At 53.5% G+C, this 138,957-nt stretch overlaps 5 protein-coding genes across 16 annotated transcripts; 4 read left to right on the top strand and 1 right to left on the bottom strand.

The window, feature by feature from the left end:
* The first annotated feature begins 3,411 nt into the window (after positions 1-3,411).
* On the top strand, positions 3,412-16,469 carry Abcf2 (ATP binding cassette subfamily F member 2). Of its 2 annotated transcripts, none has more exons than XM_006994670.4 (15): positions 3,412-3,599; positions 4,256-4,455; positions 6,676-6,888; positions 7,265-7,447; positions 7,526-7,697; positions 9,733-9,828; positions 10,630-10,732; positions 12,462-12,557; positions 12,912-13,031; positions 13,113-13,202; positions 13,473-13,583; positions 14,181-14,243; positions 14,463-14,591; positions 15,024-15,227; positions 15,820-16,469. In XM_006994670.4, exons 2-15 carry the CDS (start codon positions 4,296-4,298, stop codon positions 15,955-15,957), a joined length of 1,878 nt encoding a protein of 625 aa, XP_006994732.1. In that variant the 5' UTR covers positions 3,412-3,599; positions 4,256-4,295; the 3' UTR covers positions 15,958-16,469. The 2 variants fall into 2 exon arrangements, with proteins under 2 accessions (XP_006994732.1, XP_006994733.1); XM_006994671.4 differs by having other exon boundaries at positions 3,578-3,919.
* A 9,803-nt stretch (positions 16,470-26,272) lies between these two features.
* Positions 26,273-39,652, top strand: Drc11l (dynein regulatory complex subunit 11 like). Its single transcript, XM_006994672.4, has 19 exons — positions 26,273-26,391; positions 26,977-27,304; positions 28,115-28,234; positions 29,009-29,194; positions 29,917-29,988; positions 31,260-31,465; positions 31,936-32,020; positions 32,578-32,700; positions 32,836-32,911; positions 33,210-33,316; positions 34,025-34,108; positions 34,197-34,255; positions 35,432-35,514; positions 35,642-35,749; positions 36,335-36,534; positions 37,036-37,122; positions 37,358-37,535; positions 37,862-38,100; positions 38,593-39,652. Exons 1-19 carry the CDS (start codon positions 26,288-26,290, stop codon positions 38,698-38,700), a joined length of 2,553 nt encoding a protein of 850 aa, XP_006994734.2. The 5' UTR covers positions 26,273-26,287; the 3' UTR covers positions 38,701-39,652.
* A 1,209-nt stretch (positions 39,653-40,861) lies between these two features.
* Positions 40,862-51,095, top strand: Asb10 (ankyrin repeat and SOCS box containing 10). Of its 3 annotated transcripts, none has more exons than XM_042273217.2 (6): positions 40,862-41,235; positions 42,001-42,268; positions 45,469-45,988; positions 50,211-50,324; positions 50,579-50,764; positions 50,907-51,049. In XM_042273217.2, the coding sequence occupies exons 1-5, from the start codon at positions 40,965-40,967 to the stop codon at positions 50,762-50,764; spliced, it is 1,359 nt and encodes a 452-aa protein (XP_042129151.2). In that variant the 5' UTR covers positions 40,862-40,964; the 3' UTR covers positions 50,907-51,049. The 3 variants fall into 3 exon arrangements, with proteins under 3 accessions (XP_042129151.2, XP_076422814.1, XP_006994735.3); XM_076566699.1 differs by lacking the exon at positions 40,862-41,235 and adding an exon at positions 41,440-41,849 and having other exon boundaries at positions 50,964-51,095; XM_006994673.4 differs by lacking the exon at positions 40,862-41,235 and adding an exon at positions 41,440-41,849.
* Positions 51,096-59,061: 7,966 nt separating this feature from the next.
* On the top strand, positions 59,062-83,699 carry Gbx1 (gastrulation brain homeobox 1). The gene is made up of 2 exons (XM_006994676.4): positions 59,062-59,608; positions 81,288-83,699. Exons 1-2 carry the CDS (start codon positions 59,077-59,079, stop codon positions 81,836-81,838), a joined length of 1,083 nt encoding a protein of 360 aa, XP_006994738.4. The 5' UTR covers positions 59,062-59,076; the 3' UTR covers positions 81,839-83,699.
* A 746-nt stretch (positions 83,700-84,445) lies between these two features.
* On the bottom strand, positions 84,446-138,239 carry Agap3 (ArfGAP with GTPase domain, ankyrin repeat and PH domain 3). 9 transcript variants are annotated; one of them, XM_042273212.2, is made up of 18 exons: positions 137,819-138,239; positions 112,721-112,779; positions 112,388-112,475; positions 112,125-112,210; positions 111,906-112,047; positions 111,303-111,437; positions 111,036-111,163; positions 109,185-109,343; positions 105,550-105,642; positions 100,614-100,718; positions 95,087-95,255; positions 91,436-91,603; positions 89,924-90,064; positions 88,217-88,371; positions 88,027-88,117; positions 87,658-87,880; positions 85,227-85,482; positions 84,446-85,101 (listed from the first exon to the last, which is right to left on the bottom strand). In XM_042273212.2, exons 1-18 carry the CDS (start codon positions 138,144-138,146, stop codon positions 84,895-84,897), a joined length of 2,733 nt encoding a protein of 910 aa, XP_042129146.2. In that variant the 5' UTR covers positions 138,147-138,239; the 3' UTR covers positions 84,446-84,894. The 9 variants fall into 9 exon arrangements, with proteins under 9 accessions (XP_042129146.2, XP_076422809.1, XP_076422810.1 ...); XM_076566694.1 differs by lacking the exon at positions 137,819-138,239 and adding an exon at positions 114,003-114,935; XM_076566695.1 differs by lacking the exons at positions 91,436-91,603; positions 137,819-138,239 and adding an exon at positions 114,003-114,930.
* Between the last annotated feature and the right edge of the window lie 718 nt (positions 138,240-138,957).

Genomic DNA, 138,957 nt, shown 5'->3' with positions numbered 1-138,957 from the left:
TGCTATTTAAGTTATAAGAGCCAGTTAAAAACAAGCCTAAGCTAAGGCCAAGCTTTCATAATTAGTAAGTCTCCATGTTGTTATTTGTGAGCCAGCAGCCCAAAGAAAAATCTGACCACAGGGAGTGTGGAGACAGGATTGATAAGGCTTGTTGGCTGCCAGCCTCACTCCAGGTTCAGTGAGAGACCCTATCTCAAGGAAATAAGGCAGAGAGTGATAGAGTAGGACACCTGACATCTCTCTCTCTCTCTCTCTCTCTCTCTCTCTCTCACACACACACACACACACACACACACACACACACACACACACGCACATACCCATGCAATTTTAAAGGGCTGGTAAGATAACTTGGCAGGTAAAAAAAATCTCTTGCCACCAAAGTTTGATGACTTGAGTTTGATCTTGGGAATTTATGGTGGAAGGAGAGAATCATTTCAGAAGGTTGTCTTCTGACATCAATGTGCATGTAGTATACACACAATAATAAGAATGTAAAGATGAGATGCATCATGGGAAAGGTCACAAGTCGTATGCAAAAGCTTATGTAACTCTAGCTGGGCAGAGGTGGCACACACCTTTAATCCCAGCACTCGGGAGGCAGAGCTAGGCAGATCTCTGTGAGTTCAAAGCCAGCCTGGTCTACACAGCAAGATCCAGGACAGGCACCAAAACTACACAGAGAAACCCTACCTCGAAAAGCCAAAAAAAAAAAAAAAAAAAAAAAAAAAAAAAACCAAAAAACAAAAACAAATTTATGTAATTCAAACCTGTCTGTCAAAATAGAGAACCACTTTTATTACACCCCTTAGTAACCAGCCTCTCTTTCCCTTAGACTGCATAAAAGGAAGCCCCAAACCGTAACCAGGACCCTTGAGTGCATTCTCACTCCTGTGCCCTTGGTCAAGAGTCGCAGTATATTTCTGGTCTGTACTATTACTTGGCCTTTGAATAAAGTTTTCTTGCTACTTTGAAGTCTGTATATGCTTATTTCAATTGTGTAAGCTGCCAATAGTACTACTTAACTGGTGGAGATTATTCTAGGAACATGCTCAAGAGTGTTTAAATGACATATAAGAACTAGTATACCATTTCTTGCCAGGTGATGGTGACCCAAGCCCTTAATCCCAGTACTCAGGAGGCAGAGGCAGGTAGATCTCTGTGAGTTTGAGGCCAGCCTGGTCTATAGAGCGAGATCCAGGACAGGCTCTAAAAGCTACACAGAGAAACCATCTTGAAAAAACAAAACAAAAAGGAACACTGTAAAGGAAAAACATTTCTCTCTCTCTTTTTTTAAAGATGTATTTATTTATTATGTATATAGTGTTCTGCCTACAAGCCAGAAGAGGGCACCAGATCTCATTACAGATGGTTGTGAGCCACCATGTGGTTGCTGGGAATTGAACTCAGGACCTCTGGAAGAACAGCCAGAGCTCTTAACCCCTGAGCCATCTCTCCAGCCCCCAGAAAAACATTTCTCAAGGGGTAGGAGGGGGACAATGGTTAGACGGGTTTTCGACTATGTTATAGTCTCTGGAACAGTTTCCTAAGCATCATTTTCCTGTCTAGGTGATTGACAGGCCCATTTGGATTACCTCCTCCCCACCCCGTGTGTGTGTTTGTGTGTTTGTGTGTGTGTATTGCATGTGTGTACCCCCTTGTCTCTATGTTCACCACATGTGTGCAAATGCCTGCAAAGGCCAGTAGAGGGCACCAGATATCCTGGAACTGTTCACAGGCAGTTTGGAGTCACCTGGTATGGGTGCTAGGAATCACACCATGATTCTCTGCAAGTGCTCTTAACAGCTGAGCCATCTTCCAGTCTTTGGATTAACTCTTAAAGGAAAAGGCAATAGTACATTTTTGTTCATTACCAAAAAGCCTCCCGCTTATATAGCAATCTATAATATTCCTGCCAGTTCAGAAAGTCTTGTTTCTACCCAGGGCCGAAGTTAGAACTTATGGTCTACTCTTTAAAGTACAAACAATGTAGCAGCAGATTAAAAGGAATTAAAGGGGGAGTCTATGAGAAATAGCCTGTTACCAGGACGAGACAAGCTTCCCTTAGTGGGCTTCAACAAAGCATCCCCTCCCCTTCTTCCCTTTTCTAATCTTTGCAAACCTTAAAAATCTTGGGTGATGCTTTCTCTCTCAAAATTAGTGTGCTAGCAAAGACACAGGAAGCAGGGTCTGAAGCTGCTAACCTTCAAGCCTAATTTCTATTTAGCTTGGGAAAATGTAGAGGAAAAGGGGCTCACTTTCTGAGAGTGCACTCAAGGAAAGTAATGGTTTCTTTTGCTTCCTTAGGTGTCATCAATAATAAGGCACCAGTGGACAGGAGCCTGGAGAGGTAACAAGGGTCAAAAAAGAGTTACATTGTTTTTGAAGCTACAAATCTAGAGTTTACAATGTACCTAACACTAAGTCTGTTAGAGATTTTAGACAGTAAGACTCAAGGAAATGAAACAGGACAAGTCACTGTTGCACGAATCCTAAATGGTCTTATAATAAAAACCCAGAGTCAGATATCAGGGTGAAAGCTGGAAGATCAGAGAAGCAGAGCAAGTCACCTCACCAACTCCTCAACCTGACGGAGCATCTGCAGGAGAGTGAATTCCTGTCTCCTGCCTGATATTCTTTTCTCTGCCCAGCCATATCACTTTCTCCTTCAACCTCTCTAGTGCTAGGATTAAAGGTGCGTGATCCCAAGTGCTGGAATAAAAAGTGTGTGACACTACTGCCTGACCTCTGCGGCTAACTCTGTGGTTGGCTCTGTCCTCTGATCTTCAGCCAAGCTTTATTTCTTAGATTACAAATATATCATCACAAGTCACAGCTAATTGTCCATAAAGCTAAACTCAGAAAAGTGGTCCTCTGACTCTTTCCACAACACTTATAACCGCTCTGATGGAATCCAGTAACTCTCGGCGAAGACACCAAGTTTCAGAACAACATCTGGCACTTTCTAAAAGTTTGACCAGCGATGCACGAGGCTCTGCAATTTCAGTTTCATGAAACCAAGGCTCCTTTCTCGTACGGAGCCCTGTTGGTGATGTCCGCGAAGGGCTACCTCACTTTCAGTGCCGCCTCTGCCCAGCAGCACCTCACTCATCCTTTTCCCTCCACCTCTCCTCGTCTTCTCCCATTGTTTGGGCCAGCTCTCTCTAGATGCATGCTGGGAAGCGTAGTCGCACTCCCTGCTGGTTAAACCAGTTGAGCGGCCGGGTAAACTTATCTGCTCGAGGTTGGGTACGGTCTGGAAGAGCAGCTCGCCTCTCCGAGGAGCAATCTGGGATTTGCAGTTTCCAGCGCTTTAAGCCAGCCTGCTGGGACAGGACTCTTGGACTCTAATCCTCCCCCAACCTGGAGCCTTGCGCGTTCTGATGGCGTCACTAGGACCGCGCAACACCTGGGATTCGTGGTAGTTCTTGAGGAGAGTCCCGCCCGACGTCGTTGCAAGTCAAGAACTACATTTCCCAGGAGCTCTCGCGGCGGCGCGCCGAGGGCCGCCCGGGGCCGTGATTGGCTGGCGAGCCGGCCGCACGCGGAGGAGCTCAAGGAGCAGCTCTGTTGCGACAGAGGCCGAGCGGCGAGGCCCCGTGAGTTGAGGGGGAAGGGGAGCCGGAGGGGAGGAGAGTGCGGACCCGTGAGCAGGAAGCGGGAGGAGAAGCGGAAGGGAGATCAGGGTCGGGATGGAAAGGGCCGAAAGGGAAAAGGACTGGCCCAGGCAGAGACGCCGGCGCGCGGGTTGTGGGGGAGGTTAGGGGCAGCGAGCGCGGAGACCCTTTGGGACCCGCCGCGGAAGACGCGTGGCTCCCGGGCAGAAAGCGCGCCGCAGCCGGTGGGGTGGAGGGGAGCGACCCAAACCAAGTCCGGACGAACTCCTGGCGAAGACCCGAGGAGGAGGCGGCCGGCTGAGGTGCGCGAGCGCCAAGTTGGGAAACTAGAGACTAGGGGCAGAACGGTCCCTCGCTGAAGGCCCGGGCGGGGGGAGAGCGCATCCGAGTGAGGCCGGCGGCGGGGATTGGCGGCGGGGATTGGCGCGCGAGCCCTGGAGGAGGAGGAGAAGAGGCTGCAAGACCGATCGGTCGGTCGAGGGAGTGCGAGGGACCCTGGCAAAGTTGGCCGAGGCCAGGCGGGGACAGAGTGAGCCACCGGAGTCTTGATAGGAAAATTCCAGGGAGGGACGGGCTACGGTTCCGACATTCTTACCTGTAAGTTTAGAATTCTGGAGTACCGGTGTGCTTTTCTTCAGACTCCGGAAAGAACGGTAACGACCCCCGTGGCTCATCACCATGCCCTCCGACCTGGCCAAGAAGAAAGCAGCCAAAAAGAAGGAAGCTGCCAAAGCTCGCCAGCGGCCCAGAAAGGGACACGAGGAGAATGGAGACGCCGTCACGGAACCTCAGGTGGCGGAGGAGAAAAATGAGGAGGCCAATGGCAGAGAGACCACAGGTGATGGAGGGGAATTGGGTGGATTTCCTGAGCTGGTTGCCCCAGCCAAAATGAGAATCTGGATGCAGAGGCAATGAAGCGTGTGTCTTAGTTGGATGCAGATGCACGGGCCTGTAATCCCTGCATTTAGGAGGCTAAGGCAGAAAGATGGAGGGGTTTGAGGCCAGCCCGGGCTTCTTTTACAGAGTAAAAATCCCAACACACACGTCTTTGTAGGCCATGAAACTTTTCAGTGACAACAAACCCATGAAGTTAAAGATAGTGCCACCTTGTTACTGATCAAGGGAACTGAAGTGGCAAACACAGATGGGAGCCGTTCTGTCCTGGTGCTGTGGAGGACAGTAAAAGAAAAGGCAACTTCCTGTCATTTTTCTGAGTTTTCCTTCCGACCTATGGTAGCGAGTATGTCAGGCTTTACCATATGGTACTCTTGATGTCACAGGGATAGTGATTATACTAATGAGAATAACTTATTGTTACATATTGGGGTTTTGTTGTTGTTGGTTTGGTTTTGGTTTTGGGGTTGGCTTTCCTGAGACAGGGTTTCTCTGTGTAACAGCCCTGAACTGGCTTTGTAGACCAGGCTGGCCTTGAACTCACAGTGACGCGTCTGCCTCTGGCTCCTTAGTGCTGGGATTAAAGGTGTGCACCACCTCGCCCGCTTGTTACACACTGTTTTATGTGGTTTTCCTGAGCTGTGGCTTTGTTGTTTGGGGGATTATTGAGCATTTCTCCTCACTGGTTGTGCTACCGCTCACTCATACCATGTAAACATAGTTTGCTTTCAGAACATTTGTTTTCTCGTTTCCTTTCTCTGATGATGTGACAAACATTCTGTGACTGAAACCAGTTTGGGAGGGAAGTAAGGCCAGGACTGTGTAGGGAATGCTGCTTTCTGGTTTGCTCAGCTAGCTTTCGTACGTAGGGCCGGCGCTGCCCACTCTGGACTGGACCCTCTCCATTCATTAGCAGTTAAGACAGTGCCTTACAGACATGGCCGCTGGCCAGTCTGATGGAGGCAGTTCTTGAGTTGAGGCTCCCTCTTTCCAGGTTTTTGTGAAGTTGACAGCTGAAGTTAACTGACGAGGGGGAAACTTGGCGGTGCATAATAGTGAGCACCGTGGTTTAATGCCTGTCTCCTCATTGCCCCTGAGAACTGGCTGCTCAGCCCTCCTGCTGATGTAGACTGCTCGTTGTCCTTTGGCTGTTCCCACACTTTTTGTCCTTTCACACATTAAGTTTTGATACCATAGTGCTTGTTCAAAGCCTGACTCTATGGCAGTGCCTTCTGATGACGTCTAACATGGGTCGTGTTCCTATTTGCTGTCCCCTGTGCCATTTTGCAGTGTTAGTTATGTCTGTTTTAGTTTTAGTCATCTCAGTTGTTTATATGGATATGTGTGGACCGTGTTTTGAGTGGTGTGTGTGTGTGTGTGTGTGTGTGTGTGTGTGTGTGACTTGTACTATAGATAAACACTAAATATTTGAAGAAACATAGTAACATTAATAATGGGAACAGAAATAATGGAAAATATAGTTAAAACTGACAAAGTGGTAAGAATTGTCTCCAAAATAAGAGTTCTAGAAGGAAGCTAGTATGATCAAGTTAGGCAGTGAGGAGGCTTATCCCTGGCTAGGGTTGTGGAAGGTGAGGAAGTTAAGCACAGTGGGAGGGAAAGGACGTTGGAAGGGCAAGAGAACTTAGAAAGAGTGCGAAGTAAAACTTGCCTGTGAAAGCAGAGTGTTGGGCAGGTCTGTGTCGTGTGCACTAGGTATAACGCTCTCGGAACTCCTGAGTCTGCCTTGATGACCTGAGCTCAAGTCATGCGGGATCCGAGTCTGTCTGACAGCCCCTTCCTTCCCAAATACATCCGAGTCTGTCTGACAGCCCCTTCCCAAATACATCCGAGTCTGTCTGACAGCCCCTTCCCAAATACATCCGAGTCTGTCTGACAGCCCCTTCCCAAATACATCCGAGTCTGTCTGACAGCCCCTTCCCAAATACATCCGAGTCTGTCTGACAGCCCCTTCCCAAATACATCCGAGTCTGTCTGACAGCCCCTTCCCAAATACATCCGAGTCTGTCTGACAGCCCCTTCCCAAATACATCCGAGTCTGTCTGACAGCCCTTCCCAAATACATCCGAGTCTGTCTGACAGCCCCTTCCCAAATACATCCGAGTCTGTCTGACAGCCCCTTCCCAAATACATTTGTCTCCAGAAGTGGATCTGCTGACCAAGGAGCTAGAGGACTTTGAGATGAAGAAAGCTGCTGCCCGCGCCGTCACCGGCGTCCTGGCCTCTCACCCCAACAGTACTGACGTCCACATCATCAACCTCTCGCTCACCTTCCATGGTCAAGAGCTGCTCAGTGACACCAAACTGGAACTAAACTCAGGCCGACGTTATGGCCTCATCGGCTTAAATGGAATCGGTGAGGCCCTTAGAGGGCGAAGTGGGAGGGTTCTCTTTCTTGGATCATCTGTTACTCAGTGAGTATTTAGCACTAGCAAAGCAAGAAAGGGGAGTTATGACCCAGCAGTATGCAGTAAGTACCAAGTGAGTAGTTTTTGAGAGAAGGTGCTAGAGAAGTTGGTGGGGGAAACAGGAATGGGGAGTAGTGTGTGAAGCCACTGTAAATGAACAGGACTTCACAGGAGCAGGAGCACAAGACTTGAAGTTGGAAAGGGAGTCTTGAGAGTGAGCAAAAGAAGGCAAGCACTTCAAGAATGGGGGTCCTGGACTGCCTGTTAGGAGCAGGTGCAGGGACAGTGAGGAAGTGGCCCAGTGTCTTTGTGTCGTTCTCTTAGGAAAGTCCATGCTGCTCTCTGCTATCGGGAAACGTGAAGTGCCCATCCCCGAGCACATAGACATCTACCATCTGACTCGCGAGATGCCTCCTAGCGACAAGACACCCTTGGAGTGTGTGATGGAGGTGGACACAGAGCGGGCCATGCTGGAGAGGGAGGCTGAGCGGTTAGCTCATGAGGATGGTATGGCTCTATACCCAGGGGTGGGGAAGGCTTCCTCCTGGGACCCTCAGGGAGCTGATGGTCATGTGCCACCCACAGCGGAGTGTGAGAAGCTCATGGAACTGTATGAGCGGCTGGAAGAGCTGGATGCTGATAAAGCCGAGATGAGGGCCTCAAGGATCTTACACGGATTGGGTTTCACACCTGCCATGCAGCGCAAGAAGCTGAAAGACTTCAGTGGTGGCTGGCGGATGAGAGTTGCTCTTGCCAGGTGAGTCCTCCCTTCCCCTCTTTCCTTGGAGCCCCCGTCTCTTGGAATGTTCACCCTGGTAGGACTGTAGAACTGGTCTCATGGTCAGTATGTATCAGATGAGATAACCATCAGTGATGTGGCTTAGGTAGGTATGTGGACTGGACTGAGTGTCTGGCTGAGGTACTCAAAAATACTCCATGCTCAGTGCTGGGTCCTCAGCACATGGTCCAGGAGTCCTCTGAGCAGACTGAGTAAAACAGTGGAGTTAGGTTTTTCTTCCACTTTGACCCCCTTCCTGCCTTTTGTGCTTCCATCCTGCTCATTTTTATGATAGTAAAATATTGGACAGCATTGATGTCACCTGTCCTTTTTACCCTTGGAAACCTGTGCTTAAAATGAGTTTCTATAGTCCAGCACTACTTCAGTGCCCCTCCCCAGAGGGCTGAGTTGTATTCCTTTGTTTTCTAGTACAATAGTGAATATCTATTGAGGCTGCATGCTTTATAAAGAAAGGAGGCTCATAGTCCTGGAGGTACAAGGCCAAAGGGCCTTATCTGATGGTGGCTTGGCTAGCAGAGTTCTGACGTGTAGTGTAGGCTTCATGTGGTGAGAGATGGGAAGGTGGTGTGTCTGTCTTCTTGTCTCCTTATAAAGCCACGAGAGTGTGCTCACTGGGCTCTCTATCCTGATGACTGCCTAATCCTGCTCACCGTGCAGAGGCCAAGCACCAACCTTCAGAGGCATGTCTACCCTCTTAATGCTGCCTCAGTGGGGAATATTCAAGCCATAGTACTAATTAAATGGGTGAGACCGTCTGCATTGCACCATTCCTGGGAAGCAGGTTGGTGAGGCTGCCCTGTGGGGATAGAGAGTTGCTGGTGTCTTTTTTGGTTTTTGAGACAGGGTTTCTCTGTGATGAAATAAACCAGGTTGGCCTTGAACTCAGAGAGAGCTGCCTGCCTCTGAGTGCTGGGATTAACCACCGCCCGGCTTACCTGTCTTAAAATGAAGTGCAGTGCATCTGTTTGCTGACCAGAAGCTGCTCTGGCTGGCTTAGGAGCTTTAGAGATAGACAACTCTCAGCTTGAGGGTGATTCACTCAGAGATGCTCTTACCAAGTTCTCCAAGAATGGTGACCGCAGTCCGGAAGCCAGAGCTTTAGCCTGTCCTTCGATTTACTGTGTAAAAAAGGACATTCTTTGGGTGCTTGCTGGAGTCTGGCAGCCCCATCAGCTAGTCTAACCAGGATGGTTCTTGCTTTGATAACTTGATTCCTCTTGTGCCTTTGATGCTCACCAACTGCCATCTCAAACCTCACAGGTGCAAAAGGCCTCAGCCTTTCCTGTAGGCTGCACTCCTGTAACTCAGTCCTGAGTTCTGGAGCCCTTTTTTTCTCTGATGTAGAAAATGGATTGGTGTTGTGGAATCTTTAACTATGTAAAGATATGTTGCATTTGTTTATGCTACATTTGTTTTAACTATGCAAGGATATGTTACATTGTTTATGCTGCTTTTTTTTTTTTTGCGTTTGTTTAACTATAGAAAGGTGTGTTGCATTTGTTTTATCTTGCCTGCTTAAGGCACCTGATTAGTCTAATAAAAAGCTGAAGGGCCAATAACTAATCAGTAGAGGGATAGGTGAGGCTGGCAGGCAGAGAGAACAAGTAGGAAAAGTAATCTAGGCTCCAGGGAGGAGAGAAGGAGGAAGAAAGAGAGGGAGACACCAGGGGCCAGCTAGCCAGGCAGCTGACAGACAGACGGACACAGAGGAAGCTGTACATGCAGAATGAAAGAAAGGTAAAAAGCCCTGAGGCAAAACATAGATGAATAGAAACAGGTTAAATTAAGATAAAAGAGCTAGTGGGACAAGTCTAAGCTAAGGCCAAACATTCATAATTAATAAGTCTCTGTGCCATGATTTGGGAGCTGGCGGTCCAAGAATCCTGCTACAGAGTGGCTTGAGGATTCAGTCTAGACCTGACCAGCATCATGGCAGGCAAGCTGTGCCTTCCGTTCAGCATTCAGGGTGACTGTTGTTTTTTGTGTCCTTCAGAGCCCTCTTTATTCGGCCCTTCATGCTGCTTCTGGATGAGCCCACCAACCACCTGGACCTGGATGCTTGCGTGTGGCTGGAAGAAGAACTTAAGACGTAAGGAGTGGGGCTGAGAGCACAGATCCCGGAGGGGTCAGTAGCAGAGCCCAAAGGTGTAGGTGCCCAGAGAGAGGCCAGATGTAGCCAGTGCCAAACGCAGTTAGAGAGTGGGCCTTTCTGTTTCACTGGGGTGGTTTTGTTGTTGTTGTTGTTGTTGTTGTTGTTTTAAGTCTGAATTGTGTGAGCCTTTAAAACCAAATCCTTTTGTTTTTCCTATGTCCGAAGTACAGCATCTTTATTAAAGGCAATGTTTAATTGTATGTGTCTATCGGTGTATGTGTACAAACACAAATCATGTAAAGTGAGTCTAATGTTTAAATTCATGATGTGGTGATAAAGAAAAATATTAACAAATATGATCATGGTTCTTTTATAACCAAAGAACTGAGTAGCTTGGAATATTGTCTCAGCTTTAAAAGGAAACAGGATATACCTTAGCGCTGTCTCAAAAGAAAGGGCTCATGTTTCTCTTATTGAATCGGTTTGAGCTGGCCCTGCCCGCAGTTCTGGATGCCTTTTATTGTATATACAGACTGTTGACTTCACCACTACTCCATCTCTACTCCATTCTGCTGATACAACAGAAGCCTCAGGCTTAGGCTGTCTTACCATGGAAAAGCTCCTGGAGCCCTTTACTGAGGGAATGTAGTGCTGCTTAGGTCCCTGCTTGCCGCAGGAGCTACGAGGGCACTTGAGTGTGAGGGGGGAGAGGGTGAGGGCTTTCTGGGTCTGGCTATGTAGGCTTTTTTGACTAGTCTCTTGTTTGCAACCTTCCTGATTGGCTCTTTGGCTTCACAGTTTCAAGCGCATCCTGGTCCTTGTGTCCCATTCCCAGGACTTTCTGAATGGGGTCTGTACCAACATCATCCACATGCACAACAAGAAACTCAAGTATTACACGGTGAGTGGGCCTTGGCTCCTGCACTTGCTAAGTCTTTGAGTTTGTTATTAAGTATGATACAGTCTTCTAAAGAAGTCCTTTGGCCCGTTTTGTTTTAGTTCCAAAGCCTTTGCTTCTGACTGTAGGCCATGGGTGTGTGTGTGTGTGTGTGTGTGTGTGTGTGTGTGTGTGTGTGTGTGTGTGTTTACCTTATGCAAAGAAGTTGACTTCTGTGAGTGCCTGGGGAAGGCTCTGATCATGCTGCAGCCCCCAGAGGTGTTGGATCCTCTGGAGCTGGAGTTAGAGGCAGTTGTGAGCACCTGATGTGTATTTTTTAAGTAAAAAAATAGAGCTAGGCATTCCATGAGTTGGCTGTTTGAAACCAGGAACTTATGCAGGGACACTTGGCTCAGTCTGGGAGGAAGGGACTGGACCTCCCTGGACTGAGTCTACCAAGTCGATCACAGTCCTCGGGGGAGGACTTGTCCTGGAGGAGGTGGGAATGGAGGGTGGGCTGGGGGTAAGGGGAGGGCATGGGAGGGGGGAGAATAGGGGAACCCATGGCTGATATGTAGAACTGAATGGTATTGTAAAATAAAAAATATATATCACAAAAAAAAAAAAAAATAGAGCTAGGTGTGGTAGCATCTACATGACCCCAGCACTATGCTGGCTGAAGTGGGAGGGTCGTTCCAGCCTGGATTCCACAGTGAGCATCAGTTTCAAATAGGAAAAGGGAAAACAGACCTTTTCATTCATAGTCACAGTCACTGTGGGAGCATTAATAGTTTCTTATATCACCTTCCAAAACTGCGTATTTGCAATCATTTGTAGAAAATATTATACATGGATACATTCTTTATCTTTAATCTTCTAGAATCTAAGTTTTTTTTCTTTGTGTATATGGGTATGTCTACATGTGTCTCTGCACCCCATAAGTGCAGTGCCCAATGAGGCCAGAAGAGGGTATCAGATCCTCTGGAGTTACAGACAGTTGTGAGCCACCATGTGGGTGCTGAGAATTGAACCCAGATCCTTTGGAAGAACAGCCAGTGCTCTTAACCACTGAGCCATCTCCAGCCCCTCTTCTGTAATCCTTAATAATCATTATATTTTTCAGGTTACTTTTAAAATTAGTAATGCTTTTTAGAGGAGTATGCAGTCTGCCTCTTTAGTGATGCGTTACCATTGTGTGTGGATATCCTGTGACTTGTTTGTTAGGTCTTTTTAATGGAGGACTAGCTTGAGTCTTAGGCTTTGTTTGGTTCAAATAGAAACAATGGCAATCCAGTTGGGCATGATCCCAAGTCCAGGTGGTTTGTTTTCCCTTGTGGGGGGCAACCCTTATTATCCTAAGTGGCATTAGCCTCTAGGTGGACAGCAGGAGGTGGTGGAGGGCCTGAGCTCCGTGGTGTCCGCATGATTGTGTCGAAGGCTTCTACGGACACCGAGTGTTCTCTGGGTTCACCTTAGGATTTATCCTGGGCCCTGCCGTGGCTTGGCTGAGTAAAAGGCATGGGACTAATGAACATCCATGCATTTCTGGTTGGGCTGGAGCATGGCCTAGCGGGGCACCCTTGCCTCACATGTCACATTAGTGCCCTGGGTTCCGTCCTCGGCTCTGCAGAAATAGACACCAAGCTCTAGGTTAGCATTGCTGCTTTAATGCAGCTGGTGCTGCTGCTGCTGCTGTCACCCTTGGATCTGAGGGAGAACCCAGGACTGAGCCCCTTGCCTGGGTTCCCCACAGGGTAATTATGATCAGTACGTGAAGACGCGGCTGGAGCTGGAGGAGAACCAGATGAAGAGGTTCCACTGGGAGCAGGACCAGATCGCACACATGAAGGTCGGAGGCTGTGCTGCCCTTCTGTGCTTCTGCTGGGAAGTGATGGGGGCTGGAGGAGGCCGGGAAGAAATGGGGTTATCTCTTACTCAAGGCTTAAGAGTTGATGCCAGGCATGGTCGTGCAAGCCTTTAATCCCAGCACTTGGAAGGCAGAGGCAGGAGGATCTCTATGAGTTCAAGGCTAGCCTGGTCTACAGAGTGAGTTCCAGGACAGCCAGGGCTACACAGAGAAACCCTGTCTCAAAAAACTTTAAAAAAACCAAAGCTGCTACTTGTGGTGTCCTGTGCACATGCACACTTCAAGCCCCAGCTTGTCTCTTGCACACACTCCGATTCCTCTTCTGGTCTCTTACAGAACTACATTGCCAGGTTTGGCCATGGCAGTGCCAAGCTGGCCCGGCAGGCTCAAAGCAAAGAGAAAACGCTACAGAAGATGATGGCATCAGGACTGACAGAAAGGGTCGTGAGTGACAAGGTGAGGTCTGATGGTTAGGTTAGGTGGCTGAAGTATGGGTTTAAAAAAAAGCACTGACATGAAAATGCCTCCTCTTCTTAGACGCTGTCGTTTTATTTCCCACCGTGTGGTAAAATCCCACCACCGGTCATTATGGTGCAGAACGTGAGCTTCAAGTATACAAAAGACGGGGTGAGTATGGCCAGAGCACATGGGAAGAGCCTGTGTATGGCTCGGGGGCCGGGTACATTTCGCATGGGCAGTTTCAGCAGTGGGGGCCTCCCCATCCTTGCTGACTGCTGACTTTTGCCAGGGGGTGGATGATTTTCAGGCTTAGCAGATGGAAGCAGTGGGTTTGGGTCAGCTTCGACAGTGATCCCTCCTCCATTCTGCCCACCTGTGGAGTTGGCATGCCAGCCAGAGGAGATTCTAACCTTTGTTCTGTCTCTTTACCCGCCTCAGCCTTGCATCTACAATAATCTAGAGTTTGGCATTGACCTTGACACACGAGTGGCTCTGGTAGGACCCAACGGTGCAGGGAAGTCCACTCTTTTGAAGCTGCTGACTGGAGAGGTGCGGTGCTAAGGTGGAATGCCATGTGGGAAGCAGGGAGGGAGGAGTGCTTGGGGGGCTGAGTGAGCCACCTGGGGGGCCGGGCAGAGCTGAGGCCGGGAAGGGAGGGTGGGAAGACGGTGACTGAGAGTGCAGTGAAGGCGTGCATGTGACAGTTAGGCGGTAAGGACGGACGCTGTACACTGGAGTTTCTTTTCAGAAGACGTGTGTTGGGCCTACATCAAGTGTCTTATTGATGTATTATGCAATGGGCCTTTCATGTCCATCTAGTAAACTGCTTATCTTTGCCTCCCTTGAGTCTGTTTGAGTGAGTTGTCCTAAGTATATACGTTTACATTTGTTGTGTGTGCATTCACATGTGGTGGTCATAGGACAACTTATGGGTGTCAGTTCTCACCTTCCATCATGTGGGTTCCAGATCAGCTCAGGTTGTCAAGTGCCTTAATCCACTGAGCGTCAGCCCCGCCTCTGTAACACTGAAGAGTGCCTAGACGGTAGTTAGTCTGTGTGAGCGAAGTACATTGATGTGTGTCTGCTTCTGTTGGGGATTCTTTTTTGGCATGCTTACTTTTCTGATTCTACTTAATTCTTTCCTAGCTTCTACCCACAGATGGAATGATCCGGAAGCATTCTCATGTCAAGATAGGGCGTTACCATCAGGTACAGGCCTGGCGTTAAGGCTGGGGGTCAGCGTAGAAGGGACCACATCTGTCCAAGCCCCTCCTCTAGGAACATCAGCTTCTCCCTGCTTCTTGGACCCTGAGCAAGTGTCTGGGTGGGCTCCTGGGGCAGGCCCCTTTTAGGGTAGGCCCGGTTACACCAAGTGGCCTCCGTTAGGAGGAGGTTCCCCCAAATGTGGTGGTCTTGCTTTCTCTGCAGCATTTACAGGAGCAGCTGGACCTGGACCTTTCACCATTGGAGTATATGATGAAGTGCTACCCAGAGATCAAGGAGAAGGAGGAGATGAGGAAGATCATTGGGAGATACGGCCTCACTGGGAAACAGCAGGTGAGAGAGGAGGGCTGGGAAGGACCCCAGGTGACCAGGGAACACTTCTATCACACCTAGGTTTGGACGTGATCCCAGAGTCTCCTCCATTAGCACAGTGAGCAGGACTCTTGACAGGCTCTTGAGCCAGAGTGCTTGAGAGAGCTAGAAAACAGACCTGAAACTGTAGGATCACCGGATCATGTCATTGCACCAGAACTTACATGCTAATAGCGAGAGGCCGAGTGGTCATGTTTCTAGGTATCCCGTCAGGTCTCAAGACTAACGGCCTGGCCAGTATCGTTGCTGTGTGATCTTGGGTCATCCTAAGCTCACGTCTCACCAAAAAAAAAAAAAAAAAAGCAATAATGGTAACAGGAGCCAGAGAGGGGAGAGAAGTCCCATGCTGCATGGCAGGTGTAACACCAAGTTCTTCTGTCATGGTTCCTCTAGGTGAGCCCAATCCGGAACCTGTCGGATGGGCAGAAGTGCCGAGTGTGTCTGGCCTGGCTGGCCTGGCAGAACCCTCACATGCTCTTCCTGGACGAGCCTACCAATCACCTGGACATAGAGACCATTGATGCCCTGGCAGATGCCATCAATGAGTTCGAGGGTGGTATGATGCTAGTCAGCCATGACTTCAGACTCATCCAGCAGGTGAGTGTGGCCTGAGGCACAGAATGGAGTGATGGGCGGAAGGTTGTGTGAAGCACAGTTGTAGCACATGAGGGCATAACACACGTTTGCTAAATCAGGGAAGGGGCTCGGGTCTATGTGACCTGGTGAGAACCAGATCTCATGACTCTGTGGGGATAGTAGGTAACTTGGTATAGATGACCCAAATGAGGAAATCAGACCTTTATTACTGTGTCAAGATTCTTCAGCCCAAAAATAAGTGTTGTAGTAAGAAGGATTTAGATTAAGAGGAGGAAGGCTGCTGGCCATTTCTGTATTCTGTATTTCTAAAAAAGCAAGGGTAGAAAAACATGTGGCTCATGAAGCCTCTGAATACGTGGGGAGCCTGCTGGAGACCTCACAGTAGGGTGGTGGCAGGTGGGATCTGGCTTGGAAACTTCTAGAATACTGGTTATAGTGCTCTTGAGTAAGATGTCCCCAGAGAGAGTAAGCTGGATATGGGTTTGGGTGAGGCCTCAAGGAGAGGCTGTTTCACTCAGGAAGCCTCATGATAGTCCTGGTGGTGGAGAGGGTGCCGAGGACTGGCCAGATTGAACCCAGCATCTGCTTCCAGGTTGCACAGGAGATTTGGGTCTGTGAGAAGCAGACAATCACTAAGTGGCCCGGAGACATCCTGGCTTACAAGGAGCACCTCAAATCCAAGCTGGTGGATGAGGAGCCCCAGCTCACCAAGAGGACCCACAACGTGTGAGCCCTCAGCCAGGCTTGGGTCAGGAATGCCACCTGGAGCCTGCCAGCTGACCCCTGACCAGCCACTCAGGACAGGACCCTGGGGCTGCACTCCCGCACTGCTGCAATACTGCCCCCAGCCTCCCCTCAGCCTGCCTTCGCTGCATCTTATCTCCAGCTGGACAGCACCTGTCCGTCTCCCATCCTCCTTCCGTTTGGGTCTGTCTGTGTCTGGACTGGCTGGCTGTTCCTCCAGACCCTTGCTGGTTACCTTACCCTGAGAGATGCAGCCAAGGGTTCCTGGGTTAACCCAAGGGCCCAAGCCCTGGTCTGGCCCTGGAAGGATTCAAGAGCCTCGTTTTATGGGTTTCGGTGATGTTGGAGGAATACTGCCAGCCCACCACCCCCATTCCTTATTGCTTCTGGTTTGGAGCCCTGGGCCAGGGCCGTAGTCCTGGTCGGTATTTTAATAATTATTTAACTGTAGATCTGTGTGTCATCTACAAAGAGTCCAATAAAGAGGAATCCACGGTCTCTCCTCCCTGGGCCTCAGCATTCTTTCTCTCCCTGCAGTCAGCATCACTTCCCCTCAGCAAGCCTGTAAGGCAGAGAAGTCAGGCCCTCTGGAGCTACAGTATGTACTGCCCCCGCCCCTTCCAGGTCAGGCTTTTCCTTAGGCCTGCGTTTCATGAGACTTGGGTGTAGAGAGGGCTTGTCAGGTCACAGAGGTGGATCTTGCCAACTTTTTGGGAGTACTGGAAGCAGCTAGGAACTAACATTCCTAACAAGTTTCCTAGTGTGGATGCTGAGCAGCAGGTCATGGACCATACTTTGCAGTATGATATACTCTGGCTGCCTCCTCACATCACATAGGGCATTTGTTAGAAATCCAGGTTTCTCAGCTAGACCTGTCGGTTGCCTTCGGTGGAGTGGGAGAGATGCGGAGTCTGCAGTTCCTCCACTCACTGATGGAGTGCTTTATCTTCTCCACACCTACCCTTTATTAGCTGTGCCTAGCCTACATCTAGCCAGGGTTCCTTTGGAACCTTGAGGCTTCATGCCAGCAGGTACTGCCTTACCTGAGGGTGGCTGTCACTTGCCTCTGAAACCTCAGTGTCCATCTTTGTTGGAAAGCACACCAGCCATTTTTAACTGTGTTAACAGCACATCTGAGAGCTTACAATCCAGTGGGAAAGCCAACAAGAAAGAAAGGTTATAAATCTTTAAATACTAAATTGTGGCTTGAATACTAGGAGGTTATTGAAGTACTCAAAAGGGAGGAAGATCTCTGACCACAGCCTAGAAAGGCAAACTTGGTCCTGTTCCTTAAAAAAGTGATAAGGGTCTGTCCTCCCCAGATGGTGAGGTCCCAGAGCTGCTTAGCAGAGGAACGGAGCCTTTCCACTGAGAGCTGAGACTGGCGGGTCTCTGCTCCACCATAGCCCCAGAGGACTTGCTCTGTTGGCTGGGCCGGAGCAAATCAACTACCGGTTACTAGGAACTCAAACCAGGTGCGGCACAGGCCTAGAATCCCAACATGAGGGAGTTTGAGGTCAGCCTGGGTTCCTGACCCTGCTTTTCCACCACCAAAACAAAAGACAAAAAACAAACCGCTGGGCCCCTGGAGCTCAGGGTTGAAAGGACTTGGCATCTGGAGGAAGGGAAGTGTACTCAACCTCATAATCCAGTCAGTGCATTTGTTTCCTACACCCACGGCAGAAGAAAACCGATTTGACCATTTTAAGAATGCCTAGAAAGTCTGCAAATTATCTAAAATTAGCTGTGCCTTGTTTGGATTCAGAACTGCCCTCGGCCTGGAAGCAACAGCAGCTGCCATGTCACCAGGTTTTTCGAAATGGAGTGGGGTGGCAGGGCTGCGTGTTTTCACATGCAGGCAGGTGGCATTTGTGGCTGTGCCCACCTACCCCCAACACACACACTGTTTCTGATTTGTGGGACCCTCCTTTCCCAAAAATTGGAATATTTTGAGCTGTTCTGGGCTTCTGTTGTCACAGTGTTCAAGAATCTGTGGCTTAGCTCAGATTTGGGATCAAAATCTGGCAGAAGGTTGGGTCAGGGTGGACTCAGGAGAGGGTGGTGGACACACTGAAGGCTGGGTCAGGGTGGACTCGGGAGAGGGTGGCTGATGGCCTGGGTTAGGGTGGACTCAGGAGAGGGTGGTGGACACACTGATGGCCTGGTGTCCTCATTGAGCTGAGAGCTGCTGTTCACCCAGGCGGCCCTAATGACAAGATGACCAAGATCCTGACTAGCTGCAGCCTTCTGCTGGCGAGGATGGCCAGAGCAGTGGCTGGTAAGGTACCCAGCCAGCTCCAACTTGCCCACTGGCTTAGCCACTTCTCTCCCACTTTATACTGACCAAGTCGTCTGCGCCCCCCCCCCCCTCATATCTTAGGTTGTCATCAGGTCCCTACTACCTTTCTATAACAGACCCACCTAGTTCCGAAGTTTCTGTGCTGGAAAAAGAAGCGCAGAGGGAAGTGCCTTGAAAATCAGTGTAACTGTGGTCAGTCCAACCGTAGGTCACCTACTTCCTGGTCCAGCGATGCAGTGACTGTCACACAGATATCCTTTCTGGACAGTAACTTGCTCACCAAACACCAGTTAAGTGAACAAACGCTTTGACTGACAGTCCTCCCTCTAAGAATGTCACCTCCAGCGATAACTCACCTCCTCGGGACTCAGATGCAGGTGAAGAGCAGCACTCTGGTCATACACAGCAACCCTCGGTGTGAACTGTCACTTAGCCAGACAGCTGTGGACATGCGCTGATGAAAACAGCAAGGTGCAGGTGCAGGGAAATGGCACAGTTAGACCTGAGTACCCAGGGCTGGAGAGATGGCTCAGCGGTTTGGAGTGCTGGTTGCTCTTTCAGGGGGTCCACGTTCAGTTCCTAGTTAGTGCTCACCATGCTGGGTGGCTCACAACCATGTGTAGCTCCAGCTCCAGAGTCTCTGAGGACTTAAGCCTGTGCACATACAAACAAAATAAAATCTATCAACAAAAAGGCCCATGGATCTCTAGCATCCATGTAGAAAGCTGGGCACACCAGCACATCCCTGTAATCCCAGCACTGGGGAAATAGAGTCAGGAGGATTCCTAGGGCTTGCTGGCCAGGAAGTCTAACTCAGTTGGTAGGCCCTAAATTCAGTGAGAGACCCTGTCTCAAAAAAAAAAAAAAGAGGGGAAACCTTGTAATCCATAATCCATTCAAATCAAACTAAGTACCAAAAGAAATAAAGTTTTTTTAGAAAAGGAAAAATAAAAACTATTTCCACAAAAATGCATAAACAAAGCACGGCAGTGGTGGCGCACTCCTTGAATCCCAGCTCTGGGGAGGCAGAGGCAGGAGGATCAGAGTTGGAGGCCGGCCCAGTCTACAGAGTGAGTTCCTGGACAGCCAGAGCTACACAGAGAAACCTGTCTTGAAACTAAACAACAACAAAAAAACAGAACCAAAACAAACAAAAAGCAAACCAGCCAGGCATGGTGGTGCATGCCTGTAACCCAGCACATAGGAGGCTGAGGCAGGAAGGGGTCAAGTTCAAAGCCAGCCCAAGCTACATAGTGAGAATCTGTCTCAAAGAACAAACTGCAAGAGCAGCAAGCAAGCACTGTTAATGTGTCTGCGCCATCTCTCCAGCCTGTGTGCTCGGGTCTGCCTGCTATGTCTCCCTGCCCCTGCTGAATCTTGCTGTTTTCATCACAAATAAAGAAATGCCGGGCGGGGGAGGGGGGGTTGGCACACGCCTTTAATCCCAGCACTAGGGAGGCAGAGGCAGGCGGATCTCTGTGAGTTCAAGGCCAGCCTGGGTTACCAAGTGAGTTCCAGGAAAGGTGCAAAACTACACAGAGAAACCCTGTCTCAAAAACAAAAAGAAATGCTGCTCACTGGCTTGCTCTCAGGTTCAAGTTCAGCTAGCTATCATTCTACATCCCAGGCCCACCTGCCTAGAGATAGCATTGCCTTTAATGGGCTAAGTCCTCCTGCATCAATAGCAATCAAGAGACTATCCCACACGAAGGAATATATACTGTATGAGCTCACTGATGGGAAATTGTATATGCCAAACTAGACTGGAGGGAGAAGTGAAAACAGTTGCCTTGGATGGGCAGGGAAATTGGGAAGAACATAAAGGAACATTCTAGGGTGATAAAATATTGTGACTGAGACATTGGATGTATAAATAAATACATTTGTCAAAATTTGAATAAGGTGGAGAGATGACTTGGCAGTTAAGGGCCCTTGCTCCTTTTACAGAGGACCTGGGTTCAATTCCTAGCATCCACACGGCAGTTCACAACTTCTCTAACTCTAGAGCAAAGGAATTTGATGCCCTCTTCTGGCTTCCTTGGACACTGTACACAAGTACGCAGACATACTTTCCGGTAAAACACCCATACACATAAAAACATAGAGGAAAAAGTAGGTGGAAAATAATTGAGAAAGACAATGTCGACCTCTGACCCATACACATTCACACACACACAAATGGGGGGGGGGGAGGCAAAATGCACGTATAACTGCCCGTATGTTGACTAAAGACGCTGACCTGCAAGGGGTAGATAGCATCAGCTTGTCAGATAACTTCACTGAAACTTTGTGTACAGGGCCAGCGAGATGCCTCGAGGGTAAAGGCGCTTGCCTCCGGGCCTGTGGATTCTAGTTTGATAACTAGAACTGGCCGCAAGAGCTGTGCTCTCACCTTCACATGCCTACCATGGCAAACACACACACACACACACACACACACACACACACACACACACACACACAGAACAAATAAAAAATAAAATTGGATTTACAGCCTCATGTTGAACAATGAAACTGTTTCTAAGAAATTCATTTTTAGTTTTGTCCTTACGTGAATGTTAGAGTAAACTTGCAAAAAAAAAAATAGCATTGGCCATAGCTGTCACTAGGCCATGTAATCATATGGACCACTGTCACTATATATTTGGTCTACTGCCAAAAACATGACGGTAGGAAACTCTGCTTCCTGTGTCTTTGTGTCAGGATTGGGGTCTCGGTCGCCATTCTCCTTGAAAGCCTCCATTAACACCGCGGTCCCTGACATCCACACTCTGCCAAGGCCACCGGTTGATCATGAACTCTCCTTGTTTGCATTCTGTTGCTGCGTTGAACACAATGACCAAAAACAACTCAGAGAAGCAAGGGTTCATTTCCGCTTACAGCTTGCAGTCCTTCTTGAGGGAAGTCAGAGCAGGAACTCCCAAGCAGGGAAGAATGTGGAGCAGAAACCACCAAGGAATGTTGCTTACAGGCTTGTGTTCAGGGTCAAGTTCAGCTCCTCTCTTACACAGCCCAGGCCCATTGGCCTAGGGATAGTACTGCCTGCAGTGGGCAGGGCCCGCCTACACTCATTAGCAATCAAGAAAATATCCCACAGACAAGAGGACAAGCCAATCTGATGGAGGCAGTTCTTCAACTGAGGGTCCCTCTTCCCAGGTATGTCAAGTTGACAACCAACTTGTTTTTGAGTGATCACAACTCCTTTTTGAGTGATACCTTTTGAATGGCTGGCTGGCTAGGCCATCTAGCTGGCCCAGCCTGGCTGAACCACTGACTTCCTGGAAAGTCCAGACAGCTGTGTGTGTGTGTGTTGTTGCCTGGAGAGCTGGCCAAACTCGCCATATCAGAGCACCGAGACCACCACCTAGCCCACCAGCTCCAAGTGGCGTATGTCCCCGGGCAGTGGTGATTTGAAAAACGGATGTGTTAAACCAGAGTGTTGTCTGGGGCAACAGTGTTCTCAGTGTTTGAAGCTACCACAGGCGGAATCACAACACACTTTATAAAAACTGCTGACATGCCGTAAGTGACAGGTGACAGTGCTTTGTAAATAAATGACTGTTTTAACACAGTGAGCTGAAGTAGGACCAGGGCCAGGACCAGAGGACTGCATTTATGCTGTTTCCATTCCTGGGCCCACAATCCCTGGGGTGTGTTACCCTAAGACGATGGGTTTGGACCATCAGCTCTCATCCATGTCATTGTACTCTAGGTAACAGTGTGCTGGGAGACTGCAGGTTTGTTTGTTTGTTTGTTGTGGGGGGGGATGATTGGACTCAGATCCTTATGTAACTCTTGTCATTTTTTGTTTTGTTTGAGACATGGCTTCTTTGTGACATAATTTTCAAGACAGAGTTTGTCTGTGTAGCCCTGGCTGTCCTGGAACTTGTTCTGTAGACCAGGCCGGCCTTGAACTCTCAGAGATCTGTTTGCTCTGCCTCCAAGGGCTGGCTTTAAAAGCATATACTGGGGCTGGAGAGATGGCTCATGGGCTGAAGAGATGGCTCAGAGGTTAAGAGCACTGGCTGCTCTTCCAGGGTTCTGAGTTCAATTCCCAGCAACCACATGGTGGCTCACAACCATCTGTAATGAGATCTGGTGCCCTCTTCTGGTCTGCAGTCATACATGTTGTATACATAATTGTTGCTGGAGGGCTTCTCTCCAGGTTCTACCAAACCCCGCAGTCCCACAATGCACGTATAAAATAATCACTCAGACACTTATATTATTTATAAACTGTATGGCCGTGGCAGGCTTCTTGCTAACTGTTCTTTTATCTTAAATTAACCCATTTTTATAAATCTATGCCTTGCCACGTGGCTGGTCGCTTACCGGCATCTTTACATGCTTCTTGTCCTGGTGGTGGCTGCATTGTCTCTCCCTCCTTCTTCCTGTTTCCCCAATTCTCCTCTCTCCTTGTCCCACCTATACTTCCTCTCTGGTCACTGGCCATCAGTGTTTTATTTATATAGAGCGATATCCACAGCACATAATAAATAAATCTTTAAAATAAAAATAAAAATAAATAAATAAAAGCACACATCGCCAGGCGGTGGTAGCACAAGCCTTTAATCTCAGCACTCGGGAGGCAGAGGCAGGTGGATCTCTGTGAGTTCGAGGCCAGCCTAGGCTACGGAGTGAGTTCCAGGGTGCAAAGCTATACAGAGAAACCCTGGTTCGAAAACCCTTTTGAAACAGGGTTTCATGTAGCCAAGGCTAGCCTCAATCTCCTTATTTAGCTGAGGATGACCTTGAACTCAGCCTCCTTCCATCTCCCTAAAGCTGAGATTACAGATGTGCACCACTGAGCTGTTTGTCCAGTCCAGGGCTTTGTGCATGCTACGCAAGAGCTCTATCCACTAGGCTACAGCCCCAGGCTGCAAATCTACTCTTCAAGATAGGAAAACAGGAGTGTGGCTCACATCTGTAATCCCAGCACTCAAGAGGCACAGGCAGGATTGACTCAAGTTCAAGACTAGCCTGAGTTACAAAGTATGTAACCCTACCTCAGAAAGAAATAAGATGCAGATAATAACATTTCATATATATGTAAACTATAGGTTAGAACAATTTCTGAATAACCTAAAAAAAGCACTATTTTATTTATTTATTTAGGTTATTTTGGAGATAAAGTCTCACTAAGGAATCTTAACTAGCCTGGAACTCACTATGTAGATCAGGCTGGCCTTGAACTCACAGATCCACCCGCCTCTGCCTCCTGAGTGCTGGGATTTTAGAGGCATGCACCACCGTGCCCACCTTGTTGAATTTTTTAACTTTGCTCTAATATTTTCTAATAATTTCTCCCCTCTCAACTTAAGATGTTTGTGAGATTCCTAAATTTTCTCCTTTGTGTTTTGAGACATTTGAAAAACATTCACACATAGAAAAAAATTGTAGTTAGGGTCTCCACTAGCCTGCCCTCTGCCTGGACCCCGCTTGCCACGTACATGCTTTCTCTTTCACCGGGTTCCCTGAAGAGCCACCTACTCTAAGTTTAAAGGGGGAGACCAGAGCAGGGACTGACTTAGGCAAATTTAACGCTCTGTGTTCGCTTTGTGGGAGGGAGACAGACCTGGCTTGTCATGAAAGGACCCACCTCGAGATGATGGCTGACATGTCGCTCTAGAGAGCACTCACCTCACACTACACTCACGTCTCCAGCTTCGTGTTGAGAGTTCACAAGTGGAGAATCGGCCATTGGGTTCCATGGCTGCGAGGAAATGCAGACCCAGGGTGTCCGGCCTGAGCTCACCTCTGCTCCGCTTCACCGCTTGGGTTGATGCTGAAGGTGTGGTTCCTGCACTAACAGCAGCAGCAGCAGGTCCCCCAGGAGACCCAGGAGTGAGGAGCACACCTCAGCCCCGAGGGGGCCCGCCATCTGAAAACAGCCTCCGGTGGTCTACAGCAAGTGTGAGGGTGCCTGCTCTGCCCCCATGTCCCTCTCCGCCCTCTCCTCCCTCCTCCCTGGCCCTTCCTCCCTCCCTTCCTTCCTTCCTCTCTTCCTTCTTCCTTCCCCTCTTCCTTCCTCCTTCCTCTCTTCCTGCCTTCCTTCCTTCTTCCTCTCTTCCTCCTTCCTTCTTCCTTCCTCCTTCCCCTCTTCCTCCTTCCTTCTTCCTTCCCCTCTTCCTCCTTCCTTCTTCCTTCCTCTCTTCCTCCTTCCTTCCTCTCTTCCTCCTTCCTTCTTCCTTCCCCTCTTCCTCCTTCCTTCTGCCTTCCCCTCTTCCTCCTTCCTTCTGCCTTCCTCTCTTCCTCCTTCCTTCTTCCTTCCCCTCTTCCTCCTTCCTTCCTCTCTTCCTCCTTCCTTCTGCCTTCCTCTCTTCCTCCTTCCTTCTGCCTTCCTCTCTTCCTCCTTCCTTCTTCCTTCCCCTCTTCCTCCTTCCTTCCCCTCTTCCTCCTTCCTTCTGCCTTCCTCTCTTCCTCCTTCCTTCTTCCTTCCCCTCTTCCTCCTTCCTTCCTCCCTTCCTCCTTCCTTCTGCCTTCCCCTCTTCCTCCTTCCTTCTGCCTTCCTCTCTTCCTCCTTCCTTCTTCCTTCCCCTCTTCCTCCTTCCTTCCTCTCTTCCTCCTTCCTTCTGCCTTCCCCTCTTCCTCCTTCCTTCTGCCTTCCTCTCTTCCTCCTTCCTTCTTCCTTCCCCTCTTCCTCCTTCCTTCCTCTCTTCCTCCTTCCTTCTGCCTTCCTCTCTTCCTCCTTCCTTCTCCCTTCCTCTCTTCCTCCTTCCTTCTGCCTTCCCCTCTTCCTCCTTCCTTCTGCCTTCCTCTCTTCCTCCTTCCTCTCTTCCTCCTTCCTCTCTTCCTTCTTCCTCTCTTCCTCCTTCCTTCTTCCTCTCTTCCTCCTTCCTTCTTCCTCTCTTCCTCCTTCCTTCTGCCTTCCTCTCTTCCTCCTTCCTCTCTTCCTTCTTCCTCTCTTCCTCCTTCCTTCTTCCTCTCTTCCTCCTTCCTTCTTCCTCTCTTCCTCCTTCCTTCTTCCTCTCTTCCTCCTTCCTTCTTGCCCTTGCTTAACACTGAGCCAAAAAAGTGCCCCCCCCAGGGGGCCAAAATCAGGGAAAGGAAGAGTTCAGGGCTTTCTGACCACATCCAGTGCCTTCCCTGCTCCTACCACATGGACTTCTCAGGGAGGTCACACACAAGAGTGGAGACCCGGCTGAGGCGGCAGCCCAGGGGTAGACTGTGTGCCTATCGTATACCAGGCCCGTTCCCTTCCCAACAGTCCCCCCACACACAGGGACTAAAAGCACGGGAGAAGGGGACAGTCACAGTGTGTGTGGTGGTTGAGTGAGATGTCTCTTAGTGTGCCACATTCGAATATTCTGTCCTTGGATGGTGACGCTGTTGGGGGAGGTTTAGGAACTTTTGCCTCTCTAGGAGAAGCCTGTCGTTGGGGTGGGTTTTGAGAGCTTAAGGCCTCCCTTGAAGAAGCCTGTCACCGGGGCGGGTTCTGAGAGCTTAAGGCCTTGCCCTGCGTGCAGTTTCTCTCTCTGCTCTGGGCATGAGGCTGAAGATGTGGGCGCTCAACCTCCTGCTCCGGCTGCCTTGCCTGCCTGCCGTCCCCGACCTGTCATTGTGGACTCTAGCTCTCTGGAACCATAAGCCAAAATCTTCTCTAAGTCGCTTTGGCCATGGTGTTTTGTTTTTTTTTAATCACAACACTAGAAAAGTAACCAAAAGAGTGTACAATTGCACACTTGCCACTCAGGAGACTGAGGAGGGAAGTGGGTGGAAAGCGTAGTCAAACTCCCCCAGAAGTACTCTGGATGAGCGGTTCCAGTTGGAACAACGCCCGTGGGACATGTGCTCGACCTGCCCGCCCCCTCCAGCTCACAGGTGGCACCAAATCGAGACCGTTCCTTTATTGGTGGGCACAAGAAAAGGGTCAGTTGTCCCACGTCCTGCCCTGCCCTTTCTCCAGCCACTGCCCAGGGACTTTTCGGTGTGCAGCCCCAGGGATGTGCTCCTGGACAAGTTTCCCCAGCCCTGCGCTCGGCAGCCCCACCCCTCAGCTTTAGAACACATAGGTACAATGGGTCAGAATTCTTCAAGCCGGACTGTTCTGCCCCTGGATAGCTGCCGCAGTCCCCCCAACTCACAAAGGGCATTGAGGGGTGAAGACACCATGTCTGAGAGGTGAGTGGAGGGCTAGAGAGGGGCAAAGAGCAAAGACCTCACTGGACCCGAGAGGCCCAGGCAGAGAGGGGAGCTGAGTGCTGGCGGGCCCTGGGTGGATTTGGGCATTCCCATGGTCCCTGCTTGCACCTGCCTGGGGCTAGTTTTCAGTCTGCAGACTTGCCCTGAATAATCCAGTCCAGCCCCAGGGCTCTGTGGAATGGATGCATCCCTCTCCTCATTCCTCACCCACAACTCCAGACCTTCACTGCATGGTGGATGAGGCAGTACTCTTCCTTACAAAGGACTCCATGCTTCCAGACTCCCCTCCTCCCGGGAACACCAGGCCTAGGCTGCTGACTTCCTAGACTCTCCTTGCTGATTCATCAACACCTGAAGGCCTTTATCCCAGCCCTCCAAGCCAGGCCCTTGTCCACTCATTCCCCAGCGGCCCCTTACTTCATTGAAGTCCACTTTGACACCATGAAGAACATCAGTCCCTCTGGAACCCCAAGTTCACGGTCCCCCAAAGGCAGCAACTCTATTCCCCATGCCCAGTCCCCTCTGTGGTGCTGTTGAGGCACACGACCATTGCACTCTCTCTAGAGCTTACCAACGCCTCTGGGAGGCCTCCCATGTGACTCTGGAAGAGGTGCTGGAGAAAGAGCCATCTCTGCTGGAACCCGTGCCCAGCCAGGAGCGGCAGAACTTCCAGTACAGGCTCTCGGTGCACTACTTGTACTACCTGGGGCTGTTGCGCCGCTTCGACATGGCCTACGACCAGATGGTCCAGCCACAGAAGCGCCGGCTGCTGCGTCGCCTTTTAGACGGTGTGGCAGGCCGCGTGCTGGAGCTCAAGGATGAGCTGGTGCGAGTTGACCTGTGCGAGACCCACTGCCTGGACCGAGTGTTGCAGGATCTCAAGCTGACCCCAGTGCGTAAGCAGCCGCCTGAGTGGGGCTGGGGATTGGAGGGTTGGGCCCGTGCAGAGTCATAGGTTGGGACCTGGGCGGGCCTTGACCTGAGGCAGTTCTATTAGGGAGCAGGGTGATGAGGGTTGAGGTTTAGATTCCCAGGAACTGGGGGGCTTTTGAAGAGTTGGCCTCATATTGCGTCTGAGAAGACCTGGGAACCTCAGGGGATAGATGAGGAGAAGGGTCTTATGGAGGCTGCTTCTCAGAGTATGGTCCCTGGTCATCACCTAGGAGCTTGTTGGAAATGCAGAGTCTATCTCAGGCCCGCTAAATCCGCCCTCGTTTCTTGAAACATCTCAGGAGACCTGTGAGCACAGCCAAGTTCTGGAGGTTTCAGAGCACAGCGCTGGGCACTCCCCAGTCCTGTCCCATCAAGGCCAGGATTCAGTCCTTGCTCATAGTCCAACAGTCTCAAGATTTCCCCAGCTAGCTCCCAGTAGACTTGGGGGTGGGGTGGGGAAGAGGGGTCCCCAAGATCCCACGTTCTTATGTAGGAGTCAGGATGAGAAAGGCACTATCAAATCTTTCCTATAGATCCTGAGGCACGGCTGGGTTTAGTACCCCCAGAATTCCTCTCAGTCAGGTGTGGGGCAGGATAAGAAAGGGGCGACTCCGGTCATAAACCAGAGTCTGTAAGTTTCCCATGCCAGGCTTCTAGGTGGGAGGGAAATGGTGTCAAGGGATACAGGCGTGGCTGGAAACCCAGCAGAGGGCCAGAGGGCCTGGGTTTCTAATTCCTGACCCCCCCTCCTCCCCATATCGTGCTAAAGGCAGACCTGGAGGTCCCCATCCCCAAGTACTTTCAGCTGGAGCAGTCCAGCACCATGAAGGCGCGGCAGCAGATGCTGGCCCAGATCCTGAGCAGACTGGAGCCACTGATTGCTCAAGAGGTAATGTTGCTAGAGTCACGTAGGCCAGCACCCAAGTCCTGGAAGCCTTAACAAAGCAGGTAGGTTCAGCTTTGTGCCCTCCACTGGCTAATTAGACAAGTTTATAGTGAAGAGCCGAGAAAGATGTACTCAGTGTGGCCACCTTGGGAAGAGGCCCAAAGAAGTGATTCCAAGTTCATCTTCAGGGTCACAACATGAGGTTCAGGTTTACATAGAGGGCCAGAAATATGCATCACTAAGCAGTCCCCTCAAAGTCCCACCCAGCACCGTGGTCTGGGCTCCAGTCTTTCCTGCGAGCCTGTGGGCTAACAATTGTCACGACTCTGAAGTGTCTTTTTCTGGGAAACAAGCTCACCCTCTGGCTGGTGGCAGGCTTCCAGCACCTTCCTTCTTCCCCCAATTCCTTGGGGTTCGTTGTCTCAGTCACCTGACAGCGAAAGAGAGGGCACAGGTGCCTCCTCTGAACATCTTCATTCCGCCAGGATGTCCACTGTAAGTGAGGGACACCCTTCCAGAGCCCTCCTACACCGCTTTCCCCAGGACAGACAGGTCTTGCCCTATCCTGTTCCCACTTCAGAGTGCTCCTTGGCAATCCCCAGCCTCCTCCAAGGCCGCTCTCGTATTCCCTGGAACGCTCCATCACCTTGCAGGACAGATCTCCAGCACCTGGGACTGTGACCCCAGCACACCCTCGGTGACCGATCTCTCGGCTGCCCACCCTGGGCACAAGCGTTCCCTCATGTCTTCCTGTTCTTTTGTCACTGTTACGGCCAGAGTTTTCGAGGAATGGGCCGGACCGAGGCCCTAATTCTAGTGCAGAGTGCTGAGCGGGCCAGGCAGGGCCGACTGCGAGCCACCTTCATGCGGGAGATTCGGAAAGAGGAGGAACGGGATAAGAGGATTCGGGAGAATGGACGACAGAAATTCAGTCAGGACCAGGGGGCCATTGTCATTCAGAAGGTAACCCTGGGTGGCAGAAAGAGGACCAGGGTAGACTCCTCTCTCCCAGTAAGAGCTGGCTAGGCTCAGTAGTTAATCCCAGGGATGCAGGAAGGTGCCTCAAGTCTGTGGTCCACAGCTTGATGCCAAACCCGGGACCTTAATCTATCAATGAGGCCAAGCACAAAGGTGTCTTGGGATGGCTATGTCCGGCACCTAGGAAAGCACCCTGGTCCACTCTGTACCTAGGTCCTGGAGAGGTTCTCTCTCATCTCTAGCCCAGTTCCCTTAGATCAAAACTGCCAGGAGGGGCTGGAGAGGTTAAGAGCACTGGCTGTTCTTTTTTTTTTTTTTTTTTCCGAGACAGGGTTTCTCTGTGTAGCTTTGCACCTTTCCTGGAACTCACTTGGTAGCCCAGGCTGGCCTCGAACTCACAGAGATCCGCCTGCCTCTGCCTCCCAAGTGCTGGGATTTTAGGCGTGCGCCACTACCGCCCGGCCAGAGCACTGGCTGTTCTTGCAAAGGAGCTGAGTTTGATTCTTAGCCCCGACATGGTAGCTCACAATCATCTGTAACTCCAGTTCTAGGGCATCCGTCACCCTCCTTTCTCTGGGCCCACACTAACCTCCTGGGCCAAGACTTTAGGAGACATCAGTCAGCAAGAGGCACCCCTGCTGCTCCCTGCTAGGCCTGAGGTCACGTGGCCTGGAGAGCAGCTGGGTGACATGTGTCCCCACCCCCAGGTGTGGAAAGGTTACCTGCAGAGGAAACGCATTGAGCAGGATCGGCGCATGGAGATGGAGTTCATTGGCATGGTGAGCCCTCCCTGGCCCACACAGGGCTCTTCCTTCCCCATCTCCATCCTCTGCACCCCTGTCGCAGGGTCCACTGAGGCAGGGCAGTAGACCCTGGGGGAGAAAGAAGCCTAAGGACAGGGAACTCACTGGGCTTGTCCCCTCGGCCCCCTTCTAGAGCATCCCATAGGATCTCAAATGTGGGGGTGGGGGCAGAAAAATGATGGCACAGAGCATCCTGGACCTTGCATCTCTGACCTAGCTGGGAGCAGAGGCTGCAGGGATGGGTCCAGCAGGAGTACCCCATGGTATCCCTCAGGTCTCTTCTAGTCTCAGGGAACCACTGGAAGCCATGTTGGGGTAGGAATACACCCCTAAACAGGACTTGTGAGGTCACAGGCCCCCCCACTTGCTCTGGGAGCCCAGATGAGCACTTCCGCTCGACTGAGTGATTGCACATGGGGGCAGGTACTGGAAGGGGCTGAGACCCTTGTATGGTCCACATGTGCACGTGTGTGTCCAGTTGGAGTGAGCAGCCCCATTCTTTTAAAGTGTCCTCGGCTCTCAAACCCTCCCCTCATCCAGCCAGTCTCTGTTGAAGGCCTTGACTGGGCGAGGGTCACACTCTGGGGAGAGGAGCTTTGCCCTGGATAGATCCTGTGGAGACCTGGCTGGCAGAGGGGTCGGGGGCGAGGCCAAGGCCAGAGGGACGAGAAGGATGCAGGCTGGACGACTACTGGGGGGGGCTGCTGTGTATGAGTAGAGGTCGAAGACTTGCTCAGAGGCTGCAGAATGGGACCCCCCAGGAGGGAGAGCAGGGGTGGGGGCAACAGTAGTGGGTGAGGAATGAGCACGGCCACCCGGGCCCATCAACAGTGTGAGCTCAGCGTTTTCAGTAATTGTCTCTGCGCAGAGTGATATTTAAAATACATTTGGGAGCCAATGAGGCGGGAAAGTGGCTGTGAGAGCGGCTGCCAACTCGGCCGCCGGGCGGGGCGTGCGTGGGGGCTGGGGCCCCAGGCTCACTGGGGGAGGGTTGCTGGGCGGGGGGCAGCCCGGATGCATCTAGCAAACTCATTACCAGGGTAATTTACACAGACAAATTTCGGCTCCAAACACAATTTCTCCTGATGCAGGCATACCCGTTGTTCCGTGAGGGCATGTGCCCTGGAGTTGGGCGAATGTGTGGGCGTGTTGGGGGCCGAGTGGGGGCAGGTGTGTGTGTCTAAACGCGGGGGCTGGGCCATCCCGGGTAAAATCCTGAGCCCTCTGCCTCTCCCCACTTCCCCTAGCTCCCCTCGCCTGACCAGACAGCACGCCTGAGCATCCTTAGCCAGGCCTTCCTGGGGGATGAGTCCCGGAGGATCCGGCAGGTAGAAAAGGAAGAGGAATTCCAGGATGCTATAGGGAAGACCCACGATTCTCTCACAGAGACCGAGGGACCTGACATGAAGGAGAAGATGAAGGATCAAATCCGACAGTGGTTTATTGAGTGCCAGTCAGTGTCCACAGCTGACCCGACCTTCTGTACCCCGCCCCTCCTCACTCCATTGTCCCTAGGACCGCTCCCGCCTCATCATGCCCCAACCTGTTCTCTCTGGAGAGATGGTCCCCCTGTGCATCAACTCTCACTTCTTCCTAACACTCTTGGTCTAGACCCCGAGCCCCACAATAAGGACCATCTCCACACCTGCCTTCCCATTTCCCTGAGAGAAGAGAAGGTACCAGGACAGAATAGGGAGAGGACTGTGAATGGCCCTTTCCAGTCTAAACCTCCTATGCGTTCTACATCCCCAGTCTCTTTCCCTTTATCCATTTATCCTTCCTCCCATCCAGCTAACCACCCCCTCAGTGCACCTATTCATTTATCCATCAGTCTATTCAGTTCATCCTCTACCCATCCATCCCTCCACCCACCCATCTATCTATCCACTCATCTCTCTCTCTAACTACACTGTACCCACTCAGTGCCCTTACTGGTCGGTTCCCTGATTATCCAGACGAGGCTTCGGGTGGATCCTACCTGATCTTTGCAGACAAGACTCCAGAGCAGGTACTCTTGAGATGGGGACAGGCTCAGCCTGGGATTAAAGACAACAGTGAATGTGAGCTGAGGATGTGGCCGTGGATGGGGAAGGGTCGGCCTTAACCGAGATAGCTGTGGCCAGAGCAAAGATGAATGGGACTAAAGGCAGCCATGGCCCTGACGCGGGAGGTCTGGCGGGACCGTTGAGGCTCCGAAGTCACATGGGCCTGGAGAGGGCAGCAGCTCCAATGAGAATGGTCCTCCTCAGCATCTTTTTCTCGTTGGACACCCACCCCCTCCAAGTGCCATCTCTGCACACTCAGCTGTCTCTACCTTGGCAGTTTCCCCAGGCTGTGAGGATCCAGGTCCTCCCATGCCAGGCTTTGGGTTCTTCCGGTTTTGTTTGGTTTTTTGAGACAGGGTGTCACTGTATAGACCAGGCTGGCCTCGAACTCACAGAGATCAGCCTGGCTCTGCCTCCTGAGTGCTGGCATTAAAGGCGTGCACCACCGCCGCCCGGCTGGGTTCTCCCACTTCTGTGGGATCCCCTCCGTCTCCAGAACACCGCTTGTTGTTGGATCCAGGTGAGAATAGAACTGGAGATGCAGGCCCAGGAGAGCAAGAAGAAGGAACAAGAGAAGGGTAAGGACAAAGAGAAGGAAAAAAAAGAGAAGAAAAAGAAAACCAAGGACGAAAAGGCCAAAAAGGTTAGCCCTGCAGAGGAGCCGGTGGGCCGGGAGGGAGAGCCCGAGGCATCACAGTAGACAGCTCCCAGGAAGGATCTCCCAGCTGCCTGTAGGCACAGGTCAGGAGGCGAGCTCGGTCTCACCTTTCCATACTAGGAACCAGATGTGACGTTCAAAGTGCTGCCATCCAAATTCATCCCTGTGATTAACGCTGGCCACGAGGAATACACGAGTAAGAAGGGAGTGGCCTTGGGGGGGGGGGGCGTGTTGAGCCTGGGGATGGAGAAAGAGGAATCTGCCATAGGTGTGACACTGGCGGATGATAGGAGAGACGGTAAAGGAGGGTGTGATGGCTGCCTGGGGGGAAATGTTACCGATTTTCTTCTGAATGCTGGAGTCCAGCAGTTAAGCCTAGGGCAGCCAGCAAGAACAGGAGGCTAGCTATGACACACACACACACACACACACACACACACACACACACACACACACACACACACTGCCTCTGACCTTTTTAAAACTGTGGTCAGGTTTGTGGAAGAGTCGCTATGACAACAAACACCCCAGCCAGAACTTTGACTCTGAGACCCTCCGGGAAGAAAAAAGGAAGGAAGTGGAGCTGGAGATCCGGGCACAGGTGTGCACACAGCCTGAGGCTTCCCTCAGCCGCTACCTTCTGTCCGCCTCTGGAATGCCTAGCCACTTCCGACCCCTCGCCACTCATGCCCTCCAGTTCCCCCACCCTGGGCATCTAGCCAATCCTCGGTGAACCTCTGTTCTCTGTACACAGGCCAGGTTCTACCTGCTGTCCCATCACCCACACTGCCCCTGGCTCCCCCAGGGTCCCCTTTCCCCTCAGGGACCAGTAAAGATGTGAGGGCAGGAGGAGGGGCCCAGAACCATGGTCAGATTGGGCATGGTGCTGAGCATGCCCACCCCCCCCCCAAAACCTCGTGACTGGACCACCAGGGCTATCTGCTGGGAGGGATATGTCATCCTTCAGTCCCATCCTTGGTAGGGTCCTGGCTTCCAGCAGCCCACATAAAACCTACAGGGCTTAGGTTACAGAGATTTGTAAAGGGTGGAGTTCTGGCTCCAACTCTGTTTGATGGACTCCATCCCATGTTAATGGCTGGCGGGGGGGTGGCTTCTCACGTCTTGGAGAACAAGATGCGGTTTCAGATCTGGTGTGGACAGGAGCAATGGCGGGAAGGAGAGCTGCTAACTCTGTAGTGGGAAAGCCTTGGCGGCTGCCTCCCCACCTGGACTTTCTCCTGAGGCTCCTCTTCCTCCCCTCCCACTTCTCCCCCCCATCTGCCCACTACACACCCTGCCACGTCCCCAGGTGGATGAGCTGATGCGACAGGAACTGAAGAATTTGCGTCTGGCTGTGGACAAGGAGGAGGGCAGGCCCCTGAAGGCTCCAAAAGCAGATAAGGGTCCAGGGCTGGGGAGCGGAGGGCCCGGGGGTGAGGAGGCAATAAAAAGCAGTGACCTGTATATTCATTGCCCACCAGAAAAAAGCTGCGAAGAAAAGTGGGAAGAAGAGGAAGGAGAAAGATCTGACCCCGGACAGGTAGAGGGTCCTGCTGCACATGCCTTGCGCTGTGTTGGGGAGGGGGTCCAGGAGAGAAAGCCTGATTTCTGGGCTTGGTTCTGTTGCTGTGTGACATTAGAGAAGTTACCTCACCTCGCTGAACCCCTAACCTTGTCCACCAAGTGCCTTTAAAAATGAAAACACCTCTGGGTGGTGATGGCACACGCTTTAATCCCAGCACTCTGGAGGCAAAGGCAGGCAGATCTCTGAGTTCGAGGCCAGCCTGGGCTACAGAGTGAGTTCCAGGACAGGCAGGGCTACACAGAGCAACTCTGTCTTGAAAAACAAAACAAAAACAACAACAACAAAAAAGTCGGACGTGGTTGGTGCCTGCTTTTGAATCAGGGATGAGGTGTGTGTGTGAGGGGGGAGGAGACAAGTGGATCCCTGAAACTATTGGTAGCTAGTCAAGCAAAATTGATAGGCTCTCAGTTCAGTGAGAGGCCCTGTCTCATAAAATAAAGGTAGGATCGAGCAATCCGGGAAAGATAACCTGGTGTTGACCTCTGACTTCAGCATGCATGCGCGCACACATGCTTGTGTGCACACACCCACACTTACATGTTTGCATGCCAAGTGTACATCACACACACACACACACACACATACACACACACACACACACGCTGACAACACGGAATAACGTGCATGGGGTTTATAATCATCATACTTATTATCCCTCCAACCTTTGCTTGGCTCCGTCCTTTCCATCTGTGCCTGTGTTAACCACCCTGGGGGACTGAAGGACCTGCCCAAAGCCTTCTCCCCACTAACGCCAGGTGCCCGAGGACCACGACTCACAAGGACATTCTCACCCTACACTTGGCTTGGGAAGAGGGAGAGGGGGTTGCACTGAACCCAGATTTCAAATGGTGGACATGAAAGGCTGGTGGGCATTTGTCACAGGGGGCGTGGGCTCCTGCCACATTGCACAGGGCACCCGCTGTGGAGTACCTGTCCCTTGACACCGTGGCCGGGACCCCATCTTCTGATTCTGGCTGTCCAGAAGCTCTGTTGACATTTCTGATCACAGAATGTTACCAGGGGACCCCTTGTCCCCTCTTCTTGTGCCGAAGCCCCGCCCCCACCTCCACCTTCCTTTTCCCTCGCCCTCTCTCACTGTCTGTGAGGTCCTCCCGGACCTCTCTTCCCCAGGACTGTGGACTCATTGTTTGAAGAGCTTGTTGTCATCGGCCTTATAAAGAAGAGTGTGCTGGTGACACTGAATGACTACATTGGTGAGCCCCGCCCCCCATGGAGGCCTCCTGACCCTTGCCCCCTCCTGATGCCGCTCCTCCAGCAGATCTCTCCTCCAGACACCCACAGGAGTGCCATTCATCAGGTGGCCCCTCCCTCTCCCCACAGGTGACTGCCTCTATCTTGGGTCCACGCTAACATTGGCAAACAAGATGCCCATGCCTTCCCTGTTTGATATACGACAGAACATGGCCTTGTACGGGGTTCTTCGGCTGGGTGAGAACCCCAGGGGAGTGAAAAGCCAGGGCTGGGTAGGACCAGGAAAGCATGGCTGAGCGGGGTATGCAAGCTTGATTCTCCCTAGCCTTAGTGGGTATAGGACTCGCGACTGTCACAGATCCTTCTGCGGTTACACTCAGATTGGGCCACCCCAGAGATCAAGGGCATCCGTGACTTGCTCCATCCCAAGTGACACCCTGTAGTCAGTCTCGTTTTTTCAGAAGAGCATCCCTGAGAGCTTGTTAAATGCCAGAGACCAGGAGCTTTCCAAACCAGTGTGTCATGTGCCTTTCAGCGCCACCCACCATAACCCAGGGGTGGAAATGTGTGGTATGGAAAACAGTAGCGGTCCCTCCTGGCCTCACACTCGGTTCCCGACTGCGGGGGTTGCTAAGCAGGGCCGCCGCTGCTGCAGTCTGGGGGAAGCTGCTCAAGTATTGGGGGAGGCAGGGGGGGGCAGCACAGCCCACACCTGCATCTCACACTCTCAGCCCCAGGCCTTGGCAGAACTCAAGGGTCTTCTACAGCCTACGGCCCAGTTTTGGTCCATGGCCTGCCCCAGCCCTCTCTACTTCCTCCCAGGCTCCCACGACATACATTCCATGGCTCCCCATGTCCGCTCCATCCTCCTGGTGGGACCCTCTGGCATGGGGAAGAAGATGTTGGTCCATGCGGTATGCACAGAAACCGGTGCCAACCTGTTTGACCTGTCACCTGGCAACGTGATGGGCAAATACCCTGGAAAGAATGGGGCGCAACTGCTGGTGCACACTGTCTTCAAGGTCTGCAGCCTTGAGGGGCAGGGCGACTTCTCCGGGTGCAGAGAGCCGCAGGGGGGCTTTCTGAGCGCTCTAGGGATGACCTATATAGCGCTGAGATACAGGGGCCTGCGCCCATGTCTGCCCAGCAGCCCTTGTGGGAGCCTTATGCTGGGGATGTGGGAGGAGATGAAGGCAGAGGAGAGCAAATGGGAGCTAGGGATGCAAGGTCAGCTGCTGGGGTCTGCCCCTTGCCCGGGGTCAGCTCAGCTGCTGGGGTCTGCCCCTTGCCCAGGGTCAGCTGCTGGGGTCTGCCCCTTGCCCGGGGTCAGCTCAGCTGCTGGGGTCTGCCCCTTGCCCGGGGTCAGCTGCTGGGGTCTGCCCCTTGCCCGGGGTCAGCTGCTGGGGTCTGCCCCTTGCCCAGGGTCAGCTGCTGGGGTCTGCCCCTTGCCTGGGGTCAGCTGCTGGGGTCTGCCCCTTGCCCGGGATGCCTGACACCTGGTTTCTACGCTCCAACCTATCCAGGTGGCCCGGGTCTACCAGCCCTCTGTCATCTGGATTGGAAACACCGAGAAAACCTTCTATAAGAAGATCCCAAAGGAAGAAAGGAGGGTGAGGAGTGTGGGCGGAAAGGGCTGTGAGGGACCACCAGAGCCTGGGGCGAGGCTGGGAATCCTGCTCAAGTCACTGAAAACGAGACTGGCGTCTTGCTCACGGTCTCCGTTCTTGTCATGCCTGCTTTAGAAGGCCTGGGACACTCAGAGCTGATGTCATGTGCTCTGAGAACGGGGCTCTCCCAGGCCCCGTCACCATGCCTCAACCCTGCAACCTTCTCTCCTTGGAGCAGCTGGACCCAAAGAGAATAAAGAAGGACCTCATGAAGGCCACCAAACTGCTGAGCCCTGGTGACCGTGTGATGCTGATAGGCACGACCGACCGTCCACAGCTGGCGGAGTTGAAGGGGCTGTGCCGATTCTACGAGCGCATCCTCTTCATACCCCGGCCCGATTACGCTTCTCGTTATGGTGAGGCCAGGAGTGGAACCCAGGGACCACGACCCTTCTGAGCCCCCGCCCTCTCCCCATCCCCCACTGCTGCGTCGAGCCTCAGCTCTAGCACCAGATGACAGGTCTGGAAAGACCTTACGCTAGCAGCCAGGCTCACTGGCTCCTGACCTCCGTGTCATGGACACTGGGTATGTAACGAGAACATCATCCCCACCTCTCCAGGTCCCACACCTTCCTGCTCTCCGGGGGGCTCAGAGCTGCTTAGACACAGCCAGAGCTGTCCGTGGGCCTGGCTTTTCTGTTGCCCTCTGACCTTTGCACCCCACCCTCTCCTCTGCCTGCAGTGCTCTGGAAGCGCATGATAGAGAACCGGGGGACACAGCTGACCCAGAGTCTGGACGTCAGTGCCCTGGCTCGGGTGTCTGACGGCTACACGCCCGGTCACATTCTACAAGTCATCCAGTCAGTGCTGACCGAGCGGCGGATCCTTCAGCTGTCCAAGAAGCCGCTGGTGGCCTCTGAGTTCGTGAGCCACCTGGCGAGGCTGGATCCAGTGTACAGGGAAGAGGAGGAATCCCTGAAGGTGAAAGTGCCAGGGCAGGGCCAGTGGGCTCAGCAGTGCCAGCCTGGAGTCAGCCCTCCGCAGGCCTGGGCTTCCTCCCATTGTGGCCCTGTTGCCAGGAGATGGTCAGGGTAAATGAACTTGGGCTTCTGCTGGGAAAGGGACTAGGAATACAGGGAAAAGGACCAAGGTGTCGGAGCCTGAGCAAAGAAGCTGGCGAGTGCCACCTGGGCTGCTGGCGCTAGCTGTCACTGTGGACTTGATGACCATCCCTGGGGGCAGGTTGACATCAGGAGCCACAGAGGTCTGTGGGGGTGGAGGGACATGCACCTCTCAAGAACAGCTGGCACTGGGGCCCGGAGTACCTACTGGAAACTAGGAGAAGCCCCCGCTGTGATGGGGCACCTGCGCACCCCACCCCCCAAACCTGGGGGGTGATGGAAGAAAATTGCCTGCCAGGGGAAAGGAGGGTTTGCATCCAGTGGACTCATCCCCGCTCCTCTGCCACCCCAGGAATGGTATTTCAAGACTCCCCTGGGAAGAAAGAATATGAAGTTTAGCAAGGACCAACAGGAGGCGGAGGAGGCCAGACTGGCAAAGGAGAAGAAGAAGAGGAAGTGATGGTGGACCTGTGGGGGGGTGCTGTGGTGAATGGGAGGGGCCTCCAGGGCCAAGGGGAGGGACAGACACATAAAGGCCCAGGTGGCTCCTGAGGGCTTTCTTCTCTTGGTCACCACCTTCATGGCTTCCTGCCCCTGGGCCCCGCCCCCTTCCCCCACCTCTCCACCCTGGCTCATCCAGCCTCCGCTCTGGCTGCCCCTCCTACCACACCTGTGGCTTTACCTTGTCATTTCCTGTGCTGGCTCTCCACTTCACTTGCTCAAGTTTCTTAAGGAGTGGGTGGAGAGGGGAGACCCAGGAAGGGAAGGACAGAAGCGAGAGGACCCAAAGGGAGAAATGCCAAGTCTAGAAGGGCGTGAGCCCTGCCCATAGCCCACTGGCAATCACTCCCCCTGGAACCTGTCTGAGCCTCAGTTTCCTTCTTTATAAAGTGAGGAGAGGTCGGACAGGACATCCTCTAAGGTTCTTCCCGACCTGGAACTCAGTTCTAGCCCAAGCATCTCCAGGGTGAGGGGGTGAAGGAGGTGAGGACGCTCGGGTGGGAATGGAGGTGGAGCTGGAGAGGCTACGGTGGACCGTAGAGAGGGGTAGAGGCAATGCCCTTTGAGTGGTCCTCCCCTCCGTGATGGTGAATGCTTAATACTGACTGTCACCTTGGCAGGCAGGATCTAGAGTCACCTTGGACACAAATCTCTGGGTATACCTGGGAGGAAGTTTGTAGACTGGGTTGATTGAGGTGGGAAGATGCACCCTGAATGTAGGTGGATCCATTTCACGGGTTGGTATACTGACTGAACGCGAAAGAGAAGATAAGCTGGGCACTAGCGTTCTCTACTCTGTGCTTCCCGGAAGCACTGTGACCAGCTGCCTCCCGTTTCTGCTGCCCACCTGCCCAATATCATGGACTGTATCCCCCCGAACTGTGAGCCAGAATAAATCCTGCCTTCCTTAAGTTGTTTTTCTCAAGTTTGTTTGTTGTTGTTGTGTGGGGTTTTGTTGGTGGTGATGGTTTTTTGTTTTTATTTTTGTTTTGTCATGGCAAGCAGAAAAGTAACTATTCCAACCTCTTTTCTACAAAGACCCCCACTCCTAGGGGGTAGGAAACTCAAGCGGTCAGCACTACCGTGTCAGCAAGGGCTAAAGAAGACACAGTTGCTTTCTCGGAAGGCAGACATGCCAACCTTGTACAGAGGGTATGAGAAAAGTCAGTCAGTGCCCACGGCGCCCTGCCAGTGTGAGCCAGACCAGGTGAGAGCACAGAGCCTGCAGCAGGCAGACTCCACAGAACCGCGCCCAAGAGCTTCCCTCTGCTTTTCCTTCCTCCATTCTTTTGCCTCTTATTCCCACCTTCCTCAACAAAAGCAGTCTATCTTCTGGGCTGAATGGTCAGAGAGGTTTTCTATGTCACTTCCAGCTAAGACTTCCGTACAATTATGGAGGGGTAGAGATGCCAGGTAGGAGATGCTGGGAGGCATCCAGGGAGTGAAGTCGGCACCTGAGATGGGCAGGGGAAGCTGATGCCTGGGATGTGTATGGGGGACCGGTACCATGATGGGAGGCCAGAACTTGAGCTGGGTGGGAAGTTGGTGCCTGGGATGGGAACGAGGGCCAGCATCTGGAAGAGGCGTTGATGATCAGAGCAGGTCAGCAGCTGGGATGGGTGTGGGAGTGATTCTTTTGCTGCCTGAGGACTGAGCCCTGTTTTCCTGGACAGAAGTCTGTCTTCCAGAGACCCCCCTGAGAGTGCCTCAGACAGAGTCTCTGGTGCTCATCTACACCAAGTTCCTCTGTGTTTAGGAGCGGAAGGTTGTATTCGAGGAACAGGAATCAGCAGCCTCCCTGGAGGTCACAGACTAGGCAGCTGGAGCTGACTGATGATGGAACAAGTGGCTTAGGATCACAGGTCCAGTCCTGGCGCTGGGGCAAGTTACCCGTGTGTCCCTAGGCACACCCTCTCCTCTGGAACTTTTTGTTTTTGTCTGCGAGACAATGGCTTGGGCAGAGCATCAACCCTGACGCCATTCAGCCTGGGAGTGAAGCTCGGAGTGGCTTCCGCACCACTCTGTCCTGCTCCTCTCTCTCCTCTCTCCAGCAGGAGCATTCCATTGGGCCCTCAGAGGCCAGCGCTATTTACAGCTGGCCAGGTGGCCCTCCTGTTCCTCCCATAGCGTGCTCCCCCTGGCCGGGCCCAGCATTGCCTGCACAGTCCAACTTCAGCGTGGCTCAAGTCTTGCTCTTTTGGCTCCCTCTCCTAGAAACCAGCCATGCCTGGGGGAAGGAGTTCTCCACCCCACCGAAGACATCATCTGGGGTGTCTCCCCTCTGCCCTTACCTGCCAGATCTGGAGAGCTCAGTCCTATTCGGCCCAGAGGACCCCTCGGTCATCACCACTGCTCTGCCGCGACATGGCTCTGCAGAACGCACTGTACACTGGGGACCTGGCGAGGCTGCAGGACCTGTTCCCCCCCCACAGCACAGCTGACCTGCTGCTGGAGAGCCGGGCAGCTGAGCCTCGCTGGAGCAGCCACCAGAGGGGTGAGGGGCAGCTGGGGCTGGGGAGGCCAGGGGTGGGAGCAGGGCTGGCTGCCTCAGGAATAGGGGTCCCAAGGACTGAGGGCAAGCTGAAGTCCTTAGCTGCTGTTCCCTCACACCAAACTTTCCCAATCTAGACCTTGGCCCAAGATAGAAGTCATGTGGAGCCCAGAATAGCTCTTGTCGGACACTGTGGCCAGGTCAGGTTCCAGCGTGGGACACGGGACCTCTGCTCCCTCTGCCTGTGTTTCCCCCTCTCTGCATAGAGTCCCTTCCTCTTCCTCCCTGATACTCTCCCTTTCCCCATATGCTCATGAGCTGGTCCCCAGAGGAGTGCCAGGGAGAGCCTCAGGGTGACCGACACACCCTCTGTGCCAGGCTGGTGGAGAAGCCTGACAGAGGGTCTGAGGAGCACCACGAGCCTGGCCCGGGACCTATCATCACCCGCACGGCTTCAGGACCTGCCCTTGCCTTCTGGCAGGCAGTACTGGCCGGGGATGTGGGCTCGGTCTCTCAAATCCTTGCGGACTCCAGCACTGGCCTGGCTCCTGACTCCATCTTTGATACCAGCGACCCAGAGCGATGGAGAGATTTCCGCTTCAACATCCGTGCTCTGAGTATGGGCGGGGCGTGGAGGGGTCCGAGCGGGGGAGGGGAGGCTTTAGACCAAGCCGGGTTCCTTCGTTCCGCCTCTATCAGCTTCATCCCTTTGCCTGGCAGCTCTTCCCCATCCCGCGAGATCTGAGACCTCTGTCCCCCTCTCCCTAGGACTCTGGTCTCTGACGTATGAAGAGGAGCTGACCACTCCGCTGCACGTGGCAGCCAGCCGGGGCCACACTGAAGTTCTTCAGTTGCTGTTGAGGCGTGGAGCCAAGCCGGACAGTGCCCCTGGAGGCCGCACCGCCCTGCATGAAGCCTGTGCTGCAGGTCACTCCGCCTGCGTCCATGTGCTGCTGGTAGCCGGAGCGGACCCCAACACCCCTGACCAGGATGGGAAACGCCCTTTGCACCTCTGCCGGGGCCCTGGTGTCCTTGAGTGAGTGACCTCATCCTGGACCCACTCTCAAGGGGGCAGGATGGGCTGGTGGTGTCAACATGCAGTCACTCCCAAGACATCCATTGGTCCAGGTTAGGAAACTGCAGGAAGCTGGGTAGTGGTGGCGGTGGTGGCGGTGGTGCATGCCTTTAATCCCAGCACTCGGGAGGCAGAGGCAGGAGGATCTCTGTGAGTTCGAGGCCAGCCTTGTCTTACAGAGCAAGATCCAGGACAGGCACCAAAACTACACGGAGAAACCCTGTCTTGAAATGAGATAGAGAGAGAGAGAGAAAGAGAGAGAGAGGAGAGAGAGAGAGAGAGAACAGGAACACCAACTTGAGATGGTTTTTCTGTTCCCCTGGGGGAGTGTGGAGATCTGGAGCAGGGGCCCAGCCTCATGGCCTTCACTGAGGGCTCTGGCCAGCTTGGTAACGGAGAAGATGGTACCACTGTGAAATTTTAACATTTTCTTCGCTCATCCAGTGTTCCAGGGTCCTATCCTCAGGGGACCTGCTGCCCTGTAGCTCAGACTCTGAAGGACTGGGAGTGGGTAGAGCAGCAGGCTGATTCCCGAATCATCAGGGTGAGCCCACGTCCATGAGCTCAAGAATAGCTTAAGGACCAGGCCTGGTGGGGCATGCTTAAAATACCAGCATCTTGAGAGATGGAGGCAGGAGGGTTAGGAGTTCACGGCCATCCTTGGCTGCATACCGAGGGGGAAAGGACTAGGTCGAGGGGATGTGGCTCAGTGGTGGAGCGCTAGCCTCCCAGAGCCCAGGGTCTTATCCCAAGCACAACAGAAGAACTAATTTTTTTGTTTGTTGTTTGTTTGTTTTTCAAGATAGGGTTTCTCTGTGTAGCTTTGCGCCTTTCCTGGAACTCACTCTGTAGCCCAGGCTGGCCTCGAACTCACAGAGATCCGCCTGCCTCTGCCTCCTAAATGCTGGGATTAAAGGCGTGCGGCACCACCGCCAAGCCAGAAAAACTAATTTAAGCTCATAAGATACTGATTGGCACATCAAAGTGTGTCTGTGATTCATCTTCCACAGGGAAATATTCCTTTGCGTTGATCTAAATAATTGTGACCTGTGATTCAGGACCCTGAGAGGATGAGACCCCACTTACCACTTGCCGTCACTGTGGACTCTGAACAGAAGGGTCCTTGGAAACCCCATGAACTCAGGCCCTCCCTCCATGACTTTATGCCTTGCAGAAAGGGACAAGTCACCCATCGAGTGCCCTCCTATAGGCTTTGTTCCCCTGTTAAGCTCATTCACCACCAGGGGGTTTCCGGGGTTAGTCACATCACAGTTGAAAAAGTCTATACCAGTATGGTCCAATAGAACTCTAAAGTGGATCAGGGCACAGCGGCACACACCAGTATGGTCCAATAGAAACCTAAAGTAGATCAGGGCACAGCGGCACACACCAGTATGGTCCAATAGAAATCTAAAGTAGATCAGGGCACAGCGGCACACACCAGTATGGTCCAATAGAAATCTAAAGTAGATCAGGGCACAGCGGCACACACCAGTATGGTCCAATAGAAATCTAAAGTAGATCAGGGCACAGCGGCACACACCCGCAGTCCTAGCGATGGCACATGCAGGCGGGAGGAGTGGAGTTCAAGGTCATCCTTGGCTACATAGTGACCTTTAGGACAGTGTAGGCTACATATCAAGTTTCAGATCAGACCCTTTCTCAACAAAACAGAGACTGAGAGGAAAAGAGAGGGAACAAGTGAGCCGTGGATGTAATTTAAAGTTCCCTAGAAGCCCTAACAAAAAAGTAAATAGGCAATTGTAGTGAAATACATACAATATAAAAATTTCCAGCTGGGTGGTGGTGGTGCACACCTTTAATCTCAGCACTCAGGAGGCACAGACAGGTGGATCTCTGTGAGCTCAAGGCCAGCCTGGTCTGCAGAGTGAGTTCCAGGATAAGCTTCAAAACTACAGAGAAACCCTGCCTCAAAAAATAAAATAAATCCATACCAGGAACGGTGGTACTACGTGGGTACGGGGAACCAAACAAGGGTCTTTTGGAAAAGCAGTCAGTGCTCTTAATCGCTGAGCTCTGTCAGCTCCATCTCTCACTAATGCATAAGCCTGTGCAAGATCCCCGTCCTCACAGCTTTGGTGTCCTCTAGGATGTGAGAGTGATAGAGTACTAGGGACTGAGGCCGGGCCATCAGAGGAACATGTTCCAACCACATGGTGACTTCTTGTGGCTTGTGTTCGCATGAGGATGATTCCTGCAGAAAGAACTCAGGTTTTTTTTGTTTTTTATTTTATTTTATTTATTTTATTTTATTTTTTTTTCGAGACAGGGTTTCTCTGTATAGCTTTGCGCCTTTCCTGGAACTCACTTGGTCATCCAGGCTGGCCTCGAACTCACAGAGATCCACCTGGCTCTGCCTCCCGAGTGCTGGGATTAAAGGCATGCGCCACCACCGCCCGGCTTGTTTTGTTTTTAAAGGTTATTTTATTTTATGTGTATGTTTTGCCTACATATATGTATGTGTGCCATGTATGTGTCTGGTGCCTAAGGAGGTCAGAAGAAGGCTATAGGGTTTCCTAGAAATGGAGTTTGGATGGTTGTAAGTCACCATATGGTTGCTGGGGATTGAACCTGGGTCCTCTGGAAAAGCAGCAGTGTTCCTGATTGCTAAGCCATCTCTCCAACTCCTGAGAGTTTGGTTTTGAGGCTAGTGGCTGAAGAGCTGGCTCAGCAGTTAAGAGCGTGTACTGTTTTCACAGAGACCCGAGTTTGATTCCCAGCACCCATATCAAGCAGTTCACAACTGCCAATAACTCCAGCTTCAGGGGATCAAATGCCTTTGAGCACACATGCTTACACACACACACACACACACACACACACACACACACACACACACACACACCATTTTAAAAATAGTAAAAAGAAACCTTTTCAAACAAAACCCAGGAAGGTGTCATCATGGGCTGTGATGGCTGGTGCCTGTAATCCCAGGACTTTAGAGGCAGAGAAGAGATCATCTGAGTTCCAGAACTGGAGAGCAAGCACAGAGGGTCCCCTGCTGACTCTGCCTCCTGTTTCTGGGAAAGCCTGGACGGAAGGAGGGTGTCGAACCCTGAGGTCCGCAGAGTCCCGGTGTGTTTGCTGTGCTCAGACCAGCAGAAATGCACCTTGCTTGCCTCCTCTCTCTCCCTGATTAGGTGTGTGGAGTTGCTCCTGAAGTTTGGAGCACACGTGGATGGTCGGTCTGAGGATGAAGAAGAGACTCCTCTGCACACAGCTGCCCGGCTGGGCCATGTGGAACTAGCAGACCTGCTTCTAAGATGGGGTGCGTGCCCTGACGCCCGCAATGCCGAAGGTTGGACACCACTGCTGGCTGCCTGTGATGTCCGCTGTCAATCCCCGACCGATGCCGCGGCCACCACCGGCCGCTGTTTCCAACTGTGCAGCTTGCTGCTGTCGGCTGGGGCGGATGCCGACGCTGCCGACCAGGACAAGCAGCGGCCCCTGCACCTGGCCTGCCGCCGTGGCCATTCGGCTGTCGTGGAGCTGCTCCTGTCCTGTGGTGTCAGCGCTAACGCCATGGACTATGGGGGGCACACACCTCTGCACTGTGCTCTGCAAGGCCCAGCTACAGCCCTGGCCCGCAGCCCCGAGCACACGGTGCGAGTTCTCCTCAACCACGGTGCCGTCCGAGTCTGGCCAGGGGCACTCCCCAAGGTACAGGGGGCATGGGGCTGAAGGCAGGGGAAGGTCATTGTGGTTTGGGGGCCGGGAGAGACATGTTTGCTTTTCAAAGTAACTGGGAGGCCTTGAGCAGACAGATTAGTTTCTTCTTTCATTCAACAAGTACGTGAGATCTAAGAACAAGGAGCCAACAAGTGTGTGTGTGTGTGTGTGTGTGTGTGTGTGTGTGTGTGTGTACAGGTATGTGTGTGAGTACACACGTGTGTGCATACACTTGAGGAAGGAGGACTGAGGGCCGTGGGACTGTTATGAAAGATCAGGACAGAAGAGCCAGGACCAGTGAGGGGAGCAGTGAGGGCTTAGGGGGGCCTTCCTCAGACCCTGGGACAGAGTCGGAAGAGATCTGACACAGCAGCAGGATCCGCTGAGCAAGATGTGCCCTGGACCTGGGTGAGCCTTCCCGTGGACAGAGCTCGAATCCGCTGCTCCCCAAGGCAATGGAACACAGCCCTGCTTTCTGAAGTTTAGGACAACCTCCCCCCGGCCCCCAGCCACTGCCAGCCACCTGTCCCCACCCTCTGACAATGCTTTTCACTGTCACCTCTCAGTTGTGTCTTATGTCAGCGTCTCCGAAGTGGGTTCCACTTGAGATGCTGGGGTAGGATGTCCTGGGAAAGAACTTGGCTCATGCTACGCTGAGCTGCATTGTGACATGGAGGCTGCTGGGCCTGTGGCGGCGGCGGACAGTTGTTCTCAAAGGGATATGTCAAGACTAAATTGGCCTTCTGGGAGGGGTGCCGGCTACAGGCACGGCCCGCTAGCCCAGCCCTCCTCCCCTGAGTCATTCCGGTTGTCCCCGCCTCTCCCCTTTGCCCACAAACCTAGCAGCATCTGTCTGGATTCCTAAGCAAGACCAAATAATTAAACAGCCCGAGAGTTCGGCAGATTGGTCTCCCCTTTGGGAAAATACAAGAAAATCAACAATTAACACTAATTAATCTCCTATTAACACCAGATAATTAGGAGACGAGCAATTCCCTGTAATCTGACTGCGGTTCTGACAGCTAATGATTTCCCCGCCGGGCGGGGGCAGGAAGAGGACCTGGTACAGCAGCAGACAGACATTCCAAGACCCCCACCTCTGCCCCCACACCTGCCCCCGCCAGCCTCCTCTGGCCCTTAGCTGTCTCTGGGGGAAGGGGTGACTGGCAGAGTAAAGGACAGCGTGTGTCCCTTTCTCACAGTCCGCAGCCCCTCGGGCCTTGGCTGGAGTCCCAGCCCTCCCAGCAAGGCTGGCTCTGAGACTGTCTGTGTGCCCCGACGGCCTCAGCAGTTCTCGGGGAGACATGCACTGCGCTGGTTGCTGAAGACTGAATGCGGCTCTGACTTTGACACTTGTGTGTGTGGCAGTCGCTGAAAGTCTTTGGCTCTCAAGCTCCTAGCACGGCATATAGCCTGTGCTGAAGGGGATAGGAAGTTGTAGTAGTGCAGAGAGGACCAGTGCCTCCCAGACAGTGCACACTGGGCTGCCCAGCCCGCCAACAGCCTGCCAGTCTGGTGACCATGAAAAAAGTAGGCTCCAATGCAGGGCGCAGGGTGTGTGCAAGTTGCTTCATCTCCCTATGCCTGTTTCCTCATCTTTAAAAAGATAGTAGGATCGGGGGAGTTCTTTACATCTTAGAGTTAGCGTGGGAAATACGGTGCACAGGTGCAATCTTAGAAGAGGGCGTGGCCTGGTGTTCTGGGATGAAGCTGATGCGTGAGAAAGATCGTTCTAAGCTGTCAGGCGTCCGTCGCACCAATATACAGATGAGGCAGGGGAGAGGGCAAGGCTGGCTGGCGCAGCCTCAGTGTGGGCTTCCTGGAGGTGGGACTTGGCGCAGGGACTCCTTGGAGAGAGGGAGGGATCAGAGCAGGCACATCCAGCGGAGATGTAAGCTAAAGTCCCGGCAGGCTAAGCTGAGACAGCTCTGGTAAGCACAGCCCGGAGACAGGGCAAGAACCGGAAGCACTAGACCCATCAAGTGCTGACTCCAGGAGCCCCTGTGCCCGACAAGGTCCTTCCACCTGCCCCCACTGCTCACCGGAAGCAGGGGTTTCCAGGTTCCTGGCGTGTGCCGTGGTGTCTATGACGGGCTAGGTGCAGGTCCTGTGTGGAAATGCTCCCCAGGGAGACAGCACATAGCAATTCACTACCTCTGCGTGCCGGAATTAAAGGCATGTGCCACTGTGCCTGATTTTTTTTTTTAAACTTAAAACATTTTTATGTGTATTGAGTATTTTGCCTGCGTTCTTGTCTGTGCACCACATAGATGCCTGGTGTCTACAGAAGCCAGAAGAGGGTGTGGGGTCCCTTGGAACTGTAGTTACCGTGGTTGTGAGATGCCACGCAGATGCTGGGTCATCTTTAAGAGCACCAAGTGCTCTTAACCGTGGAGGCATCCCTCCAGTGAGGGCTTTTGTGTTTATGAGAAGGGTCTCGTGTAGCCCAGATGCTTCAAACTCTCTATGGAGCCAAAGATGACCTTGAACTTCTGATCGTTCTGCCTCCACTTTCCCGGTGCCAGGATGACTGGCCTGTACCCCACGCCAAGTTCACATGGTGCTTACAATTAATTGTATCGAAGACGTTGTGTATGCAAGGCGACTCCTCTACCGCCTGAATTGCATCCCCAACACAAGCTTGGGTGTTTGTGTCTGCTCAGGAGCCCACAGCCAGGCCAGGGCTACCTTTTAGCCAGCATAGAAGTCCAGGACAGAGCCCGGGGGAGACAAGTGGAAGGGTAGGGTGGTGTAGTAGTTGGGAGCCAAGAGCCACTGGGCCAGGCATGCCTACTAGAACTGCAATCTGGCCAGGCTTCGTAACTTCTTTGTGCCTCAGTTTCCCTCACTTGTAACCTGGGGACAATAACAGTCCCTGTCTAGTAGGACTGAGAATTAAAGGCTCATGCCTCCAAAGTGATGGGGAAAGAATTGGGCACAAGCCACGGGAACACCAGAAACACAGTTGTTGGTTTTCTGGTGCTGCTCCAACAAAGTACCACAGACAGGGCCGTGGACAGCCACAGCAGTCCTCCCCTCCCAGGTTTGAAGCCTGGAGCACGAAATAGAGATGCTGACGAGGCTGGTTCCTGCTGGATGCTCCCAAGGAGGTGTACCGTACACCTCTTTCTAGCGCTGGTGATTCCCTCGTATTCCTTGGCTTGTGGCCGTATCACTCTGAGATTCTCACGGGGCCACCTTTCTTCTGACAGGCCCTGAACTTGTGATAGAACCAAGGATGATCTTGAACTTTGGATCTTCCTCTTTTCATCTCTCGATTTACTGGGATCACAGGCATTACACACCTGGTTTATGTGGTCCTAGGGATTGGACCAGGATCTCAGAAACACTAGGAAAATTACTAAGCTATATCCAAGCCCTGGTCTTCATATAAGAATAACTGCCATATTAGATAGAGACCACCCTAATAACCATTGACTTAGCTGAATCTGCAAAAGTCCTGTTTCCAAACTGAGCATGGTGGTGCAAATGTGTGATGTCAGCATTCAAGAATTCAAGGGCCTCCACATGGGTGGCTCACCACAGCCTGTAACTCCAGTTCCGTGGGATCTGACCCCTTCTCTGACCTCTGCAGGCACCCACAAACTAGAATACACACACAGACACATAAGACACATAATAAATAAATAATAAACTCTTGTCAGGCATTAGGTCGCACACATCTTTAGTCCCAGCACTTGGGAGGCAAAAGCAGGTTGATCTCTGTGAGTTTGAGGTCAGCCAAGTCTACATAACAATTTTGAGGCAAGCCATGGTTATACAGTGGGATCTATCTCAATAAATAAATTAAAAGGAGCTGGAAAGATGACTCGGCAATTAAAAAACATTTGTTATCTTCCAAAGGACCCGGGTTTGAGTCCCACCACCCACACGGCAGCTCACAACTGTCTCTAATTCCAGTTCCAGGGATCTGACATCCTCTTCTGGCCTCCACAGGCACTGCACATATGTGATGTACAGACGTAAACACAGGCAACACATTCATACACAGAAATAATTTTAAATAAAAATCTTTAAAATTAAATAAGCAAATAAAAATTAAAAAAACAGAGGTAAACAAGCCCCCATTTTCACACGAGGTCACATGCATGTCAGCTGTTAGTTTATTTGGGGGAGAAAGTTGACCCTACAACTGTCATCCCGACATCCCACATGACCTGATAAGATCCCCTAATGAATCTTTCTCTTGCAGGTGCTGGAGCGCTGGTGCATGTGCCCACGCACCATCGAGGTCCTGATGAACACCTACTGTGTGGTGCAGCTTCCCGAGGAGGCCAAGGGCTTGGTACCACCTGAAATTGCCCAGGTCAGTGTCCAGGACACATCACTCAGCTTGGCCCTGAGAGACACCATTCCCTAAGGGGCAGCCTTGTCAATCTTCCCTAGAAATTACCCAGCAGCCCACTCATGTCCTAGAAAAATATACGCTCTGGAGTGAGTTCTGAGAGTGTTCCTGAGGTTCTTGAGAGGCTCCCAGTGGTCACCATCCTGGTCCTGTTAGAAGAAGCAGGAGCCGGTGGTCCAAGGCTGTCCTCACCGAGTCCCTCCTCCCGTCTGCAGAAGCACCAACGATTCTACTCGTCCCTCTTTGCCTTGGTGAGGCAGCCCAGGTCGCTGCAGCATCTCAGCCGCTGTGCACTGCGCTGTCACCTGGAGGGCGTTCTGCCCCACGCGCTGCCACGGCTTCCCCTGCCCTCCAGCCTGCTCCGCTACCTGCAGCTGGACTTTGAGGACGTGCTTTACTAGGTGAGTCCTGGCTTCCGGGGACAGCCACCATGCTTGGGGACGGGGCATGGGCAGGAGGCAAGAGAGCCGGATGATGGTTCCGGTCCGGAGCAGCTGCTTCCGGGGCCACTGGAGTTCTTTGTTGCCCTTCCTCTGCTTCCAGGTGTGCCCTGCCCTGAGAACAAAGCAGGCTCCCCAAGGGGCACCTCTCTCTCTGCAGGGACTCAAGTCAGGTCATCCCGCCAGCACAAGGTCCATCTTCAAGACAGGAATGAATGACTTGATCCACACTGGAGAGAAGAAAACAGATGACCATCCAGCCGATAGTGATGCAGAGAGAGCGCCTGGGCGAAACCTCCAGGCTGAAGCCCGGCGGGCGTAATGGCACAGATGTTCTCTTAGTCCTTGGGAAGTAGAGGCAGGAAGGTGGGAGTGGTCACATTGTGCTACTTGGTGAGACTTTGTCTTTAAAAAACAAAAACAAAACCCCTGCTATTGGTGAAATTATTAAGGCCACTCCACGTAGTTAAAAGGGAGGTTTATTTTGTGGGGTAACTTACAAGTGAAGGGATAGGTAACAGAGTCCGGGAAAGGTGTAGCGCAGTCCGGCAGTGTTCTCTGGAGAACTCTGCTTGGTCTACCTCCAATGTCCAGGGTCCAGGAACCAAGAGAGCCGGGGCATCCAGATCTCAGGTCTTCAGGGTCCTCTCTCAGCCCCGCCTCGTAGGTGTGACAGTTACCGAAGCCTCAGTGGGGGTTGGAACTTCCAGACCAAAGCTGGGATGGCTACCCACTACATCCTGCAAGGCGTGTGATTTGGTCCCATCTCCGACACAAGCCTCCACCTTCCTTGAGGTGGTTCCTCCACACAGAACCCGTGTGGGTTGCCCCTTGCACAAGCTGCCCCACCTCCCCCTTCAGCATCGGCCAGCAGGTCCCGGGCCAACCTGCCCCTTTCCCCACAGGAGATGGTAAATAGCCTCCAGAGTGAGATTTTGCCAGAACAGGTAGCCTGAAGGCTGGGCAAGGCCGAGGCAGGAGCAAAGGGAAGCTGGTGGCCAGGGGCTGGAAGAGAAGGGGGGGGGGGCTGGGAAAAGGGCTCAGCATATGTGGGAGAGAAAGGAAGCAGGGCCCAGGGTTAGGAAAACAACCGTTTTTACCCACTGCCTAACCCTGTAGGTCAGGGAGCATCACTCGGTGCACATCTGTCCTTGTTGCTTTGACTCTGCTTCTTCATTTTTTACTCTACCGAAGGATGTTTCACTTAGGGACATGGCCGTGCATAGTGTACATGCCTGGTGTCCTTGGAGACCAGAAGAGGAAGTCAGATTCTCTAGAACTGGAGTTCCAGAGGATTGCGAGCTGCCATGTGGGTGCTGGGAACTGAACCTGGGTCCTTGGGAAGAGCAGCCAGTGCTCTTAACTGCTGAGCCTTCTTTTCAGCACCTTTAACCCAGTTTATTTTGGGGTGGTGGTGGTGGCAGAGTTTCTCTATTAGCCCTGGCTGGCCTGGAACTCACTCTATAGCCCAGGCTGGCCTGGAACTCACAGAGATCCGCCTGCCTCTGCCTCCCGAGTGCTGGGATTAAAGAAAGGCATGCACTACCAGCCTGGCATTAATTGGGTTCTTTAAACATAGTTTTGTGGTAAGAATGTGGAACTGTCACCAGAGCTGGGTTCTACTCTTAACTCTGCCGTTAGCTTGTTGTGGAGCAAAATTCTCCTCCCCTAAACTCAAGCTTCTATTTCTGTGGACCGATAGACCGGGGGTGCCCCTGCTTCTGTGGACCGATAGGCCGGGGGGTGCCGCTGCTTCTGTAGACCGGGGGGTGCCGCTGCTTCTGTGGACCGATAAGCCGGGGGTGGTGGTGGTGGTGGTGGTGGTGCCGCTGCTTCTGTGGACCGATAGGCCGGGGGTGCCGCTGCTCACACTGCAGTACCAGGACCCTACAAGCTGGAGCCACAGCAGCCAGCAGTGGGCGGGGCAATCCAGCCGCAGAGCACGCAGCAAGTGTGCTGTGGTCCTTGATGTCAAGGGTCACTGGACAGAATTCCCAGGCTTGAGAGCGCTTTTCCAGCCGGCTACAGGAAGCCAGACTATGTGGGGCGGGGCCTGGAGGCGAGAAGGCCATAGAGGCAAGTGGACTGGCGGTGGGTGGCCTGGCCCCTGCGCCTGGACTTACCTTGGACTCACCCGCTAGCCTAGGCTTCAGGTGCAAGCATGTGGCTTGAGAGCTGGCGAATGGCCCCTGGTACGACCAAGAGGGTCAAGGTTTGTTTGCACCCTCAGCCATGGAAACGCCTGGCTGTCTGGTCTTCCGCAGACCTGCACTTTGCAAAGATAAAGGTTGGGGCCAGGAGAAGATTTCCAGGTGTTGATGGGAACCCACTGAAGAAGGTCCTTCGTCATCCTGCGGGAATCTCTCTGGGAGACCCCGTCTCATCCCTGAGATGTCCGGAGTTCACTGATTTGCCCATAACTGCTGTGCCTCCTGTGTTCTAGGCTGGGCAGGCACAAGGCTGCAGCGGTCACCGGGGCTGGTCTTCGGTCCTCACTACTCTGCTGAAAATGCCGGGCCAACAAGAGAGTTACTGCACATAGCACGAAGTCTAGAGACAGATGCAGACAGCGATGTGACGCCAATGGGGCGCTATTTTGGATTCAGTGACAGGGAAACGTACTCTTTGAGGAGGCTGGCATTTAACCTGAGATCAGAATGACAGGGAGGAGCCAGCATGGAAGTGAATGTGAGGAATAGCAGAGGAGCAACTGGGCCTATGTCCCTCAGGCTGCCCGGCCGGGAGTGGCTGCCTTAGTGGGGGAAGCAGAGAGAATCCAGGTCAGTCAGAGGCTTTAGCAACCATCCTGGGATGAAACGGGGAGAGCAATGGAGTAGCTTTGGAAGTCTTTGTGGGGATGGATAGTGCTTGCTGGTGGAATATATGTGGGACTCACCTAGCATGCCTCACGGTTTTTTTTTTTTTGTTGTTGTTTTTTTTTTTTTGGCTTGAACAAGTAAGGCAAGAGAGATAGCCAGATTAGCCTGTTAGACATCTCAAAGAAGAAGCGTTCAAAGGCCGGATGGACCAATGAATTTGAAGTACATGAACCCTATTTCAAGAGGACCTCGTTGCCTAGGGGACAACTGTCTATGCATCCTGTTTACGATTCTATTTAATCCCTTCCACACACTGCCAGGGTTAAGGTGGAAAATATAAGGCTCTGAGACATGGCCCTGCCCTAGGAGCATCATCGACACACTCACACCACCCTCACAGAACACATGTGAACTAGTTACAATACAAAGAACCAGGTGTGGAGGGTGGGAGTGATGAGAAGACTCCACAAAGGGGTTGGAGCCTCAGAGGCTCTTCTGCTATGTCTGGGGAATGCCAGGGATGGGACTCCTTTTCAAGGAGCCAAGAAGGGAAGACAAGAAAGGTGGTATGGCGTGGTTGGTTTGAAGAGGTTGTGCCTTGCTCCATGCCTTGCCCCGTAAAGAAGCAGCATTAGGAAGGCCCTTTCTGGGGTTAGACAACCAGACACTTGCAAACCAGGGAGCTTCCTCCCCAGCCTCCTGGCTGATGGTCCCGCGGGCCCAAAACCTCTCCCTGGTAATTGCTTTCCATAATGTGTTTGCTCCAAACCAATTTCACGCCTCCGTGAGGACTCCGCCCTGCACTGGAGGCGCGGACCTCCCTACCACCAACCTATCCGCCTGTGAACGGGTGGGCTCACACATATCACACATTCAACATAACAGATACACCGAATTCGAGAACCCTGACACAATGAAGATGCACATATCTACATGCACGCACACTAGACTTCAAGATACTCGTGTACAATCCCGCACCGATCCCCGCAGTCATTGCCGGAGTAAGAAGCGCTCTGAAGCTTGGACCTCTTGCCTAGTTCTAGTTCCTTTGCCCTTGGTGACTCTCTTGACTAACGCCAGGGGGCGCTGCGGCATTCCGCGCCTCCCTCGCTGGGATTGTAGTTGCGTTCTAGTGCCACCAGAGGGTACTCGCGGACAGAACCCGACTTGGCCCGCAGTGGGAGGGCACTCCCGCCAGAGTGAGTCAGAAATATGGACCTGTTGGCTTTGGCTTTAGAACATTTTGCTCATTTTTTGTGTCCTAGGTGCAGTTGCCAGCACATGAAGGAGAGGTCATAAGATGAGGCCTGACACAGACCAAGCAGAGAGGGTAGATCAAATTACTTATCCACTTGTAGAGGTGCATGCCTGCAGGGGGAATCTCTGTGAGTTTGAGTCCAGTCTGATCTACACAGCAAGAACTAGACCAGCCAGGCCGCAGAAGCCATATTTTTGTTGTTGTAGTTGTTGCTGCTTGTTTGTTTTTGGAGATAGAGTTTCTCTGTGCAGCCCTGGCTGTCCTGGAACTCACTCTGTAGACCAGGCTGGCCTCGAACTCATAGAGATCCACCTGCCTCTGCCTCTGGGATTAAAGGTGTGTGCCAACCCTCCACCTCCCCACATACCCTGTTTTAAAAACCAAATAAGTAAATAATCATATTTGAGAGCGTATTTCCAACAAAGAAATGAAAAGAAGGAAAACCCCATATTCCTGTGCAGGGGCATTTCCCAAAGCTGTGTCCAGTGAGAGCGGGCTGACTCAGAGCACATGTACAGCTCCATTTTATTTTATTATTTGTGTTTAATCTTTTTAGATTTATTTTTATGTACATAAGTGTTTTGTCTACATATACATATGTGCATGCCTGGTTCCCAGGGAGGTTGGGAGAGGGAGTCAGATTCTCTTGTACTGAAGTTACAGAATGCTGAGAGCAGCCACATGGGTGCTGGGAGCAGAACCCAAGTCCTCTGGAAGAGCAGCCAGTGCTCTTTAAGGGCTCAATCATCCCTCTGGCTCCCTGGTTCCATTTTAGGAAAGACCAGGTACTAGGTGTTCAGGGATTCGTCATCAAGGTCCCAGTTTTCTGCTAGTAAAGAGCCAGCTTTGTTCAAATTTGACAGGTTTGATGCCAACGGCATCTGTCCTTGGTCCTGAAGTGCTGCTGACTGGGTGGAAGGTGAGCCCCCTCTACCTTGGACAGACAAGCTCTTCCCCTGTTCCCTGCGGGAAGAATTCGGTTTGGAGGACACTGCCTCATCTCCATGTGATCCTTACTTTGTAAGCAGCCAGAGTAGATGATATGTCCCCTCTCTCAAACACAGAAAAGTTAAGTCAGAGGTGCTAAGGCCCATGTGGCTCAGGGAAGGCTAGAACTTGCTTTCAAGTTTTTGGTTTGTTTGTTGTAATCTCCAGCAATGCTTCCCCATTTACTGTGTGGTCTCAGTTCCACCCTGAATGCAAGAGCAAGGATAGAAAGTGGGCTGCAGCAGTCACCCCTAAACATGTGATACCAGCTACTGAACATCAAAGACCAGAGCAGTCAGTCTTCGTGACCCCAGCAGGGCAAGGGACTGATTGAAGATATAAATGGACTGCCAGAGCTCAGTGTCTGGCATACATGCCAGGTCAATACAAAGCCCCCGAGGTCTCACGTAGATCATCACTTCTAAGTGGGTTGCCCACTGGGAATCATTGGTACCAAAATATAAACCTCCACCTCCTTGCCAGCTTGAGTGGGGAGTATACTGCCCTGAGTATAAGTGCTAGACAATAGGCTCTTGGCTTGAGGTAGGTGACATACATTTTTGAGACCACAAGGTCTTTTACCCTCGAGTCCCTGAGAGTGCATGATCCGTTCTGTGCCACAGAGAAGGGCAGGCTTGTCTGAGTGTGCATTTCCTATCAGAGCTTCGGGGCAGAGATATTTCAACATATGTCCTCCTGAGCTTTTGAAATTTTGTTCTATGTGATGTTATTACCTATGCAAAAAAAAAATGAATGCAATTACTTTTAAAAATGGCTCTTCTCCGTGTGTCATTTGATTGGTGCGGGAGCTGCTCATACAGCTTTAATTGCAGTAATTGTAAGCTCAAAGTTCCCTCCGTAATTCATCAAGTCAATAAGCCTCTATTATGTATCCAACACTGCAAAGCCATCAAACCAAGTGCTTGACCTCTCCCTTCTTCAGTACAATATGCTTCTGAAATCTGGTCTTCATTATCAGCACCGGGGAGGGCTTGGTTAACTCAACGAAGAGTTGTTTGGAAGGCTGTCTTTCGTCAACGGTGTATTCTAGCTCTTTATTGTGAGTTGGGGTTCCCAGACCTAAGCCCAAGCACCTCTTCTCTCTCTAAGGTGGCATCTTCTCCCCAGTTCTGTCTCTTGTCTTCATTGGGTGTATATCTGGACCGCACAGAAATGACAGCATCTTCCGCTCACTTCTCTGGTGAGTTTTGGAGGCATGCCTTCTCTCCTCCACTCCTCCAGCTCATAGAGCCTCACTCTGTAGCCCTGGCTGCCCTGGCCTCGGGTCCAGACTGGCCTAGAACTCACTATGTAGTTGAAGATGACCTTGAATTTCTGATCCTCCTGCCTCTGCTTCTCAGGCTGAGAATATTGCAAGCAGCCTAATACCTGCCTCGTTTAATCCTGCCCCCTCCCTCGGGGCTACCCAAGGCACTCAGAGTACCTCAGCCTAACACCAGCTCTGCTCACTAGCTAATACAACACTCCCGCCTGAGACAAATGTCACTGAGACCCAGCAGTGCCGGCTGCCCTCCTCTGCCCTCCTCTGCCCCCCTCTGTCCTCCTCTGCCCCCCTCTGTCCTCTGTCAAGCTCTCTAGCTCTGTGTGGTAGGCTTTCCTCTTTACCTGAGTAGGATCCCTTGCACTCCTAAGCTGCATCTTGTTGAACTTGTCTGTCTTTGCTATTGTCCCTGCGAACTATTAGGCTCTTCCTGGCCCCACCTGAATAGTTTCCTCGTCCAAAGGCGGCAGCACTTTTGTGGGCCAGCTTGCTCTGCATCCTCAGGTTTGGGCCACCCTTCTTGCTTGTCTTGACCTCACTCACTGACCTGAGGTGCTTATGCAGCCAAAAGCCAATGACTTCTGCCTCTAGAACGACAAATCGGCTGCTGGGAACCAGAGGAGGGGGACAGTCAAGGCAGGATGGGGGAGGTGAGCAGAGTCATCTGCAATTAGCAGATAATTAGCGCTGCTGACCCTTGGGGCTCATCAGCGCTCCTGGGGCCAGCCCCCAGCAATCAGCCAGGGCAGGTCGAGAGTGTCAGGCCCGAGAATGAATAGGGCTCATCAGACGCGCTGGAGCCAGGGAGCCAATCAGGGAAATTAATGGAGAGAGAGAGGGAGGAGAGAGAGAGAGAGAGAGAGAGAGAGAGAGAGAGAGAGAGAGAGAGAGAGAGAGAACACGAAACACGAGAGACAGACAGACAGATAGACAGACAGACAGAAGAGATACGGATAAAGGCAGGGAGTGAGAAAATAGAGTAAGACAGACTGGGATAGGGAAACAAAAAGAGAGGAATCAGAATTAAAAAGGAGGCCGGCCGAAAGGGAGGGAAGAAGGGTGAGAGAAAGAAAAGGAATGGAATGGAAAGGGTGGGAGAGAGGTGCAGGGGAAAGGTGAAGGAAGGGTAAGTGCTTGGTCCAGTGTGGGCACTCGAATTCCCACAGAAGCGAGAAGTTGGAGATGGAGGAGAAAGGAGGGAGAAGGGGCAAGAGTCAATGCTTAGAAAACCGAGTCCAGGGCAGAGAGTGCAAAGGGGCTGGGGTGACAGCAGGGAAGCGGTCGCCCACGAGTGGCCCCAGGCGCGCACGGGGCCCTGGGTGGAGAGCGCGCCCCCTGCTGTCTCCCGTCGCGTCCGGGCTCCCAGGGACCGCCGCGCCCTGCGCCGGCTCGGGGTGGGATGCCGGCCGGGGTGCGTCCTCGCAGCCCGCGCCCCCCCGCCCCGCCGCGCCCCGCTCGCCCTTCGAGCGGCGCAGAGCCGGGGCCGCGTGGGCTGAGCCGGGAGCAGGTCCGGGCGCAGGGAGGGGACCTGGCCAGCTGCCGCCGCCGCCTCCTCGCCCGCCGCAAACTTTCACAAAGCGGCGGGTCCGGCCTCATCAATCTGCATTAATAATAGTTGGTTGGGCCGCGGGGGGCGGGCGGGGTCCCGGGCCGGCCGGGCCGCTGGGAAGGCGCGGGGCGCGGGGCGCGGGAGCCGGGCGCGGCGGCGGGCGGAGGGAGCAAGTGAAGCGTAATTTGAGGAAGATGGATGAGTCCGGAGGGCGACACCCCCAGCCCGCCCGCCCGCCCCCTCCCTCCTTATGAGCGAGGGAGCGCGGCGCCGAAGCCACACTGCGCCGAGCCCGCGCCCCGCCGCCACCTCGGCCCGCGCGCCCGCAGCGAGCCCTGCGTGTCCGCGCGGGGCGCACGGCGGGGCCCGGGCAGCGCCATGCAGAGAGCGGCGGGCGGCGGCGCCCCCGGGGGCAGCGGCGGGGGCAGCGGCGGCCCGGGCGCCGCCTTCTCCATCGACTCGCTCATCGGGCCGCCGCCGCCGCGCTCGGGCCACCTGCTCTACACCGGCTACCCCATGTTCATGCCCTACCGGCCCCTCGTGCTGCCACAGGCGCTGGCCCCGGCGCCGCTGCCCGCCGGCCTGCCGCCGCTCGCCCCGCTCGCCTCCTTCGCGGGCCGCCTGAGCAACACCTTCTGCGCTGGGCTGGGCCAGGCGGTGCCCTCGATGGTGGCGCTGACCACTGCGCTGCCCAGCTTCGCAGAGCCCCCCGATGCCTACTACGGACCCCCGGAGCTCGCCGCTGCCGCCGCCGCCGCCTCTACCGCCTCACGAAGCAATCCCGAGCCCGCGGCCCGGCGCACGGAGGGAGCGCTGGACGCCGACGAGCTGCTGCCGGCGCGCGACAAAGTGGCTGAACCCCCGCCGCCCCAGCCACCGCACTTCTCAGAGACTTTCCCGAGTCTGCCGGGTAAGTGCTGGGACCGACATGGGTTCCACCGAAAGGAAGTCCCAGACCGGGACCAGTCAGTCCAGGATTCCTACCACCTGCTTGGAGCCCTGGAGTGCCAGATCCCAGCTCGTGAGCGGTATTCAGTCCCCAACGCCTCCAGGTCCCAAAGCCCTGCTCTGGCCTCGGAGCGCCCGAAGCCTCACGGGTGGCACGCTTCTCTCGGCGTTGTAGTCCACAAGCCTAGCCCTGTCTCTTTTTCAGAATCCCTTCGTTTTTTCCTGAGGGCCCCAGCAGGACATTTGGGGGCAACTGTCAGTTTAGAATGTGGGGGCGCATTGTGAATCAACCCCTCAGCACTCAAATGGTAGGCATGGGCTTTGTGGATGCAGGGCAAAGGAGGGTCTGATGAGCCTGTAGCTTCTTCCCCTTAGCGGAGATCACTCTTGACTTCTCATTTAGACTAGACCTAAACGTTGGAGAACCAGGTAGGGCGCTGGACCAGGGCAGCCTAGCACTAGAGATGCTCAAGGCTGCTAGAGTTGGGTGTGGCATGAAGAAGAAGAGTTGAGGATCCTGCTAAGATTCAGCTGACAGGTCATTCAAGAGCCCTGGGAGGATGCCCTCTCCACGGGGACAGGCTGTAGTAAAATGGACCCTGATCAGAACCCATTCCCTCAAAGTCCTCTTGTCCTGCCCTCGGCATCCTAAGGCCAAAAAGCGTTCTCCTAGCCAGGCAGAGCCAGGTGTGCCGAGATCAAGGCTTATGCAATCTGGTGAGTTCTAATTAAGAAAAATAGCCCGTGCAAGGGTAGAGAGCTTAAACTTCCTTCACGCTGGGATGAGCCCACTTCTGCTCCCCAGTTCATGGCACCTAGCTCAGCCGATGGAAACGACCCGGTGGGTCTGGAGGATGACCATTGCGGAGGCAAGAAGAGGGTCCAAGTGTCATTGGCCGGGGCAGGCAGGCAATTCCTGATGACAGGCTTCTGCCGTGAACTGCCCACGGGGCAGTCAAGAAGCCTGTCTTCCAGTTTTGATTTAGTTCTGGGCATTTTGACTGTGGGGATTCTTCTGTTGGCAATTCCTTTTCTAAACTGGTTGACCCAAGAGGATCTGAAGTCAGAGCAGAGACTCCTCAGGAGGACCCTGAGCAGATAGGAGACAGCGTCTTCAGGACAAGGGGTCGGGGCAGAGCAGGGTGGAGGGTGGAGAGCAGCAGGTACCCCTTAAGAAGGAGGGGTTGGGGTCGTTCAAAAGCAGGAAAACAGGGCTGGCTACTGAAGAGGTGCTGTGGAGGCCACCCGTGGGGCCTGGGGGCAGAGCCAGGCACAGAAGGAAGCCAGGGAAGGTGGGAGGGGGCCCAGAGGTGGAGCAACAGTGAGGGGTGTGCCCTCTCCACGGGAGCCAGCGCAAACAGCTCGTCCACACACTGCCAGGGTCCCCCGGCTCTCCTCTCCACTCTTATGTATAAAGGGGGTTCTTTTCTGAAATAAACCCAGTACTGGCTAGTAAACCAAATATATCAACAGAGGAAGAGGACAGGAGAGAACTCCTGAGAAGAAAGGAGTGAGGAAAGAGCTGGGGGGGGGGCAGGGGGTGAGGTGACGACAGACGCGGACTGACTGGAGATCGGGAACAGGGAACAGGTTGTCTGTGGGAAGAGGAACTCTGGGCTGGGCTGAATGAAAAGTGAGCAATCTCACTGAAAAAGTGTGCGAGGAAGAGTTCTGTCACAGGAGGGCTGGGAGAGAGTGAAATAAAAATGCCAGGGCGTGCCGAGAGTTTCAGCACCGGGAGTAATGTTCCCTAGACGGGGACTGGGGACTGAGGACGATGACAGGGTGGTGTCACAGGCGGGAAGAAAGAAGAGATTCTCTGATCTGAGGAAAATGTAATCCACAAGAAAAGGAGCTGTGTGTGTGTGTGCTGGAGCGCCGGGAAGGGGCTTTGTTGGCGATATAATGGGAAGGAGCTGGTGCAGGGGAGGGTGATGACAGTGTCTGTGCTGAAGGTCATGCCCCAGCCTGGGAAGATCTGTGGCGGTATCACTGTGGGTACCGGAAGAGCGGTAAGGAAGTCAGGCTTCAGAGGGGCTGGGACCTGTCTTCCCCCTCAGTTCAGCTGTCCCAGCCCTTGGCCAACAACCACTCCCCTGCCTTCCCAGGTGTGAGTGGTCCGTGACATGACTGTGGAAAGAAAAAAAATGCAGTTACTGAAATGTTAGGCATGAAATCCATCCGGGGAATGACTGCACATGGCCACCGAGGCTGATGGGAAATGGAACCTTCTTCTGTTGGGGGACTGTCTCAGAGGACTTGGGGTGAAGTAGGAGAGTTCTTCACTGTGCATGGAACAGGAGCCCCCACAGAAAAGAGTCTGGGAAGGAATACAGTCTTTAGAATGGCAGAGGGACAGCTGCTTTCCTGGTGGGGATGAGTGGGTGGCACTGGACTGAAGTTATTGCTCATTCACACTTGTTGAATATGTAACATATAATCGCTAGCCTCTTTAAATGACCTTATAGAGTAGCTGGGTGGGGTGGCACCCATAACTAGGAGGTAGAGGCTGGCAGAAGAGGAATTAAAGCCAACTACAGCTCCATATTATGTTGGGGGACAGACTGGGTTACTTGAGACCCTATCTTTGAAAAGAAAAGAACAGAAGAAAACGTCTAGTGAAGACAGGCCAATTTGGAGAATGAAAAAGTTCTATACTTTGGGAATTACAGGAAAATTTTTTTCAGTTGGTTAAGAATTAAGACAGATGTCGCTCTATATGAGAACTGAGGAAGAGAACGCCCTGAACGTCATTATAATTTGACTATCGGGGTAAAAGCTATGTTAGCAAATGGAGGTGTGGGGGGGGACTATGACAAGAAATGATGGATCGGAAAAGCACTGAGAATGGGAGATTGAAAGGTTTCCAGGCTGGGAGCATGGGGTGCAGTGGGGCTAACTGGAGGCAGCTTTTACTAGGAGAGAATTTTGAAGGTGTAGGGAGGATTAAATACGGACCAGTGGAGCTGGGGTGGCTTGCCTAGCTTGTGTTCAGTACACACAAGTACTCACACACTTGAGCTCTCGAATACTCGCTCACACACATACATGTGCACACACATACACACCAACAGAAACCCAAAGAAGTGAGAGCTGACTACTAGAAATATCAAGCAAGCCCTTTATTAATATATGTAATTTAAAGGTTTCACTAGCCACATTAAAAAGATAAAAGAAACTAGTGCAATGAATAACAATCTTCTTTAATCAAATATGTCCAAAATATCTTTTCAGCATTAATCCATATAAATATTTGAGTGACATATTTTGTGTCCTCTTTTCATACCATCTTTGAAATCAGTGCATATATTCCCCACTCCCAGCTCAGCTGCCTTCAAACTAGCCATGTTTCAGGTGCTGACGAGACCCTATCAATACATCTAAAGAGTCTGTAAGACCAGTCTCACGAAAGCCGTGGAGGAAGGGAGTAGGGTAGCAGATCCTCAGCATCCTAGGAAACGGGCAGAGGACAGACCAGATTCAGCCCCAAGAGGGTCTGAGCTGGTCTTGGGGATCTGAAGAAGTGTGTGAGCTCTGGCTGTGGTAGTCAGTCCCAGCTAACCCGTGTGCCAGATACGGCAAGGCTGTGCATCACACAGCTGATCGCCGGGAAGGACGCTGTGTGCTGGGGAGTAATGGAAGAAAACCATCCTTTGGGGAAAATGCAGGCTGGGATTTCAAACAGAGAGTATTTGGAGTATTCCACTTGAAGGCTGGACCTCTTGGATGCGGGAGCTTCGACAGTGAGTGGGTGTGGGTATGCCATGCGTAACCATTAGATGGGTGAGAAATACAAGGAGAGACTGGCATGAGGCATGATGCCTGTATTGGATGCGGAGCAAATGAAGACATTTGTAGCTAGGGTGGTGTAGAGGATGAGAGAGTGTGAGGGACCAACCTGGGAGATGTCGGTGTAGGGAGCACTATTTTTAAAAAAAACTGAACAGGTAAGGATTTGCTAATTTCCGAATGGAGATTGCGGTAATAATGGTAATCACACAGGGACCAGGAAACTTCAGAGCAGCGTGGTGTTCAAGGGCTGATTGCTGTAAGCTGAGCGCCTGATTGTAGCTGGGGAACATTTTAAATGACCATTAATTAATTTCTGAATAGGTGCCTATTATGACTGTCAAGATATGATATTTATCTATGAGAGGGAGACAGGAAATGACGTGCTGTAGAGCCAGAGATTTCTACTGTTTAAAAACTAGAGATTTTTTCTTTTTAGGTGACCAAGACCTAGAGTATATTTTCCTAGAACTTTGGAGAAAGTGCACAGAGAGATTCATTGTTCCACTGACTTTTTGTTTTGTTTTTTAACACAGGGTATATCATTCTGTTTCCCAGGCTAACCTCAGACTCACTGTGTAGCCCAGGCTGGTCTCAAACTCACGACACTCCACCTCCTTAGCCTCCCAAGGGTTGGGATTAAAGGTGTGAACCACTACACTCAGCTTGTGCAGCTGATTTTTCGCATTTTATTTTTATTTTGTCTTTTTGAAATATTTTATTTTTTAAAATTACATGCATATATGTACAGAAGTCAGAAGACTGTTGGGGCCCCTGGAGCTGCAGCTACAGGCAGTTGTGAGCCACCTGACGACGTTGGTGCCGGGAAGAACAGTGTGTGCACCTAACTGCTGAGCCATCTCTCCAGACATCTTTATTTTTATTTTGAGACAAGGGCTTGTGTATCCCAGGCAGACTTCAAACTCACCCTATGCAAGAGGACCTTGAACTTGTGATGTTACAGCCCCAGCTAACCCTCCACTGACTTCCTTCACTTCTGTCTTCTCCCCTCTCCTCCTCTTCTCATCTCCTCCCCTCCCCTCCCCTCCCCTCCTCTTCTCTTATCTTTTTGAGACAGTCTCTCTATGTAGCCCTGGCTGACCTAGAACCAGGCTGGCCTCAACTCACAAAGATCTGCTGCCTCTGCCTCCTGAGTGCTGGGATTAAAGGCATGCGCCTCCACGCCCAGAACTCCGTTGACTTTTAAAGGAAGACAAAAGTTGGGTGAGAGAAATGGTGTCAGCTCTTGCTGTCAAGTCCAGAGACCTGAGTTCAATCCCTGGGCCCTCCATGGGAGGAAACTGACTCCCGAAAACTGTCCTTTGACCTCCACGCGCATGCTCACACAGGCACACTGAATAGTAACATAATTATACAATTTAAAAACAAGCGTTGCATTCCCTTAACGTAGCTGAAAGAACTTTTTTTTTTTAGCAGTTCTGACTCAAGGGCTCAAGTCTCAGCTGTGTCACTATTTTGCTGTGTGATTTTGACACTGCTCCAGTGAGAGAATGTTTTATTGTCTGTCTGTTATGAGCCGAGTGTGTTCAAGACACTTTGGGAGGGTCACTGTCACAAAACTTCTTTCGGCTTTTACTTTCCTTGTGTAGATCAAGTTTTCATTGAGGTGATTGTGTGTGCGTGTGCGTGTGCGTGTGCGTGTGCGTGTGCGTGTGCGTGTGCGTGTGTGTGTGTGTGTGTGTGTGTGTGTGTGTGTGTGTTGTTTGGCTGTGTTTTGTTTGCTTGCCTGTTGTTGTGGTTTGTTTGTTTTTGAGACCTGTTATGCTAGCCTGGAAACTTGCTATATAGTCCAAGATGACCTTGAACTCCTGGAGGTCTGCCTGTCTCTGGATTAAAGGCGTGTGCCACACCAGCCACTGAGGGGATCTTTGATGTCCCTTTCTATTCCTAGACCAAGTGTTTAAAGCAGGGATCTGAACCTGAGCTCTAAGGACCTCCTTTCAGGAATCTTTTGGCAGGGTGGAAGAAGTCACGTCTTTATTCTTGCTGACTCCTGGCTAAAACTTGGTGTGTCCTTTAATGTGTGATTGTGGAACAAAAAAACCATGAGCATCTTAGCAATACATGAAGTTTTTCATGGATAGAAATCACATGTTTTCATGAAGGTTTGCATTCTTTGGAGAGATAATGCTTCTCGTGTTAATAAAGAAGCATGATTACATGACAAGATTAAGTTTAAATATTTGATAACTGTATTTTTAAAAGTATTTTGTTTTAATTCACTTTTTAAAATTTATTTTATTTTATGCATATGAATGTTTTGCCTGTATGTAAGTATGTGTACCGTGTGCATGCCTGGTGCCCACCAAGGTCAGAAGAGGGCATCTGATACACTGGAACTGGAGTCATGGATGGTTGTGAGCCACCATGTAGGTGCTGGGGACCCAACCTGGGTCTTAAAGAGCCAGTACTCTTTGCTGGGCATGGCACATGCCTTTAATTTAATCTCAGCACACAGGAGGCAGAGACAGGAGGATCTCTGAGTTTGAGGACAGCCTAGTCTACAAAGCAAGTTCCAGGACAGCTGGGGCTTTTGTACAGAGAAATCCTGTCTCAAACAAGCAAACAAACAAACAAATAATAGTGCTTTTATCTGTCCAGCCATTTCTTCAACTCTTTTATTTTTCAGGATTTTATTTTATTCGGTTTTTGTCCTGGCTGTCCTGGAACTTGCTCTATAGACCAAGCTGGCCTTGAACTCAGAGATCTGACTGCCTCTGCCTCCACCGCCCAGCCTATTTTTAATTATATGTTAATATGTGTGACTATATGTGGGTATTTGCACATGAATACAGGTGCCTTCTGAGGCCAAAAGGAGGTATTGGATCCTTTGGACCTGAAGTTGCAGACATTTTGAGCTTCCGGACATGGCTGTAGGAACTGAACTCTGGTCCTCTGCAAGAGGGGTCTACACTCAGCCCCTGAGCCTTCTCTTGGGCCCTGGATAACTGTGTTCTAATATCATTGGCTTCCCGTATAAAACTGTACTCTCTGCCACGTAGCTGAAGCTGAGAAGGGACTGGTAGGGTTTATCACCTGCCAGGGGAGTTCATGGTACAAAGAGCCTGAGAACCCCTAAGGAGTGGGAAATCTCCAAGTCCCTTTCCTGAGATGCCCTGTCATCGGAGGCCTTTGCTGGGGCATTGGAACAGAGCTTCGATGCCTTGGCTCCCGTGTGGCGGAGCAGCTCCTGCAGCGGCGCACACCTGTGGAAGCGTCTGTTACAGATGATTAGGGAAAAAACGCTCTTTCTTTTTGTTTTGGGTTTTTGAAGACAGGGTTTATCTGTAAAGCCCTGACTTGCTTTGTGGACCAGGCTGGCCTTGAACTCAGAGATCCACCTGGGATTCAAGGCATGTGCTGTCACTCCCAGTTTAGGAAGAAAATTGTTTCACTCAGAGTAATGGGCAGGGAGGCTGTTCTGGGAACAGTGGGGGAAAAGACACTAAGAAGAGTGGGAGGCGCCAGTCAGGCACGCAGGGAGGGATTCCAGACCTTTTCTGTTCTTGAATAAGTTTGAGGTCAGCCTGGGCTACATGGGAGACCCTGTCTCAAGAGAGAGAGAGACAGAGACAGAGAGAGAGAGACAGAGACAGAGACACAGAGACACAGAGACAGAGAGAGGCAGAGATAGAGACAGAGAAAGGCAGAGATAGAGACAGAGAAAGGCAGAGATAGAGACAGACAGAGAGACAGAGAGACAGAGAGAGATAGAGAGAGAGAGAGAATAATAAATGGCTGGGAGTGGTGGTGCATGCCCATATTGCCAGCTCCAGAAGCAGAGGCAGGTGGATCTCTGAGTTCGAGGCCAGGCTGGTTTACCTAGAAAGTCCCAGGTCAGCCAAGGCTGCACAGTGAGCCTCTGTCTCAATGCTGCTGCTGCTACTTCTCCAGGTGGAGATGGTGAAAATATTTCAATTGGAAAGAAGAGGGAACATAACGATATTTCGAGCCAAGTGCTTTGCGTTGAGCTCAAGGCTGCTTTAAAAGACCACAGGCAAGTGCTCTCCTGGAAGGTGGTAGAAGAGTTGGGTCTTTTCCGTGAGCTAACTTGACTTTGGGAACTAGAAATCAGGTGTACAAAGAAAGAGACTTAGGTGGGCACTAAGAAGAGTTGAGGTGGAGTCAAGAACATGACTTAGAGCATCCGTTCTCAATGATCCTTTCACAGGGGTCTCCTAAGACCATTGGAAAACACAGATATTTACATCATGGTTCATAGAAGCAGCAAAATTATAGTTACGAAGCAGCAATGAACACAATGTCTTGGTAGGGGGTCACCGCAGCATGAAGGACTGTGTTAAAGGGCCGAAGCATTAGGAAGGTTGAGAACCACCGACTTCGAGGGAATGACTTCGATGAATGCCCGGGTTGGGTGGGGAGAAGCAGCCGTGTGTGAGTGGGTGTTAGAAGTGAGGGTCTGAGCCGGGCGGAGGTGGCACACGCCTTAAATCCCAGCACTCAGGAGGAAGAGGCAGGCAAATCTCCGTAAGTTCGAGGCCAGCCTGGTCTACAGAGAGAGTTCAGGACAGCCAGAGCTGTTACCTGTTCCACAAAGAAACCCTGTCTCAAGAAACAAAACAACAAAAAAGTGAAGGTCTGCTGCAGTCTATGTGCACAGACACAGGGAAGGCTGGGTTCCGAGCTGCAGGGGAGAGGCTGGCAGCCTTTGTGGAACTGTGAACGTGTGTGGGGGAGGGGGAGTTGCCAGCTTGCCTGAATTTGGAGGGAACTATTGACTGAAGAAAGGGAGAGAAGCTTGGCTTTGCTGTGAGCAGTCTGAGCTGAATTCAGGTGTCCTCAGGAAAGACAGCCCAAGCTGGTGAAAGGCACGGAGTAGGGTCTTCACTGGCCATGGAGTAGAGCAGAGTAGTGAGTCTCCTGTAACAGGGACATCTGTATGTGAGTTAGGATCAGCGGTAATCATGGGGATGAGGGCTATGAGCACCTTGCAAACACCAGGACGGAGCCAAACACAGAATCATTTGTGGCCTGGGTAGCGGCAGCAGCTTTCTGAACCATGAAGGGCAAAGAGGTTAGAATGGGGGTCATGGTGAAGCGAGAGCTTTCACAGGGAGCATTAAGGAGAGATGGAGAAAAGCTCCGAGGGCCGGAATCCCGTGAATTATGCACCCACGCACAGAACCTCACGGTGTTGGCCACATCACCTCTCTGCTTCCTCATCGGTAAAATTAGGGCTTTGAATTAAGTTATCTTTACGGTTGTTTCGAGCTGTACAATCCTGTTTGTCTTTTAATATGCTTGAGTTTATTATGTGTTTGTTTGTTTGAAAGATGAGGGTGGGTCTCAGTTCCAGGCTGGCCCAGAGCTCACAATCCTCCTGCCTTAGCCTCTCAGTTAGCTGGGGTTAGAGGTGTGTGCCACCAAGCCTGGTTTACAATTCTGCTTGATCCTTAAGGATACCGTTATTGACGAGTCATTCTTTATTAAAAGGGTGGAGAGACGACTTAGCCATTAAGAGCACTGGCTGCTCTTGCAGAGGACCTGGGTTCAGTTCCCAGCACCCACATGGTGGCTCACAACTGCCTGTAACTCCAGTTCCGGGGGACCTAATGCCTCTTCTGATATGCCTTGGCTGTTGTGTGTGTGTGTGTGTGTGTGTGTGTGTGTGTGTGTGTAATATTTAATATATATTAAAGGCACCTTGAACAAGGGGTCTGAGAATTCTGTGCTTCCTGGTAAGGAGTGTCCATGGAGAAGTCAGAGGCCGGCTGGCTGTGTGCACCGTGTGGGGATGTCAGGCCTGGGTCTAAGGCTGGGAAGACATTACCACCAGAGACTAGGGAGGTGGAACCAGGCTATGGCATCGCAGTGGAAGGGAATTTGCGTGTCCCTGGTGTGGATGGAGGGTGGCAACCAGGGCAGGAGAAGCTGGGCGATGCAGTCTGTGCCTGACTTTCTGTCGTTGCCCATCCAGGTTATTCTTTAAGACAGATAACACTGCAATGTCATCTCTTTACACAGTATTAGCGATGGGAGGGGCACAGAGGCACCAGGGCAGGTTGTGCCCGGGAACGATGGGCATGGAGCCGGTGGTGCTACTTCTTGGAGGAAGACAACTAAAACTAGCCTGTAAAGCCCTTTACGAGGGAAGTGAGGGCCATGGCATTTATCTCTCAGAGTTACCAGGTAAACAGAAAGACCCTTGCACTGAGTCCTGGACTTAAGGAAGTATTACTGGAGGGCTAGGGATATAGCTGAGTCAGGGACTGTTTGCCTAGAATGTATGAAGCTGTGAGCCAGATCCCTAGAACCGCATAAAACCAAGTGTGGTGGCTCACGCCTTGGATTTAAGCACTGGGGAGGTAGAGGCAGGAGGATTAGCAGTTCAAGGTCATTCTTTTTTTTTTTTCAAAGTCATTCTTGATGAACAGTAGATTTGAGGGTTTGAGGCCAACCTGGAGCTATATGATAAACTATATCAAAGTGTGGGGGTAGGCATTATTGGAGCAATGGCTCAGAAGGTAAGAGCATTGGGTTCTATTCCCATCAACCAAATGATGGCTTACAACCTTCCATAACTCCAATACCAGAGGACCCAACACTGTCTTCTGACTTTCATGAGCACCAGGCATGCGTGCAATAAATAGACATTCATCCAGGCAAAATACCCCTACACTCAAAGATAGATAGATAGATGACAGATAGATAGATGGATGGATGGATAGGAACAGAATCACCATTGCTTTAGCTCTTCAAATAGCTGGTAGCTTTCCACAAAATTTTGTTGTGAGAGATCTCCTTCCTAGGGCAACACAGGGGAGGTAGCATTGCTGACAGAGAGACATTTCTGGGGTGATGGTGCACACATTCATCCCAGCACTTTGTAGGGGACAGGCAGGATGGAATGTCCTGCTGAGCCTAATACAATCCAGGCTTCAGTTTGTCTCTGCCTTTCCCCCCAATTTGGGATAACAGAGACAGTGTCTTACTAGGTAGACCAGGCTGGCCCTGAACCATGATTCTCCTGCCTTAGCCTCCCAAACACTGGGATTTCAGACGTGGCCCACCACGGCCACCTGTGTGACCGACTCTTTCTCTTCCCTTCAGACTTCCCTGTCTCCCTTTTTTTTGTTTTGGTTTTTCGAGACAGGGTTTCTCTGTGTAGCTTTGCGCCTTTCCTGGAACTCACTTGGTAGCCTAGGCTGGCCTCCAACTCACAGAGATTCGCCTGCCTCTGCCTCTGCTTCCGTTCGGTGCCAGGAGCAAAGCTGCTGATTGAATGATGCTAATTCTTACTCTGGTAGATTATAGAGATGTTTAACTTCCAAATGACTTCCAGACTAGGTGGTGCTCTGAGGAAGAGCTTCGGGAAATGGGGCAGGATTATGTGGATGGGGTGTTGGAGGTGTTGGGCGGAGGACCTCATGTGTCTGCAGTCTGGTGATCGTTGCTGCTACTTGTGACAGCATCCCCACCCCACATAGTGTAGCCCTGGCTGTCCTAGAACCCACTCTGTAGGCCAGGCTGGCCTCAAACTCACAGAGATCTGCCTGCCTCTGCCTCCTGAGTGCTGGGATTAAAGGTGTGTGCCACCACCTGCCAGCTCAGGACACCATTTAACTCAGGACTGCTTTGTAGCTCAACCATAATTTTAAAAAACATTTATTAATTTATTAATTCACTTATCATTTATTTTGTGTGCATGTGTGTGTGAGTGTGTATATGTTCCATGTGCCATCAGATTCCCTGGAAACCAGAGTTGTAAGCCACTGGACATGGGTGCTGGGAACTGAACCTAGGACCTCCAGAAGAGCAGCAAGTGCTTTTAACCACGAAGCCATTGCTTCTAGCTCCTCAATTTTAATTTAAGCTAAGATGGGCATTTGTTGATTCATGGAACACCAAAGTACCTGAGAGCATCCATAGCTGCAGATGCTGCTGGGTTTTCCTTCCCCTCTCTGTGGGCTCCTCTCTGTGGCTCCTCTCTCTGTGGCTCCTCTCTCTGTGGCTCCTCTCTCTGTGGGCTCCCCTCTTTGTGGCTCTCCTCTCTGTGGCTCCCCTCTCTGTGGCTCCTCTCTCTGTGGCTCCTCTCTCTGTGGCTCCTCTCTCCGTCTTCCCCTCTTTCTTTCCCTAAGACACCCACCCTAGAGAGAGGCGAGGAGGCACAATACCACAGCTCTCACCTGTCATAGCGCCTGCTTAAAATTCTTGTGTGTACAACTCAGGATGACACCTGTGCTCAGGATGTGCATGTCGTTATGGTCCCATCTAGCCACAGGCCAACCTGAGCGCAGAAGCACAGAAAAAGCACAGAAAAATGTGATTGATGGGCTACCAGGTACTGTGCAGCCCAAGAGAAACAAGGCCCCAAAGAAGGGGATGTTGTCATTGAGCAAAGGGAGAAGGAAAAAATCACCAGTCCTCCTGGTCCAGAAGGAGGGCAGCAAGCAACACCCAGTGCCTTTCAGGACGGGGGAGAAACACTGGTGGGAAGGTGGGAAGGTTCCTCATGGGCCAGCGAAGCAGCCGGAGGTCAGGGAAGAGGTCAGGGAGGCCCTGAGAGACTGGGACCTGTGATGGGGAGGGCAGGGTTGGAAAACTTCTACCCTTCCACAAAGCTGTGGCTTTTTCTTCCGATTCCAACCTAAGGAAGCTCTGCCGAGGTAGTGCTGGTCCCCAAACTCAGGGCTTCGTGTACACGACTGACTAATTACAGCCCTGGTCCTCCCCCTTCCTCCCTTTTGAGGTAGTCTTACCCTGTATCCCAGGCTGGCCCTTAAACTCACCATCCTCCTGCTTCAGCTTCCTGAGTGCAGGGATTATAGGTGTGTGCTACTATACCATTTTTTTCTTCTCTCTCTCTCCTGTTTTGTTTTGTTTTTCAAGACATGGAACTCACTCTAAAGACTAGGCTGGCCTTGAACTCATAGAGATCCACCTGCACCTGCCTCATGAGTACTGGGATTAAAGGTGTATGCCACCACTGCCTGGTATATTTTTCTCTTTTTTAAAACTTTTTAATTGTGTGTATTTGTGTGTCTGTAGGGAAGTGTGTGTATGTGTGTCTGTGTATGTGAGGATGTGTGTGAGTTTCTCTGTGTGTTAAGTGTGCATGTGTCTGCCTGTGGGTGCGTGCATGTGAATGTGAACTCCCACTGGGGGTCTCCCTGGACCTGGAGTTACAGGCAATTGTGAACCTGCTCAAGTGGGTCCTGGGAACAGAACTCAGGTCCTCTACAAGAGCAGAATGTGCCCTTAGTCACCGAGCCATCTCTCCAGCTTAGAAAATACATCTTCAAAGAAAAGGGATACTCACTGGTAAGATTCCATCACACAAGCTCTCAAGGGTAAGAACTATCTGGTAGGAATTCTGTCTTGGGAATAATGGGAGAATTCACTTGCTAAAGACAATGTGATGCTTGGTGACGGGCCCTCTTCTGAGGCAATTTCAGGAATCTTCTGTGAGCGTGCCAGGTGTAATTTCAGTGATTAAATTAGAGTCTGTGTGTATGTGGAAGAAATGAGGCTTACACTTGGGTTTGATAAGAAGGTTATTTAGGGCTGGAAAGATGGCTCAGCGGTCAAGAGCACTGGCTGCTCTTCTGGAGGACCCGGGTTCAATTCTTAGCACCCACTCCGAGACTTACAACGTCTGGAACTCCATTCCCAGGGGATAGGGTGCTGTCCTCTGGCCTCCTTTGGGCACCAGACACACGTTTGGCACCAAGACATATTTGCAGACAAAACACGCATACAAATAAAAACAAAGCACACAATTTAAAAAGGTTTTCTTCCCAGGAGGCCCCTGGGAAGGGCTGTTACTTCAGGTGGGAGGCGAGGGAAGAAAATCTCCTGGAAAGGCTGGAAGGACTGCCAGGAGATTTCAGAGACCGAGATTCTGGACATGGTGCAATGTCCCTGGCTGTGGGACTTAGGAAAGCCATTTCGTCTTTCTGCAATTCCACTTCCTTCACCTGACAGTCAGGTTAGCGACGCTGGGGTCTGTGCTGACAGAGTGGAGCAGGGTAAAGAAAACAAACCTGGAGACGCACTCTGAAAAGCCCAAGGTTATGCAGGACACTGATGGTGGAGGACCGCGAAAGGTTGCTGGGTCTGAAACAGCATGGTGTCCTGTTGGCTCTCTGTTGTTGCAATAGAGCAATTTGGGGAGGAAAAGGTTTATATGGCTTATATGTCCCAATCAGAGTCCGTCCTCAAGGGGAGCCGGGGCAGGAACTAAAGCAGAGGCCATGGAGGAACACTGCTTACTGGCTTACTCATGACTTACTCAGCCTGCTTTCCAATATAATCCAAGACCGTCTGCCCAAGGGTGGCACCATCCTCAGTGGTCTGGGCCCTTTCTCTCGATCATTAATCAAGAAAATGTCTCCTGGTGGTGGTGACACACACCCTTAATCCCAGCACTCACTCGGGAGGCAGAGCCAGGTGAATCTCTGTGAGTTCGAGGCCAGCCTGGTCTACAGAATGAGATCCAGGACAGGCACCAAAACTACACAGAGAAACCCTGTCTAAAAAAAAAAAAAAGAAAGAAAAAAGAAAAAAAGAAAAGAAAATGTCCCCAAAGACATACCCACAGGCCAATCTGATGGAGGAAATCCCTCATTGAGAGTCCCTCTTCCCAGATGAGTCTAGCTTATGCCAAGACAGAAAAACTAACTGGGACACGTGGGGACTTGGAACCACCCTGAGCTTGTCACAGAGCTGGGAGAGGCAGAATCACAGTGATCTAGTGAAGGTTCTCCTGGTTATGTGGAGTAAGGGATGCTAAGGGGTCAGAGGAGAGGGAAGAGACGGCAATGCTCCTTATGGGCGTGGCGTGGAACAGAGCGACAGTGGCATGCTGACCATGCGCAAAGAATGATCTGAAGCAGAGCTGAGGAGTCACAGACAGGAGAAAGTGGTTCAGTGATGGCACCTGGCAGGCTAGTGCCCCGAGGACTGGGAAGTGCAGCTGGGTCTCTTTGGGAAAGTGGCCTGGGATTTCCCCCACCTTTTGACCCTCACTACTAGGAAAAGGATGGCTGTCCAGGGAGTTCACGAAGGGAACTAAGTCAGGAAGTGGCGAAGTCAGAACTATGGGACTTCTTCCAGTCATCCAGACAGCCGCTTTCCTCTAAGCGAGCACAGAGCAGCAGCTGCGACACCAGGGAACAAACAGCTCAGTCTGAGAGTGCTCCTGGGCCGTAAGTCTGAAGACATTCCTTCAATGGCGTCATCATCCTTGATGACTCCAGTGTGGAATTCTCACCTTTGGCAGGCAAGTCCAGTGCTGTCCCAAGCTGGCCTCCAGGCTTGACCTCCCTGGTGCCAGGATTTCGGCCATGCACCATGATGCCCAGCCTTAGCACTGTGTATTCTCTCTGCTGGGAAAAATACCTCCCCTAGATTCTGTGTGGCTCCTTTCTAGCCCAACTGGACCCCTTTTATCCCTTTGATTTTGAGATTATACTATAATTACATCACGTCTCCCCTCCCTTCAAACCCTCTCACACACCCCTCCTTGTTCTCTTCCAAATTCATGGCCTCTTTTCATTAATTGTTATTAATACATGTATGTATATACATGAATAGTATTAAATACAGCTTGCTTGGTCTGTATAATGTTACTGGTATATATGTTTTCAGGGCTGGCCACTTGTTACTGGATAAGCAATTGGTGTGCTCTTCCCATGGAGAAGGCTCTTTCTCCCAGCTTTTCCCTTAGTTGCCCATAGTTCTTTGTTTAGTAGATGGGGGAAAGCCTACTGAGGCCTCAACAGACTGGCCCTTTACCTCCATAGTGTTCCCAGTCTGTGGAGCCACTGCCTTTCCTCTGGGAAGCAGCCACTGTCCACATGTTGGTGCATCTGCAGCCTGAGTGCAGTCTCTGGACTCAGTGGGGTAACAGCTTTCTCGGCATCAACTCTCTGAGTAACTGTAGTTCAAGCTTTGAGATCTCTGGTTCCCAGGATAAGTCCATGAGCAGTCTATAAGTCACAGGAGCAGTCCTGTGAACTCTGTCTGTTTCCAACTAACCAGCCTTCTACACCGTCAATCACCCCGGCCAGACTGAGGCTTCCACAGGCTCTGGACTCACAGGGAGCCCAGCACACACTCTGGTACCAGTTCTGACATTCTCATACATGAGGTCATGATCTTTCTGCCTTCTCGGCCACTTACACTTCAAAACACTTTTCATTTTGTTGGAGAGTTCCTGCACCGGATCATTATTTTCCATTTTAAGCTGTTCAATGGAAGCTGGCCGTGATAACACGCGCCTTTAATCCCAGCACTGAGGAGGCATACTCAGGTGGATCTCTGTGAGTCTGAGTCCAGCTTGGTCTACATAGCGAGTACCAAGACAGCCAGGCCTACTTAGAGAGACCTGGCCTCAAAAAAAAAAAAATTTTTTTTTAGATGTTCATTTTCAATAGGAAATTGACTTCTGTGAATCTGACATCTATCTAGTCCAATTCCTATAAATCAAACTTCACAAACAGAAAATTTACCAGAAAGGTTTGACAGCTAGGCATGATAAACCAGACCCATGTAATCCCTCAGCAGGCAGAAACAGGAAGATTGCTGCAAATTCAGGATCAGCCTGGTCTCCATCGCAAGTTCCAAGCACAGGGCTCCATTGAGAGACTTGACCTCAAGCAAGCGGCAGGCTTCCACCTTCTGCTCGTTCTTTGTCAACCACAAAAATGTGCGACTTTTGTTTCGATTCTTTCACTGTTGACATTTATTATAAAGCAGAAGGAGAATGGCTTGCATTTCTTTCCTTCTTCTTCTCCCTCCTCTTCTTCTTTAAAGCAGTCCTGGCTGAGGGAATCATTGTGTACATCAGACTAGCCCTGAATCCATAAAGATCTGCCTGCCTCTGCTTCCCATGTTGGGATTAAAGACGTATGCCATCGCACCCAGCTGCATTTCCTTCCCTCTCTCCCTCCCTCCCTCCCTCCCTCCCTCCCTCCCTCCCTCCCTCCCTCCCTCCCTCCCTCCCTCCTTCCTTCCTTGCTTTCTTTTTGAAAAAGATTTTTTGTTTTATGTGTGAATGTTTTGTGCACATGTATGTATACCACGCTCATCCTTGATACCCAAGGTCAGAAGAGAGCATCCGATCTCCCGGAACTGGAGTTACGGATGGTTGGGATAGCCGTTGTTCCAGCGCCCTGCATTTCTTTTTAACTAAGTTATGTGGAAATGGTAAGCTGAGTGAACTTGCTGCCTGCCAAGGCCTGTCTTCTTCCCCGGGTAGCTGAGTAGCTCACTCATTCCCGGTCCCTGACTCCATCCAGGTTCTCAGTGTGCCCTCTGCTGGTCGAGCAAAGAGCAAGTGACAGCAGCAGATGTGTCTGTCCTGGGGGTTGGGGGCGGAGGGTGGAAATGGTACTGTTCAATTTGTCATCGCCCCCCACCCACCCCGCCCCCCGTTTGCCTTGTCTCTGTATGGAACTCAGCCTTTCACTTTGTCTGGTTCATCATTTAATTTTCTGCCACTCCTGAACCCCATTTTCCGCTGGCTTTATTCCCCTTCCTGCCTGCTTCTCCCCTTCCTTCGGTCTCCCCTCTTTCGGGGCCCTTCATTGTTCCAAAAGCTGTCCTCTGAGGCCAGTGGTTGTGTGTTCCTCTCAGCTACCCCACCCCCACCCACGGTCTAGAGGTAGCTTATCAGAGTCTTCAATGTCACGATCATAAAGGCACAGACAGACACTCATGCCCCTGCCACTCAGTGTCCCACCGGGATCGAGAAACGGAGAGAGGCCATGAACCCTCGCTCCTCAGCCGGCTTTAAAAGCGGCACCGAGGGCGGGCTGCTTGTGTGGGCTGGAGTTTCTGGATCTGTCTGAAGACAGAGGGATGGATGAGATGATCTCAGGAGGGCTCTGCCGGATCGAGGAGCGGGGAGCCTGCTCTCCATCATCATCAATTTAGATTTATTGGAAGCCCCCCCGGGGGCTTGGCACTGTACTAAATGGCTCTATCCTTCAAGCCCTGAAATCCAGTTTCTGCCTTTTTAACACTGTTTAAAACGTTGCACCGTTGGGCTATGTTTTTGTTAACGTATTATTAATTACTACAGAGTATGTTTTTAAAATTGAAACCACAGGACTTAGTAACAGTGTTGGGACTTTCTTCACTTCTTTTAGCACCATGAGATCCTACAGGACTCCTCTGTGTCGGGGAAGATCTGAGGCACGCTGGACACTGGGGTGGTATGAGCAGAGGAGGGGGTCCACTGGTGCTGGGAAAGGGTGGAGTTGAAGGGGGTGTCTCAGGAGAAGAGGGAAAGGGAACTGATGGAGAGGGGGAGAAAGCAGGCATGCACTGGAACAGCTGCTTTCATTTGTTAAATATGTATTAAATGCCTACTCTATAGGTAATTTTTAAGATACCAAAGCTACTGAAATCCATATTTTTGTGAAGCTTATATTCTTTTTTTGTTTGTTTGTTTTTCGAGACAGGGTTTCTCTGTGTAGTTTTGGTGCCTTTCCTGGAATTCACTCTGTAGACCAGGCTGGCCTCCAACTCACAGAGATCCTCCTGGCTCTGCCTCCCGAGTGCTGGGATTAAAGGCGTGCGCCACCACCGCCTGGCAAAGCTTATATTCTAATAGGAAGAGACATAGTTTTTTTTTTTTTTTTTTTTTAAAAGTGAATGAAGTTGATGTCACATATTATGGCAGCTGATGAATCCAAGAAGCATCTAAATTCTAAGAGGACGACAAGGAAGAAGGGCCAGCCTGAAGGAGCCAGGGAAGGAGCCAGTGCTTGGTCTGGGGAGGAATGGGGTGTTCCCAACAAAGAGAGGGCTGGGGATGGGTGGGCACAGAAGACAGGAAAACCACTAGAAGAAGCCAAGTCGGTGAGGAGGTGGTGAGGAAGGGCCCAGCTCTGGTCAGATCTGAGAGGCAGATTTGTGGGGGGTTGGGGTGGGGCCAGGAGAGGGAGAAATGAAGAATGCTGTCATGGTGGCGTCTGAAGATGAGGAGGAGGGGTACTACCAGGCCAGGTGGAGAAGAATGCTAAGGGTGGAAGGTGGGAGAAAGGTTGAGATTTCCATTTGGGACTTGAAAAATCTGAGTCTGTGAAATAAAAAAAAAAAATGGTGTGAACAAAAATCCCTTAGCAAGAGGAAGGAGGGTCACCCATGTCCTGAATCTTTAACAAAAGATTTATTTGTTTTTATTTTGTGTATATGAATGTTTACCTGCATGTATGTCTGTGCGCTGTGTGTGTGCAGTGCCCATGGAGACCAGAAGAGGGCGTCGGATCCCTTGGAACTATAGTTACAGATGGTTGTGAACCACGTTGTTAGTGGGTACTGGAATAGAACACTGGTCCTCTGAGAGAGCAGCCAGTGCTCTTAACCACTGAGCCATTTCTCCAGCTCCCAGGCCTTAATCTTGCAGAAAACAAAGTGTTTGTGGCCAGAGCTGAGGTAAGGTTGGCACTTTTTTTAAATTTTATTTACCTTTTTTTTTTTTTTTTTTTTTTTGGAGACAGGGTTTCTCTGTATAATAGTCCTGGCTGTCTTGGAGCTTGCTCTATAGATTAGGCTGGCCTTGAACTCACAGAGATCTGCCTGCCTCTGCCTCCCAAGTGCTGGGATTAAAGGTGTGCCTGGCAAGGTTGGCACTTTTTGTAGATATCATGAGACACCTGAATGGCAGGCTGCTTCTGGGAAGGTAAGGGGCAGTTTGGAGCCTGGCTGGGCTGCTGCAGGCTGGGGCCGGGGCAGCATGAAGGTACTGCTGCAGTCGTGGGGTTGAGGACTTGGCCTCCGAGGCAAACGTTGCCATGGCTCCTGAGAGGAAGGAGCAGGCATGAAGGAACACGTGTGGACTCACTGGGTGGAAAGAGGTTGCTGACTATAGGCCCAGTCTATAGGAGGGCTGCAATAAGGCAGAACCGTTCTCATCTGCCTGCCCCCGGAGCGCCATGCCTTTGTATACCCCTTATCTTATACACCGTTCACTGCACCCGGGATCCAGTCTCCGCTGAGCTGTGGTCTCCCCTCTGAACACACCTAAGGAGTGTGAGTGTGGTGTGGGGGATGTGGGGATGTGGGCTGCACTACTGTTCTCACCCAGGCTACCTTCACTGAGCTCCTAGGTTACAACATCCTTGTGTTCTTCCCTTACTGGTTGGTGGGCTGTCTTTTGGATTTCTGTTGTTTCCTTTCAGCAGAAAACAAAGGACTTTGTAAAACTCAAATACTGAAAAAAAATATTTAAAGGAAATTAGGTGTGTGTGTGTGAGAGAGAGACAGAGAGAGAGAGAGAGAGAGACAAAGAGATAGAGACAGAGAGAGACAGAGAGAGAGAGAGTCAGAGGGACAGCTTTGGAAAGTTGGTTTCATCTTTTCACTATGTGAGTCTCAGGGACCGAGCACAGTCATCAGGCTTGGCAGCACCCTTATACCGTCTCTCTGGCCCTCCACCTTAGTGTTTTGAGACAGGGTCTCTCACTGAAACTGGAGCTTATTTTAGCTAGACTGGTTTGTTGGTGGCCTCCAGGATCTCTCTCTGCCCCGTGGCTGGGGGTACAGGCATGAGCCACCACACCTGACCACATGTGGCTCTGTATGTTGGTGTTGGGGATCCCTACTCCGTCCCTCATACTTGTACAGCTGAGTCATCTCCCCAGCCCTAAAAAGCACTTGAAATGCTTTGTTTGCAGCCGTGACAAAGACATCAGTGGATCCGAGTAAAACCAGGGGTTGATTTAAATTTTAGAATTGAGTATGGATTAAAATATTTACACCCTGTGACAACACAGTCACCCACTAGGAGTCAAGATGTCTTCCCACACCCTCTTGTCTAGTTTCTCCTTGTCACATTCCCACATTCCCTCCAGCCTTCCCTGATGACGTCAAGCTCTCTATGAAGCCTCCATTGGTGCTGTGCAGGCAGCCCTGGCCAGGGTCTGTGCAGGGAAGAGATGACGGCATGCTGATGATATTAAGGATGAGCCCTAGAAAGGGACAGGGGGCCAAGAGACAGGGAGAAAGTTCAGCCACAGATAAGGAGGTGGCAGTGCTGGGAGCTTTCCATCAGGGCAGTCTTGGTTAAGAAGGGGAACCAGTGCACACCTTTAGTCCAAGCACTCGGGAGGCAGAGCCAGGCAGACTGCGAGTTCAAGGCCAGCCTGGTCTACAGAGCGAGATCTAGGACAGGCACCAAAACTACACAGAGAAACCCTGTCTGGGGCGGGGGGTGGAGAAAAAAGAAAAAGAAGGGGAACCAGGTGGACAAAGAGATCTCATTCTCCGGCCTTTAGAATTTCTTGGCTTCAGACTTAAAATGAGACCAGAGGACTCTAAAGTTTCCATCTTGACGTAAGATTCCGTGACCTGGCTCTAGTATGTGGGTCTGAGGGGCCAAGAGTCAGGACACCGCTTGCTCTTGGGGCTGGAGAGGGTTCCTGGGAGATCACAAAAGCCGTGTGCAGCTCCAGTTCTCTCCAGTCAGCTTCCACATTGCTTCATCCTGGGACTGCAGGTCAGGGTTTGGAGGGTGGGTGGAAGTGCAACATGGGACCTCAGGTGGGTACCAGCTTTGGAGGGAGCCGGGAGGTGGTAGGGAGCATGCGTTGGGCTGGTGGGAAAGCTGGGGGGGGGGATCACTGGCATGTATGTGGTCTCCCTGCTTTTCCATAGTGAAGGCTACTGGCTAAAACCTTTCTTCTCATTCTTTGTCTCCTCTAAACCTTTTCCCGCTCCCCCTTGGATGTCCATCCCGTCTCTTCTGGCCCATCTCTTCCTCTCCGAATGTGTTGTTTCCTGTTGTCAATTGCTCATTCCTGGCCACGCTTCCACATGCCCCTCCTTCTGCATCCACTGGCTTCTCCATCCACCCCGCGCAGCAGAGGGGAAGGTGTACAGCTCTGATGAGGAGAAGCTGGAGGCCCCAGCAGGAGACCCCACAGGCAGCGAACAGGAGGAAGAGGGCTCAGGCGGTGACAGCGAGGACAGCTTCCTGGACAGTTCTGCAGGGGGCCCAGGGCCTCTTCTGGGACCCAAATCGAAGCTGAAGGGAAGCCTGGGGACTGGCGCTGAGGAGGGGGCACCAGTGGCCACGGGGGTCACCACTCCCGGGGGGAAAAGCCGAAGGCGGCGCACTGCCTTCACCAGCGAGCAGCTTTTGGAGCTGGAGAAGGAATTTCACTGCAAGAAATACCTGAGCCTGACAGAGCGTTCCCAGATCGCCCATGCCCTCAAGCTCAGTGAGGTGCAGGTCAAGATCTGGTTTCAGAACCGCCGGGCCAAGTGGAAGCGCATCAAGGCTGGCAATGTGAGCAGCCGTTCCGGGGAGCCCGTGAGAAACCCCAAGATTGTGGTGCCCATACCTGTGCATGTCAACAGGTTTGCTGTGCGCAGCCAGCACCAACAGATGGAGCAGGGGGCCCGGCCCTGATGGGGGTCCTGGGGTCCAGAAGGCAAAGGATCAGCACCTGTGCCTGCCCACGACTCCCTGGGGGCTGCCGACGAGAGGGGCGTGGTGGACCCTGCTGGGGAGAGGTCAGCTGTGCTCCTGGATTGCAGACTGGAGTGCGTGGCCTGGGACTGCTCTGGAGACCTCAGAACTGGCGGTCTCAGTGGTGCAGGGTTCAAATGCTGATCTCCGAGAGCTTCTGGAGCAGAAGTGGACTCCTGGGGCAGGGGTATGAAATGCCCAGGACCTAGAGGGTTCCATGGCTAAGGCCTGAGGGGGCAGCTTCTAATAGAGGGGAGAAGGCCTGGGTGGCACCAGCCTGGGGCCACAGTTCCTTATTTATTTTGTGTAAAGTTTGTATATATGGAACTATTTTGTCTTTTGTCTGTCTGTACCCCAAAGGGGGACTGGGAAAACTGCTTCCTTGAGCTTCCCTCCATTAGTCTCACCCTGCTACCGCTTTGTGAAGGCGCCATCTCGCTGCTCACTATAAGGACATGCAAAGACATGAGATGGAACTGTCACAGCCAAAGTGGGGGGTTCTTCAGCAGCCCCCCCTTCCACTCTTAAGCATCCCTCCACAGTGCATCCCACCCACCCCACCCCTCCCGTCACCACTGGGCTACTCTGTCCCCACTTCCTGTGAAGAGGCCGACTTTTCTGCTCCTGGCATCTTCTCTCTGGGAGAGGTGGCACACTTCGGGGAGAAACTCCCTTCAGTCCCCACTGAAGGGAGACCCCAGTCTGCCCTGGAGAACATCCAGGTCACCTACGTAGAGGACACCGTCCTGTCGGTAACGAGGGCAGGACAGGAGGCCCATCCCACCACCTGAGCTGATAGAGAGGTACACAGCCTCGTCTTGGCCTTCATTTGCTCTCGTGTGCCAAGGCCTGGGGCAGAGGCCCCCATTGCCTCTCTGCTCTTGCAACCTTAGCTGCATTTTCTCCTGTCCGTTACGTTTTGAAGGGTTAGGCTCCCACCAGCCTCAGAGATTACGGGCAAAGTCAATCCGTGGAGCCGGGCTCTAGATACCCGCAGACGCTGGAGAAAGGAGACAGAGAGAAGCGCACTGTGGCTGCTGCTGGGGTAACTAGCTTTTTGGGGAGAAACATGACCTGTATGGACTAGAGAAGAGTGGAAAACAGAAAAATGGACAAGCTGCATCAGGCGGTCACCCACCAGGGAGGATCAGAAGCACTTGCACGCCTGGCCTGCCCGACAGGCCACTCCGGCCACTGGTGAGCCCCGGAGGGGCCAAGTAGTCCACGTCACACCCAGTTAGGTGTTGAATGCCTCTTAGGAGACCAAGACAGTCTGTCCTTGGCAGTTCATTTCTCCCAAGCCAACTCTAGCGAGGACACGGAGCTAGAGTAGGCGGGCTCTTTCTCCCGTCCTGGGAAGTTCAACTTCAGGAAGGCTGACAATTTAACCTTGAATACGCAGTCCAGGTCCAGCTCATTCCCAGCAAGGTGTAGCTCAGTCGAGGCTAGGACCCCTTATGCTTGGCCTACACGGAAGTCAAGGCAGAGGCTAAGCTGCTACCTCTGCAGCTGAGCTGGATGGAGTCCAGGCTCGGTGTCGGGGGAGCAAGCACTGGGCTGGAAGGTGGGGGAGGGGCGGCATCCAGGCTTTTGGCTTTCGGTCAAGCTCCAACTGTGCTAAGCAGCACGAGGCAGCCCAAGCAGCTTGTCTTTAGGGAGTCTGGAGCTAGCCCACATTGGTCCCAGGGAACCCAGTCCTGTACCTACTCATGACGCTGTCCAGATTCCGCCCCGTGTGAGCCTCTTGACAGACTTGAAAAGGGGGATGTGGGTGAAACAATAAAATCTGGTTTCCTCTCAATAGCGTTCCTTGATTATTAACCAACATGTGGACGAGTGCCCGGGCAGGGAGGGCACCAGCCCACCACACGGCCACCTGTTCAAGATGTTTCAGAAAACATGGGCCACTAGCAAGGTGATTCCAGGAATAGGAAACAGACCCAGCACTCAAACTTAATAAATTCTCATCTGTCACAAACTTCAGAAGAGAGGTGTTTCCCTGGGGTTTACTTCAAGAATAACGGGATATGGCATGGAGTTGGGGATCTGGGCTCTGCTTCCAACTTAGCTGGGGACAGGTTAAGCTTAGAAAGCTGCTGGAGGGTGAGGTGGCTCTTGGTCACCAGCGTCCTGCCCCTCCCATCTCCTCGAAAGGCACGGGCCAGCCACTCTCAACAGTGGCCACAGGGGTCTCCGAGTCTCTCTGGAAGGAGAAAGGCCTTGCCTTTGCACACTGTGGGCCAGTGCGGGTGTGGTTACTCCCTCCACAGAGCACTGGTGACAGCAGAGACCGTGGGCAAGTTTTCACGAGTGGGCAGTGAGGGGGAAGGCAGCGCAGGGCAGGAAGTCGAGTCCGTCTCCCGTCACGGACGGGTTTGCCTGTCAAGCTTCTGACAGCCTTTGCTCCACCCCTGCCGAGGAAGCCTGGCTAAGAGGTGACAGAGGACAGCGGGGCAGTACATCTTCAAACGGTCTACGAGCAGAAAGTGGGGGTGAGGGTCGCTCCGGGGAGGTCGAGGTACTGAGGCACAAAAGGAGAAATGAGGCCACACATACAGCCTGGTTTATTGGCTCATCATACACGCACACCACATATATACACGAACATAAATACTCCAATGTACAAATTTTACACGGGACTCACAGACTGGCCCCCTGTCTCTCATCTGGCACCCTCATCCTGTATCCTGTCCTTCCCCACGGACTGCGGGGTGAAGGCCTGTGGGAGCTATCGTGAGGAGGCAGGGTTCTGGAGGAGGGAGAGGTCCTGCCCCCCTCCTCCTCACAGGTACCTCCAAAGGGTTCTGTCCCTTAACGGCACCGTAGGGCAGAGGACTGCACAACACACTCCCGCTCTGCTGCAGCTCAGATCCAAGCCTCTCCTCCATCCCCGGACCTTCTCCTCCCCTCCTCTCCCTCACTGCACACCCCCTGCTCCTCCACTGCTCCCTCCAGGCCATGGAGTCCTTCTGGTCCCTCTGCCCTCTTCCTGAGCTTCATAGGAGACTGGGGCTGCGGTGCAGCTCTGCGGAGGGATTCGTGCCGTTGGCGGGCTCTCTGTTGGGGGTGGGTGCCAACCCACAGCCCTCCCCAGGGCACCCATGCTGGATCAAGATGTCCGCACACTCCTGGCTGCCGGCCCGGCGGGCATAGGCCAGTGGGGTCAGGCCCCGGGCATCACGGCTCCTCACGTCCACCCCGTACTGCAGGAGAAAGCACATTCACAGTTGGCATATGTAGGGGGAAAGGCCTCAGCTCCCAGGGACGGGGAGAGGCAGCCTCTGAAGGCTGAGTAGGGGGAGACCAGGCCGGAGGTACCCAGACTCACCCAGATGAGCAGCTGTGTGAAGACCACATTGGCCATGGCACTGGACAGGTGCAGGGCTGTCCTCCCATCGCCGTCCCCGTACGTCTCGTTCACCTCCTCCTTGGACCCATGGGCCAGCAGCATCACCAAGAGCCGCAGGTCATCCTCCACCACAGCCCGGAGTAACTGCTGCCCCAGCGGCACGTCGGAGCTTGGCAGCGGGGCCAAGAAGAGCTTCTGTTCATACTTGGCCCGGATCCAGCGTTCCTTCTCCTCTCTGTAAGCACAGGTCCATTGAGGCATGAGGCAAGGACGGAAGCAGGCATGTAGGCAGGGCACAGGGAGGACCACTGCAATGGAGAGACTGAAGGCACAGGGAGGACCACTGCAATGATGGAGAGACTGAAGGCACAGGGAGGACCACTGCAATGGAGAGACTGAAGGCACAGGGAGGACCACTGCAATGGAGACTGAAGGCACAGGGAGGACCACTGCAATGGAGACTGAAGGCACAGGGAGGACCACTGCAATGGAGACTGAAGGCACAGGGAGGACCACTGCAATGGAGAGACTGAAGGCACAGGGAGGACCACTGCAATGGAGACTGAAGGCACAGGGAGGACCACTGCAATGGAGACTGAAGGCATAGGGAGGACCACTGCAAGAGACTGAAGGCACAGGGAGGACCACTGCAATGGAGAGACTGAAGGTACAGGGAGGACCACTGCAATGGAGACTGAAGGCATAGGAAGGACCACTGCAATGGAGACTGAAGGCACAGGGAGGACCACTGCAAGAGACTGAAGGCACAGGGAGGACCACTGCAATGGAGAGACTGAAGGTACAGGGAGGACCACTGCAATGGAGACTGAAGGCATAGGGAGGACCACTGCAATGGAGACTGAAGGCACAGGGAGGACCACTGCGATGGAGAGACTGAAGGCACAGGGAGGACCACTGCAATGGAGACTGAAGGCACAGGGAGGACCACTGCAATGGAGAGACTGAAGGCACAGGGAGGACCACTGCAAGAGACTGAAGGCACAGGGAGGACCACTGCAATGGAGAGACTGAAGGCACAGGGAGGACCACTGCAATGATGGAGAGACTGAAGGCACAGGGAGGACCACTGCAATGGAGAGACTGAAGGCACAGGGAGGACCACTGCAATGGAGACTGAAGGCACAGGGAGGACCACTGCAATGGGAAGACTGAAGGCACAGGGAGGACCACTGCAATGGAGACTGAAGGCACAGGGAGGACCACTGCAATGGGAAGACTGAAGGCACAGGGAGGACCACTGCAATGGGAAGACTGAAGGCACAGGGAGGATCACTGCAATGGAGAGACTGAAGGCACAGGGAGGACCACTGCAATGATGGAGAGATTGAAGGCACAGGGAGGACCACTGCAATGGAGACTGGAGGCATAGGGAGGACCACTGCAATGATGGAGAGACTGAAGGTACAGGGAGGACCACTGCAATGGAGACTGAAGGCACAGGGAGGACCACTGCAATGGAGAGACTGAAGGCACAGGGAGGACCACTGCAATGATGGAGAGACTGAAGGCACAGGGAGGACCACTGCAATGGAGAGACTGAAGGCACAGGGAGGACCACTGCAATGGAGACTGAAGGCACAGGGAGGACCACTGCAATGGAGACTGAAGGCACAGGGAGGACCACTGCAATGGAGACTGAAGGCACAGGGAGGACCACTGCAATGGAGACTGAAGGCACAGGGAGGACCACTGCAATGGAGACTGAAGGCACAGGGAGGACCACTGCAATGATGGAGAGACTGAAGGCACAGGGAGGACCACTGCAATGGAGACTGAAGGCACAGGGAGGGCCACTGCAATGGAGAGACTGAAGGCACAGAGAGGACCACTGAAATGGAGAGACTGACGGCACAGAGGAGCCGCAGGGATTCCCGGGCCTTTAGAGGGGCAGGAGGCACACAAATGGGGTGGTATTGAGCAGAAGGGGAGAGACACTGAAGGGAGACCTCTGGGGCCAGGAGGGATGTGAGGGCAGAGAGGCAGGAAGACTCCAAGCAGGCCTGAGTGGCAGCTTATCAAGCCGTCTGAACTCTGCGATTGGTAGCACTGGAACAAAGCGGGCGACAGCCTGAGAGGGGGCCCTGGCCACCCTATCTACCACCCATTCTCCCCATCTCAGCAGGCGGGCTTGGACGCAGGAGCCACACAGTGATATGCGCCCTGCGCATGCGCCTCCTGCTGGCCCCTGACCTGCCGATAAGGGCTCAGAAAAGGCCCTGTTGTTGTGAGGCGCCTGAGTGACAGCCACCAGCAGGGGAGGGACACCCCCAGGGGCCACCGCCAAGCAGAGCAACAGTGTTTTAACCCTTCCGCTGCTCCAGGTCCTCCCCACCCCACAGCGGGGGCCCGGCTGTCTCCCCCTGGACAGCACTGGACAGCACTCGCTTACCTGCAGGCTTCGGGGCCCGGCTTCGAGTAGCCATCCAGAGCCCCCTCCCAGACACTGTTCGCCAAGGCATTGCCCATTGCGGTCATGACGGCGAGCAGTTCAGGCGGCCAGTCGTCAAGGTCCAAGGAGCGGACCCGGGACAGGTGAGCCCCCAGGTGTCGGTGGATCCCTGAACACTCGATACACATCAGGGCGCCCAGGTTCAGGCTGGCCCAGTCTGGATCTACGCAGGCAGAGGGAGAAGGATGCAGCAGGTGGCCCCCAGAGAAAGGGCCACTGAGGAAGGCCACCCTCCTGCACACTGACCGCCACCCCTTGCCACCTGAGCCCCCGACACCTGGCTCCCAGATCTCTTGTCCTCGTACTCACTGGGGGCTTCACAGTCAATACAGAAGCTGTTGCCGCGGACCGTGCGGACGGCCTGCACAGCCAGAGCCGTGTTCTGGTTCCCCAGCCGAGTCTGCCATGAGGCAGGAGAGACAAGGGCAGCTGATCAGTCCCAAGTCCCCTCCCTGGCTCGCCCCCGAGCCGGGCTCTCCCAGCACCACCCCGTGCCAACCTTGTCCTTGGCGCTGCGACAGCCCTGCAGGCTGGCGAGGATTTGGGCCTGCACGCTCTGCACCCACAGCTCCCGTTCTTCCGCTGTGGAGGCCTCGAAGTGCCAGGTCTGCCCGGTGAGGGACACCACCACAAACTCGAAGGACTCCTCTGCCTCTGGGGAGAGGGCATTTACGCGGTTAGGGCTCCTGGCCGGCGCACACGCCCAGAGGCACGCCACTGCCACAACTCCAGCCAGACCCTGCTTCGCCGACGCTCATCCTTCTTCCTCAAATGTGCCCGTGCCGGCCCCAGGGCCACACACTATTTAGGATTATTCACAAGCGGGGAAACCGACTGCTCGAGACCAGTATGCGTCCCTGTCCTCCGTTTCTAACCACCTGTGGAGTCAGGAAATGGCAGCTGCCAGTGCTTGGCTTCCTGACCACCACCAGAAACGGACACCATGAGGGGGCATCCTGGAGGAAGATGAGCTAAGTGTGTGGAGAAGGATGTGACGGGTGCTAGAGGCACACGCTGGGCAAGGAGGCGGGTGGGAGCACCATCCGTACGCGTCAGCTGCAGCCTCCTCATTTTGCAGCTCATTAAACCCAATATTCCGGACGGCGTCAGCACAGGGCTCCTGGGAGCTGAGCCCCTCCCCCACTGCCCTGGCGTAGACAGACAGGAAGGGCAAGTGGGTGGGGGAGACACGTTTTCTCCAATAGGAACCCAAGGACATCCGCAGTGGCACACGCTGGGGCTGCACTGTGACCCCAGGGATGGCGGTCTCCCACTCTGCTCTGCTCCCCTAGACCCCTTAAAAGAAAGGCAGATCTATTCCCAGGGGCCGCTGGCCCTAACGGCTGCCAACCGTCATGGTGGCTGGAGACACAGGGCTTTACATGGCCCCAGGGCGAGCCATGCACTCTGCCAGGGTCACCCCCCCTCATCCTAAGTTCTTCTTGCTCCTCTGTCCCTGCAACCTCTCCCCTCAGTGAGGCCACACCCCCGGAAATCTTCACCCGCTTGGTTCCCTCTGAGGACCCTTAAGAGAACTGCGTTCCCCGTGTGTAAACTGGTACCTCTTCTCTCCGCACTCAGCTTTTAAACTCTGTGAGCGCCTCTACCACTCCCTAGACCACAGTGGACGCTGTGCCACCAGGACTTTGTGTTACTGTCTGTCCAGACTCACTTGACCCACACTCATCCCCACAACAGTCAGAACAGAGACGAGAACTTCCAAGTCCACAGAAGTTACTTATGTGGGGACCAAAACACTCCCCGAGGGGGTTTGGGAAGACACTGGCGGAGCGATGTTATGGTAACAGAGACCGGCAGAGAAAGGTCGGAAGAACATCTTGAGCTGGAACACCTTTGCTCCCGGGAGACCACAGAGAGCACCAGACAACCCTGCACACGTGAGAGGAACCTGTCATGTCCTCAGCACGCTTTACACTCAGAGCCAACTCAAGAGACACAGAACCAGCCTTGCTCAGCAGGGCTTGGAAGAGCTAATGGGATGGCCTGCTGCCTGCCTTTCTCCAGAACGACAGAGGCAAGCTTGGCTCAACAGGGCGGATTCAGTAAGAAGGGTCTGGGTCACCAGAGGGCCGTGGGCTACTTATTTCAGGAGTCATTCATAGAAAGTGCTTTCCTCCTATGGAAACGACTGTGCTTGGAGGGTACTACACCCAGGTCCCACTGCCCACCTCTAGGTCCCCCTAACCTTCAGCAGCACTGCTGGGGCCGTCTGGTCGGGGGGTCCCGGTGGTGCTCTTTTTCCGGCGGTGCTTCTTCCGGTTGGAGTGGGGAGATGGGGGAGGCTCCAGCTTGGGGCTGGAACTGAGTACCTCAGCTGGGCCACTGGCTGGTGAGGGGAGAGGTGGACAAGTGTGGGAAGAGGGAGGAGAGCTGGGCACAGGGTGTGGGCAGAGCCAGGCCTGCTCCCTCTAGGTAGGTGTGCAGGGAACCTTCTCTGGGCTGCCCAGGCCTTCCAGCCCCAAAGATCCCTGCCCCGGAGGCGGAACACTAAGAAGAGTTGGAAACTTAAGCAGGGCAGGATAAAGGCAGAGGGAGGCATGTGCTTCTGCAGCCTGGAGGGGTGGAAGGCGGCCCAGGGAACTCACAGGGAGCTGAAGCCCCAGCAGCTCCGCACCAAATTTATCCTCAATCACACTCCCCGCTCCTCACAATTAATAGCAGAATTAGAAACAATCAGGGAGCTGCCTAATTACTGTCAATTAGAGCGCGCTAATCAAGCTCCGCTCCCACACCCCGCCCGGCGCTCACCACTAAATGTCAAACTTCATTAGAGGCAGACACACTCCCTCCCTCCCTGACTAACTCCTTCCAGACTCAACAGAGGGGCTTCACCATGCCAGACAGGCCATGGGTCGGTGACCCAAGGGGATGGTCCTGGCTCCCTACTCACTTTTCCCAAGGTGGCCTTGCTCTTGGATGGGGACATGTAAGGACCTCCCTGGCTGCTGTGCACAGAGCCGAGTGGCTGGACTGTTTGTCCTGGGAGGGGAAGGTGGGTGTGTGTGTGTGTGTCTATGAGGCCTCTGGGGGAAAAGTGAAAGTGCCCCCGAGTGAGTAGGAGCTCAGGAGGGTGGGCAAGCAGGGCAGAAAGGGTCTGTGGCCAGGAAGTGATAGGAGGGTTGGGGGAGATATTTAGGAAGAGCACTGGAAACAGGGTGGATGCAAGGCAGTCTCCGGCTCTTTGAACAGGGCAAGTCCAATCAGGGAAGCAGGACCTGGGAAGAGGACCTTTCAGTACAAGCCTGCGGGGACTAGGACCCTCTCCAGAATGGCAGGTCAGTGCTGCCCCAGACTTGGCTCTCCCTGTGTACAGCCCCCAGCCTCCAATCTCCCTCTTCTGCTTCTCTGTCCCCCTGCCGAGAGGCTGATGAGCTGACTGTGCAGGGGGCTGATGGGGATACAGGAATGCTCCCAGCGATGCTTGGGGCCCAGGGAGGAGGAGCTACAGAGGGCAGGCCTCCTGGTTGAGGGTCCACACTTAGGCCCGGGGCCAGAGAAGCTGGCTGCTGGAGAAGGGACTGAGCCTCTGAGGTACCCAGCCCCTGCAGTAAGAACAGTATCTGAAGCAAGCCCTGAAGGACTCTGCTGGGCCCCACCCCATCAGACTCCCAGATCCTGGGCTCCCCCTGTTGTTGAAGCAGACGCCAGAAGAGGTGGGGAGCCAGAAGAGGTGGGGAGCGGCAGAGCCACCACTCACCGGGGTGCTGCATGCTGGCGGGCAGGGCAGCCGCCGCACTCCAATGGTCAGCGCTGGACACCGAGCGGGAGCGCTGGTGCAGCCCCTGGGGGCGCACGCCGGCCCAGGCTGAGCTGCTGTGGGGGCGCTCAGAATGCAGGGATGCGCTGCTGGCCGAGTGGGGGGCACCTGGGGGAGGGGAAGGGTCAGGCTGGAGGAGGGGCCGGTGGGGGCAAAGCCAGAGTTAACTCCAGCAAGACAGTGACCAGAGAGGAGGGCGGGCCTGGGCTTCAGCGGGCAGTGAGCCGGGCTCACTGGGGGTGTGCCAAGGCCTCCTGCAGCCTCCGTACCTGAAGGAGGTGACTTCGAGCCTCCACATTCTCCTTTCTCCAAGACTATAAATCAGTGGGACTGGGAGCTGGGAAAGGCAGGGGCAGGGGGTGTCGCATGAGGTCGTCCCTATCTGAGGTCTCCTGGCCAAGGCCGAGCGCTTCAATCTGTCACCCCCCACACACACTCACACCCCACTTAAGTCCTGCATCTAACATTCCAGCCGGCACGTCATTTGCTCTGCCTCAGCTTTGCTGCCATTCTGACGAGAAAGAAGTGTATCAGATTCAAGTAATTATGTCTAATTAGTATTAGTAATTATCCTGTTGGGCTGGAGAAAATTAATCTTTCGTTTCCCATCAGGGAAGAATGGCAGAACCAAGGGGAATCCGAGGCTTGAGGAGTTCAAGGCTGGGCGGGCACAGCCCACCACGGCCCGGCTAGAGGCCTCCACAGAGCCTGGCAACAGCCACAGGGCCTGTGTCGCTTACAGGGCCTCGGAACCTAAGCTTCTTTCCCCTTCTTCAGAGTCCCCAAGACTCAGGGTGGTGACGAGGCCAGGAAGAAATGGCCCAAGGGACGGCCTAGGACAGGTGGGACAAGCCCACATGGCTTCAGGCCTCCTGAGAGGCTCCAGGGTGGAGGTTCAAGTGGAAGCTGATGGTCTGGAGCCAGCCCAACTGGAGGAGGCAGGCCGAGGCGGGCAAAGGGAAATGGCGAACAGCAGGCCTTGCAGCCTGGTAGGCAAGCATGTGGATCCCGTTTCTGGATGTCTAAGGAAGCAGAGACCTGAAGCAGCTGCAGGAGGAAGGGCGGGAGGCCCCTGCTGCACATGCTCTGAGGAGGGGCCCTTCAAGGCAGAGATGAGCGTGGCGCTACCCTTCTAGCTGCTGTAGCCCCCACAGTGACTGGGCACGGTAAGTGCTTGTAACACAAACATGGTGTTCGGCTCCCACCCAGGTCTCAGGTCCCTAAACCTTGGAGGCTCCTTGCTTCTCCCAACTTCTTCCTAGTCCCTATGCCTCCTGGATTCCAAATAGGACCCCCTAACCCCTTGCCTGGACCAAAGGTATCACAGGCCCCACTTCCTCCCAAGCCCCCCAGCCCCACCCTGAGGGAGGAGAGTGCTTTCCCTTTCCTTTGTTAATTCTCCCCTCATTACGCCTGCAATCCCACAATCAGTGTGCACTGTAATTGTCGAATTTGATGCTAATGATTAATGAATTAAACATGGAGCCATCAATTAGTCCTCCGAGGATAATTCTGCATAAAGCAGCGGATAATGTAATTACAGTAACAAAGATAATGAGATGTTAACATCGCCCGGTGAGCGCGAGACATGTGTGAGTGTGCATGAGGGTCGGTGTCAGCATGCGGCAGCGGGAACTCGTGCTTGGGAAGCGTCATCCATGTGTTTCTGTGTGTGGGTGCCGTAATTAGAGGAGCGGGTTGCGGGGCTCCCTCCTGCATCCCACTGTGGCGTCCTCGGTGGAGGCTAGGTGGGTGGGCCCAGGATGGGACGGGACAGGCCACAGGCATCAGCTTGCTTCTCTCACTTTTGGGGAGATGCCCCAGTTTTCCTCTCACTACCCATCTTCAAGGAAAGGGCTGCTCTTCGGGCAACCTTCCTCTTCCCTCCTCCCTCCTGTGGTACCAAGAAACCCCACGGTGGGGCTGCCCAGTGAGATGCCGGGAGGCAGCCTGGAGGCTCAGCACTAAGGACAGCACGTGACCCGTTCTTTTTGCCAAGGCCGGGCTCCGCAGCCCACCCTGTTGAGCAGGCTCTCAGCAAATTACCCTCAGGTGGACTACATCTTCCTTGGCCTGCTTCCTTCCCGCTGCCCACCAGAGCTCTCCTGTACACACTTCAAGGGCTCGCCGTTTCTGGCTCAGACGGCTCAAAGGAAGCAACAGGATTTCTACACCTACAGGAGGACTTTATAGACAGATTACTTCACCTCTCGGAGTCTTTGTTTCCTCCTGAAAACAGGACACTCATCTCCACAGCACTGCTGTGGCCCTGGTACCTGCTTCAGAGACACCCACTGCAGTGGCACAGTCAGGTAATGATGATGTCAGGTTCCTCTTTTAGCTCTCCCCACACCTCCAGCCCACTCAGAATGAACCAACCACAAATAAGGTACCCTGCTCCAAACAAGGACCATTCTTAGAGGGTGGTAGAGTGTGGCTCAGTGGTAGAATATTTGGCCTAGTATGCACAAGGCCCTGGGTTCAAATCTCACCAGCACTGACAGTGAACAATTCTTTATTCCACAGGACTCAGTATCCTTAGGCCCATCTATGTTCTCTCAGTGTCTATGACACCTTCCTGTCATGTGACAAGAACTCCCTACCTCCTTACACCCTCACTCCTTACCCTAGGCAAGGCGGCACATCTCAGGGAAACCTACATTACTATGAGTGCCTGAGCAGCAGCTTCAGGGAAAGTTAGGACAATTGAGAACACTGAGCCCTGCAGAAAGGTCCAGGAATCCAGGGCAGCTCTAGGAGCAAAGAAAGGGGGGGGGGCGGGGAGGAGGGAAAGAAGTCCAGGGGGGGCGAACGGCACTCGGACCTGGGGACAGAGGACAGGACACTCTTCCCTGAGACCATGAAGAGGTAAGAGTACAGTCAGGGACCAGAAGATGCTTTGTGATGAAAAGCATATGCTGCTCTTCCGGAGGACCTGGGTTTGATTCCCAGCACCCACATCAGGTGATTCACAACTGCCCGTAACTCCAGCCCCAGGGGACTCTAGATGCCTCTGCTCCCTACAGACACTTGCACTCATAGTCACACAAACAAACACACCCATACGTGTGCACACAAGCACACACTCCCACACCCATAAAGAATATAGCCATAGAAAAGCTGCCTAGGCACAACTGTCCACTTGTGGTCCGATTCTCCCTTCCCCAGGGGTGGACAGAGGACAGTTCTCCTGACTTCCTGAACCACTGGGTTTAGACCCCACTGCTTTCTGTGCAGAGACCCTGCATCCACTACAGACCTAGGATTACCCAGGCAACTCTACCCGACTCCTGCGGCAAGCTGAGTCGCTGGCCTACCTAGCTGAAGCTGCGGGAGGCCGTCCAGGGACCACTCGCTGTCCTCACACCCTGTCCCGGGGCTCCCAAGCCCCACCTGATAGCCCAGCCCCACGAGGTCTGCATACAGGACGTGACTCCTGGTGGGGAGGATCTTCACGTGTGACCTTGGCTGGGGAGCGTGTCTGAAGCGCTGATGTCCTGGCCGAGAAGCAGCCTGTCCTGCTACGCCCACACACATCTACTCCCCCGTTCATAAAACTCGCCACGCTCGCCGTCACAGCCGCCAGCTCACCTGTGCCCCCACCCAGCTGCGTGTTACTCCGTTCCATGGCCAACCCATTGGCACGGGGACTGGCGCCTGGGGCCGTGGCAGGCGTGGCTCGCGGCAGGCGCTTTCCGGGCACTTTCACTGTAGTCCGCAGGAGGTCGATCTCCTTGCCATGGATGTTCTGCATGTAATCCTAGAGGTGCACAGACGACCAAAGATGCATTAGGCTCGGCTCTCCTCGGCAGCTTGTCTCCAGTACTATCTAGGCCTCTTTCCTCCTCACTGCTAACCGGTGTGTGTGTGTGTGTGTGTGTGTGTGTGTGTGTGTGTGTGTGTGTGTGTGTGTGTGTGTGTGTGTGTGTCGATGGGGGGCGGGGGAGGGGAACAACAACACCACACACCTAATCTCAAAAAGCAGGTCTTGGAGGCCCAACCAAGTCTCCAAATCTGGATCACACCCAAGTCTTCACGGTGCCCAGAGGGGTGCAGTTCAGCTAGGAAGATAGGATGAAGGGCTGAGGAAGGCTCTGGAGCCGAGCGCTGAGGCTCAAGGCCGTGGCTTAGGTGGTAAAGAGACAGGCGTAGGGAGAGAGCACCCCTGTGGCTGAGGAGGGAAACAAGGAACTGATTGAAGGACAGAGCAGTCCCAAGTTCCCACAGTGCTCCTATCACAAGCCGGGCACTGAGGAATAATCAGCCCTTAGGACAGCCCCGGAAAACTATTTGCTGACGTTTATAGGACAATCTTTGATTCTTTTGGATGGACTTGGGAGTGTATCACCACACATCATGGATTTTCCACCAGTGAGACCTGTCATCATCCGACTGGCATTTGCCCATCCCTGGGCTGTGTGTTATACACAATACATCTACAGTTCATTGATCAGTATATTTCAAATCCCAACCAGTTGAGTGAGGTGTTTCCAGGCTCAACTCACGGCAATCCTCCTGTCTCAGTCTCCAGAGTGTTCTTTGCCCTATGTTGGAGATGAAGAAACTGAGGCTTAGGAGTGTTAATCTGCCCAAGAGCACATGGGTACTGAGCTGGACCAAGCAAGCCCAGGTTTTCAGATTCCCAAGGCTGGGCTTCCCAGCTGACATGCTTAGCTTGCCTGCAAGTCTCGGCCCCAGGACTACAGAACCCTCTGCCTGTAGCTTCTGGGTAAAGCTGGACCCGGCCTGGAGCTTCCCACCTCTCTCTCCAGACTGCTTCGACTTCTACACCTTCATGTCCCTCGATAGTTCTAAGCTCTCCATCTCCATACCGTATGACAAAATTCCTCCACTGGTGCTATACAACTTCCTGAGAGAAGAATCTAGAATTGTACCGATCAGACATAAAATCAGATTATCTCATTAAAGTTCGGGAAATCTTGCACAAGCCCTTTGCCTACATACAGCCCCATGAAGCCCAACTGAGCTTGTAGCCATCTTGGTTCTCAAGGTGGGCACTGACACTTTTCCAGGCAGACAACCTTCAGGAAGACCTGACCCCAGCCGAGAGCTGCTCCTCCACAGGTGCGTTCAGGGCGGAGCTTCGACCCTGCCACCACTGCATCTTGACTCCTGTCTGTGACTTCCTGCTTTGTCCCTTCCTGTGACAAGGCCTGGCTGAAATTCTGTTCATCTTTTTTGGATTCACAGAACAGACACACCTGTTCTGAAGTTTTATTCATCTTTTCTGGATTCACAGAACAATCTACCAAGAAATCCAAGAGAATAAGCCTCCAACCCAGGAGGGCCCTGGCAATTCTGGCCTCCAGGTTGTACATCCACAGAGCTCTAGCTACAGCTCTGGGCCTCACCAGCACCTGACTGCACCAGATGCCACATTCTGGGCAACCAACAGGGCTCTGAGCTCGGCTGTGCGGAGGCGCTGACAGGCCCCTCGCTGCTCCCCGCCAAGGACTGCTTCATCGGACCGTTCTCTGCCTCACCAGACACTGTTGTTGGTCCTCTGGTCTTTATTTTCGTGTTTAGTATGTAACTTCATGTCTCAACCTTCCTCGCTACCTCCATTCCAGGCTTGGTTCTGCATGTTCTCATCTCGGGTTCCTGCTCATCTTCATCTTCAGCCCTTACATACAACCACATCTTCCATCGTCTGCTCCAGACAACTGCCAACAGCTGGCTGGGCCAAAGGCCCAGCTGTAGTCCCTCTCCTGAGGGAGGGGCTTGGGTTGCTCCAGTTCGCAAGGAGGTCACAGCAATTTTAATAGTCTTCAGGCCCAGCTCAAGCTCTGAGATGCCCAAAGCTGGGATGGAGCACGAGAAAATGACCCAAGGCCAAGAACAAGAGCTGCACAGAGGGACTCCGTTTAGGGTCAAGGAGCCAGAAGCTGGCTAGCAGAGAAAGGACTGCCCAACTTCTGCATCTGACTGCCCCATACCCTGTGGCTTGGGCAGGGTGACACTCTCAGAAGGTCGGGCTGAGTGTTGGGCTGCTTGATGCAGCCTGGGCGTGGAGGGCATGGCGAGGAGCCTGGAGGAGCAGCAGCAGGAACAGGGACCTCAGGCAGAGAGCAATAGCATTTCCCTCCGTCAGCAGAACGGGGGAGCGTGGTGGTGGCAGCGGCGGCTCAGGAGAGCGGTCACCACGGCTGCCTTTATTACCCACCATCAAACGGCAATTTCTTCCCCAGCCTCCTCGCTAATTACCCAGCCAGCGTTCTCATCTCGTTTTATTACTGGAATTAACAACGAGTTCAGAGCGTGGAAAGCTATTAAGATGTGTGATTAAGCCACATTCAATTAGTTTCTACAAACAATTTAATTGATGTTGCAGATAGAATTAACAGAAGGTGATTGTGTGAATGGCTCCGCTGGCTGCAAATGGGGGAGGCTGTGGCAGGCTCTCTTGGGCCAGGCGAGACTCGGGCTCGAAGCTTGCGGCCCGCCCGCCAACTCACGCTCCACATGCTGGGCCCAGCCACCTCCATTAGTGGGAGAGGCCTAGACACTGTGGTCCTGGTTCTCAGGGGAGAGCTGTTCCCTTCAGGAGAGACAGACAGGCCCAGTCCTGAGGGAGTCTCTGGTGACTAGAGGCCCTGTCTCTCATTTGAGCTTGCCCGAAAGGCTGGGAATCGTCGGGGCCTTTCTTTCACTGTCAAGGTTAAGATTCCAGCATCTCAGGGATCCGCGGTTCTTGCAGGTTAGACTGCTAGGTCGCTGCTGTGCTAACTCGCTCCTGGGTTAGAGGAAGGCGGCAAACAGGAATGGAGGAGAGCAGGCAGCCGAGGAGATGCAGGTAAGCCAAAGCCACAGGCCAGATGAGGAGGGAAAGAGCGAGCCCAGGAATGAACCGGGTCTGGGGGCACAGCCTCACGGCTGCTGTGTCCAAGAGGAAGTTTTCAAGGGAACCAGCAGCTCTTTGATGAGAAGACTCCAGGGAAGGCCGGGCTGACTGACTGTCAGTACCTCCAGACATCCAATGGGAGAGGTCGGCTGTCTGGCTGCCTGACCCAGTGATGCCATTCAGGGTACTAGCTACACAATCCTCACAGAGCCCAAGGGGACCTGGAGAGTTAGAGCCCAAGGCTAGGCTAATGGGCTATCACCTCTTCCAGTTCACCCTGCAGGGGCCTAAGGGCAGGTCTGGAAGTTCCTAGCCCCCACATCCTTCACAGGCCCGAGTACACAGTCCAAGTACGATGAGGAGGACTCCTGGGAAACTTGGATGTCCAGCCAGGCCTCTGGCAGCTTTTCCTGACTCACTCACTCTCTGTTCTGACTTTTTCAGCCAGGCTCAGAGGTAGGTGTTCTTGGCAAGCACTGGCAAATCTAGGTGATGTTGATGATGGTGATGGATCCACATCATGCCTCAATGACTGGCTGGGTGGCTCGAACATGCCACAAACCGACCAAGTCACTACTTTCCACCTGGGGCTGTAGAGGTAATGTCCCTGCTGCCTTCCCTCTTTCCTTCTGGTCCCTTCTGGTTCCCAAACCAGAACCCAGCTTGATACAACTGACCCGTTCCCCTCCCACAATGTTTCTGCCCCTCTTCTTCACCCTGGCTCTTCTCACTTTCTAGTACAGGAATAGCAGAAGGGATTAACCCCACACACGGCCATAGTTGCACAAACAGAGACACTGCTGAGGACGCAGGCAGGAGGCAGCTGAGGCCACCCACACAGGAGGGAGGCAGCTGTCCTAGCCAGCCAGTTCTCAAGCTCCTTGGTCCAGATGTAAACATCCAGAGAACATATGCCAACCTGCCCGGTGGACGGAGGGTGAATCATGACTCATGAGAGTTGGCAGGTGCTGGCATGCTTCTGGGCCTCAACACACAGCCCAGGTCCTCCTGCAACGAGGGAGGACCCCTCAGCTCCCTTTCGTAGGGAGCACCCTGAATCTACTGTCTGTCTAGCACACATTCCTCCAGCCCTCCCCGGGTGCAGGGCTCCATGGTGAGGCCCTGTACCTGCAGAGGGCACTGTTGGCCTAAGACACCTTTTATCTCTGCAGCCAGTGCCACCTGAATTAGCCAACTGCTTCCCACTGTCTTCTGAGGGCTGTGAGAAGTAGGGTGGGTCAAGGTGACAAGACAGTCTGCTGCAGGAAATGGATGTGGGCCCCTCATCTCTCAGGGATCACTACTACCTGGCATTCTGGCACAGGCACTAAGAGGATTAACTTAACCAATGTTCCCTGAGCTAAGGAGAAAGGCCAGTACCCCAAGGAATCAGAAGAGGGGAAGATCAATGGGCATCCCAGGCTGCAAACTGCCCTGAACGGAAACCTCCCAAGGCTGCTCTGCCCAGGCTCATAGCCACACCAGGTCTCTTTCTCTGGAGGGTTTCTGTGGAGGCCTCTTAGGACCAGGTAATGGCCAGGAAACGCAAACCCTGGAACCTGTCGGGCAGGGCCTCCCTGACAGCACGTGCACATTTGAAGATGGGTTCGGGACCCTCTGAGGCAAGCCCGGAGCCTCTGGGCGGGGGCTGAGGGGGAGGTGGGGCTGGCCCACGTGCTGTGCTCGAGGGGCTTCACAGGAGAACTCATTAGCCCCACAGTGGGGTGGTGACAGAGATGGATTCTGGTGACAGCTGTGTGCTGGAGCCACGCAGTGAGGGGAGGAGAAGGAAGGAGGGTGGGGAGGGCTGCCACAGGGACCATGAGGACCATGGGAACACCCATGCCCCCACGGCTGGGCCACGGGCCGTGTGGTCTCCAGACCCTGCTCCCCCTCCTAGACCAAACTCAGCTCCTGGCTCAGCCATCATCCCCGGGCCGGGAGCCTAGTGCTCCTCATTGCCATGGCCAGCCTGTTCGGCAATATCCATGCCCTCGGCCACAGAAGTTCTCCAGTTACATGGGACACAGAGCCCGGCTGGCAAAGGAGGGTTAAGCTGGCCGCAATGGCCCAGCAGCAGCAGCAGCTCAGCAGAGCTGGTGGAGAGCTTGCTTTACAGGAAAGGCAAAACCTGTGAGGGTCCTGTGCTCTTCCCAGACTACCCAAGTGTGATGCATTCTCAAAGGAAACCCATGCCATCACCAGGAACCCTCGTTCTGCCTCGTCCCCTCCTCCCCGCCCTCCTCCCAGACTCACGTGCAGGCTGGGATGGTAAGTAAGCAACCCGTTGTCACAGAGCGTCACGTACTTCTTCTTCCACTCCTTGTTCAAGGACTTGCCACTCCTTTTTAGCAGGATCCCCTAAGAACAGAGGTACAATTACGGACCAGGAGTCAGCCTGTGGAACACTGTGCCCCAAGGTCAGGGTTCAGACCAGACACCAGCCCCAAAGTCTCTGAGTTCTGTTGCCTGGGACCTGATTGGAGGCCAGGAGCCAGCCTAGCACAGGAAGGTCATTATGTGATTAAGTAACTCAAAGCCCACCCTGTTTTCTGCTGAAAACTCTGCATTTGAGCAGACAGGCTAAAGACCTACAGACGCCCTAGGCAGAGCAGGGAGACATTTTCCCACAGGCGTGGCTTCCACTGGCCGTCCAGTGGGAAGCAGTTTGAGCCACTGTTAATCTAGAAGGCTCTATAAAATAGAAGGATGGGCTGCAGAGGTTCTGGTCTTCTTCTACCTGAGGGAGCTCCAGTACAGGACAGAAACACGTCCTAACTGTCCCAACAACGCCCCAGACCCCATGCTGGGCACCAAGAAGTCCAAGCCTCCGATCTCAGCCACCAAACGTCCTGAGTACGTCAGTGAGGTAGCCCTTGCCCCCCAGTACAGGGGGTTGATTTGTATGCTTTCTACCACCAAGCTATATCCCCAGTTTTCTTTTTACAGCAGGCTCTGACTAAATTGCCTAGCCTGGCTTCAAACTCACTCTACAGCCCAGGTGAGCCCAGAACTGATTCTCCTCCTGCATCAGCCTCCTGAATAGCTGGGATTACAAGCCTACACCACAAGGGCTGGCATGGTATGTTCTTCAAACGTGCAGGTCCAATAGGCAGGGATGAGAGCAAGGCCCGGGGGACAGGGACATCTGTGTGGGTTAAGTTTGCTAACAACTCTCGGCGGCCAGCACGACACCTGGGCCATCACAGACACTCAGGAGTCTGTTGGGAAAACCGGAGAGAAAGACTCCCCGCTCTAAGACTGTGCTGTGTGGCTGTGCAGAGACGACAGGACACAGAGCCTGATGGGTAATACCCATGCACAGCACCCTGGGAGAAACCTACTCCTCCCATAGACCTTAGAGGGCCCAGCACTGCTCTGAATCACTCCAAGACCACTGCATAGGAAAATGGCTGGGAACAGAGGCGCTACAGATGGACACCAGGTGGCTGGTCCCTCGAAGCTCCCAACAGTACAGGTAGGAAGAGGCATGTGGTTAGATTCCCAGACCGGGACTTGGTGGGAGGAGTTATGATAGACATTTCTGGCACAACAGGAAGGTATATTCTGGGCTCCCTGTGGGGACAAGGGTGATAATGCACATATGTGGAGGCAAACAGTGGGGGCCCTGCCCTCAGCTAGCCAGTAAAACAACCATGGAGGAATGCCAAAGAGCAGGCCAAGTATCAGATTCAGCCACACCCTTCCCTCTGAGCTCTTCTTGATCTAGTGGATGAGATTAGAACATGTAATTAAGGGGTGAGGATGGTGGCACATGCCTGTAGCCCCAGGGCTTGAGAGGCTGGGGCAGAAGGCCAGTCAAGGTCCAGCCAGCCTAGATACATGCAAGGGGATTTAGGATTTACAAGTGTTCTCACCCCTGGCCACTAGGGGGCGGACTGGAAGCTGAGGAAGGGTGCTCAACCAGGGATGTCTGGACCACCAGCTTTAGGTCCCAACTCCTACTTTTCAACACGTCTCACATCCTTGGTAACTCCCCTCCTTCCCCCTCCTTCTACCCCCAGGAGACCAGTGTCACTACAGGAGATGCAATGGTACGCGCAGCATCAGGACATCCTCCTGATGTGAGACCCTACCCTCAAACGGAACTTCTGAAGACAGCCTGGGATAATTTTCAAAGCCATCAGTTCCCCAGTCATGTCGTCTGTGAAGGGACCCGGGAAGACTGCCTAGAGCCCTGTCTGCCACAGGACAGAGGCAGAAGCAGAGGAGAGCCAGGTCACTCCCCCCCCCTGACCCACAGCAAGGGCCCCCAAGGGCAAGCAGCCTCTGAGGACAGACCGCCATCAGGAAAGCAGAGGGGAGGAAGCCATCTCCTGGGAGACCCTGGGGGACACACAACTTTCTAGATGTTCGACATCCCAGGGCTCTCCTCTCACTCAGCCTCCGGGTCCAGGCCTCTCACACCTGAACCCCGCACTCTATGTCACTAGCTGTGGGCCACCGCCTCTAAGCCCCAGGCCCAGCTCCCCTCCCTGCCACCAGCTGGCTGGGAACATCCAAATGCCACAACAGCTCTGGGCCTGTCTGGGTCAGAGCAGCCTTGAGACCTCGGACCTACCCTCCTTCACCTGGCTAGGAGGTCAGAAGTCGGACTGCTGCGGAGGCGGAGCCCTCTCCGCCCGACAGAAGACCCGGCTCCCTTCCGCTTAATGAGGCTCGTTAGCAAAGGACGTGGGCGTGGCGCCCGGGGCTCGCCAACAGGCTGGAGGGCGGTGGAGCGACCCTGGCCCCCACCCTCCACCCAGCCTTGCTGCCCCCACCCTCCAGCCCAGGTTCCAAGAGGGAGAGAAGCTGCGGGGTTCCCGCTCCCTCCCTGGCCGGCCGGCTGCGCACCACGGAGCAGGAAGCAATCTGGGGCGGAATGGGAGCGGTGCGGAGGCGACAGCCCCCAGAGGACCCGTTCCCGCCGCCGCCTCCCTCCCAGCTCCGCCAGCCGACTTAATTGCGGAGTCCGGATTGATTGGGAATGCAAATGGCAACTGAAATGCAATCTCCACTCCCAGCAGGAGCTAGGGGGAGGGGAAGAAGCCGAAATGGGGAGCACGGGACAGGAGGGCGGGGAAGGGGAGGGGCCATGAATGTGGCGGGGTGAGACCTGACCGGCCAGTGGTGACGTCGGAGTACACCCAGGAGGGGCGCAAGGGTGCATCTGAGGAGAGCTGTGGTCCCCCTCTCTCATGGGCGGGGCCTCCATAATGGGCAGCCCCCCGCCCCCAACACACACACAGGTGGACACACAGATGAACAACCTCATCTCCAGCACAAAAGACAGACACCAGGCCAGACAGCTACCAGGGCCTTGGAGCAGGAGGGGCCTTTCAAAGAAAGTAACACCCAAGTGACCACCTGACTTCCAGGCTGCAAGTTGACAGGACCCTCTCCCCACTCCACCCCTGCACGTGGGGGACTCAGAACAATCCAATCCAGCCTCCAGCTTCTGCAACCCCCAGACAGGAAGTGGAGTGGGAGCCGAGGCCAGGAGTGCTCTCCTTCACTCTTCCAGTGTGTGGGTGAGTGTGATAACACCACCACTCGGAAAGCACCTGCCGCCCTCACCCCTCCACTTCCACACGGCAGGTGACTGGGCTGCATCCACAGCGCTGCAGCAGCGGGAGGCCCTGCACTCCTGGGATGCAGACAGAAACGGTCCTGTCAGGATTCTGTGGACACAGGACCACACAGGCATCCTGAGGACAGGGAGGAGGGGACCCTCATGCTGCCATTCTGTGCTCCCAGTCTTGGCAGTGACTCCCTCCCACAAGACTGACCCGATTGGAACGGTCCCTGCCAGACATAGATTCTGTCAACAGAGATGGAGGGGAGAGCAGGGGAAAGAACAGCGTGGGCCACGTGCTCCCGGCCTCCTCCTCCGGGCCCTCAGAAGCCTCCTGGGACGCTCTCTAAACACCTTCACAGAGCACCAGCACCCTCCCCATCTTAACACATGACTGGGGCAGACACAGGGACTGACTGGCCTGCCCCAACAGCTCACACTGCCAAGGGACCCACAAGTCCCCGGAAGGGTTAAACGTGCCTACAGGCCCTGGCCAAATTCAGCTCTAGTGCTCTGGCCACACCAACCTCTTCTGGGGTCAAAACCTGGCAACATGTCCCTCCACAGCCACCAGATACTCAGAAGACCTGTACCACACCAGTACCAAGAAGGGTCCATGGCACACTCGGGGCAGGTGCCCGCTCATTCAAACGTCACCCACTCCCTGCACTCAGCAGCGCTGGGAAGAGCTCCTATTCAGACAGGTACCACCCCCTTCATCAGTCCACGCCTTTCCCGGCACAGGCGCCCCCATTAGGCCTGGATGACCTAGTGCTGCTCTCAGGGAGTGAGCGACGAGTGATCAGAAGTGACAGCTCTACTACACGTTCTCTTTAGCAGAAGGTACAGAAACCCGCACGCTTTCTTGATAAACACATCTCACCCCTCATCAAACAAGTTTCCATCTGCACAGAGAGGAAGTGACCATGGGACGCCCAGCCCTGAACGAGACATCCATAACACAGCCCCACATCTGACGCTTAGGGAGTGTGACAGAAGAGGGCCAGGAAGGGTCTAAGGACCAGATGACCAAGACAGTGTCTTCTGGACACGCCAGGGATGCTGCCGAGGGAGGAGAACCCGTTTTCTTCAGGGATGAACTCCGACAGGCTGCCTACGCCTCAGCAGTGAGCCTTAAGCCCATATACATACAGGCAGCAGTAACTTGAACCAGTAGGTGAGAAAACAAACAAGGAGCAAGAGATGCTCGCAGTGGCAAACTGCACCCGGGGATCCCGGAAGGGAGCGTCCCTCGGTACTGCCTCTACCTCATGCTCCCTTTTGTCTGCCCTGCGTTTTGTAGCCGAGACTGCCCCCAGGATTCCTTACGCAACCCGAGCTGGCCTCCTGCCTCTGCCTCCCAAGTCCTGGGGTTGCAGACATGTGCCACCATGCCCAGCCCCTTATGTTACTGCCCCCTCCTCTCCAGGTGGTACCAAAGAACCATCCGGTTTGGAAGCCAACTGAGGGCGGCAAGTGGCTCTCTGCTGCTCTCTGGTGGTGATGAGGAGGGAAGACAGCTGTCTAGGGACCCGGTTGTCAGGGACCTCAAGCTTCAGGGACGCCCTGGGGAGGGAGACCCACATTCGGGCAGAGAGGAGACAGAGTGCTGACCTGCTTGATGGGGATGGCCCGGCCGCTGCCTATGCTGTCCCCTTTGCACTCGGCGGCCTTCTTCTCCCGCTCCGGGTCGGCACCTTTTCGAGACTGAAAGAGAAAAGAGGTGGCGTGTTAGAGGTCTGGGGCCTTTGGGGGAGAACAGCCCGCCTGCATCAGTTCCCCACCATCCCACATTCCTCCCTCTCCTGGGCAGCCCTAGCTCTGGGTCGGGCCTGGGCGGCGGGTCGGGAAGGAACCGAGACACGAGTATTCCAATGGGTTTATTCTTACACACGGCACCATACAGAGCAGCACAGGTCACTGAGCCGGGCCCGCCCCTCACAAAGAGCAAGGACGTGAAATACGGAGGGCGCGATTGGAGCACGCAGCCCAGGGGCTGGAGTGTAAGTGAAGGGAGGGGCGAGGAGAGGTGGCCCCGTGGGGCTGAGGGCTGGCCAGGAGCACAGGGCGCGACAACCAGGGAGAGCAAAGTCCGGAAGTGAGCGGGCAGGGGCTCGTTTGCGGCACAGACACATGGCACCGAGCGCGTCGGTGTGGCCCGAGGGGCACAGTGGATGGAGAGAGAGAGGAGAGAGGCCAGAAGAGGCCCTACGCCCTGCCAAGCTCCTGGGGCAGAGTCCACCCAAATGCGGATCCTAGGAAACAGGGGAAGGGGCCAAAAAGAGGGGGCAAGGCAAGCGCGGTGGCGGCGGCGGCTTCCGGAGCAGGAGCAGGAACGGCAGAAGTCCATGCAGGAAGGAGCAGAGGAGGGGAGGGGCAGGAAAGCTCCCCCCAGGAGCAGCTGGGCCAGCGGGCTTGAGCGCCCCCGCCCCTCTGGGCCTCGTCGCTCTGGCCGGCCGGCGTGGGCCGAGCTCCCTTCTTCTCCATTCAGCGAGCCTGGCGCAGCGTCCAGCCGGGCCTGGTCCCCCGGCAGCCCCCAGCGCGGGCGGGCTCCGGCGTTCCTAGCCTTCCCTGGGGGTGGGGTTAGTTACAAAGGTTCCTGTGGGTCTCTGGAGCGGGGAGCTCGGCGGCCGCTTCTCATCTGAGAGCAGTCCCAGGGCCCGGCCCGCCTCCGGCCCCGCACAGGGGGAATGTCCAGAGGTGCTGTGTGTCACCACCTGGTCTTCTAATTTGGAAGGAGTTGGAAAGGCCTTTTTGTTGATGAAAAGTTGGAAACAGTGGCACATATCTGCAAATATCGAAAGAATAAAGATTTTGGCAAGTTATACTTAAGCCCCGCAAAAGTTGGTCAGCACTGGTGAGGGCAGAGACCCAGGCGCCTGGGGAGAGGCGGCGGCAGCGGGATGAAGAGGAGGAGGATTGGAGGAGGAGGAGGAGGAGGAGGAGGAGGAGGAGGAGGTAGGAAAAGGAAAGGAGGAGGAGGAGGCCGCCAGCTGCTGGGCATCTGTGGCCCAGCAGTCCATGTCAGCAGGGAATGTTCACCACTCTGCTGCCCGGGCCCCATCCCTCCTATTTTCCCAGGTTGCCAGAAGCCAAGGCACAGGGTCCGGACAAAGGAGGAATGCAACTGCAATGTGTGAGAAAGCCCAGCAGGGGGAGCACGAAGAACTGGGCAAAACTGCTCAAGATTACATTGCTGCCCAGCAGCTAGCTCTACAGACAACACCTGCCTCCAGACCCCTCCGGGGCTAAAGCCCTCTGCCCCTTTGGCCTCAGGAGGAGGAACTGTTGTCATTGGGTCTCCAGGCTGAATGGCTGGTCAGGATGAGTGTGATGAGCCCTACCCCCAGCCAGGCTGGTAAGCCAAGGGGCTGTCAACCACCAGAAAACCCCAGGAGCCCAGAGTGGCACCTCCCCATGAAGGATGGGAACTGGAACCAGGGCAAGAGTGGCAACAAATGAATACATGGCGTCATGAAGGGGAGACTGGGGACATCACAACCATGCCCAGCGAGAAGTCACCAGTCACAGAACAGGCAGCAGACAACAGGACCTCCTGGAGCAGGTGTAGCCCCTCCAGGAAGGATGAAGGAAGGGTGGCCCCAACAGCAACGATGGGGTGAATTCCCAAGATACACCCATAGAGCTGAACATGCCTTGAGGCTGTCTCAGGGACAATGGCGCAAGTGAGGTCACCATGGAAATGATGGAAAGAAAAAATAAGGTTGCCACTGTGAAGATGGAGAAAATGGATGGGCCTGGAGGGAAGGCCGTGCTCGAAGCAGCAAGGGGTGGTGGTGGTGGTGCCAGGCGGTACAGCTGAGGCAGGCAGGCAGCAGCGTACACATGGAGGGAGCCCGAAGGTCCCGTGGCGAGGAGGCCAAGCAGGGAGGCGGGGATGCCCTGACGTTGAACCAGCCAGTGGGGGAAGATGGGAGGATGTTAAGAATGGAGTCAAGGCAGTGGATGATTGAGACACAATGCTGATGCTGGGGGCTGGGCTGTGGAGGGTGCCCATGGTGTCACTGGGGCCCAGGCACCCAAGGGCTTTACAGCAGCAGGTAGCGGCAGCGGTGTGGACATGAGCAGGCAGCCACCAAGACTCTGCATATCTCAATGGATGGAACAGAACAGAAAGGAGAAGCCGTGGGTCTGCAGGGTCGGAGCTGGGTAAGCACAGTGTGCCCCAACAACAGCAGCAGGAGCCGTCAGCAGAAAGAGGCCAGTGAGCGCGCACACCAGGAGCCAGCAGACAGAGGGATGCAGGGCAGAGGTATGTCAAGCAGGGTGGATGTGAGAATGGAGGACAGAGGCCCAGGGGCACTGGCTCTGTCTGGGCAGGGTCCAGAAAGTCTAGCCTGGCCGGCTGGATCCGGGCCCAGGCCAAGAGCCAAGCCCTGGCTCTCAGAAAGAGGGGTGCAGTGATGCGGAGGGACGGGCTGCTCACCCACCTTTTGTCTGCCCACAGCTCCTGGAACAGTCCAGCCAGAGCCCCACAGAAGGGCCACAGCCAGGCCAGGGAGGGGCACGGTGTGTAAAAACTGGGTGGGTGGGTGGGTGGGTGGGAGTGGTAAGTTCAGGGGCCAAAGAGCTGAGGGGCTGGCCCCGAGCAGGGAGGCTCAGTGGAGCCCGGGTAGGGGCATGAGGTTGGCGGGGAAGGGCAAGGAGCTCACAAGGAGACAGGACAAACCTGAGCGGGAGGCACGAGGCAGCGTGGTGAAGCCCAGGAAAAGATGGCTAAGCCTTTGTTAAACCAATCACAGCGGTGGGTGGGAAGCATGAATGTTCCCCTCGGCAGTGGGGTAACGGAAAAAGAGCCGGAAGGCGGCGGACGGGGAGGCCTGGCTGGGACTCTAGCTGGGCCAGCTAACCCTCTGTGTCGCCTTGGGCAAACAGCCTTCCGGCCTCCGGGTCATTAGCTGTTGAATCAAAGGGGGTCAGGGAAGTTAGGCCACGAGTTCAAAGATCCCTTCAAGCTGATACAGAAACTCTAGGGTTTGGGAGGGAGGCTTCCGGGGGGTGAGCATGTGCACAGGGGGAGGGTCTGAGGGAAGCCCCTCCTGGGCCCAGAGGGGTGGCCTGCAAGATGCTGCGGGTCCACTGAGGAACCTCTAGGAGCCCTGCGTGTCTAAGTGCGCGAGAGACTGCATCCTCTTGACCTGGGGCGGCCTGCCCTCCTGCTCGGGAGCTCGGCGCAGCCCTGCCTGCGCAGTGATGGCAGCTGGGCACGGAGGAGGACGGGCACGTACCGTGAAGATGTTGGAGCGCCTCTTGGACTGCTTGCGGATGGGCGTGGGGGTGGAGGAGGCAGCGATGGTCTCGATGCGCAACTCCCGCTGGCTGATGCTGGGGGTGGAGGGGACTGAGGACGAGTAGTCACTGAAGGCGCTGCTGCCGCCATTCGTGGCCTAAGAATAGAGAGGGCAGCTGAGCGTGACCTGGGCGGGGGGGGGGGGGGGGGCCGCACGAGGGGCAGCAGAAGGGGCCACCGGCTCCTAAAGGTGGCCCTGAGGGGGGCTGGCATGTCCTGGAGGCCAGCAGAGCCCAACTGCTAGCTGCCACGAGGAACTTGACCTCTTTGGTCTGGGGCTCTGGAAGGGACTGGATGGGGATGCTTCTGTGGCAACCTGAGAACTCCGTCGGGGGCACAAGCTAACATTCCAAAATCAGGGACGGAGCCTGAGAGTGAACAAGCAGTGGCATCATAGTTTGCAGGTGGTCTGGGACTAGAAAGTAGGTCACCATTTCTGAATCCGCAAAATCGGGGGCAGAAGGGCCGAGGGGGTTGGGTTCCCGGAGCTGGGGCTGGGCTCAGGGTGTCGGGCAGTCTCGGGTTTACTTTGACAAGGTGTATGGCATAGAATAGCAGCGGGAAAGCGTCAGGACCCGTCTGAGGTACAGTGCAGAACAGAGCAAAGGCTGCCGCGCACAGCACAGTAAGCTGCAGGTGGGGATGGAAGAGGAGGAGAAAGAGGAAGCCAACAACGTTTATAGGATGGAGACAGAGCACACAAGTGTCTTCCCAGGACAGAGAGAGGGTGCGTGGAAATCAGGCCTCACTAGAGTGCCAGGCCCATCTCCAATACTAAACGGACCAAGGGAGTGCAATGTACCCCTGGCCTCAGCAGCCTCCTAAGGGCAGGCCCACGGCAAAGGGGCAGGGTGTGACCTTGGCCCTGTTTGGTGGAGGGTAGGTGTACCACATAAAGATATAAAGACATTCTTCTCTGCCCCCTCCTTCCCCCTCCTCCCTCCTCTTTTCATTGAGGAATGGTGTCAAGAATCCTTGTGCCTTCTCACAAGTCCTAAGAAGAAGGGTCCTGGCACTGGAGCCAGGCTGTCATTAGAAAGCATAGTGGCTGATCACTAGGCACTGTGGATGACTCTGGGCTTGCAGCAAAGGGCGGCGAGGCAGAGCAGGAAGGGTATGCAGCTATGAAACAAGCACTGGCCCACACGTCAAGTGTCAGACACAGACAAGTGTCCAAATGATACGGGAGGACATGCAATGGCAGGGGCAATCTGCACATTCCCAGTGCAGCTGAAATCCAAGCCCCCTCATGAGGATGTGCTGCTCTTCACATAAAAACACGGCCACGGGGCACAGAGGGCTAGTCTTAGTGCCCGGCGGGCTTGGGGCTGTCAGCCGCTTCCTCCTCTCTGGGAAGAAGGCACCGCACCTGCAACCAAGTGGAAGTGTTTGTCCACTAGAGAAGACAGGGTCAGGCCTGCCTTAAAGGGGAGTGCTGAGCACACCAGAACTTTCTTTCCTTTCTGTGCCGGCTACATAAGGTCTCCTTAAGCGGTAGCTTAGGAGGCCATTTAAAGGGAGCTCACTGGAGCATGTGTTTGTGATGCCCTAGCTAAAATAGCTGGGGTGGGGAGAAGACGGTGGGGTGAACAGCATGGAAACTGGGACAAGGGGCAGTCACCACAAGGAAAAGGCCAGACCAAGGCCAACCATGCAGACTACACAGACCTGGAGCCACAAGCAAGGTGACGAGTTTAGAGATGAGCAAGGGTAAGCATGAGGCAGAGGGGCTGAGAAACAGGCAAACAAGGCAAACAGGCCAGGGAGTACCGGGGAGGGGGGAGCGCACCTGATTGATATGTACAGCCGGGATAGAGGCAGCGGACACGGCCGAGTGGCTGGGTGAGTTGGGCAGGGACTTGCAGGGCCCAATGGCCAGCTGCTGCTTCTTCCGCAAGGCTACCACTTTCTGGGCCACTGCAGGGAACAGCAAAGTCAATTCTGCTTGCTGGAGAGAGGGGGAGGTAGAAAGCCCCGCGGGGCGGCTCCCGAGTACACACGGCACTAATGACTTGCGACAAAGCCACCCTCCACCCGGCTCTGGGTTCTGAGTTACCATCCTGGAAGACTCGTTCCACATTGAGCCCATAGGTCGCACACGTTTCGTAATAGGTGCAGCGCTTCAGGTCTGTGGACAGCTTGCGGGCCCTGCTGTCGTCAATGACCCGGGGATTGGCGGCACTGATGGCATCTGTCGGAAGACGGGGGACTCACTCAGCTGGTTGAGAAGCAATAGAGGATCATGCACTGATGGGCCGGCAGAGGAGAACTCAGGTGCTTGAACCTTGTTTCATTCTACTAATGCCTTTTCGAGGGAAAACAAACTTCATTGCTCATTCAATGGACACAAATGTGGGTAGAACCCAGTGTCGTAGCACATGCCTATAATCTGAGATTTGGGAAGCTAAGACAAGAGAACCGCAAATTTAAGGTCGGCCTGGGCTACAGAGTGAGACCTTGTTTCATAAATAAATAATAACAGTGAAAACTATGGACATAATAATCATAGATTTCCAGAGAAAACCAAATTAAAACCTTGGTTTTCAGGCCCCATGGCGGTTAAGAGCCTGTCACTGTTCAGCTGGGGGTGTCAAGGCCTGCTTATGGAGACTTCAACGGTCCACCACCATACCCTGCCATACAGCATGCCCTGCCTCACCCTGTGTGCCCACCAGCACCATGGGCACCTCGCTGGCATTCCGGAAGCTGCAGAGGCGCAGGAAGTAGTTGTACACCGTCTGGAAGCTGATCTCATCCTCCAGGCTGAACACAAACACCACTGCGTCCACCCAGGCAGCAAACTGGGGAGATAAGCAGAGTGAGCACCCACTGCCCTGCTGAACTGGGCATGAGGCAAGCATGTCAAAAGGAGCATCACCTGGAGCTCAGGGGGGCCTCCTTCATCTCGGATCAGCAGCAGGTAACTCTGGCCATCCACCACAATCTCCTTTTTAAATCGACCTCCTAGGACAGAACAGAGGTCAGGACCAAATGTGGAGAAGGGAACACACACGTGTGTGTGTTCCCGGGGAGAAGGGAAGAGGATGGGCCAGGAGAGGAGTGAGCTCCACAGAGACACAATGATGGAGGAACAGGCAACCCATGGCCAGCCTCTAGGGCAGCCCAGTCTATGACGCTCACCTTCAGGGGACTCTTCCTGGACGTAGGTCCCTGTCAGATATCGGTGCACCAAGGCTGACTTCCCACTAGACAGGTTCCCCACTATACCCTGCAGAAGTGGAATGGGGAAATGGGTGGTCAGAAGGCACAGGACAAAGGGAGACTGCTGCTTAAGAGTAAGGAAGGACCATGCAGGTTGGAAAGGTAGAAAGAGGCCCAGGAAATGCCAGGGGAGGGAGGGAGGCCACCGAGGAAAGAATGGCAGCCAGGAGAACCAATGTCCAGACCCACAACCTAAATAAAGCCTGGCCCACCCAGCCCCCGGGCCTCTGGGCCTCCCATGGGCCCACTCACCACTTTAAGCTCCGGCACAGAGCGGCTCAGGGTCCACTCCTGGCTGTTCACAAATGAGTCTGCAAAGACAGACAGAGCCATCCATCAGGGCCAGAGCGCTCCACAGGCCTGCCCTAACCGTCACCACCGCCACCTACAACACCCGTCTGTCAGGCAAGGCCAGAGGAGACTACTGTCCTCCACGGGACCTTGACCCTCACCCCTAACTCCCTAGGGAACAGAGCAGACAATGCGCAGGGCAGGGCTGTGAGCAGAGACTCATCCTGCCTGTACCGGGCTGCTGCCCCTCCTTGTCTTCTTCATGGTCCATCAGGGGCATAGATTCCACATGAGCTCACCTGGCCTGGTGCCTGGATGTCTCTCACCCAGGTGAGAGGCTACTCTAGCAGGTCTCAGACCAGACCCAAAATAGGCAGGGCCCTGGCAAGGGGGACCAGTCTCCTTCCTGCGAGTAGGAACAGCTCACCCTTGGCAGGGTGGGGCCACCTACCACATTCCTGAGCCAGGGTGAAGAGGGAGGAGTCTCACCTGGCCCTGGACTGTAAAGGCAGGTCCAATGAGGCACATCTGCCAGGCCCTGCCAGGGCTTCTCCCCAGCGCCTCTGCAGGAGACCAGCCCCCCGGGCTCCCTCTCACTAGACCACACCCAGCACCACTGGCCCCCTAGACTCTCGAGGTCCTCCGGAAGGAAAGCCTCTTGCTACTCAGTGCCCCCGACCGACCTGACAGCCAGTGCTCGTTGATTCCCCAGCAAGCCTAGATGGCCTGGCCTGGGCTGGACTTGGGGCAGTGCTTGCTGACCTGCCCGGCTCCCACTCACTGGCCCGGCCCACAGATGTTTCACAGCATTATCTCATTCAAGTCCACAATCAGTCCCTGACCTCAGCTGCAGAGGCAGCGAGAGCGAGAGGTCCCAGCTCCCAGTTAGGGAAACTCTCCAGTCCAGCCTAGAGCTCCGTCCCTGAGCAGCCATACTGTACTCTATCCACTGTGTAGAGAGAGGGTGGCATTGTAACCCAGGCCCTTCAGGTCTCCTAGAACACCACGCCAAGATGCTATGAACAGTGCCATTGCCTGGAATTCTCTGCCACTGCTATCTCCTCTGGACACTTCCAACGACCCTAGACATACCAAGTAGGCGGCGAGGGCACTTGGGTCAGACCCAGCTATTCCAGGCAATGTGTACCCACCCGTCTCTACCAGGTAGGTTCAGACACAAACTGTTTTCGGCCGGACTCCAACCAAAGAGGCCACCACCACGGCGCACGGCGTCCCCCCTTACCGCTCGAAGCGCCCAGGAATCCCGGGGCCGCGGCTGCCCGGCGGCTCCACAGCGGCGCCGCCGCCGCGGGTGCGGGCTCCCTCCTGCGGAAGCGGCTGGTGAGCAGCTTCCAGAGGCTGGCGGCGGCGCGGGGGCGGCCGGGCTCCGGCGGCGCGCACGGGCTGTCGGCGCCCAGCAGGTCTCGGCGGCTGGGGAAAGCACCCAGGGAGCTGGCGTCGCCGTCGCTGCGGGTGCGCGTGCGGGGCGGCCGGGCAAGCAGCCCGGACTCGGAGCGCCGTATCTCCTGGCCGCGGCGCAGACGGAAGCTGAAGCTCTTCCTGAGCGCAGACAGGCCGCGCCGGGGACTCTCCGCGCTGCGCCCGCCGCCGCCGCGGAACACCTGCCAGCGCTGGCTACTCCACAGCGACGCGCCCCGCAGGAAGCCCGAGCTCCCCGTGCGGCCAAGCCCTGCGCCCGGCGCCTCCGTCGCCGCCGCCGCCAGCTCTAGACGGTTAACCTCCAGGAACGTCATGCTGGTGGGCCGTGGCCTGGACGCCCGCTCCCCGGCACCGCGGCTGCGCCGGGCGGGCGCGGGGCTGGGCTCCGGGCTGGGCGCCGCCGAGCCGGGCCGTTCCGAGGGCGCAGGGCCCCGACGGCCGTGGCGCGGGCGCAGCAGGCCGAGCAGCAGGCCGCGCGCGCCGGACGCCGCCGAGCCCGGGGTCCCGGAGCACACGCTCCGAGGCCGCGCAGGCTGTTCGCGCGCGGCGCACAAGGCGGCCTGCAGGGCGGCGGCGGTCCGGTCGGTCGGGGCGCTGTGCAGGTCCAGCGAGTCGCAGACGCTGAGGGCGCGGCGGCAGACGGCGGGCCGCTCCCCGCTGCAGCTCTCCCCCGGCGGCCAGCCCCGCTCCATGCTCAGGGCCCACAGGCGATGGCCAGGCCCATGGCGAGGGACGCGGGGCTGGGCCCGGGCCGGGGCCGCGGCCGGGGCGCACGGACCTCCGGCCTCTGGGCACCTGGTGCGGGCCAACCGAGTCCCTCAACTCCTCCACCTCAAGCCTGCAAGCCCAGACCTGGAAGGGCCTGGAGCCAGCCTAACCAGGAGAGGCGGCAAGTCTGGCCTGGAACACCCAGGAACGGCGGCGCAGGGCAGCCGGCCTACTAGGGCAGCCCCTGGGAGCCCTCAGAAAACAGGAAATTCCTGCCAGGGCTCCTCCTAAGACTGGGCAGGTAGGTGAGGAGCTGTCATTAAGAGCAGGCCAAATAAATAACAGTCCCCAAGCACACCCCCCACAAAGCACCGTTTTGGAGAAAAGTTAGCCTTTTTTTTTTCATTCTCCAAAGAGAGGGGACCAAAACCAAGGACCCCAGGGCCAGCCAAATTCGTTAGAAGCCCAAATTCTAAGCCAGGAGACAGACAGGCAAGTCTTGTGCCATCTCTGAGCTTCAGAAGGCTGTCTATAAACTAGAGAACTTAGCAAAGTGACAGTATCTCCATTTTCGGCTCTGACGTTCTTAAGGCTGAGGGGTGCTTGACGCTACAGCAGTTGCTGTCCATGACTGAGGAAGTCTTTTTCTTTGGAGATTATAAAACGCAGAAGATACATTTCTGTTTGGACTAGACCAAAGGGCAGCAGGAAAAGCCAAGGGCAAAACCTCAGTGCCCGGGAGTAACTCCTGAGCCCCTGCTGCCTAGCTAGGCCCAGGTGACAGCAGTGACAATTTGTGGTCACTGCCTGAGCTGACACTGGGAACTAAAACCCCCTCATTTCAGTGTCTTTTAAGCATTCGTAGTCTGGGCTGCACACAGTATCCAGACAATTCAGGTTCACCCCAGGATGGGGCAGAAGCTCCATACTATGATGGCCATGGCACTATCAGCACACTGAGTCCCCTGGCCCAGACAGCCAGCTTCCATCCTCCAGAGGACAGCCACGCGCACCGCGCACAGATTGGGAGAAACCAGTTTAGGTTAGCGCTTGATTGAGTGTCCCTGGAAACTGATGATCCTCCCGGTTGTCTCCACCTAGCCCAGCCCAACTCCACGTCCCATCCAGTTTCAGAATCCCATGGTCCCAGAGAGAATGAGCAGATGAAAGAAAGCAGCACATTCCTGAGGGGGCTGGCTTAGGGGGAATGCCTGGGAAGGCAGGGCCTCTCCAATCAAGGTGCTCCCAGAAGGGAGAGCTGGAAACTTTCAAGTCCTGGGCTGGATCTCTGGGGCATTCTTCATTCTTGTTGGGGCATTCTGTGATCTCATGGGACTAGTTATTAGGAGTGGAAGGGATGGTTGCTTCCCTGTTCCTCACAACAGATGTAATAGGCGGTTCCACAGAGGAGCCTTTCCCAGGATCTCAGGCAGGCCCAGCACACCGACACCACTCCAGCACTCTTGACTCACACTCTCTAATGTCAAGTCAGCCCACCTTCCTGAGCTGCAGACTAGAGGATGCAGTCTGTTTACCTTAACTTCCTGTGCCGGTTGGCTCTGTCAACCTGACACAGACCTAGACACATCTGGCAAGAGGGAATCTTTGTTTTTTCTTCTGAAGTTTTTCCAGACAGGTTTTCTCTGTGTGTAGCCCAGGCTGTCCTAGAACTCACACTGTCGACCAGGCTGGCCTCCAACTCATATCCTCCTGCCTCTGCCTCCCAAGTGCTGGGATTAAAGGCGCGCGCCATCACATCTGGTAGAAGAGGGGATCTAAATTGAGAAAATGCCTCCATAAGATTGCCAAGTGGTGGTGGGGGGGTCTTGTTTAATGATTACTACGGTGTGGCAGGGCTCCACCTCCTGTGGGTGGGGCCACCCCGGGCAGATGTCCTGGGTCTGTAAGAAAGTGGGCCGAGCAAGCCGTGAGGAGCAGGCCAATGAGCAGCGCTCCTCTGTGTGCTCTGCTTTAGTTCCTGCCCTGACTTCTTTCAATGATGGACTGTGATGTGGAAGCGGAAGGCAAAGCAAGGCTTCTCCTTCCTAAGGTGCTATGGTCACGGTGTTTATCACAGTAACAGAAACCTGACTAAATGGTTCCCTGTCTCCATCTGTCTGTCCTATCTGTCCCATGCATAGGAACGATTCTTCCACAAAAGAACACAACTGCCCAGAACAGCCCCTCCCCAAATGAAAATGCAAGCACAAGGCAGTAGCTGAGGAGCCAGTGTTGAGGACAAGGTGCCTAGCGGGTGGGCTGTTTGGGGGGGGACGGGATGGCATGGCACGGGACAGCTGGGAGGGGCGTGTTGTACACAGCAGCCATGTACACACATTCACACACCTGCTCCAAATGCACGTGATAATCACAACTCTGCTCCACACAGCCGTTACCTACAAAGAGCAATAAATAACGCTGTCCGTGAAAGCTCTGTGCCAGAACTGTCCAAACAGGACCCAAACCCACAAAACCAGCTCCCTCAGGGCAGCTGTTTCTTATAGCTCTCTTAAGTGCCAGGCTGCATCTGTCCCACAGGGGCTGAGGGGCTCCTTTGGAAGTCTCTGAAGGATTAGTGATGAATCTCTCACAGACCCTGACTGCATTCTAGGTCAGGATGAACAATTTCTTCCTTGGCCAGAGTGTGCAGAAGGCAAGCACTGAGCAACCCTCTGGCCCTGTTCAGCCCGGGGCCTAAAGCCCCCTGCACAGAGGTCTCTGGGCACAGAGAAGGCCTAGGCAGAAAGAGAAGACCCCGTGGGCAGGGATGAGATGTGAGCCACACCTGGGAAGAGAATACTGATTCCTCAGCAGAGGCGGAGGGCAGCTCAGCCGAACTCCCAGGGGCCTCCACCTAGTCTCCAGTCACCTAGTGCCTGCTCCGGATGCACTGATGAGCTCGTGACTGCCACAGCCTACACAATCCACAAGAAACTGGTGGCTGTCATTCTACAAGAGAGAGGAAGGAGAAGCTTCTGCTTGGAGACCACGGCTTGCACCTGGCTTCCCAAGGAATGGATTAGGTGTCTTCAGGTGTGGCCTGTGTGTGTCCACCGAGCCTCCAAGACCAGCCCGGCTCTTTCTGGCCACAAGGTGGCAGCAGAACATCTTCCTGCAGCAGGCACGCTAGCAGCAGGGCCCTTGGGCTGGCCACACAGCTCTAAGTTGCCGGAGGCATATAGTGCACCTCCCTAGGATGGAGGCAACTGATGCGTCTGGCGGGCTCCTCCCACAACACAGGGATCCTGGTCAGGTGTCAGGGAACCAAGAGAAAAAGTCCTTGGGTTGGGGACACTGCAGTGACAACTCACCTCAAAGTTCCGCCTCCAAATTGCTTCTGCCCAGGCAAATGGCAGGGCACCGGCCCCTAGTGCTCAAGCCAAAGAAGCAAGGACACCCATGCCTAGTCCCACCACCTCATACTGACCCTGGCCGTTCTGTCGCACTCTCTCCCAGAGGCTCCTTTGTCCAGTGGTCCACCTATGCCACCACATCAACTTCCTAACGGTCTCCTTACACCCGTCTGCCACCACACTGACATATACATTCATGCCCACTGGGAGTTACGACCTTTTAAAACCACGACCTTGTCACTGCGAGCGAAGCGCTGCAGTCCACGCCACCCTGTACTCCGCCCATGTGTCTGCACCCTGACCCTGCCTGATCTCGCCATCATTGCCCTTACCTCCACCTCTCTGTACAGTCTCCACCCCTTCCTGTCCTTCTGGTCACCGGGATCTCAGTGGAACTGTCCCTCCCCTGGAAGACTACAGGATCTCAGCGGTCCCTGTCAATACCATCTAACTCTCCACGCCGAGAGTTCTTCCTCACGTGCTTTTTGCTTCCCAGCGGAACTCCACAGAGTTTCAGCAACACATGAATTATGTACCGGGCTTTCCTAAGGAGAAGGAGATGGGCCTCAGAGAGACAGTTCCTGGCGGGGACAGTCTGTTGAGACAGTAAGTCACAAGGAGCACGATCCACACAAGCCCAAAGAAGAAGAGCACAATCTGGGCTCAAACTCCCCCTCCAGCACCGTGATGGATTAATATTAATTATCAACTTGACAGAAACTAAAATCACCCAGGAGTCCAACTGCTGAGCAAGTCTGTAAGGAAGTCTCTAGGTTGGATGAGCTGAGGTGGAAAGGCGCACGCCTGAATCTGGGTGCCACCCTTCCGTAAGCTGAGTCCTGGACTGAAAAAGGAAAGAGGGAGTTGACAGCAGCAGTCATCTCTCCTTGCTTCTTGACTTCAGAACGCGTGGCCAGCTGCCCCACATCCCACTGCCATGCTTCTCCCTGCGATGGACGGTACACTCAAACTGCAAACCACGACAAACCTTTCCTTTTGGCCAGGTATTGGGTGGCAGCAACACAAAACCAGCTAATACAGGACCTGCTGGCTGTGTGACCCCTGCCTCCACCGAAACCTTGCCGAACCCCAGATTTGGTGTATAAAACAGAAAACTCCCACCTTCCCAGCTCAAGCTGGACACAGAGCAACGGCAGGGTCTTGGGGCCTGGTGGGCAGCAGGAACAGGAAAAGGTGCGGGTCCCTCAGGGTAGGAAAGGGTCGTGAGAGACGGGTGGTTAAAACCAGTGCCAGATGCCTACAGGCTAGGTAGGAACTCAGCCCAGGGCCTGCAGCTTCACACCTCACAGGGCAGCCAAGCCCAGGCTGGTCTCCTCTGCCTTTACTCTAGCATTCCAAGCTGGGGGACCCTGGAGATTTGAGGTCCTACCTCCAGATCTCAGACATAACCTGTGAAAATGGTTATTTCATGTGGTTACTTAAGATGATGAGATCAGACTGGAGTAGAGTGGGCACCTGACCCTGACCACAGTGTCCTTGTAAAAAGGGGACATTTGGCCTAACCATGCAGGAGGATGCTAATATAAAGAGGCACAGTAGAGCTGGAGATGCAGCTCAGCTAGCAGAGTGTTTGTTTAGTATGCACAAAGCCCTAGTAATGATCCCCAGCACAGCATAAGCCAGCCACTTAGAGCACCCTGTCATCCCAATCCTCAGAAGGCAGAAGGATCAGAGTTCAAGATCATTCTCAGCTCCAGTGAGTAGAGGCCAGCCGGGGCCACACTGAGACAGAAGGAGAAGACGATGGCCATCGTCAAGGATGTGACAGATGTGCTCCTAGTACCTTCAGAAGCAGTGTGGCCCTCATGGTGTCTTGATTTCATTGGACTTTTGCATTACTGAAGTAAGACAATGAACTGCTCTCTGGCTCATGGTAATTTGTTATGATTCTTTGCCCAAGGAAACTATAAAATAAGGACCTTATAGAAAAACCTCTATGCTGAGATGGCTTTTAGGAGGTTTCCAGTTCCCTTCAGCCTGCCGGGATTCCAGGCCAGAATCCACAGCTTAGTTTTTTGGAGGTGGTAACTGTGATGCTCAGAGAACGGAAGTGTGCTACCCAAGGTTGCACAGCCTGTGGGTGGTGGAGCCCAGACCAGGCCCAGAACTCCAGATTCCGTGGTCAAAACCTCAGGCTTCCGAGAGATATATCTCCTAGCACTGTTAAGTGAGATTGCATGACTTCTTGTAGCCAGCTGTGGCAGCTCCAGAGAGACAGGGCAGAGACTTCTGCCTGCACTTCTAAGGCCTTGGGAATGCTCCTAATGCTGGCCCTGCTCTGACTTGCACCAGCAGCCCTACACCTGTGTGTGTGTGTGTGTGTGTGTGTGTGTGTGTGTGTGTGTGTGTGTGTGTGTGTGTGCGTACACTTGCTGGTTCCTCTTTAATCCAATTCAGACCTTCTGGGCCAGAAAGCAGTGATTTTGCAGCAGCACCCCTGACCTATTTCCCTCTTTCATGTGATTTTTTGTTTGTTTGTTTGTTTGTTTGTTTGTTTGTTTGTTTGTTTAGATAGGGTTTCTCTGTGAAGCCCTGGCTGTCCTGGAATTCACTCTATAAACCAGGCTGGTGGTGAACTCACAGAGATTCACCTGCCTCTGCCTCCCAAGTGCTGGAACTAAAGGTGTGTGCCATCACTGCCTGATCTTTCATCTGTTTTTAAAAATGGTCTCTTCCTTCAAAACTGAATACACACAGCCAGATGTGGGGGCTCATGCCTATAATCCTAGCACTGAGGATGCTAGGCTGAGGCAGGATCACCATGAATCTGGAGCCGGGCTACTAGAGTAAGACTGTCTTTTTTAAAAGGCAACCAAGCAAACAAACAAACAAAAAATAGCTGAAGTCCTATGAACTAAAATTCTGCTTCACAGCCAGGCAGTGGAGGGACACACCTTTAATCTCCACACTTGGAGGCAGAGACAGGTGGATCTCCGTGAGTTTGAGGCCAGCCTGGTCTACAGAGCGAGAGCGAGTTTCAGTACAGCCAGAGCTGTTACACAGAGAAATCCAGTCTCAAAAAACCAAAATACATACATACATACATACATACATACATACATACATACATACATACATAAATAAATAAAATTCTGCTTCACTTAGCTGAATGGGTTTCTATTTCTCTTTTTTCCCCTCCAGCAGTGGGGATTGAACCTAGGGCAGTGGTTCTCAGCCTTTCACACCAGCCCCCTAAGACCATCAGAAAACACAAATATTTACATTAAGATTCATAACAGTAGCAAAATTTTATGAAGTAGCAACGAAAATAATTCTATGGTTGGGGGTCACCACACCATGAGGAGCTGTGTTCAAGGGTCACAGCGTTGGGAAGATTGAGAAGCACTGACCTAGAGCCTCGTGCATTCTGGGCAAGGGCTCTACCACTGAACTACCCTCAGTCTTAAACAGGTCTCTAAGTTCCAGGCCAGCCAGGGTCACATAATAGAGACCCTGTCTCAAAAAGTGGAGGGTCTACAAGTGAAGCTGGAGCTTGGTAGAACGTTTGTCTAGATGCACAAAGACCTGAGTTCAACCCCATGGTAGCACTCCATAAACCTACCATGATGGCATTTATTTAAAATCATAACATTTGGGAGATGTGAGGCTGGAGAATCAGTTCAAGGTCATCCCCAACTACATACATTATGGGGCTCACTCAACATTGTACTCATCCATCAGAAGCATGGCATGCACCCCCAACCCCCCCCCCACACACACCCCACACACACCCAAGCAGAACTTTCAGGTTTTGCTCTACATTTAGGGTTTCTCTGACTGCTAGGAGAGCATCTTTTCATGGTGACTGACCGCATGAGTTTCTTTTTCTTGTCTCTCTTGTCCTATTTTTGGCCTGCTTTTCTCTTGGGTTTTTCAAACCTATTTCTTAACAACTTGCAGGAGCTCTCTGCAGAAGGGTGCATGTTAGCTGCTTATCCAGTACATGCACACTGTGTGATGGGAGATGTAATTACACTGATAGGCTTGTAACGGATTAGAACATGCGAACACTACCACCAGTCATCTGCCAGACAAGAGCGGAACTTGTCGGGGGAAGGGAGAGGCACTCTCTCCACTAACACCCAGCACAACCACAGACACAGGCGAGGCCCTCCAGGTACACTGACGCCACGGGGGAGGGCTGTCACAGTTTGTTCCCAGGGTGTGGATGTATCTCCCTACAACCTAGCTTACTAGCACAGGACAGGAGATAAGCTCTTGGCACAGAAATCTGGTTGCTACTGCTCTACTGCCTCGAATGTTCTGCCATGATGATCAAGTGGCCTAAGCCATTTTTTAAAACTTCTCCATACCTCAGTTTCCCCACCTGAAAAATGGAATCAATAATGCCTTGTAAGGATGGTCCAAACCTTACACTGTTAGGAGAATAACAGGTGTGTGAGGCAGAGAAGTGCCGGACTGAAGTCCCTCTCTCACGGCATTTCTACCTGAGATGGAAGAGCTGGTCCTGCAGCCCCAGCTCAGAATGCTGCAGCTCCTCATCACCCACAGCAAGAGCTGTCAATCTTGTGACATTTGCAGCACAAACACAGGAAGAGCTGGAGTGAGGGGTGGCACGTTTGCGTGGTTTAAAAACACACTACGGCAGCAATTTTCATAATAAAATCACTACTCCAGTGAAACTGTGTCTGGCAGTGCTTGTCAAGGCGGCAGGCTAGTGCTGCACCCACCAGCATCTGCACAGCCACCCTTGCCCCAGGGCCACTAGGCAGCACCCATTTCCAGCCATAATCTGGTGCACTCAGGATTCTGCTAAAACAAGAGACTTTGCTTTCTGAAGGCACAATTCTTTGATGCTAGCTTACCAACACACACACACACACACACACACACACACACACACACACACACACACACACACACTCACGCCCATCTCCCACTTAGAGCAATGGGAGAGTTCTCACATACTCACACCCCAGCCTGGGTACCTGGCCCAGCACTTGCACATTCTAGCTTGTCACAGAAACAGATTGTATTGCTGATCAAGTTTGGGGCACCTTGAAAGAAAAGGCCGTGACACTGTTGTCCCCAGGTTTAGATGGCACCTCTGCCAGTCCTCAGTTCCCCCCCACACCTGGTACCCTCCTCCTGGACTGTACCAGTCCACCCTGGCTTCCCAGGCAGAGAGAGATGGGGCAGTCAGAGTATCCAGGAAGTGATCCTCTGCCAAGCTTCCTGAGATGCTGTCCCTACCCTCCTGAACTTGGCCTATTCTAGGCCCTCCTCTGAGGAACGGTCCAGTCTTTCGCCTTATCCTACTCCAAGCACCATCAAGGTCTATTGCTCAAAGCCCATGGACTGTATCCCTGTCAGCAGGCCTAAGTCACTGAGAAGGAGGTCCCACAGCTCAGAGAAAGGAACACACATCCTTGAGATGGCCCCATGCTGTCCTCAGAGGCATCTGGTCCTGCCTAAGATGGACCACAGATCCTGGGCTAGTAAAAAACTCATGAATGGACAGGCACGGTGGCGCACATCTTTAATCCCTGCACTCAGGAGGCAGAGGCAGGTGGAACTCTGGGAGTTCGAGGCCAGCCTGGTCTACAGAGCGAGTTCCAAGTCAGCCAGGGCTACACAAAGAAACCTTGTCTCGAAAACAAAATTTAAAAAAAAAAAAAAAAGCTACAATCAATCAACCAGCCAAACAAAAAACCCGACCTTATGACTGGCTGCTCTGGCACTCTTACCACAGAGAGGGCATGAGTCAAAAGACCCACTGCCTCAGCAGAGCACATATGCCACCATAAATGGCCTCTCTTGACGCCACCTCATAGAGAACAGTGATGTACAAGCCCTTGACCTGGTAGCCCTTGACCTGGACATGGCCTGCTCTGGCTGCAGCTGGTCCTGGAGAGGTCCACAGGCAGCCTGCTCCACTGCTCCAGAGCAGCCCTGGCCCCGATCCAGATGGTCTCTCCTCAGCTGTGCCAGAGGAGCAGGCTCAGGACAGACAGGCTCTTCTGACCCAACATGGGATCAGAAAGGTTCCTTGGAAGGTCAAGCACCTACCACAGCGGGCAGTATACTAGGCTACTAGGTGGGGAACCTGGGAATGGCCTGGACAGCTCTGTCACAGGCACAAGGCTCAGGCTCCATCAGACACAAGCACATGACACATGCCAGCTAGGGATGACAAGAGCTGCTCCAAGCCACTGGAAATGGTCAGAGTAGGCAAGGGTGTGTATTTGAGGGGAGGGGTCAAAGGTGGACAAGGTCAATCGGGCTGGTGAGGGGCTGCCAGAAGAAGCAAAGGTGTGTGGGACCTACAGTGAGCAGGTTGTGCTGGACAAATGTGTTGATGTGAGTTCAGGACAGCGTTTTCCCCAAACTGCACCAAAGCTGGGAAGAATGGTCTTTTCACTGATGGCTACTTCAGGTCATCGTGACAGGCAGGGCATGCAGCACCTGGCAGGAGACAGGGTTGGGGGGCTGGATGTGTAGACTGAAGGTGGCTTTGGGGGTGGGACACTAATTTGGAACAGAAACAGGTTCAGTCTGACCCAACGTGCATGGACAGAGATGTGGCCACTAGGAAAGAACGTCTCCCACACATAAAAGGACAGTGGCCTGTCTGTCCCTGATGGGTTGGTTCTAAGATCTCAAGTCCTCCACAAAGAAGTGCACACACCAAGAATCTTTTGGGCTGCTGGGTCAGCAAGGAAGCTGGCTCTAGACTCTGGACCATATATGCTGAGGATCTGAATATGCTAAACAGGACAGCATCTCCCCTAACAGTGACAAAGATGGAGAGAATTAACTCTTTCTGTTGTCGTTCGTTTGCTTTTTCAAGACAGGGTTTCTCTGTGTAGCCCTGCCTGTCCTGGAACTCACTCTGTAGACCAGGCTGGTCTTGAACTCAGAGATCCTCCTGCCTCTGCCCCTCAAGTGCTGGGATTATAGGTGTGTGCCACCACTGCCTGGTTGAGAATTAACTCTTAACAAGATGATCACTTCAGGCCTCTCCAAGCTGGACTTGAGGAGGTTTGCAGTATGACATATGAGTGTCACACATGGCAGAGGACAAGAGGGTCCATCGCATCCACAGGCTCCCTGCTGGGGTAGGGGGGCGACAGATGAGAGACAAAACAAAGAGCAAACGTTAGGGAGGGCTGGAGGAGCTCCTTCAGTGCCCCCTGTTTCTAGAGGAGACTGTGTGCACCAGCTTGCTCTGAGAGCCATACTTCTTACCATAAACTAAGGTAAACCACAAACAGAAGGTCTTACACGAGTCCCTGCCTAAAATGCCAGAATGGAGGGAGGCCTTTAGTTCACTCACCCTCTCCCAGGAAAAGCCTAACAAGTGACCTGGACGCTGACAGATGCAAAGCTCCCAGGGCCTTCCAGACTGGCACATCTCATAGTCTCCCAGGAGCAGGGCAGAGTCACCCTCCATCTCTGTCTCTGGACAGAACTGTGTGAAGCATGGATCCCACACTGGGAACAGAGACAGCTCTTAATATTTGAACTATTCCACACAGAAGTCGTCCTTCTAGGTTTTCAGAAGATATTCAGGGTTAAACACTATGGGGGAGGCAGCTGGCAAGAAGGCTCAATCAGGGTAAGGTGTTTGCAAACAAGCAGGATGACCTGGATTCAATCCACAGCATCCATGTGATGGAAAGAAAGAACTGACTCCCAAAGTTGTTCACTTATTTCTGCACGCACGCACACTGTGGCACATGGTAAGTAAATGCAAAACCCCAAACTCCTGGATATAGTGCAATGCTTTTAAATGGATGTATTTGTCATCAGTCACCTTGGTGAGTGCTCAATAAATAAATATTTATTAGCTGGAGAATGGTTAGCATCTGCTTGTAATCCCAAGCCCTTGCAAAGACGAGACAGGGAGGCTGTGTGGGCTGTGTGTGAGGCCAGCTAGGGCTAGAGACGGAGACCCTGTGTTGTCCTCCCAACAAAAAGTAAATAAGTAAAAGTAGTTGTTAGAAGCTGGAGAGATAGCATTTGCTGCTCTTGCAGGAGACCCGATTTAGTTCCCAATATTCACATGGGGCAGCTCACAACTATCTGTAATCCCAGGGAATTCAACGCCCTCTTCTGGCCTCCAAGAACACTTGCACACAATGTACATCCATTTATATCTACTCAAGCCTACACATACACACACAAAATAAAAGATAAATCTTTAAAACTGAAAAAGAAATTAGTTGAATGACTAAATAAAAATGGGCATTTATAGAAAGAGTATATTTATTTTTGTACAGGGCACACACACACAGACTGAAGGAGTCCCCCTAGGCACAGGGCACACACACACACACACACACACACACACACACATAGAGACTGAAGGAGTCCCCCTAGGCACAGGGCACACACACACACACAGACTGAAGGAGTCCCCCTAGGCACAGGGCACGCACACACACACACACATAGAGACTGAAGGAGTCCTTCTAGGCACAGGACACACACACACACACACACACACACACACACACACACACACACAGAGACTGAAGGAGTCCCCCTAGGCACAGGGCACACACACACACACAGACTGAAGGAGTCCCCCTAGGCACAGGGCACACACACACACACACACACACACACACACACACACACAGACTGAAGGAGTCCCCCTAGGCACAGGGCACACACAGACTGAAGGAGCAAGCTCAGGTCCTTTAGGCCGGTGCAACAAGTGCTTTTATACACTGAGCCCTCTCACCAGCCTAGAACATGGATCTTAACTCTATGCCTTACAGACTTGGACTAGTTCTTTCAACGTAGAAAGTCGAGAAGAAACTTGAGACAAGAACCAAGCAGCAGGACTTTGAATCATGGAAAGCAGACAAATCTCCACAAGTCTCTTCAGAATAAGGACCATAGGGTAGTTAGGGTGTTAACAGAAAACATCTTCCAAACAAGAGTGACACTTGCTGTGCCTAGGAGGCCCTGCCTGGCAGGAACACCTGAGGGGTCTACAATCCCCTCACCCTCCTCCATCTTGGCTTTTAGTCTCAGGGTTGGCTTTGATCCCACTCCCAAGCTGGGTCTGGGTGCACATTCTACTGCAACGTCAAGTTAAAAAGCAAGAGATAGGGCTGTGGGTGGCACCCCAACTGCCGTAAGAGGGGAGCTGAGAGAAGGAAAAGGTAACACTGTCCAAGAGAGCACCACCGTGGTCAGGGACAGCGCCTCAGACACAGCAGGGACCGGCTCTGTCAGCCCCGCTTAGAGCACACAGGCCCGAGTGCCGACAAGAAAACCCGCTGCCGGCTGGAGGGGCCGACTCCCGGAAAACAGAAACCAACAATTAAGAAAAAATCAGTAGTAAGAGAGATTAAACTTACTTTAAGCCTGAACAGATACAGGAATAACGAACCAAAGGAACCTGAACAAGGAGCAGAATTCAATCAATGGGAATGAATGACTGTGCGTGCGTGCGTGCATCTGTGTGCGTGTGCGATCAAATGAAAATGAACGACTGTGTGTGTGTGCATGTGTGTGTGATCAAATGAGAATGAATGACTCTGTGTGTGTGTGTGTGTGTGTGTGTGTGTGTTGCCAGCCAGGACTGTTTGATAAGCAACATCAGCCCAACAAACCTTTAATGAGTCTCACTAATAAAATCAATCAAATAAGCTATAATCAAAGAAATACAGGTGGAAACAGGGACAGCCTTTTTGGTGTTTTGGTTTTTTTCTCATCTGCCAGGGAAGCAGGCAGGGAAAAAGCTATCTCCACCCCTGGGAGTCAGAACAGTGGCAGAAGTCCTAAAAATGTGCAAACTCTGTATCTTACCATCGTCATCTGGGAAATCATCCAAAGGAAATGATCAGACAAATGTACAACTAGGTAATAAACAGTGTGCCCTTACCGTAAATAGGATTCTGCGCTGCCTTCTGGAATAATGACTACCATCAACATGGGCTGGCTCCATACCAGGCAGCAGCCTAGCTCATGTAAGATCCTGCTATCCTAAGCACACCACGACTAAGACATGTCCAATGTGTAAACTGAGGCACAGAAACTCTCCTTCCTCCCACAGGCTCTATTCCCCCTGCAGGCTCTCAGGTGAGACATCTTAGAAGGCTCTGTGCTGAGCTTGGAGTCCCCCTCAGTCCCCTAGTTGGCAGCTGGGACCCCTGGCCCAAGAGCCAAGACTGAGGTGGTTCCAAATACTGGAACTGCAGTTGTTAGGTGACTCTGGAAAGATAGGCGTGGAGCCACGGAGTGAACTGCCTAACCTGTCCTAGCCAGGCAGAGGCAGAGTAGGGACAAGGACCCAGTAGCCTCACTGCCTGGGGGGGGAGGGGGCTGCCAATTAACAAAGGATCCTTGCTGTGAGGAGCTGAACCTCTGGCTCCTCTTCTCCCCCTGCAGCATCTGCCACAAAACAAAACCAAAAAGTCAAGTACAGGGTGGGGTGAGAGTGGCTGAGAGGTGGGTGGCTCAGTGGTTAGGAGCACTTGTTGTTCTTGCAGAGGACTGGGGTTCAGTTCCCAGCACCCACGGGACAACTCAGAACTGTCCACAACTCCAATTCCACTGGTACCAGGCACGCACACAGTGTGCACATTCATACTTGCAGGCAAAACACTCGTGCATATAAAATAAAATAAAATAAAATAAATTTTTTTTTTTTTTCAGTTTTTCAAGACAGGGTTTCTCTGTGTAGCTCTGGCTGTCCTGGAACTTGCTTTGTAGACCAGGCTGGCCTCAAACTCACAGAGATCCATCTGATTCTGTCTCCCAAGTGCTGGGATTGAAGGCATGCACCACTACTGCTCAGCTAATAAATCTTTTTTTTTTTTTTAAGTGTAAAGCCCATATGAAGTTGTGAACCTACAATCCCAACACCGGGGAAGGAAAAGGCAGGAGAAGCAGCAGTTCAAGGTCATCCTCCATCACATAGCAAGTTCTAGGCCAGCTAGGACCACACTGAATCTCAAACAGAGAAACAAAGTGTAAGGACCTGAATTCAGTCCCTAGCACCCACATAGAAAAGCTGGGCATGGTAACACGTGCCTGTCATCACAGCACTGGGGAGACACAGACAGGAGAATCCCTGGGACTTGACAGCCAGCCAGTTTAGCTGAATCAGCGAGGCCAGGTTCAGTGAGAGACCTTGTCTCAAAAATGAGTTGGAGAGCAACTGAGGAAAACATCCGCGCTGACCTCCTTCCTCCACGAGTGCACACACTCACATGAGTGCACACTCACGCGAGTGCACAGACACTCTCATGCACAAAACGAAACTCCAAAATTCTACCTTTACTATAAAAACCAGCAATACAAAAATCCACCAAAGAGCCACAGAGGGAAAGAGCCTAAAAAGAAACATGACAGATGCTCCTGACAGCAACTTCCAGGTAGGAAGGCAGGACAGTATGGTTAAACTTCCTTTGCTATATGAGTTGGTTATAACAAACACATACTTATTTTTAACACATAGGCATGTATTAAATGAGGTTTTTAGTGCTGGGCAGTGGTAGCATAAGCCTTTGGTCACAGCATTTGGGAGGCAGAGGCAGGCAGATCTCAGAGTTGGGGGCCAGCCTGGTCTACATAGTGAGTTCCTGGACAGCCAGGGCTACATAGAGAAACCTCAAAAAAAAAAAAAAGGTGAGGGAGAGAGAAAGATTTTTGTGTATGTATTTTAGCTGTGTTGGATAGTTTTTCTGTGAACAACCTAAAGTCCATCTGAGGATCAGGACCCATTGATAAAATGCCCCATCAGACTGGCCTGGGGCAAGCATGGGGTATGTTTTCTTGAGTCATCAATCAATTGATGTGGGAGGGCAGAGCCCACTGAAGGCAGTGCCAACCCCAGGCAGATGGTCCTGGGAGGTGTAAGAAAGATAGCTGGAACCAGTGGCGTAGTGGACGCCTTTCATCCTAGCACTTGGGAGGCAGGGGCAGGCAAATTTCTGAGTTCAAGGCCAGCCTGGTCTACAGAGTGAGTTCCAGGACAGCCAAGGATACAGAGAAGCCCTGTCTCGAAAACAAAAATAACAACAAAAAAGAAACAAGGAAGGGTAGCTGAACGGAAGCCTGGAGGGCCAGCCAGTAAACAGCATTTTTCTCTCCAGACTCCTGCCTTGAGAAACTGCTGACTTCCCCTCCAGATGGGATAGGAGCTTTAAGATGAAATAAACCCTTTCTTCCCCAAGTTGCTCTTGGTTACAGTGTTTATCGCAGCAACCGAAAGCTAACTGAAGCAGTCTGCATGTGCACATCTGTACCACATGCATGCCCGATGTCTATGAGGGTATCAGATCCCCCCGAACTACAGTCACGGATGGCTGTGTACGGATGCAGATGCTGGGAACTTAACCCAGTCCCTCTAAAAGAGCGCTAAGCGGCCTCAACCGCTGAGCCATTTCTTCAGCCCTTCAAATGAGGCTGATTCTATTCATTTACTTTGAGATAAGGTCTCACTATGAAGCTTTGGCTGGCTGGAACTTCCTACATAGTCCAGGCTGGCCTCGAACTCATAAAAGTTCACCTGCCTCTGCCTCCCAAGTGCTGGAATTAAAGGTGTGCACAACTATGATGGCAAAAAATGAGGGTTTTCTGTTGTTCTTTTTCAAGACAGGCTTTCTCTGTGTAGCCCTGGGTGCCCTGGGTCTCACTCTGTAGACCAGGCTGGCCTCGAACTCACAGATATCCACCTGCCTCTGCCTCCCCAGTGCTGGGATTAAAGGCGTGCGCCACCAACGCCTGCACCACCACCACCACCACCCGCTGAGATTTTTTATTTTTATTTTATGTGCATGGGTGTTTTGCCATGGGTATTGGGTCCCCTGGAACTAGAGTTGTGGGCTGCCATGTGTGGGTGCTGGGAATAGGACCCGGGTCCTCTGGAAGAGCAGTCAGTGTTCTTCACTGCTGAGCAATCTCTCTGGCCTCTACTGAGGTTTTGTTTTTGTTTTTTTGGAGACAGGGTTTCTCTGTGTAGCTTTGCGCCTTTCCTGGAACTCACTTTGGAGACCAGGCTGGCCTCGAACTCACAGAGATCCACCTGCCTCTGCCTCCTGAGTGCTGGGATTAAAGGCGTGCGCCACCACTGCCCGGGTTTTTGTTTTTGTTTTTTTTTTTTAAAGAACATATTCTATAACGTCTCTGTGGTAAGCATCTCTTCATTTATGCTACCTCTACACACTTAGCTGTTTCAGTTGGGGGTTTCTAGATATCCAGAAAAAAATTACATGGGGTGGGGGTGGGGAGTTGGTGGGGTTGGCAGAGAGATGGCTCAGTAGTTAAAAGCACTGACTGCTCTTCCAGAGGAGCCTGGTTCAATTCCCAGCACCCACAGGACAGCTCACAACTGTCTGTAACTCCAGTTCCAGGGTATCTGCCACTCTTACAGGCATACATGCAGGCAAAACACCAATGCACATTAAAATAAATAAATCTTATAAAAAGAAAGAAATCCCACCAGGGAAGAAGAGCCCTGAGTCGCTGTAAACTATAGTCTACAAGTGTCTAAACTCCAGGGCAGTTTGAATCTCAAAAACTTCCCTTGGAGCCATCTATGTGGGCCAACCATGTGCCCACCTGACCAAACCTTCTCTAGTTCACCCAAGTGAGGAGCGGGAACACCAGGCCAAGGCCCTGGCCCTGTGGCTCATTCTGGGGCCCCAGGGAGGCTATTCTAAGTCCCAGGCCATTTCACGTGCAAAATGGAAAGGACATTTTGAAAAATGAGGGGAACTGTGCAACACTGAGGAAGTCTACCTTGCTTTCAGGACACAGATACTTGGTAAACAACACACCTGTCCCATCTGCCTGCTCACCTTCCCATCCCACCTCCACCCCAGGGCTGGATCCATCGGACAAGTGAGCAGCTCCTTGTCCTGGGCACACACTAGGAGATGGAAGGCAGCAGTGGGGCCAATCACCAGGATTAAGCTCCATTGGTTTACCTGACAGAGAATGTGGCCATACAGGCTGACATTCGGGCAATGAGGAACAGGAAGACGTTCGTCTCCCCAAGTCCCCATGGGCCTAGTGACACCTGCGTGACAAGGTCAGAGCCCCTGGACCTGTGCCGACGACATGACAGCCGCCAAGGACTCCAAGGCAAAGGCACACATGGTGAGGGACCCACTCTCATGCAGGCCACTCCACACTCTGGCCTGAACCCTCCCAGGCCACCCACGTCCTACAGAACAGGCACCAGCTCTCATGGTTTCTTGAGATATTGGAAGATGGAAATAAATAAATACAGGAAAAAGCATTAAAAATTCCTTTCCCCCTGGGTGGCGGTGGTGGTGCGCGCCTTTGATCCCAGCACTCAGGAGGCAGAGGCAGGCGGATCTCAGTGAGTTCAAGGTCAGTGCCTGGTCTACAAAGTGAGATCCAGGACAGCCAGGACTACATAGAGAAACCCTGTCTTGAAAAACAAAACAACAACAAAAAATGTAAAAAAAAAAAAAAAAAAAAATCCTTTCCCAACTAACACAGACACCCACACCTGGGCAACGATGGATCACTCCGCACTACATGGGATGTTTTCATCAAATCCCTTCCCTCAAAGCTCAGGGAGCTACGCAGAGACAGACTGTGAGCTAGAGGTTGACTCCAAGAAAACAGTGTCTTCCAGACCCAGCAGGGCTGACGCACACATGAACTCACGGAGACTATGAGAGTACACGCGACCTGCACTGGTTCAAGGAATACGGGTCCCAGTGCTGAGAGAAGTGGACACAGGCTCCCACCCCCAACCAAGAAGATATTCCCCGGAAAAGGAAAAATCAGTTTTCTCCAATGGAGTATATTAGCTACACTTCAAGGCAGGCCCCATCCATGCTCAGGAGTACTTGGCCAACATAAAACAAACTCAATGGTGTTTTTGTAGACGTTTTTGCCTCGTTTTGTTTGGGATTTTTTCTTTTTTTCTTATTGATCTTTTACTTGTATACTTTAGTTTCTGTTTTTGTAGGGGTGTGTGTGTGTGTGTGTGTGTGTGTGTGTGTGTGTGTGTGTGTGTGTGTGTTTTATAGAGGAGCGAAAAGAACATAAAGGTGAGTGGGTAGAGAGGTAGGAAGGACCTGGAATTGGAGAAGGGGTAAAAACATGATCAAAATATATCGTATGAAAAAAGTTTTTTCAATTAAAAGAAATTTCCTTCCCTACTGTCCTGCCCGCTTCACCTGTCTGTCCCCTATGGACACAGAGGCTAGCCACAGAGACCAACTTGCTCTATAACCTCACCACTACGCACGTGTTCTCAGACCACCCCCAACATAATCCCATCCCCCTGGGTGGGAAACCCTGCCAACCACACGCCCAGCTCCCACTTGAGGAGAGGACAGTGGAAGGGAGGATGCAGGTGGGACTCGGGGGCAGAGGCCGCCTCCCCAGGAGGAAGGCTTCAACAGGCACCGAGCCTGCAGCCAATGGAGTGAAGGAGTCTGAGTCTCAGAGTCCACCTGTCCCTTCGAGCCCTGAAGCAGACAGATCTCCCAGCTTTACCCTGCTTTCAGAAAACCCAGCTTCATGGCTGCCACGCCCGGAGCTCTCTGCTGTCTCCTGCCCTGTGAACCATCCCCGGGGTAGCTGGGCCCAGCCCTTACTGCGTCTCCTCTTCCTTCCTGACCTTTGTTCTCCAGAGTTCTGAGGTCCAGATGCAAGTGGGCCACCCAGTAGGAGTTAGAGAGATGAATTGGGGACAAATACACGTTTTGCTGCCTACCAGCACCCCACAGGGGTATCCTCTTTTTCAGAATTCCTAGAACCCTTGTGTGCAAAGTCCTACATTCCCCACTAAAATAGCTAACTAGGATTACAGAGTGACAGATGTAGGTTCCAGCCCATTCCTGACCTGCAAGTTGGGGGCCTCTCGGGAAAGCCTAGCGTGGGCATTTCACAAGGCAGCCGATCCTGTGTCAAGAATCCTGGCCAGGTGGAGACTACCCAGAATAATCAGGAAAGTTAGGAACTCAGGCACTTCCGTCTCTAAGAGGAACTAGCTTCCATGTCCTTTCCTTATGGCAGGGATATGGTAAGAGAAATGGCAGGACAATGGGAAAACGCAGTCATAAACACTCAAGGCGAGTCAGGCAGGGGCTGTGGCTGGAACCCTCTTCCTGCTTCCTCTGGGCTTTCCCAATGCACCTGGCCCCGGTTCTCTGTCTAGCAGAGGCTTGAAGCAAACAGGAAGAAACCCGTCTCTCTCCCTCCGGTTCCTTTGGGACATCACTTAAGCCACTGCCTGGGTAGGAAGGAAGGCATGAATGAGAACAATCCAAGGAGATGCCAGGAATGCTCCAAGGAACCTCTCAAGAAACACAAACCCCAGGGAAAACAGAGGGGTTTCGGGCAGCAGACAAAGCCGGGTTCCCGCACACACAATGGTAGCCATATGGCACGCATACATAGGCACTGTCCACTTCCAGGCCCAGAGCCCAAACCGGAAACTGAGCTGGGCGGCAGGCCCTGCCGCCCCATCCCCCACAGACACACACCTGCTCTGGGGTGCCTTCCTAAACCACTGGAGCTGCTTCTCCCAATCAACAGCTTCTCTGGGTTCCTGGATGGCTAGGTCTAGTGTCTCTGTGCCCCACTCACGGCCATCACCGGAAGCCCTGGTATCCCTGCATTCTTCTTTCTAGGACACAGCCAGGAGACTGTGAGAGTTGAGGGAACTCTTCCCTGGGAGAGAATGCTGATCACAAGCCAGGTGTCAGGCTGGGTTAGCCTTGGTCTCTCCCTTCTCTGAGCCTCAAGTTTCTCACTGGCAAGGCTGAATGGCTCAGAGGGCCTGCATGCAGTTATCTTCTGGGCCCGACTCCCGGCTCCTGGTGGGTGCCTGCTTTCCTTCTCTGGGGCCTAGGGATGGGCAGGTGTTTCCTCTTGACTAGGAAAGGAATGTTAATGTTAGAAATGGTTCTGGCAGTCACCTTCTGATAAGACGAATGAGCCCTTCACCAAAGATTAACTGAAGCAGGTGAAATGTCAGCCCTTTGCACAAGGAAGCTCAATCCCTTGAAGCACAGGCTCCTGGAAACTGTTTATGTAACAGCCTAGGTCTGCTGGGCTGAGGGGCTCAGTCCAAACAGAAAGAGCAAGGGCCCGTCCGACACGCTACTACCTCCCTACTCTGGGCAAGGTGGGAACACTGCCCAACAGGACAGATCAATATGGTTAGGCAGATGGAGGAGAATTCCACTGCAGGAAGCATCACAGGGCTGAACACTGGAGAAGTAGTCTGGTTGGTTGGGTTGGGCTTTTTTTTTTTTGTAGCCTGCCTACAGTGGAAAAGCTGGGGCGATCGAAGTGTGAAAGCCAGTAGGGTGGGGGTAAAAAAAAAAAAAAAATGGGTTCCCAGGAGAGGCCTGGAAGGGGAAGGTGGAAAAAGATGCTAGGACACTTCTCCAGACCGCAAAGTAGCAGGGACAGGGAGGAGACAACAGAGCTGGGGCCCTGGCGCTTGGGGAGCAGCTGGGTCAGTCTGGTGACAGTGATCATCGGCTGAGTCTCAGGATTTCATGATGGTGATACAGAGCTTCCAAGCCAAGCAGATGGAATGGTAGGGTACTTCCAAACCACAATGGGGAAGTTAGTCTGGGGGAGGGCTCTGGGAGGGGAAACGCTGCCTATCATGTGGAACTTAAGACAGATAAAAAAACCAAACCAAGTACTTCCCAGGACCATGACTTGCACAGAAGATGCCCAGTCTGGTATGTGAGCAGGGGTGACTTAAGTCATTAGTAGTACGAATAAACAGGAATTAGATGTGGAGCCCACTCAGCCTGTCTTCTCCCTGCTCTGGAAAGTCTCTGGGACAGCTAATCCCCCAACACACACATTCTCTCTCTGTCTCTCTGTCTCTCTGTCTCTCTCTCTCTCTCTCTCTCACACACACACACACACACACACACACACACACACACACACACACACACACACTGGTGGCTGTCCAGTAAGTTGCTTCATCCCCCAAAAAGGCAGGGGCAATCATCCTCGGAGTTTGTACTTCCTCCAGGAATAGGGAAGCACAGAGAACAGTTTCTTGTAGCCTCACTCTCTCTGCATCTAAGAGAAAAATGGACTCGCTTCTGAAGACCCTGGGCTCACAGGAATGCCACCTCCCAATCTCCAGCCACAGCAATGAATCAGGCCGTTTACTCAAATCCATGTTAATGAGTTTTTTCTGTCACCTAATTAGTTCGCAGTGAACTCTGCCTTGAGAGGGAAGAGAAGAAAGCAGGCTGGGAAAAGATCAAAAGGAAGTCAGAAGGCAATGTTACAACAAAAGGACCCAGATCTGGGGGGGGGGGGGGGCAGGGGGAGGCTCTATTCACAAAAGACTCAGTTATTGACACCTTAAAAAAGCAAACCAGGGATGTTCACGTACGGAGGGGCTCCAAAGCCTCACGCAAGATAAAGACCAGAACAGGATCTGAACTCCAGGGCCCGAAGAGTGGGCATACCCTCCTCAACTCCATGTCAGCAGCAACTGGCCTTGGCTCTCCCTGCACTGCCACTAAGGCAGAACCCACCTCCTGCTGGTGGGCGTCCCCCTTCAAGCCGGGTTGGAAAGGGAAGCAGATGGACCAGGGCGAGGCCCATCTGTCCAAGCTAGCTAGAAGGTCAACACTGCCACTGGGGTGCCTGTTGCTACTGCCAGCCGGCCTCCACTACACCAGAGATCACGGGGCTTCTTGCCAGCAGGGTGCCCCCAATTAATGTGCCCCTCAGTGGCATGAGTTCAGGGCCCAAGTGCCCACAGGAAGGGAGCATTGTGAGAAGCAGCGATTGCTCTGGGGTTTATAGTCCCTAGATCCAGGCCCGACCTCCCTGGAGGTCAGTCTGCATCCGGTAGCCCCACTTATGCCTCCGGGTTAAGCAGGCATGAACGTCCTAGGGGTTAGAGGTCAGTGCCAGCGCGTAGAGGGACCATCCTGCGCCTCCCACGCGGCCACAGCTCCCCAGCCCTGCGCCAGGCCAGGCCCGCGCCCGCCCGGCCGCAGAAGCGTGGGGGTGGGTGTGCGTCGGGAGAAGGCGCCGCGGGGAGCGCCACCCTCTGAAGCCTGCGGGAACGGCCCAGGAAGGCTGCCTGCCATCCACTAACCCGAGGCTCTGATCCTCTACCCGTACTGCCGGGCAGGGCCAGGGCAGTAGCTAAGATTATTCTCAAGCATCGGCCCCACCTTCACGACCCAACAAGGTCTTCCGTCGCGCCCATCGGGCCTGACCATGCCTGGCCAGATGTGGCCCCAAGGCCCTCCTGTCTTTGGCGACTCAGTGCATCAGTCTTTGGAGCGACACCACCTTCACATCCTGGGTCACGAAGAGCAGAAAAACGTGTCCACTAGCTCAAGACAGAACCCCCTCCCCCTCCCCCCAAAAAGTGTTCCTGAATAAGACACGAAAAAACCTAGACCTGGGCTCTGCAGCGCGGATTAGCAAATCGCGAACCTCTGCTCCACAAGACTCCTGAGCGCCAGAGAGGGGCCGGGCCGGGCCGCGGCCGTGGAGTCCCCGGGCCAGCGCTGCAAAGGCCATCGCGCCCCAGATCCCGCAGCCCCCCGGCTCTGCTCACCCTCGATGGAGATGACGTGCTCCCGGATCTGGTTCTGCAGCGCCAAATCCTCGATGCGTTCGATCAGATCGTAGATGGCGTAGATGTTGGGGTGTACCGACTCAAAGCGCTGGATCTCGGCCCGGATAGCGGCCGAGTTAGAGAGCGCGAACTGTTGGGGAGGCCCGCCGGCCAGCTGCTGCGAGGGGCCGCCACCCCCGGCTCCGGGCCCCGCGCCGCCGAACTGCCCGCCGCCCCCCGCTCCACCGCCGCCGCCGCCGCCGCCCCCCGGCGCCGCCAGGCTCTGCTGCTGCTGAGGACTCTGGCCCCCGCCCGCCTGGAAGTTCATGGCTCCGGAGCAGCGGGGCCCGAAGCGGGCCCAGCCAGGGCCAGGGGCGGCGCGGCGGCGGCGGCGGCGGCGAGCGGGCGCGCGAGGCTGGAAGGACCCGAACTATGAAGCGCGCGGCGCCGGGCTAACGCATGAGGCCCGGAGCGGCGGAGGCCAGAAGGCGCGGCCGCGCACGCTGGGGCCGCCGCCCGGCGTTTACCGGCGCCGAGATCCCGCCGCCTCGGAGCTGCCTCCAGCGGCAACAACAACGGGACCGGGAGCGCGCGGCCCGGGCCCTCCCCCCGCGTCATGCGCACGCACCGCCGCCCCCGCCGGCTCCGGCACACGCAGCCGAGCCCCCCTCCCAGCCGCCCCCGCCCCTCCAGCGCGTCGCCCTGCGCCCCCGCCCCTCTCTCGCTCGCAAGCTCCGCAGCCTCCACCCCCAAGAGCCGCGCGTTGGCCGCGGCGTGCGGCCCCACCCACCCGCCTAGGCCCTTCCGCCGGCTCGCCCGTCCCCACCCTCGGCGCCTCGAGGGCCACCCGCCTGGGGACACGATCGCGCTGTCCCCTCGTCCGGCCAGCTGTCGCTTTCATCTCACTTTGCTGCTCTAGGCCGGTGTGGAATCCCTGGCCCGCTCCGAACAGATCCCTGCGCCCGAGGGTGCTGATAAATGGGGCTGATTGGCAGAGAAGCTCGCACAGGCCCAACGACGCCTCCCTCTTTTAGTGCGGCACCCGCACCTCTGTTCCCAGGCCTGGAGGTCAGCCCTAGGGATCATGCTGTGGTTATCTTCCCTGACTCTCCACCTCCACTGCTGGCTGGGGTTTGGAG

The sequence above is a fragment of the Peromyscus maniculatus genome, chromosome 3, assembly GCF_049852395.1.
Source record: "Peromyscus maniculatus bairdii isolate BWxNUB_F1_BW_parent chromosome 3, HU_Pman_BW_mat_3.1, whole genome shotgun sequence".
Taxonomy (NCBI): domain Eukaryota; kingdom Metazoa; phylum Chordata; class Mammalia; order Rodentia; family Cricetidae; genus Peromyscus; species Peromyscus maniculatus.
This window is presented reverse-complemented; position numbering and strand designations above follow the sequence as displayed.

Coding starts and splice junctions, on each gene's coding strand:
- Abcf2 (XM_006994670.4), top strand. CDS start 4,296: ATGCCCTCCGACCTGGCCAAGAAGAAAGCAGCCAAAAAGAAGGAAGCT. Junction 7,448..7,525: donor GCGGTTAGCTCATGAGGATG/GTATGGCTCTAT, acceptor TGCCACCCACAG/CGGAGTGTGAGAAGCTCATG. Junction 12,558..12,911: donor ACCAGATCGCACACATGAAG/GTCGGAGGCTGT, acceptor GGTCTCTTACAG/AACTACATTGCCAGGTTTGG.
- Drc11l (XM_006994672.4), top strand. CDS start 26,288: ATGGGTCAGAATTCTTCAAGCCGGACTGTTCTGCCCCTGGATAGCTGC. Junction 26,392..26,976: donor GAAGACACCATGTCTGAGAG/GTGAGTGGAGGG, acceptor CACTCTCTCTAG/AGCTTACCAACGCCTCTGGG. Junction 29,989..31,259: donor AGATGGAGTTCATTGGCATG/GTGAGCCCTCCC, acceptor CACTTCCCCTAG/CTCCCCTCGCCTGACCAGAC.
- Asb10 (XM_076566699.1), top strand. CDS start 41,540: ATGCTCATGAGCTGGTCCCCAGAGGAGTGCCAGGGAGAGCCTCAGGGT. Junction 42,269..45,468: donor CGGGGCCCTGGTGTCCTTGA/GTGAGTGACCTC, acceptor CTCCCTGATTAG/GTGTGTGGAGTTGCTCCTGA. Junction 45,989..50,210: donor GGCCAGGGGCACTCCCCAAG/GTACAGGGGGCA, acceptor TTTCTCTTGCAG/GTGCTGGAGCGCTGGTGCAT.
- Gbx1 (XM_006994676.4), top strand. CDS start 59,077: ATGCAGAGAGCGGCGGGCGGCGGCGCCCCCGGGGGCAGCGGCGGGGGC. Junction 59,609..81,287: donor GACTTTCCCGAGTCTGCCGG/GTAAGTGCTGGG, acceptor CACCCCGCGCAG/CAGAGGGGAAGGTGTACAGC.
- Agap3 (XM_076566694.1), bottom strand. CDS start 114,891: ATGGAGCGGGGCTGGCCGCCGGGGGAGAGCTGCAGCGGGGAGCGGCCC. Junction 112,780..114,002: donor ATTCCTGGGCGCTTCGAGCG/GTAAGGGGGGAC, acceptor CTGTCTTTGCAG/ACTCATTTGTGAACAGCCAG. Junction 112,048..112,124: donor GAGGCCCCCCTGAGCTCCAG/GTGATGCTCCTT, acceptor TTATCTCCCCAG/TTTGCTGCCTGGGTGGACGC.